At 41.1% G+C, this 144179-nt stretch overlaps 9 protein-coding genes across 10 annotated transcripts; 4 read left to right on the top strand and 5 right to left on the bottom strand.

Moving 5' to 3' along the window:
• Positions 1–1787: 1787 nt before the first annotated feature.
• LOC117496046 (cytochrome P450 2J2-like) lies at positions 1788–8131 on the top strand. Its single transcript, XM_034147720.1, has 9 exons — positions 1788–2066; positions 4155–4320; positions 4883–5035; positions 5118–5278; positions 6077–6250; positions 6335–6476; positions 6560–6747; positions 7303–7444; positions 7623–8131. The coding sequence occupies exons 1-9, from the start codon at positions 1875–1877 to the stop codon at positions 7796–7798; spliced, it is 1494 nt and encodes a 497-aa protein (XP_034003611.1). The 5' UTR covers positions 1788–1874; the 3' UTR covers positions 7799–8131.
• A 299-nt stretch (positions 8132–8430) lies between these two features.
• Positions 8431–22097, bottom strand: hook1 (hook microtubule-tethering protein 1). Its single transcript, XM_034146868.1, has 22 exons — positions 21871–22097; positions 19226–19312; positions 18771–18843; positions 18230–18280; positions 17294–17426; positions 16925–16992; positions 16186–16248; positions 15815–15898; positions 13707–13870; positions 13480–13620; positions 12799–13000; positions 12441–12551; positions 12250–12337; positions 12096–12162; positions 11866–12006; positions 11629–11716; positions 10976–11007; positions 10783–10865; positions 10490–10590; positions 10282–10383; positions 10114–10182; positions 8431–10027 (listed from the first exon to the last, which is right to left on the bottom strand). Exons 4-22 carry the CDS (start codon positions 18278–18280, stop codon positions 9869–9871), a joined length of 1947 nt encoding a protein of 648 aa, XP_034002759.1. The 5' UTR covers positions 18771–18843; positions 19226–19312; positions 21871–22097; the 3' UTR covers positions 8431–9868.
• Positions 22098–24238: 2141 nt separating this feature from the next.
• LOC117496194 (E3 ubiquitin-protein ligase RNF170-like) lies at positions 24239–28740 on the top strand. The gene is given in 9 exon segments (XM_034147924.1): positions 24239–24342; positions 25079–25109; positions 25111–25191; positions 25709–25814; positions 26773–26807; positions 26809–26845; positions 26936–27048; positions 28111–28129; positions 28132–28740. Coding segments are annotated over 9 exon segments (852 nt in total). The 3' UTR covers positions 28458–28740.
• Positions 28741–28893: 153 nt separating this feature from the next.
• On the bottom strand, positions 28894–45703 carry pfas (phosphoribosylformylglycinamidine synthase). Its single transcript, XM_034146870.1, is given in 40 exon segments — positions 28894–29316; positions 29319–29372; positions 29375–29494; positions 30451–30553; positions 30555–30592; positions 30753–30917; positions 31003–31074; positions 31077–31117; positions 31201–31250; positions 31252–31292; positions 31709–31916; positions 32002–32147; positions 32267–32276; positions 32278–32389; positions 32751–32904; positions 34558–34641; positions 34769–34949; positions 35287–35517; positions 35989–36225; positions 36351–36512; positions 36607–36668; positions 37178–37334; positions 37418–37491; positions 37599–37727; positions 38390–38527; positions 38608–38736; positions 38825–38923; positions 38926–38948; positions 39024–39102; positions 39105–39138; positions 39141–39174; positions 39307–39412; positions 40904–40955; positions 40957–41043; positions 41046–41108; positions 41207–41313; positions 42146–42244; positions 42247–42288; positions 43050–43172; positions 45542–45703. Coding segments are annotated over 39 exon segments (3975 nt in total). The 5' UTR covers positions 43171–43172; positions 45542–45703; the 3' UTR covers positions 28894–29185.
• Positions 45704–46379: 676 nt separating this feature from the next.
• LOC117495736 (importin-13-like) lies at positions 46380–75700 on the bottom strand. 2 transcript variants are annotated; one of them, XM_034147220.1, is made up of 23 exons: positions 75543–75700; positions 75046–75132; positions 68291–68416; positions 67853–68209; positions 66415–66668; positions 61517–61657; positions 60988–61129; positions 59798–59964; positions 59396–59516; positions 58901–59048; positions 58578–58759; positions 58317–58343; positions 57922–58056; positions 56621–56773; positions 55907–55987; positions 55644–55781; positions 54684–54780; positions 51440–51492; positions 49786–49852; positions 49574–49632; positions 49338–49427; positions 49012–49193; positions 46380–48475 (listed from the first exon to the last, which is right to left on the bottom strand). In XM_034147220.1, exons 2-23 carry the CDS (start codon positions 75112–75114, stop codon positions 48379–48381), a joined length of 2886 nt encoding a protein of 961 aa, XP_034003111.1. In that variant the 5' UTR covers positions 75115–75132; positions 75543–75700; the 3' UTR covers positions 46380–48378. The 2 variants fall into 2 exon arrangements, with proteins under 2 accessions (XP_034003111.1, XP_034003110.1); XM_034147219.1 differs by having other exon boundaries at positions 75458–75700.
• Positions 75701–77282: 1582 nt separating this feature from the next.
• LOC117495737 (putative protein TPRXL) lies at positions 77283–86073 on the top strand. The gene is made up of 5 exons (XM_034147222.1): positions 77283–77563; positions 80757–80966; positions 82430–82957; positions 84019–84176; positions 84399–86073. Exons 1-5 carry the CDS (start codon positions 77494–77496, stop codon positions 84441–84443), a joined length of 1011 nt encoding a protein of 336 aa, XP_034003113.1. The 5' UTR covers positions 77283–77493; the 3' UTR covers positions 84444–86073.
• Positions 86074–86200: 127 nt separating this feature from the next.
• On the bottom strand, positions 86201–97695 carry LOC117496210 (BICD family-like cargo adapter 1). Its single transcript, XM_034147946.1, has 12 exons — positions 97660–97695; positions 97489–97566; positions 96587–96629; positions 96294–96454; positions 95782–95863; positions 94379–94550; positions 93993–94066; positions 93788–93864; positions 93555–93655; positions 93382–93467; positions 91185–91328; positions 86201–89050 (listed from the first exon to the last, which is right to left on the bottom strand). The coding sequence occupies exons 2-12, from the start codon at positions 97552–97554 to the stop codon at positions 88893–88895; spliced, it is 1164 nt and encodes a 387-aa protein (XP_034003837.1). The 5' UTR covers positions 97555–97566; positions 97660–97695; the 3' UTR covers positions 86201–88892.
• A 1101-nt stretch (positions 97696–98796) lies between these two features.
• Positions 98797–102227, top strand: mmachc (metabolism of cobalamin associated C). The gene is made up of 5 exons (XM_034147947.1): positions 98797–99066; positions 100159–100356; positions 100677–100829; positions 100930–101106; positions 101607–102227. The coding sequence occupies exons 1-5, from the start codon at positions 98977–98979 to the stop codon at positions 101787–101789; spliced, it is 801 nt and encodes a 266-aa protein (XP_034003838.1). The 5' UTR covers positions 98797–98976; the 3' UTR covers positions 101790–102227.
• A 26735-nt stretch (positions 102228–128962) lies between these two features.
• Positions 128963–141828, bottom strand: LOC117496088 (leucine-rich repeat-containing protein 52-like). The gene is made up of 2 exons (XM_034147777.1): positions 140617–141828; positions 128963–129432 (listed from the first exon to the last, which is right to left on the bottom strand). Exons 1-2 carry the CDS (start codon positions 141263–141265, stop codon positions 129107–129109), a joined length of 975 nt encoding a protein of 324 aa, XP_034003668.1. The 5' UTR covers positions 141266–141828; the 3' UTR covers positions 128963–129106.
• Positions 141829–144179: the final 2351 nt, after the last annotated feature.

Raw genomic sequence — 144179 nt, forward strand, 5'->3', positions numbered from 1 at the left:
AGGACAAATGTAAATGAAACTTTTTTTCATTAATGTTTATTAATTTTAATCTGTCATATAATAATCAAAGCCCTGAAGGAAATAAAGCAATTTAACAGCAATTGAAACACAAGAACCACACATCCGAAAGTATTTGGCTGTGAAATATATAGAGATGATGAAACATCCATATAAATGACATGCAGTAGAACAGATATAACACAAAGCAAATAAAAAACAATTAACAGTCACTATTCATAAAATACAGTATATCTGAAAAATATATTGATGAAGTTCTTCTAATGCATTCCACTCACTCTCATCCATTATTAGCTCCAAGGCTCTTTGAGCAGAATATCTTTTGGCCATTTTGCTGGTAGATAATTGTAGTTCTGCACTATACACTGTAATGTGAGGTTATGTCTCTGTTTAGTCCCTCTTCCGGCGTGCAGGTGCGAGGGGGACAGTGCGAGAAAATGTAAAATGTTTATACATATCTGGAAGATCTAAAATGTTTATAATGTTCTAGGATAGTTTTGTGTACACACTACAAAGGGTAAAGATCAAGGGAAAACAGGATCAAACAGCTTGTGTGTGTGTGTGTGTGTGTGTGTGTGTGTGTGTGTGTGTGTGTGTGTGTGTGTGTGTGTGTGTGTGTGTGTGTGTGTGTGTGTGTGTGTGTGTGTGTGTGTGTGTGTGTGTCTTTAGTTTGTGTATTTCTGTGTGTTTTTCTCTGTCTGTCTGTCCTGGTATTGTATTCGGGTCAGATTGACCCGAACCTCTTATGAAGGATATAAATGCGTGTGGGCATTTTTTCATAAGTGGAAAAAAATAATATGTCCTTCAAAATAAATAAGCCCCGGCCATTGAGTTTCAGGTTGAATGAAAATATCCTTATATTTTTTTGTATTCATTGAAAATGGAAATCGGGTCAATTTGACCCGAACACCACACAAGGGTTAAGATTTCCATCTCCATATCTACACTGTACCACAACAAAAGAGAGAGGGTTGAGCTCAGTTCAACCAAACACTGAACAATAAAAAAAATTGGGGCGACCAAATTGTTCAATTTAACTTATGTGAAGAGTTAAAATGTAAGGACAAAAACTCAGACAACACACAAACTGGACAACAACGTAGTAGCGACAAGTTAATCAGATGGTAGCCTCAATCTTGTCCTGCTTTATCATCTATTTCACTGTAAATAAATAATTTACTAAATTAATGTCATGCAAAAATACTTGAAACTGTATTGAGACTAAGACAGTGAGTCTGTTGCCTAAGACAATCAATGTATGAGAACCAAAAAGCACACCTTTCTAAATAGACTACAAGTTTGCCTGTGTCTGACAGCACAACAGAAAGAGTGAACTTGGGTTTTGATCATGCTGACGTGGTTTGTGCTGTCTGCACCTGTACCTGGCTGGTGGTTACTCATTTACATGCAACTGCACTATGAATCAATTAGATGCCTTTTACCCACTGCACTTTATATTTTTGGCAAAACTCTATTTACACTATGAACATGCAATCTCAATGTAAGGTTGATGAAAATCAGTGGAGGTTATATAATGTGTATTAGAACATTGCTTAGCTGATGTTATATTATTATCATTATATTACTTTGGCATGATAATACTTACATTATTACTACTTGGTATCATCATTTGTGTGATGAGAGAGATATTTGCCAAGGAAAAGGTAGTTGCGTCAGTAACCTGTGTTGTTATGCAAGTCCATCACGATGACCTTTGAGCCAACTGCAGAGTCTGAGTTACTGATTTGTTTTTCGGGTTATCTGTCCTGTAATGTTAGAAGTGTGTAGTGTAGGAAAGTGTGCCTTCTTGGAAAACTTGAACCTTTCAACTGCTGCTGGTTTAACTCTCTCTAATAATGTGGCTTTATAATTTGTTGCTGGGTATTGACCTAAAGGATCTGTTCCTGTTTATTTTTATTTTTATCATAATAGCCGACTTCATCAAAAACAGGAATCCTCCAAATTATCCTCCAGGACCAATGGCTCTTCCGATTGTGGGGAATTTCTTCAGTTTGGACAGTAAACATCCACACGTATATTTTACCAAGGTAAACATGTATGAAGATATGTTTTCATTTGTGAACAAGGGTAATTATTGGATTATTGTAACTCTTTATTATCAGGGTGTACCAAAAGGTCAGTTAAGTCGCTTCAGCTAATTCAAAATGCTGCAGCACGTGTACTAACTAGAGTTCAGAAAAGGGACCACATTACTCCTGTTCTGGCTGCCTTACACTGGCTCCCTATAGAACACAGGATATCATTTAAAATTCTTCTTCTCGCCTAAAAAGCCCTTAATGGGCAAGCGCCATCTTACCTTAAAGAACTCATTATACCTTACTGTCCAACTAGGGCATTGCGTTCCAAGAATGCACGGTTGTTGGTTGTTCCTAGAGTCTCTAAAAGTACAATGGGAGCCAGAGCCTTTTCTTATCAAGCTCCACTTTTGTGGAATCAGCTTCCAGTTTGTGTTCGGGCGGCAGACAGCCTATCCGTTTTTAAGAGTACGCTTAAGACCTTCCTTTTTGATAAAGCTTATAGTTAATAAAATAATCTAATAAGAGTGCATTGACGTAGATGCGTTGTGCCTCTTCACCTATACATTTGAGTTCTTACTCTTTTTCCTTACTGATGGTATGTCATTCGGTTGTGTGTGTAGACGGTGGAAGCAGGGAGAGGCATATACGTGCCTTGATCCCTGCCGAGTCGACGCACAACTGTTGATTGGTGTCAGTGCCAGAAACACTTTTAGGAGCAATGCGCTCATGGTATAGATGTAATTTGGTTGTGTGTGTAGACGGTGGAAGCAGGGAGAGGCATATACGTGCCTTGATCCCTGCCGAGCAGACGCACAACTGTTTATTGGTGTTAGTGCCAAAAAAACTTTTAGGAGCAATGTGCTCATGGTATACAGTAGATGTGGTGCATACATCTTAGTTCCTAATCTTTTCCCTCACCCTATCCTAAGAGAGTGCATGTACGTATAGACACGTTGTGCCTCTCCACCTCTGTTCTTTACTTCTTACTTGCTACCCCTTTCCCTCAACCTATCCTAAGGGAGTCCATGTACGTAGACATGTTAGTTTAGCTGCTATAGGCTTAGACTGTCGGGGGACACCTTACTTCTTCCTTCTGTCTGTCTGTACCTGTGGACTCTCATGTTCCGAATAACCCAGCTTCCCCCAAATTTCTTTTTGGTGTCTATCTACGCCGGGATCCTGAATCGTGGCTGATCCTGTTGCTGCGATCCTGTGTCCTGGATGCTCTATCCTGAGTTCTGGATTTGAGTTCTGGATTTGAGTTCTGGATTTGAGTCCTGGACTTCGAGTCGTGGCTGAACCTATCACTGTGGTCCTGCCTGACTTTCATCATACTACTTCCCTGATAGCTCCCACAGGATTGTTGACATCCTTGTGGACTCATCTTCTTATTATAGACACATGCATTTCCAAACATTTGTTCTACCTATGCTGTAAAATGTATTATCTCTTCGATTTACACACGGCATCTATTGCACGTCTGTCCGTCCTGGGAGAGGGATCTCTCCTCTGATGCTCTCCCTGAGGTTTCTCCCATTTCCCCCTTTAAACTGTGGGGTTTTTCTCTGGAAGTTTTTCCTTGTACGATGTGAGGGTCTAAGGAGAGAGGGTGTCGTATTGTCATACTGATATTCTGTACAAACTGTGAAGTCCACTGAGACAAATGTAACATTTGTGATATTGGGCTATATAAATAAACATTGATTGATTGATTGATTGATTGATTGATTGATTGATTGATTGATTGATAATTATTATGTAGACATAAATATCTAATTCATTTAAAGTTAATTTGATTTACAATCAATTCAAGATTTTCGTCCACTATTCAGCCATTGCCATAAGTATAGTGGAGTTTGTGAACAAAAACAAATGTGTAACTTTGCCAATGTACTGAGAATAATAAAAGCCATTTCGATCATTTTTATTTACCAAAATAATAAGGTTAAGTTGTTCTTCCTTCTGAACTTGATACACCTGGTAGCCTTTTAGTTCATTATTGAGCAATTGTATTTGCATTTTGATTTTGAACAAATGATCAGGTTGATATCATGCAGTAGTGCTTGGATTCATCTGTGTTTGTTCCTTGATTTACAGCTGGCTGACGTTTTTGGGAGTGTGTTCAGCATCCGCCTCGGCAGTGAAAAGACGGTGTTTGTGTCTGGGTATAAGATGGTGAAGGAAGCCTTAGTGACACAAGCCGACAACTTTGTGGACCGGCCTTACAGCCCGATGGTGACCAGAATTTATTCAGGAAACTCAGGTGAATCACACAAACATACAGTACATTGGGCCCTCACCATAGTTGTAAGATATATGGTCATCACCTTGTTGACTTTTTGCTGAAATAGATATTGGCTGTTCTGTTTACATAGGTATGTCACCAATTTAGCTATGATTCAAGAATAAATAGCTGTTTTTACTTTAACATTATAAGACTTGGGGAAAGCCGTATTTACAGCTCTTGGAAAGGATGTAATTGCATTTTTATGCTTTTTTATTATCATTATAATAGATGCATAACATGGTCTTAATATTAAAATAATTGTTTTTAGTTTTTTCTCTTTTTATATATATTCAGTGCAAACTATTGTCTTATTTTTATATACTTATACTTTGCTTTTCATTGCAATGATAGCATATTGTCATTGTGTATCCACTTCGTTAAGTTGTAGTGTAAAACCTTGGTTATGCATTGTGAAAACTTAATAAAAAGTGTTTCGATCAGAATAAAAGTTATCGTGACAGTCCTAAAGCACATCACTATTTAAGGAGTCAACCTGATGCCTGCCTCTGTACTGATGTGTGGTTTCTCTGTGTCTCAGCGGGTCTTTTCTTCAGTAATGGGAGAGTGTGGAGGAGACAGCGGCGTTTTGCCATGGCCATGCTACGTACCTTTGGTCTGGCCAAGAGCTCCATGGAGCAGAGCATCTGTGAGGAGAGTCATCATCTGCAGGAGGCCATGCAGAAGGAGAAAGGTTGGGAAAATCAACAAAAGCGAATACATTTTATTTAACAGAATGAGAAGCAAAATAAAGAAACTGACTTTGTCCTGCTCAGGTGAGCCATTCGACCCCGTGCCCCTCTTAAACAACGCTGTGGCCAACATCATCTGCCAGATAGTGTTTGGGAGACGGTATGAATACGGCGACCACAACTTCCAGAGCATGCTGAAGAGTCTGACTGAGATGGCCTATTTGGAGGGATCCATATGGGCTCTAGTAAGATGCAAACCAGCTCAGACACATTTAACAACCTCACACAGCTTTTCATAACATGCATCAGAACCAGTGTGTCGGGGAAACACAAGAAAAGACACTTTATTTATTATTTTTATGTAATTACTTGTAGGGATCATTTTAGATGCCTTTTTCATTTCTTGCACCAATCCCAATCTGATACTGTTTTTTCTCTTTCTTAACAATTTAGCTGTTGATAATAAATGTGTACGGATGCACTTTGCAATTGTTAGCCATCAAAAACGTCATAACCTAATATTCTCCTAGAAATAAATAAATAGCCCACATCAGGAATCAGTAGTGCTACTTCTGCTTCTTTTCATTAGAACTGTTTCACACACACTTTGAGCAACATTTTAAAGCATTGAAGCATTCAAAATGACATTTAAAATGCAATTTTTAGCAAATAATGTAATCTGATTATTTAGAATAACAACATTATTATAATCCCAGTGTAAAATACAGGATTTAACACTCAATATGAACATATCATTTAGTTTATAAAAATAGACTGAAAATATATATTTTTTGTCCTTCCCGATATCGGATTTAGTGATAATTGCCAGTATTGAACTGATAATGATACTAAAATCAGCACATTACTCATTTATATACATTTTTATATTTGTGGACAAAGTAATCTGTAATGTATTTAAAACAATTAAAATGTGTCATTCTGGCAATTGAAAGTCTGTCAGAAAATATGATGAATATAACTTAGGTCTTTGCTTGCCCATGTATATAAACAACCGCTGAATATTCCCGTCTCCTTTCCGACAGCTTTATGATGCGTTCCCAGCTCTGATGAAACTCCTGCCGGGGCCTCACTGTGGCATCTTCAGCAGCTCCAGGTCTTTGGAGGCATCTATCAGAGGAGAGATAGAGAGGCACAAGTTGGACCTGGACCCCAGCAACCCACGAGATTACATCGACAGCTTCCTCATAGAAGAGAAAGTATGGTGTTTGTAGTGTTGCCGATCAACCAACGTGAACAGCATGGCAAAATAAAAACTAACTGACCATATGTTTGTTCCTCAGCACAACAGAAACAGTGAACTACGCTTTGACGATGACAACCTGGTTCTGTGTTGTCTGGATCTGTTCCTGGCTGGTAGTGAGACCACTTCAAAGACCCTGCAGTGGGGCCTCATCTACCTCATCAACAACGCTCAAATCCAGGGTGGGTGTTCACATCAGCAGCAGAACAAGTATAAAAGTAACCAGAGAAGATCAAGTTTAAAACCTTTTTATTTGACCTCCTAGATAAAGTCCATGCCGAGATAGACAGAGTGATCGGACAGAGCCGACAGCCCAGTATGGCAGACAGACCCAACCTGCCCTACACTGACGCTGTCATCCACGAGGTCATGAGGATGGGAAACATTGTTCCTTTAAATGGACTCAGAATGGCTGCCAAGGATACAACACTGGGTGATTTCGTCATACCCAAGGTGCGTTTACTTAGCAACTTAGGAGTCACAACAGAAGGCTTTGTTTATTTTGTGTTTAATAGAAAAACAATATGTTATTTACTGCTGAATCTACTTGGAGATTTATGCTTCAAGAATAAGCAAAGGGCAAAATTGCCGGAATACATCAATTATATATCTTACATACTGTAGTCCCAGTACTTAGGAGGATTCAACCAAGCTGGGGAAATATATACTCTATTGGGTGGGTGCTTTCCTAAAATTGATATATAAAATAAAATAAATAACTAGATGGGCACTTAGAGTGTATAGACCTCCGCAATTGCCAAATACTCTTACAATGATGATGAAAGGGGAAAATGACATATTTATCCACATTTTGATTTAAATATGCTCCGAAATTAAACAGGTTCTTCCCTGGCCCCTGCCACACACTTTTGTACCAAGCTCCATAAGATCGGGCAGGCAAACCAAACGTGTGTACGTGTGTACGTGTGTACGTGTGTACGTGTGTGTGTGTGTGTGTGTGTGTGTGTGTGTGTGTGTGTGTGTGTGTGTGTGTGTGTGTGTGTGCAGGGAACCTCAGTGATGCCTAACCTAACCTCCGTGCTGTTTGACAAGACTGAATGGGAAACCCCCGACACCTTCAACCCTGAACACTTCCTGGATGCTGAGGGGAAGTTTGTGAGGAGGGATGCATTTTTACCTTTTTCTGCAGGTACATTTCACATTTCAGTGATAAACAATTAATTAACTGACTTTTGCACATTTGAACCACAAGAAAGGAAATGGTTTAGGGTGCAGGAAATGTAAGCGTATAGTTAAGAGTATAATTGGAAATATCATAGATGCACTTGCCTTCATTGTCTTGCTTTTATGCTTGTTTGTTTCTCCAGGAAAGCGTGCATGTCTGGGTGAAGGTCTGGCGAGGATGGAGCTGTTCCTGTTTTTTGTCAGTTTGCTCCAGACATTTTGTTTTTCAACGCTGAACGGAGTTCAGTTGAGTACTGAAGGAATCATAGGAGCCACACGCACGCCGTACCCCTTTAAGATCTATGCCACAGCCCGCTGAATCCTGCAAACTGTGCTCTACTATAGAGCAAAGCACACATACATACATTTTAACATATGCAACACAAATGCTGTATCGTTGGCTAGTTTGCCTGTCAACACAAAAAGAACACATTACCAGCAGAGACAGCATTCAACAGTCCTGTCTATAACATGTGTCTGAAACACGAGAGCTGATGGTGACACAAGATGAACTTTAACATGGTTTGTTTTGCCCATTATCACGAGTGAAATGTGATACATTTACATTTGTCCAATATCGAGAGTTATGTACCCAGCATACAGCACCAACACTCTCCAATATATGCCTATTATTACTCACTTTATATGATTTCAGGTGGACTATAGCAACTATAAAAAATAAATGTTGCTACAGAAATGCCAGATCTTTCTTTCATCAGGGTTGTTATTAGATTTCAATGATTGGATCTATCCTGATGAGGTTCATTTAGAAAATTGCTGCATTATTTTCACATGCGGAGGCGCTGATGATATGGAACACATATTAAGAGAACACAGTCAAAACGTTTTTTAACATCAAAGTGAAAACATTTTACATTTGTTATTTTCCATGTTTATCATCGTTGCTCCTAAACTGAGATTGAGGCAATTTATTTTAAAACACATTTTTAGAAAATGAATTTATTTATTTATTCACAAGAAAAACCAAAGGCTTTAAATTTGAACTCTTTAAATTCCTGAATATTCATAATGCTTTCCTCACTTTTCTTGATTAACACACAAACATACAACAATGCACAACAGTAGTTTCTGTGCAGCGCTACGTTTGATTGTCCTTCTTATTTTCTTACACACTGCTCCTAAATCAGCAATCAGAATATTTCACTGCAAAACATAAAATAAAAAGCACTTTGAAATACATCTAATGATCACAAAAGGAAAAACCATCATAACAGAGTGCTTCTTTAGTATTATAGCAAACACACAGAGTGACAAGGCAATCAACCCACAGCTAACTCATGTTGAGAAACTAGTGCAGTTAAACTTAAGACCCCAAGAGCCAATAACCCAAAATATCTATATTAAATATCAAAGAACACACCTGCTCCTCACTCTGAGCTTTTACAGACACTAAAACAGCCTGAAAACATCCATGATTAAATTGATATCAACTACATTTCTCAATTTACAATTTTAAGGAGCTGTATGAAAGCTTAACTTGATTCTTACATTTGTATCAGAAGCTGGTGTTAAAATCACATTTACATTACAGCTGTACAACTTGAATACAAAGGCCTTACTTCAAATCACGCTTTAGGAGTGTAGAAAATACAAGACAAATTCACCAGTCGTGGATTTCTTGCTGTTGCAGCACCTCAGAGGTTCATTACGTAATAAGATTTATAATATTTTCACATCTTAACATGATGGGCTTGTTGAATTTGAGTAAAAAGTCACAAGTGACTGACTCAATTTTGATGCTAAACAGCAGTTGGTGGCCAGCACCAAATATAGCAATCTTTTTTTCTCTAAGCATATTTTGTCTTTTTGCCTGTAGGCAGGATGTTGTTACCCACTTGTATGCATGTATGATGGTAAAGATTTCCATACATCAACACTCATCTGAAGTTAGTTAGTGTAAGCATTCAATTTACCCTTTAAAACAAAACACATTCATATATCTTGGGCTTCAATTCTGAATGATATAGCTAAGCATTCATTTACATTTCTGTCATTCCTGTTCAAGTATACATCATGTCAGGATATAAGAGACTGAAGGCTAAATTGATTATACATATTATTATGGCAGAAGGGAAATATGCTCCACAGGTTGGGACAGTGTGTGTAACTTGTGTGAAGTGAACACAGGTTGTGGGTTCCTGTTGAATAGCGGTCCTCCTGCAGTCAGTGTCTTGTGGTACAGTAAGCTAAAGTCTCGGTTAGGTGACCCCATAATGTTTTGTCTGATAATGAAGTGCTCATTGATCGTTCGTGACCTCCTCCCGAGCGCTGAGAGCAGATGTGTTTAAGGTCACTTGAGTGCTCACTGTTGGGAGTGAGAGTATTCTTCTGTTTGACTTAAGGTGAGACGTTTGGCTCGATGACACGGTTACTTGGAGGTAGCAGCCGGCACGCTGATGGAGAGCGGCCGGCGGGGAGCGTTTGAGACCTGCCGCTGCTGCGACAAGAAAGACTGTCCGGGGGTCAACACGGAGGAGGTGCAGCCGCCGAGACGGGCCTCCATCGCCAGCTTCTGAAAGCCCAGACTCTGAATGACAAAAAAAAAAGACATTTAAGTGTCAATAATGTCATAAAAAGGCAGGAGAAACACCAGGTAATCTGAATTTGTTTTACCTTGTTGTACCACGCAGTGACAATCAGCTTCTCCTCGTACTCTCTCAGTTTGGCCTGCTCACAAAGACGCTACAGAGGCAAAACAATACAACATGAATTAGGTTTGGATCCCATGTCCTTTATAAACATATTGTATATTCACAGACAAGGAGTCAAAAACATATTTACTTCCAGGGTGAGAATCTGTTTGTCCCGATCGGCCAACTGGTTCCTCAGAGCCTGGATCTCAGCGGTGGCTGGGTTAAGCTTTGGATCCAGTGCTCTTATAACCTACAACAACAAAGTGTGAAGGCACATTCATTTATTTGACTCAAGGAATAATACGTTAAAACTAAATACACAAATAATAGAGAAATTATATTATCGTATCACTCACATTGCGAGCTTTCTCCAGGTACATCTTGTACCTCTCTTCCATGGCCCTCATGTCATCGTCCTTCTTCTTCAGAGCAGCCATCAGCTCATCCAGCTTCAGGGCTTTGAGGCAAGAAAGAAATGATAATGTTTCCCTTCAGTCACATTGTGCTGTTGTGCATATTTCTGGGGGAAATAGCACTCTGCTCATGAGAAGAGAGAGACGCTGACTACAGAATAGGTTATATTTTCCACTCTAGAGGTTGCGGTAGTGGTAACATGTTGGAATTATCAGAGAAAATATTTTTGACTTACAATTCTGAGTGTTGTCAGGCTGCAGGTCCTCCAGCAGCTCTTTCTTCTTCATGATTTCGTCCTGAGCCTCGTTCAGTTGGACCCTGAGGAAACAAAAGCAGTTTCTTTAGCTCCCTCTACTGGAGAACATGTATATTCATTTGATTTCTCAACTTTTCTTTAAGAGTTGACACTTTTCATATTTCAAACTTACATGTGGGCATCAAGTTTCCGTTTCAGGTTTGACTGAAAAAAAGAATGAAAAGAGAATGGATTAAAAAGCTTTTTCATAAAATCAATTCATTGCAAAATAAACACATTAGCAAAAATTACCTCTAAATTATGTAAACATTTTGAGGGAAAACGTAAACTAATGTGATTTCTTTACATAATGCCATCCCAGCACAAAGTCTAAACAGCCTAATAAGATGAACTCAGTGGGACTCTCTGGGTGTTTCTCAATGTCGAGGAAAGCTGCTCCAGAGCCACTATTTCAAGCATACTAAGCCATCGAGTGCCGCCGAAGGACTGTTCCAATCTCCAGCATACTTGGAATTCTACCGAGGCCGGCGTACTTCGTAGCGAGAAATTTCGAGGCTGCACATGTGTAGACTCCACGGTCTTAAAATCCAATTTCCAAATCTTTGGCGGAAACAGCACTCCATTCAAGGCGGGGCCTCGCATATGACGCACACCTGCACACCTGTTAGCCTGTTAGCCTGTTCCACAATTCTTTGTTTTCCGAGGCTAGGAAGGATTCTTGCCTCGCTTCTGAAGCAAGTGACTCGGAAGACATGTGCTACCAAGCAAGCGTCCTTGACATTGAGAAACACCCTCTCTCTCTCTCTCTCAGCATGGCTCACTCACATCATCAGGTTTGGCTGCCTGACTCTGCAGAGCCCTCTGGAGGTCCTCCACCTGCTGCTGCAGCTCACTCATCCGCTCTCCACTCAATCTGCAGATAGATAATCATAAAGAGGAAGGAAATATAAAACAAGAATACGTTTATAAACACCCAAAACGAAAAACAGCCAAAAGTCAATGACTATAAAAGGTACAAAAAAAGCTTGCTGCTGATTTATGAAGACTTGTAAAACGTTTAACCTGTTCTCAGTGTCCAGTTCACTGCGTGTCTTATGAGCCTCCTCCAGCTGGGCCTGCAGTGTAGCGATCTTCTCCCCCTCAAGCTCCTCCTGCTGCACTCTCAGCATCTTGTTCTCGTGCTGCAGCCTGATGAACTTCTCTCTGAACATCAATACACACAAGGTCAATCATCACACAGCACACTGAGGACGGGATAAATAATTCTGCATCGTTGAAACAGTGTCTGTTACCTGTACTCTATGGGTATTAATTCAGCTGCCAGGTTTTCATGGCTGGGGCTGGAAGAAGGAAGAATCCCTGCATAGAGAAAGTATGTTTGCTTTAGAATAAAAAAAGGGGCAAAGCGGCGTCATTACTGTCAGATTTAACATTGCAGTTAGATACCTGCTTGTGAGAGCTGGACCTGCTGAGCCTGAGTGCATCGCAGCTCCTCGTTGGTCTCCTTCAGAGAGTCCCTCTCTATGATGGTCCTCTAATGGACGGGAATATATGTTCAAACCACAGTGTTCGTAACGGCAAAAGAAAATAAAGTCCTCTAGATAATTTTTCCGGACACATTTCCAAAGCTGCCTCACCTCTTTTTCCTTCATCACAGTTTCGTGCTTTTCTTCTAATTTCTTCATCTCGTAGGCCAGGTTGTCTGCTCGCCGCGACTCTTCAGACAACTTCCTGTGTAGCTCTTGGACCTGATTATTATGTATCAAGATAACAAAATAATTAACTTGGGAAGTCCAGTTAGCTACAAACATTTTTAAAGCACTGTTGCTCTTGGCTCCTACACTTTCCTAATAAATGGCAATATATATAATAACTACAATCTGTCTCCCTGCTGTTCATTTTAAATCCTGTGTGCTGTATGAGATGTATACCATATGAAGTTAGGTGGATTTAGGGTGGAGTTTCCCATTAGTTCCCAGCCATGCTTTGCCTCACCTGTCTCTTGTACGTCTCCAGCTGTGCGCGGGCAGCGTTGGCCTTGCGCAGCTCTTCCTCCAAGCTGACCGTGTTTTGCATGTAGGTCATGTTATTCTCCTCTAGCAGCTTCATCTGCCTCTTCAGATCTCCAAGATTCTCCAGCTTACGTTTGTATGTGTCCACTGAGGCCTCCAGCATCACCACCCGATCTGAGCAGTTCCTACAACATATGAATACAAAATAAATGCATTCAATTTAAAAAAAGGCTACCAATAAATCGCTGATTACAACTGCTTCAGAAAGAATCATTTTCAATCATTAATCCCTGTTTTTGACTCTGCAAATGAATAAATGCTACAATGTAGTAATATATCTTAAACAGTTAATCGTTTTTCTTTGGAGTATTACATTGATGTTGCTTTTCTGGTTTCATTTGTTTGTGCTCATACAAGAGGTTCACAACATTTAAAGCAATTTATCCGCTGATTTTTGTTCAAGCCAAACAAAACATGAGCTAATTTCACTGATTAGCACTCACTCAACCAGACGAGAAAGGCTAATCAGTGAAATCCTGAGTGACCTTCTTTCCAGCGCACTAGCACAGGACTGATCTGTGTTTGTTTGCCGCTCCTTGAGGAAAAATCAGTTTATTACATTGTTTAAAGAATACTTGATTGACATCCCCCCAAAGAAACAAACCTCAGAACGTCCAGTTCATCCTTCAGGGCTCGAGACTCTTCTGCCAGGCTGGTGAGGTCGTCATTGCGGTGCTGAACCTCGATCAGCTGCTTCTCCAACTCTTCACAGTGGATCCTGTAGTCATCCTTAGCCGCCTCCAGCCTAAACAGATGCAAATTCACATAAATGTTCAGACTTTACAACCATAACGAGGTTCCTGCAGCACACTTTGGCAGAAGGTGACCCACCTGAAGGTCTCCTCCTGCAGCGTCTCTAACAGTTGCTGCAGCTGGTTGTGTTTCCTTCCTGAGGGGGTGCTGGGGTCATCGAATGTGTCCAGCTGATTGGCTCGGTCTGTTAGGACATCGTTCTCAGCCAATAAGCTGTTCCGTTCCTCTTGAAGAATAGCCACCTGTCCAGGTACAACACTGTTTAGAGCCACTCTCACAAAAGCTATACAATTTTGAAGTGAATTAAATATACAAACAAAACATAAATGTATGTCAAGTCAGCAGAAAGAATATGTTAAGGTTTCTTTGGTCAATTATTTCATGCAAAGCTGTAAAGTTACATCTGAGCATCAAAAGACAAACCCCCTCCATTACAGACAACTCTCGTCCTCTCCCAGCTGTAAGCAAACAGTTAACCATGCTGGAAGCAGAGCACAGACAAAGTGCCCTTTAAGCAAACATGTTAATACACGGTTAGTTAGTTTGACTTCTCACCCATCATTTCCCTGACGTGTACCGTTTTACCACCACATTATTAGTCCAAGTTAACGTGTTGTTGTTTAAACATCCTGCAGACAACATGTCTGCAAACTGGATAAAGACCACCTCCTGGGTCAGAGCCTACATTAGACAATACTTGTTTAACTATATTTTAGCAAAATTGATCAAATTAATAGTATAATAAAAATATCATACGGTTGTCTAATATGTGAATACATTGTATGAAGCATAACATAATAAGATTATCATATAAGGCACTACATTTGACAAAATCTATCACACATATCAATTTTTTTCGTGTTCAGCTTCTCCATATTAAATGAGAGAGTAAATGATAACAGAATATCGTGATTATCATTGCCACAAGATTGAATCTAAAAGTTTTAAAATAAATAATATTAAATAATCACCCATTCCTATTTTTTATCATCATTGTCTAATCCTATGAACTACTTAAAGTCCCACATAAAACAACCTTCATAAAATGTCACACTGCTTTTATGAAAAGATGACAAAGTGGTTATTCCATCAGACAGATGTTCTTTGGTAAATTACAGAAAGGAACCAAGAAGACAGACACTGTGTGAGTCGTCATCCTGATGAGCCGTCTGTTAGCGGAGTTAGAGTAAACATTTGAGCAGCTTGTTTAGACGGTTTTAGTTTTTGCTGAAAGGTCGGCCATGTTGGACTTACCTTGCTGCAGCGAGAGAGGAGCAACACTGGTGACAAAACAATCAATCTGTCGAGAGTCCAGTAAACAGTTGATCAGTGCCTGTGCTACATGGAGTCTGTGCAGTGGTGAGGGGGGGCTCTAGCAGTGGCTCGCTGCCACAGAGGGGCCAGCAGAGCCCAGACTCTGAGCCCACAGTCCTTCTGCCACAGCAGCTCCAGACAATGGACCAAGCATTACAGCACATTACACAACGCCTGTTTATACAGTACCACTGGCGTGCATGCATGTAGACATGAAGCTCTGAAAATCAGTTAAGCCATAGACAAGTACTGAGACCAGAAAATAATTGTGATATATGTTTTCCTTTAGAAAAGGTGTTTGCAGGGTTTTATCCTATAGGAAATAAAATACCAGGGTCGTAAGTTACGGTAGTAAAAATATAGAAATGTTTTGTTTGTTAGTGATCAATGACTTCATTTTTTACAGAAAGCTTGCACCAGCAGCCTCTGAATGCTAACAAAGTATCACATTAGTACCAGCTTAATAGAATGATTTTAAGAACACCAAATTACTTGCTTAAAAGATTTGTGTTGGTTTATAAAATGTGAGATTGTCAGAATTCATTTCCATGAGGCTGTTTGCAGCAGACAGATCTCAGGTAATGAACTTGGAATTGTATATTCATCACAACTATAGTAAAGCTCAAGCTTCATGCAAAGTTTATGTTACGTTCACTCTAATCTTGATTACCATAAATGGTCAGGTTTACGCATAATCTTCTTTTTGCATTTAGTGTTGCGCGAAATATGACCAATGCATTTTAGTCAAGTACTTAACACAAGGTACATTTCCCATAATGTTTCTCCTCCTAGAAAAGTAAATGTCTCATTTAAAAGAACATTTAATAATCCCTTGTTTCCTTAAAGAGAGGGTGTAAAAGCTTTGTATTCACCTGCATGTCCAGGTCCTGACAGCGCTGGGCTAATGCTTCCTTGTCCGCTAAAAGTTCAGTGAGTTCCTCTAGGGCTTTTTTCAGCTGGAAACATGAAGGAAAGCAGAATTTAGACAACAGCCAATTTAGTAAGACAACATAAAATTACTTACCTGGGAAAATGTACACATTACCTTCAAATGAAAGGGATATATAGATATAATCAATACACTAATGTTAGAATGCAATGTTAACATGAACTTGAGGGATTCCTATTAAGTAGAGTATGTACATGGTTCATATTCAATTGGTAAAAATAAATGACACAGTATAAAGTACAGACTGTGTAAAGGCTCCCAGTTGAGAATCTGCGTGGTAATAAAAATACAAACCTGATGATCCAAGTCCCCGGACGGTTCGGCTCCAAACGGGGCTGTGATCTCTCTGCTCATGAGCTGAAGAGGAAAAAGGTCACTGGGTTTATGGATCACAGATTCATTTGAATAGCTTCAAAGCCTAAATATATTTTACCCAAATACAAACATAATCAATGCCCAAATACTGCAGCTGAAGTTAATTTAAAACACATAAAATAAATAAATCAAAAATGCACCACAGTCAAGCTTTTTTTTTTATATATCTTTGACATCTCTAATCTGATTGTGGGAGAAACTTGGTATAAAAAGAATAGTTTGGATTATTTTTAAGTGGGGTTGTATGAGGTCCTTCGTCAGTGTAACCAAAGTCATTCAATAGGACAAACAACTAATTGATCGAGGCAGTGGTACACGAGCAACTCTGTGTTCTCTCATTGAAGTGAAATTAATGATTTTGTCAATATAGTCTGCTGGCTTTGAATTGTAAATGAATTGCATTTATAAAGTGGTTTATCTTCTCTTTGCTTACACCAAAAGCACTTTAACAATGTACACACATTTAAGGTAAAGCAGTGACAATATTCTAAGATTTGTTTAGGTTGCTAAAATATGTTTTGACCATTGCTTTCCTCCCGTTATGGGTTTCCTTTAACTGGGGGCATGACTATCTTCTGTAGGTATTTCTCTGACTATGTGAAAGTACCTCACACACCCCTATTGAAACATTAGAAGCAGCCCTTTAAGACAAACTGACCTCCTGGATGGCTGTCATCACAACGTGCTGCACAGACTCCTCCAGGGTCATGATGATCTGAATGTATTCTGTCGACAGAATGAGAGAATCAAATACTACACACACACATCGACTACATTGTTTTTTAATTTTCAGCACTTGTGCCCCACTTGCAAATGTAACACTGACGTCATTGATTTCCCAGATAGGCTGCCTGAAGGGCTCTGCCTTTGTCAGAGGCTTGGCAGGGCAATAATTAAACAGTGTTCCTCTGACAGGCCCTGATCTAACAGATTTTGATGGAACTATTCCCTTCCTTTGTTCTCTGTTCACCAAATGTTTGCTGTAAATATGTTTGTGTCTAATTTTAACAGAGAAGCAGCCACACACCTTGTTTACGCTCACATCTGACAGCACAGCCCAATACGAGCTGCAGCAGCCTCCCCAGCTCTTTGGGGTCTGAGTGCTCTGCCACCAGGGCCACGTCTGGCACCAGGAACACTGCGATCTCCTGGCCTAAGACCTGACGGCACAGAGTCAGAAAACAGTGAGCAAAACTGCATTGATTCTATCAGCTTAAACCTGCAAACAGCTGTGTAAGTAGTTATGCTACAACTGGGAGAATGAATGGATAACATAAATCAGTTGTGTGTTGAAAAAGCTGAGTGGATAAAGAAATGGCTGAGCTTCAGTACTCCATTGTGGATGTTCTGAGTGCCAGGCTTAAACAACTTGAAGCTTGCTTTGATCTCAATTGCACAACAGGCTCACGGGGGTTTAGCGCTACGTAAACAGTGTGTAGTACAAATCCCACAAGAAGTGAATGAACACACAAGAGTCTGATTCTCCCAATCATCTAATGTGCAAACACAAGGGGATATTGTGCATGTATCCCCACACTAGCGTGTGTTCATTTTGTTAACTCAATATGTTCTTCAACTATGTTTTTAACCTTTGTAATTTATGCAAAGAATATATAATCTCTTTTTTATTTAGTTGACAAATAGAGGAGAAGGAATATTCTAGAATATTTTATCCCCCGAAGAAATAAGGTCTACAGCTACTTATTCAACTTAATGTTAACAGTGACAGCAGGGCTTGAGAGGAAAAACGAAGGTGATATTTTAACTAGATTTACTGAAAGTATGATGACCAAAACAACTTGACTGAAAAACTAAACAGGACTAAAAACAATAAAATATAAGACTTTCATTTGACCAATAACTAAGGAAAATACTAAATACCATTTTTTTTTTTAAATAGCTGATGAAATTCAAACTTTTTCAAATATAATATTGAAATATTGTGTACATGAACACAACCTACCTCATTATAATAATCAACGATCATCTGAAGAATCTTCTTCAGGTTGTTCATCTGAGAACGCACACAATATCGTAAACTTAGTTTAGTCACACTCACAACACAGATTCACTTCAAACAGAAGTAATGTTCATGCCATCACAAAACCATGATTTTTTATATGTATGCAAGAAAAATATGCATTTTTTACAGCAGATGTTTTTATTTGTCGCAGCAGTTTCCTTATCTGGCATGCCAACATGTCTAAGGGGAGTGATACAGTCACAGCCAAACAGATGGGAGAGAGAATGGCATGCATTTAATTTCCAAACTACATTACATATAGCTGACCAATTTGGACAAACATACATGAACACATTTCCCCAGAGCAGTCAGAGAGCAGGGTCAGAGTGCTAAGCCGGGAGCAGCACCAGCGCAGGAAGGCAGTGTCAAGGACAGTTAAGCAGGGTTGAAGCAAACAGAGGATTTAGCACACAGGGTTTAAGCAAAATATGAAGAAAAAAGTGAGAGAGAGCAGAGGATGGGGAAGACACCACTCCTTTACCTTCAGTCTCCAGTTGTCCTCAACATCTGGTTTGATACGAAGGAGCCATCCGTCAGTGAACCATGATGGGTCTCTGCAGCACACAGAAGGGGAACAGTTCACAGGTCAGCCGTTCAAGGTCAAATGATTCTGGATGATACTCAATATTTGCTTTCTATCTACTCTCTTTCACTTAAGCAAACTACTTCCTGCATTCTCAAAATATTCATACAGGAGTGTTGTTTCATTCAGCTGTGTGTTACACATGTAGCTGGAGAGTAACAGACAGTAACGCATATGTACCGTAGCTTTGGCTACAATAGAACTTTATGTTTAACAGAGGTGGTGAACTTAAAAACAATCTGTTGTTGATTTTCATTGTCTCACAATAAAATCTGATGTTGGCTGTTTATGATTTACATAGATTACAAATGTTTTGCACCATTAACTGTGTGTGTGTGCATGTGGTGACTTACATTTGATGCAGTGCTTGTGATATGGCCACTCCTGTGGTCAGCTCCCCCACTGCTGTGCAGGGTGCAGGAGTGGTTGAAGGTCTGCAGCTGAGAAGCATAAAACACAGCATCACAGGAAGAACGGGCAAAACAATCCATGGAGAGAACAGCGAATAAAACATTGTTAGGGAGGGCAGTGACATGCTGCTGCCCACTGCATTATTTCCAAGCCATCACTGGAGCGTGTCTTCACAAAACTGCAGATGTGTAGAGATAGTGTACTACTTACATTCAAACCCTGAAGAGGAGAGAATGAATAAAGGAGAGAGGAGATAGTGCCAGTCAGGTTAGGACAAAGGCTTCCCCTCTTAAGTGAAGATGTAAATAATTAAGGTAGCAGACATGGTGTGAGGTGAATTCTCCTCGGCTAACATCATTTTCCTCAAACAGGAACTGGAATAGGAAGTGTGTAATGCACATATCCTATTAATGATGGAGGTTATTTACAAACCTATAGAAAGGCTTTTAATTTGAGGTCCATTCAGCATAAAAAGTCCACTCTTAGGTAACAACTTTTTAAGTAATGTGTAGGACATAAAGTACATTTTTATTGGACACAAATGTGCACCACATGACACATGACACCCAGTAGACTAACTTAACACTTAAAGGTCCCATGTCATGCTTTTCCGGTTATTACCCGTCCCCTTGTGTGTTATGAAGCTTTTTATGCATGTAAACGGTCTGCAAAGTCATAAACCCTCAAAGTACACCCTGTAGAGAGTAAAACTCTAACACAGAAAATACCTGTCTATGCTGCCCCAGAACGCCTCATTGGAGATTTCTCTTTTTCTTCCTGGGTACAGTGACGTGCCCATACCCAAATGGACCAATCTGTTGGAGCCGTTACGTTACGTCCGCGGAAGCCCATTACGTTAAGTCCGTGGATTGGTCCAAATTGACCAATCGGCTGACTTCCTCACACACACACTCAATCTTTTCGCAAGCTGCAGCTCCGCCGATTTCGCCTCCCTGAGACGGCGGAGGACGCGGCGAGGCTGTGAGTCGGTGTGTGAGCTGAGCACACACACAAACTCCCAGCCAGGCTGCGGGTGTGTGTGTGTGTGTGTGTTCGGGCTGGTTTCGGGCTGGGTTTCGCTGTGTCTCGCTGTCTCGCAGACGGCCACTGGGCTCATAGGGAGGGGGGGGGCAGGAGCTCAACAAGCCGTTTAGGACAGAGAGTGAATACACAATACTATACAGAGATGCTGTATGAGAAACCAATGTGATTTTGGAAAATTGCACAATATAAATCTATTTTAGTATACCTCAACAATGGGAATTATGATCAGTAGAAATGGCCATGTCATGGGACCTTTAATAAAAGTCGCTCTAATGTCCTTAAAGGACAAAAAGATCTGTGTCAAACTGCCATAAACATTATTTTTTCTTTCACTGGGTTCAAATCTTTTAACCAGCTTCAGTCTTGGTCATCACCACCAAATATTATTCATTTTCAGAATGCTAACCCTTTACTGGAAATGTGTTCACATAATGCCTTTGCATTTAATTATTTATTGTATACTTATTAGCAACAACATCGTTTTTGAAGCATGTATTGGGTGCAGGAAACAAGTATAAAAACATATCTGTGATCAAATGCCTCAGTCTTGTGGGAAAAAGTAGAAACTCCAAGTTGTATTCCATATCTTTAGATATAGAGTCTGATACAATATAATGCATTATTTGATGTTGTAATGACAGTGAGATGGGAAAAAAAGTAGTTTTTAAGCCTTTAATGGAGGCATTTTTAGTGTCTGTGTTTTGGAAACACAGGTGACAATTGATTTATTATAAATGTTAAGGTTTAACTGAAGTAGAAATAAAAACAACTCGCATCCTTGCCAAAAGTCATGGCCTCTTAAGCAAAGCCAAAATGGTAAAAACTTTTACAATTAAAAAGCCTAATATTTCCCTGTGAGGAACAGTATAGGGTTTAATCTGACCTCCTACTTAAATTGTAAGACTTGTCCAACTGTTGGTCAACAAGGTAACTGAAGTGGATTAGACATAGCCTCGGGATTTAGATGTCAATTACTGCTGGCATGAGATCTAACAAGACAACCAACACACTGTGGGTTCACCACCATGAAGGTGCACCACAGGTGCAGCACGCTAGCTACACAAACGAAGGACACTTAACTACTGCTAGTATTAGCTTCGTGTAATCACTTACACAAGTTCAACAAAACAGCAACATTGAACAAATATCTCCCAGTCAATTGGATTAACTCTAAATACGGCGAGGATCGACTCAACTAAAGGACAGTGTTGTCTTTGTCCCTTTAACTTTAGATGTATTAGCCTGCAGTACCATCTCTTGTCGTTATTATACCGGTGGGCAGACACTGTTGCCACGGAGACTTTAATTAAATACTGTAACGGCTGCAACTGAAGCTGATTTCAGTAATAACGACTTTGCTTAGCGACAATAAACGACTATCTGCTCGTTTGTAATTTGTCTGTTTTTCTCTCGGTTTGTAAAGAGTGTCTATGCTGACACCCCCACCACCCTACAAACAGGTGAATCGCTCCCATGGTTTCCTTGTACGGCTGGCACATTCACATAACGCTATTAACTGAACATGTCATTTTATACAACTCACCCATATTGCGAGGCTCTCGGTCAGTGCCATTTTATACTCGTCCGATTGGTTCCATTTAGCTTAAAAGCTAAAGTATTTTCCTCCACCTGTCAGCAAAGCTCTTCCGCTCCTTTCCTCTGCATTTGACCTCACCTGCTGCCAAGAGGTAGCGCTCTTACGCTAAACACGTAACTTGACAGCCCCTATGGAAGTGCTTGTCCGTAAAATAACGTAAAACTACGCGAATGGCGCCGTTTAGTTCTTCGGCGTTTACTTGTGTGCAGGCTCCTACTTGATATGAAGGGAGGGAAATACAAGACGTAGCCAATCAGCGTTGAGATTTGGGAAGATTGACAGCAGTTTAAACCTCGCTATAGCCAATCAATGAGTTGGATCTGTGATTTAAACACGCCTCCATTTTCTGGCCAAAATCAAATCATTTTTGATCCGTTGTAATATGAAATGGCTAACCCTCATAATTGATGGATTATAGATATGTAGAGTAGAGAGTTTGAGGGATCAAACACACGGTAATTAGAATTCAGTTAAATGTTATTTCTTTTTCTATTAATATATAGGTATTAGTTTTTATTTTTCTTGTGCTTTGAGCTTACAACTATTGCCAATCCTCAAACTGCCACTGTACCTCTACTAAACGCTATATACTGTATATTTATACATTAGCTACAATCAAATTTAAATTAAATCATTAACTGAAAGTACAGATTTTTCTTTCACTTGTGTCATTTACCTTTTTTATTTATATATTTAATGAGCAGTCAGTAGTACACTACTACATGAACAAACACAATTATGTTTGTCCCTGGGTCCCACTGCAAAACATAAGGAAGAATGAGTTATCATGATAAAAACAACAAGATACCAAAACAGGTACAAAACAAGATGCAAGCCACGGTTTGAAGGACTACATGACCTCACCCATATTGCCAACATAAATAATAATTCCTGCACAGACAGTTTTGCAGGTATAGCATGGAGGTGGATATGAATACAAATGGAAATGTAATCCCTTTCAACCCTCATTTTATTGTCGACATTAACTCGAAATAGAAAGTGTTTTTCTTTAATCAACCTCCTTTCAGACAGCCACTTAAAGCTTGGCAGCATGCCAACTGTTCTCTGAATATTAATTCATTCCCCATGAATGTAATAAACCTGCTCATTCTAACCATTTATATATCTCATGAGCGTGTCTGTGATTATAATTTAAGGGCTACATTGTGTTATACATAATAACTCACTCATGTCCTGTCCTGCTCTCTGAGCCACACAATGAACGTTTCCAACAAAGCTTGAGGAAGATGATCATCAGTAGACTTATCAACATTTTAAGACCATTTTTACATTAGGGGATGTAACACTTTGGGATTAAAGTCGTTGATATTGTCACACTCCTAAAATCAGTGTGACCTGAGACTGGACTTTACACCTGCGGCCTGCAGGAGCGTCCCTCTGTCCAAGATTTTACTGTCAGTAGGTGAACTTGTTTGTTTTATCTCCTGGGCTCTGCTACTACCAGACCTGACTCTCACAGACTGATGGCTGCTATTTTATGATGACCTGAACCACATTGACACTTCCCCCCTCCCTTCTTTAGCTCCTGGAGTGAGGTGAAGAGCCTGTGTAAATATTTGTCTGGATATTTCTGCAAAGGCTGTCATGCTGAATTATGTGAAGGTTATCACATTTTCACTCCCCGTCAGATATCTTTTTCAAGTCAAAGCTAATTTATTATAGTCATTTTAATTACTGCTTTATTGCACAGTCATTTTGATTCACCTTTACTTTACTGATATTAAAATAATGTGAATAGTTCAGCTTCTGAAAACAGAAACCTACCTTTATACCACAGTGGGTTTAAGGAACGTTCCCGCTTTTTGTTGCTGGGTTGATTATCAACTGCTGAGTGTCTCTACAACCCTCAGTGGAGTACGGTGTAAATGTCAGGGACATTTACATGCATTTCACAACCAAAAGTTTATGGTAAGAGAGGAATTATGTGAAGCGGGTTGTGTGTCAGAGTAAACTTTGGGTCAATGATTAGCAAAGTCAGATCTAACCTACTTCAACAAAGCCTGGCTTTGATCTAGTGGTAAGTCATGTGACCCCCAAATAGTTTGCTTCTGACCAGACTGGAGGTGGGAGCTTTTCTTTTTGAATATCTAAGGATTTTAATACTTTAAAACTAAAAGTTAAAGGACAGGCTATTCTAACATTTCACAAGTGTTCTTCTGGGAATAGAACAACTGCACAAACCACTGCTGTATTCATCTGACTGCATTACTGCACCTGTAAAGCAGGAAGACTCAGACAGCCGCTCATTGGAGGGGTAGTTAATCATTAACAGGCAGCTTTATTTTCTGCAGTGATGCTGCCAGGGCAGCACTTCACTTCCTTCCAGGAGACAGTGACTAACTGTCAGCTGCTATGTCTGGCTCAAACCATGCACCCCTACCACAGCTCTCAATCCAGGTGAGTCTCATCTACAATTGTGATTGTGATTGTTATCGCAGAACACAAGTGGAGATGTAATTCACAAGATGTACTTCAATGATAATTCAGATTTTAGTTTTAGGCAAACTTTAAGTTCAGTTCATCTGAACTTTTCAGATTTCAGATTTCAGATTTCAGACTTTTCAATTTACTAGACTAGAACAGCATGTGCATCATTCAAGAGTTTTTAATAATTGTTTAAGGGCTCCACAAAATATAAAACCCAACATGTTTAGACCTGAGCAAACTACAATAAAAAAACATGTTTGATTATGTAAAATGTCTTCTTGCTTTACAAAAATAATGACAGTATTGATTCTGTTTATCTGACTCCATTTCATAAAATAATTACTGTAATCACTGTTCACTGATCGATGATAAAAGCCAGATTGTGATGCGGAAGATGTTTATGATGCCTGGTGAAATTGAAGATAGAATTGTTGCTTAGTTTAATTTGACAATTTACATTATTACTTACAATGCTCATTTTGACTTTCCATCTTAAACAACAATGCTGATGCAACATAGCATCTTATCTGAAAACTGCTGCAGTCAGAGCATAAGCATGATCCTGTCATCCAAACATAGAAAAGAGCTGCGTGCAGTCATACTTCACAAATCAATCTCAAATCATTAGTTTTGAGTCTTCTCACTAGCAGATATGCAATATTTCAGGCGTCTTTATCACTGTCGCCATGTTGTGTCACGTTTGCAGTCTGGACCGTCTCTCCTCTGAAGGTCCGGCGGGGTAACGGCCACCTCCGGTCATCCAGATCTCTGCTGAGCACACCAGAGCAGCCAGCGTTACAGTTAATGTGCCACCATATGGTGAGAACTTCACTCACATACACACTGTGAGCACACACACATGAAGCTGATGATATGCAAGTTCTTCAATCTTGAACTGTTGGTACATTCAGTTACCTATTTAAAAAAAAAAAAAAGTTAACAAAACATTGACCGTGAAAAGCACACAGGCAATAAACAATATATTACTGTAAGGCACTCCTGTTTGATTATTATTATTGCTTTATTTATTAGGGTCAGATATGGAGAGAGATGCTGCCAACAAATGATTATAATCTAACGGTTTATAGCCCAAGATTTGTCCTTCACTATAATTCTCTAAACATGTATTTTGTAGCTATAATAATTTTCTTTATATTATGTAATCTGTAAGAATACTTAATTTGGCCATAAACTCTTTTAGCTTTCTCAACTCTTTTGTTGCTTCAAGTTTTCTACTTCCTTATTTTTTAATTGTTCCTACTTCTATTTTCCTGTTTTCCACCTGTTGTGTCTTAACATATTTCTGTTTTCTTCTCTTGTCTTCTCATCTCTTTAGGAATCTACACAGTCATGTCCATCCATTAGCAGAGACTCACATTGTCCAGTGTGTTTGCAGACGGCCAGTTTCCCAGTCCAGACAAACTGCGGCCATTTGTTCTGCGGTATGAGATTCAATGCACACTCAAACACACACATTGACACACAGGTATTCGAACAGCCAAGTTTATTCATTTGTGTATTTGTTCACTCTCACATTTTGCTTACCGGTTACACCATGCGTTTTATCTCTGTTGATTCATTGGCTAATCAGTGTGGCATCAGTGAGTCTCAGATCTTGAGGCCTGTCTGTTTGAATTACAATAATAAAGTGTTGCCAAGCTTTTCCAATGCTGCCTCTCACCTGACAGCTTTACTTAAATCACTCTTAAAAGGTGTAAGGTTATATAAAATGGAGTGTGGCATGTCATCCCAAACAATATGTTCACTTAGCTGTTAACATATGTGCATCAGTGGACATCAAATGCAGATCTCTAAATTCAAAATGTTGATTTTGTTACATCAAAGTATAGTATTGAGAAGGGTACCACTTATAAGTACATTCTTACCAAATACAGGCGATTCTGGGCAGTCTTATGTACAGTTTATACACATTGTATGAACAAGGGTACAATACATGTTTTAGTTTAAAACTTAAAAGAGAGATTTATGTGACTTAATTGCAACTCAAACACACAAATCTAAAAAAAGCCTAAAAAAAGTATTTGATTTCTAAGATAAAGCAATCTTTACTGAGAGATGGCTGTCACAGTCTTAACAACCTTTGATAGATTCTAAAGATATTTTTATTCCAGCACCTTTACCATAACATACTGTGGACACCTAACACAGGTGTCCTGACCTACTTACCTGTGTCTCAACCCAGCCTTTTATACACAGTCTTTTTTAACCCGTTTGATCGCCCACTCACTCCTCGCCTGTTATCATTACCAGTGACAATGTTAACTTCATTGCATGAGTTCATGCCTTCATCCGAGTTATCATCACAGTTTCACCAGAATAATCCAACATAGAATAAATGTATTAATAAGTGAATGAGTATTTGTTTATGTGACTCTGCAGCTCCCTGTCTGATCGCTTATTGGAGACATGGGTCCTTGGTTGGATGCAATAAGCTGCCCTCTCTGCAGACAGAAGGGTACACGACGCATAATCAGAATACAAGAGTGAAGATTGATATCTTGACATTGACTGAAATAAAATAAAATGTTGTTTTGATTTCCCCAGGTCAGCGTGCTCTGTAATCTATTTAACGAGAGTCGATCAGACAGTCAGTCAAAGGAAGTTCTTGGGGAAATCACAGACTACAACAAACGCTATTCTGGAGCCCCAAGAAGGGTCAGTATTTTAACTTGTTTCTAACATTTTCTTAAAGCTTTTTCACAGCTTGTTTGCCTATTCTAAACCCTTTATGTGTGTCTGTACCGGGCGGTGCACTTTTTTCTCTTACATGCTTTAATTTAACATTAGATTAGATCATGAGAAAGTATATATGTCTTCCAACGTTTCCTCTTATAATGGCTTGGTAACAGGAGTACCATTATGCAACCTCAGGGATTTATTGCCTAACAACGCCAGACAAAGGAGGCTAATAAACTGGCATTGACACGCCTTGTTGCCCTACCTCGTATCAGCGTATTTGTTCCTTTCTTATTAAAATACATGCACAAAGGGTTTCCCACATGGATATCATTTAGTTTTATATAAAAAAACAACCAACAAAGCTATGTGGTTATATGCTAATAGAGGGTGTAAAATTACACTGTTAAAGTGAGACACAATATGTATGAACATCACTATTTACAGGAACTTATAAAAGAAAACCGAGTGACAGTAGAAATATATCTATCACAATTAGATTCTCATTAGTTCCTTTTTAACCCATTTCCGCTGCTAAAATGTTGATTTCCTTTGATAGAAGTGGTTAAGCAAAAATCTGAAGACATTTTCACAATAGGTCAAACCTTTTGGCTGAAAAGTATATTTTTCTTCTCATACTAAATTAGTTCTTGGGTTCATGCGATTACTGTTTCTTCTATATATTTCATTGTATTTTGAGAAACATTCTATATGTGCCCAAACAATAAATATAGTAAGATAATAAAAAGACTATCACAATAAAGTGAAGACCACAATCAACTATTTGATATCTATGAAGGCACAATAAGAACAGAAATACATATATTTTTCATGTAATCCAAAAGGTTTGAGGTTGTAACGTTAGATACTTGCTCTAAGTATGTCTGTACCAGATTACAATACTTTAAACCAATCAGAACAAATGTTGTGGAATTGTTCCTTATACTGAATATAGTCTTACCTTAAAACTATGTACAACTTTATATCATTTTGCATGTTTATGTCTTACATGTTTTCCCATCTGCTCACTGACCCCTGCAGGTCACAGACTACCTGTGTGACGCCCTCTTCTCCTGCAACTGCTGACCAGAAGCCTGGGCACCATGGGAGGACTGGTGTGGTTGTTTTTCTTCAGGGTGGCCCTGTGCTGTGTGGGGACCGTGGTGTCCATCTCCTACCCTCCTCTGGACCCCGTCTCCTCCTCATCATCATCAGCCAATCCCCTGGGAACAGACCCCTCCCTGTGTGGACTGCTGGGGGTCCTCGATGACCTGGTGGTGGTCATCCTGCTGCTGATCTGCGTTATCAACATCAACCAGCACATGGCGCCAGAGAGAGGAGGACAGTCTGCTACAAGCTCACAAGGAGTAATGGGGAGTCCACTGTAGACAGATGCTGCTGGAGGTTCAGTGGGAGCCGTTTGACTTTCATTGGATTTCTTCCTTCTTTATCTATCTGACGCAAGAATATTGACAGCACGGCGCGCAGCAGTCGTGGACTTGGCTTATTGTAAAGTGTTTACAGATCCTATTCAAGAGCAATATCTTTAATGATCGAGGCCTTGACCTGGGCTGAGATAATTAATCAATATTAAATAGGCAAATATTCTGTTTAAAATCGCAGTGTTATCTTTTATTTTATTTAGCTTTAGACATTTTCATTCATCTAAATGTGCAGCAATGTTGGCTCTTTGTTTAAGAATCAGGCTAAAGATTCGCTGTAATGCAAATATTACGATATGTAAATACATAATATTGTGAGTTTTTTGTGTAAATAAAGAATATTTATGTGTTTTTTTTTAAACAAATTCAACACTACACGTGCTTATTCTGCTTTTTTATTATTTATTTTCAAATTATTCTATTTTTAAAGTTTCAGCAGAGCAACACTGATAATGTCAGCAGACATGACATTTTGCACAATTTACAGTGATCTCAAGAAAGAAACATTTGGAACGTAAAAAAGTCAATTAAGTCTCAAAGTCATAAAGTATTACAGCAGGTTTCAGTAATATTGCAAACACAAAAAGGACCACAGTAAGTAAACAGGTGTCTTACACAGATTCAGTTACTACTCTGGACTACTACTTCGGCAAGATCCGTTGTACACAGTATTATCACGCTGTGTTGCTGCACCAGGCGGCAGCGTTCTTGAACATGCGCAGCCATGGTGAAGGTGTGAGGGAGGGCCTGAAGTCCCTGGGGGCCCAGGGCCACTGCCACCCCAGGGTGCAGCGCTCCGGGTGGGCATCATGGCTAGGTGCCTCCCGTCCCTGGAGCAGAGCCCTGCGACGCCCCGCGGGAGCCGTTCGGGTTCAGAGGGTACTCTTCAGTGGGCTGACCCAGGTCGTCAAGGTAACGTACGGGGGCGAGCCCACTAGAAATGATCTGGTCCTCGGCCAGCGAGCTGCGGAATTGCATCAGACCTGCGGGGGAAGAATCAATACCACACACAGCTGCTGATTACAGAACAAACTGAACTGTGACTCATGAGTCAGCTGAACCAGTTGCACAAGTTTAAAGTTATTTTTAAACTGTTTTTGTCCTTGTATGAGTCTTTTCACACCTGAACGTCTGAACTAACTGTTTTTGTCCTTGTATGAGCCTTTTCACACCTGAATGTCTGAACTAAGGTTTGCAGGTTGTCATATTGTATAGATTTATGTCATTAAATGTATTTGTTTTAGGCATCACGTACAAATCTCAAATAAGAAACTTTTTACCAGATTTAGCTACTTGCTAACTCCATCTGTAAACCCTGAGCAGGGGACATGCTAGTTTTAGTTTTACATTACAATTAGGCCACAATGAGTGCCACAAAGAACTTGACATGATGAACCTGCCTTTCCTGTCATCATCACCTATGTGAACTGCTCTCACTATAGTTGCAATTAATTGGTTGTAGACTGGTGTAATCTGATGTCGTCATGATGAATGCTGCCTTGTGGCTACTATAGTGCAATGGCTGGTGTAAATCTGATCGCCTTCTATTACGTAGTCTTCTATTACAGTTGAATGAATGCAGCGGATTATAGTTGTCGCTATAATGATATTATTGAGACATTACTACCAGCAGTAACCTTGTATTCTGCTGATGCAGTTTCTTGATTAAGCTGGCGTTTATCCGCTGTCCTCTCAGAAAATAATGTAAAAGTCTGAACCGTGGTACAGAGGTGCTTTGTCACCCGTCATTTCGGTTTGTATTTTAAAGGCCAAACAAGTAAAAAGGCTTTGAATTCAACGCGACTTCCTGTTCTGAACAACCTTGTGAGCCTGTTATTGTTATTATCATGACTAAAAACAGGGCTACTCGCACCAGCTTAATTTACTTTGTCTCAAGTTAAGAAAAAAAAAACACATCATTGACTCCACAATACTGTACCTTCTCCATGAGCAACCCAGACTCCCAGAGCTGAGCCCTCCATGCCTCTGAGCCAGATGGATGGGGACTCCTGGATCCCAACGCTGACAAAGCGAGACTCAAAACCGGCCAGACTTATTATGGGTCAGCGCCACTTCACTCCCTGGAGGAAAATTTGAAATAATTAGAAAGAGATTTGATCACAGCAACCTCTGCAAAAGGTCTCCTCTGTGACGGTGTTCATTTATTCACGTATTGCCATTGCATCCTCTCAGTTTACTACTAGTATATTGTTTTCTATTAAAAGGCCTTGTTTTCTGAGCCTTTTCCTCTTACCTGCTCCACCCCTGGGTCCTCTCCCACCCAGCCCAGCAGGGCGAGCAGCTGGCAGCCGTTACACACTCCCAGACTCAGTGTGTGTCGCGCGGCGCGGAAGCGATCAAACTCGGCCTTTGCCTTGGGGTTATATGCGACGGTAGCAGCCCAGCCTGTCATGGCGGATGAAAGGTGTCACACAAGAATAATGTGTATATGAAAGCAGTGAAAGATCTACAAATGAGTGTTTATATTTGCCTTTAGCTGATCCCAGGACGTCTGCATAGCTGAATCCACCGACAAACACGACTGCTTTGAACGACTCCAAGTTATGGAGCCAGAGCACAAGTCCTGCATGTTGACATCCCACACCCTACAAGAAAATATAGAGTAGAGTCACCAGCTATGGAGCTAAGGTCTACAGTTCATTGAGTAAAAAAGCTGTTAACAGTTACCTCAAAGCCCGCCATATACAGAGACGCAGACATCTCTCGGTCTCCATTACTGCGCCTCTTCTCTGACCACAGCGACACGAGGCTGACCTCCAGCTGAGAGACAGGCACAAATCAGAGAGATCATTTGTTTGAATTAGAACTACTCAATCATAACATTTTTAATATCACTGCAATGAAAACTGTTGTCTTTTCAAAGCAGGAGAGAAAACTGCCTTTTTCTGGCACGAGATCAGACATCACAAATCTGCTATGCCACAAAATGCAAAAGGGTGTGCCAGGGGGCGAGAGGCTTAATCTGCCTTTTGTGAAACCAAAAGTCCCGGACTCCAATTAATGTGTCTATTTTTCTGGCAATTTGTGAATGCCATTATTGTTTCTAACATTTGATAGACCAAATGATTATTGTTTAATCAAATTATACTGAAGAATGACTTGATAATAAAAAAGCACTTTGATGTAGTTGCATACAGTAAATTATTGTTAATGCCACCAATCATGTTTGGTCTTACTGAGCTTGCTGATGCTGGGCATCACAGAGGGGTCAAAGGTCAGTTTGAAGTATGGCTGTGTCCTCTTGGCCAGCCCTGCCTCTTCCTGTTTAACACAGATCTCATTGGCCTGGAGGCGCTCCAGCTGGAAACTGGTGTCCTCCCATAATGCTCTGAGGTGAGGCAGCGGCTCTCTCAGTACCTCCTGTCCATCCACACGAACACTGACCTGTGAGATAAGTGAGGGAAAACATTGGTCAGTATCTCAGAGGAGATGAAAATCATTGAGATTCATAGTGAGGTTAATGTCTCACCATCGCCTCAGGCCCAAAGCCGCAGGTTCTGCCGACTCTATGGCACTGCACGCCTGAATCACTGTATCTCTGACACACTGTTTCCACATTGAGCTGTGAAACCTCCAGAACCAAGCCAAGCTCCTCGCTGAACAGCAGCTCCATGACTGTGAAGACAGACGTGCCAAAAGACACTGCATGAGCTTATGATTACAAATACACAGTTTGTGTTCCGTATGTGTGAATTATACGGAAACCAAACAAAGAGACACATCGGCTCACTAACCTCCAGTTTCCTTGTGATAACAGCTCGACATCAATCCCACGGTTCCCTGCAAACGCCATCTCTAGCAAACAGGAAATAAGGCCTCCATCGCTGATGTCATGTCCCGCACTCAGCACGATCTGAACAGAAAAAACTTCTAATGTCAGCCTCTTCTTATCCAGTTTACAATTTAACAAAAATCTTCCTAATCTATCTAACTATCTAATTTTAAGTGATTGCCTGACAAGAAAACCAACTTCTTTTTAAAGTCAAAGGGCAACTTCAATTTCCTCTCATCATTAGCAAATAAATTGTGAAAAATAAATGTGAAAAGATTAGAGCTACCAGGTCACGCTGCTTTTATTAACAGAAAATACACAGTAACCCCTCGGCGGCTGTGTATCACAGAACAGTCGCTTGATAAAAAAGCTAAGGAAAAGTTGTCTCACAGACTGGATCTCATGCTAAACGTTCCCCCCTGTGGCAGGTGGCTCTCTGCTCACCCTGTATGAGCGCCTGTGTGGTGTTGAAGCAGGCGGCAAACAGCTCTGGTTTCTCCAGATCAGGACAGCAGTCTCCCAGCTGACTGAAGCACTGAGCCAGGGCAGAGCCTCCCAGACGATGACGGCCTGGACTGAGAGGAACCCACAACAACACGCCTGCAGACAGAGGACAAAGAGTGTGTTACTGAAGAGTGTGTGAGGGAATATGTGTGTATTATTGTAAGAGAAAGAGTTGTGCTGTGGGTGAGATAACAACATATCAAATTCAGAAGTCTTTCTTTGCCAAGTGAAAACAAAAATTTGAAGGCTATGAATAAAAGACACTGTCTTTGTCGTTGCAATAGAAAACGTTCCTCCTTCCCCCACTAGCATTTTTGTTGGAGTTGAAAGACAACCGGAACAATTTCAGTTTCCCTCAGAGCCAACTACTGGCAACAAATTCAGAGACTTAGGCCGTCAGGGAAAGAGCGAGAAATTATTCAAATATATTATATTGTAATTCATTCCCAAAGCTGCTCAGAATAATTGCGGTCTGTGAATCAACTGCCAACAGCACAGGGTTTCTCTCTCTTCTCCGTCACTGCAACAAACATTACTACTAAGCTTTATGCATAAATATGTGCAATAATGTCTCCAATATGCAAATAAGCCTATACATAATCCTTGATATTTAACACCTTTGGAGCTGGTGCTAGTAACATTTATTGGAAAGGACACAATTGCATTCTGTTTTTGAATCTTTCTGAGGGAAACAACAAACAACATTTAAATGGAACCAAACATCAATGGCCTCATTATTCTATAGCCCAGGGGTTTTCAAAGTGTGGGAAGGTGAGCCTCCCCTCAGAGAAATAAGAACAGCCGCGCCCCCCTCCCAATTATTATTGCTATTATTATTATTATTATTGTTGTTGCTATAATGCAGGGGTATTATTATCCAGTGGAATGCCCTTACCTACTGGCCTAGTTAAATCAAAGTGGTTACTTATTTTTGTCTGGGCAGTGTAGTTTTACACACCATCTTATTTGACTTTCTCAGGGCAGAGCCCCACAAAGAAAAAATATATGTACACACGTAAGGTCATCATCTTAACAGTTTTAATGCTCGAGTCATCCGTGCCTATTACAGCTGAATGCGGCGATTACCATCTTGTTCAGCAAAACGCCTCACAAACGTATTAACATCCAAAGCTTTAGTGCGTTTTGATTCAATGCTGAGCACAGCCAAACTTGACAGTCTCTTCTCTGTCATTGTAGACCGCAAATACCTTATTCCTTCCGTGTACTTGGGTCCGAATGCTTCTCGTTTTCTGCCGCCCGTTCAAATGAAATCGCCGCCAATCACATTTCCTCGCGCCAGGGTTACAAGGCTCGCGTCTTGTGCTGCATTCACTTGCACTCGGACATCAGGGATTTTCTCTGATAAATGTCCGATGAGCCACAACTTTTATTTCAAAACAAAGCTGCCAACTGGGGTGGCCAGACGCTGTCTCCTCTCTCACTTTAGGTAACTTCACTAAAAATCGATCCATGTTGCCGCTCGCATAAAGTTAGCTGAAGTTAACGAGCTAGATTTCATTGTTTCTCTTTATTTTTTTCTCACGCTGCGCCTCCCCTGAAGCTCTCTGGCGCCCCCCAGGGGAGGCGCGCCTCACACTTTGAAAACCGCTGCTATAGCCTATACATTGTGCGGTCAACATTTATTTCATACTGATAACTTAAAGCCAAAAACGTTTTAGTGCCATTTCAGCTGATTATGGGCAATCTTATTTAAGTCTGTGTGTATGTTTGTGTGTGTGTGAGAAATACCTTTGTCATCTGGGTCCTCCAGGTCAGGTGTCACAGTGGCTGTGATGTCAGGGCAAACAGCATATGCAGAAATAACCAGAGCACCTGAAAACAGAAGCAGCGTGAAAGCCAGGCGTCACTAATCAACTCTCAACACACTTCAGACAGACTGACAGACACACACTCAATGAGAGACACACACACACAAACACCACACACACAGTGAGAGTACCTGGAGCTTTGACCGTCTCTTTCCCCACTCTGGCGGCCATACTCAGAGAGTCCTTGCCTCCATCGATGGCCACTCCCAGCTGACCCATGACCTCACACATGGCTTGGCAGGCCTCCCACAGAGAAGCACCCTCACCCGGCAGCTTGGCGGCCCACATCCAGTTACCACTGCACTTCACATCCTGGAACAAACAACATCGGACATTTATAATAAAAGAAACAAAGCTCTGTAATCTGTACGAATTCTAAAATGAGATAAGATCCAGAGGGTTGTTTTTTATCTTATAGGTAAAAAAGGATGCTCTATTTGTATTTTTATTTGAGATGTTTACATTTTGGATTGTTTATTTATAGTCTTTTGATTTCTCTAATGTACAATGCCTTGTCTTTTTATGCTGCTGCAACGCAAAAAAATCCCAAATTGGGTTCAATAAAGTACTTCTTATCTTATCTTATCTATTGAGAAGGACCACATTCTTTTTTATTTGTTATAGGTTTGACTCTCCATCCTCCGCCCACCTTCAGAGCTGTGACTCTGGCAAACACCAGGTTGGTCAGAGCCTCTCCCACAGCCATGCGAGCCCCGGCGGACGGACAGAGCAGGCCTTTCACGGGCTGCTCCCCGATGGCCGTCGCTGCCCCCTCCAGACCGAACGGAGACAGAGCAACAACAGCCACGTCGGCCAATGGGGTGTGAAGAGGGCCGACGCATTGTTGCTGGGCAACCAACCCAGTCACAGACCGGTCCACCTGAGAGAGGGAGGGAGGGAGGGAGGGAGGGAGGGAGGGAAGACACAGAGGAGTCACAAAGTGTCTGCACAAAATGTACCTCTTAGTTTTAGGTTTATAGCTCAATTGTGTCGAAGTGACTGAAACATATGAGACAGCAAGACAAGGGTGAGAACTAGAAGCAAACTGAAGCATAAGAGCAGCAACACAATAACACATAAAAAATGAGAGAAAAAAACATGGTGTATCGCAGGGGGGAAAATCACATTTAACAATCAGAAGAGCAAGATATAGTGGGTTATAGATCGAAAAAGGTAGAAATTATTTTAATCATAAGAAGAAAGAAGGAGAAATAAGATAAAAAACTGTTTCTTAAATGAATTAATGACTACAATGCTCTTTAAGGGCACCTCTGTTTGGGCTCTATGACCAAAGTGGCCAGGCATCCATTTTGAATACAGGGACGGTGTGAGACAGGGATGAAAAACACACCTTGTTGGTCAGGTAGCGTTTGGACGCCACAGCAGGCAAACGTAAAACTCTGTCCAGAGCTTCTTTGACTTTCAGCCCAGCAGGAAGAGCCAGAGGCTGAAGGGTCAGGGCCCGACGCTCCATCTTAAACTCCTTCTGAGGCATCTTCCCCAGAACCCACTCCAGTTGCAGGTCGACAGGACAGCGCCCCCTGTCTGCCTGATCCCCGCTGCCCCCCTCATCATCCACCAGCACAATCTGTGGGAGAAATTAGATTAAAATCTATTTGAGTGTGATCAGAGGAAAACAACCACTGATCGCTAAAGCTGATTAATTAGTCAAATGGATAAGGATTAAGGGGCTTGATCCAGGCTGAAACCTGCCTTGCCGTCTCCAGTGATGTTTCCCACAAAGTCCACAGGACACTTCTCCCTCCGACACACTCTCTCCAGGAAGTCTCTGTCTGATGGCCAGAGCAGCAGGGCGTTGCTCTCCTGATACTCGGCCCCCCACAGCTCCAGCACACTCAGCGTGGGGTCGCCTTTCTACGAAACACAGATGGAGAGAAGAGGAAACAATAAGAAATGGCAAAATGTGTGAGTTAGTGCATCGTAGGAGCTGTGGTAATGTGCTTCTTACCTTGAATTTACTGCAGTAGATCACAGCTCCTGCAGGCTCACTGAGCTCCTTTAGCACATTACCTGAAGATGAACATTTGATTCAACATGTTAACTCTTGTGTCATCACCTAAGCTTTACACAAGTCATGAAATAGAAATCTATGTTTCTACGACAGAAGTAGAAAAGTAATTATCTATATTGTCCTCTGTCAAATAAGGCAGAAATAGCCCAAAATAATCTTTTTAAATAATGAAGTAAAGTAAAGTTCAATAAATTCAATAAAAATGCACTAAAAACGTAGGGGGTGTGGTATAAGGCAGATGCAGGAACATAACAAATGTTGAAAATGTATGAAAGGAGATATATATATATATATATTGTATCAGTATAAATATATGGTTAATATGAAGGGAACGGATGAATACATGGAATATGTGTTTGATGTAGAGTATAGTGAAATCAGTCCTCTCATCTTACATTTGTCATATATGTTATCTTCCATTTATGAAACCAATATGTAAAAGAGATTTTAAAATGTTTGGTGGATATTCGGTTATCCATCTCAATAAAAAAAGGTTCCTGTTTGGTACCGTTTCCTCCCGCCCCCTGGTCATGTATACTGCAGATGGGGTTCCCGCCGCTCCTCTCCAGACACGCCCTGAGAGCGCGGTTCATCTTCTGCTCCATCTCAGCGTCTCCCCTCTGCACTGCACCCAGGTCCCTCTCGCTGGAGTTATCCCCCTGAACCTGGAAACCAAAACTATTTAAATACACAGAAACTCCTGCACCAGGTGAGGTCACTGCTGTGTGATTTCCTGTAGCGACCGTACCTCTACAGAAGAGGCCGCTCCTCCTCCCACGCCGATCCTGTACACCGGCCCTCCGATCTTCACCACTTCCATTCCTGATTGACATGAACAGCAGAGCGACAGCGTGAGTCATTCATCGATACGTGTAAATATAGACTCTGCATTGACTAGATGTTCCTCACACACTGAGCTAAAGCATTACCAGCCTCTGCCTCGTCTTTCTTCACATGTGTGTCTTCAATAGAACCGAGACCCCCGCTGAACATGATCGGCTTAATCCACTCCCGCCGCTCTCCATCAGCCAGACGCATCCCGAAAGAACGAGCGAATCCTGGGAGGAGAGGATCAAAACACATTTTATTGAATTGCTTGAACAATTGAATAACAATCACTCCGTCTGTAGACTTTAAGAAAATTCATTATAACAAATGAAGTAATTTATCAAGTGGAAAACCTGCATTTGCTCATTTTAGTTTCATACAATCTATTTTGTTTTTTAAATTTATTCTTAGTTTTATTCAAAAAATGAGGTATGATTATGGAAACTATTCGGTATAAAGAACATAGTTATAACATTTGTATGATATTCTAGAAACTTTGTACACTTCAAGATTTTATTTAAATAAATTATTATTATTATTATTATTATATTATTATTATTATTATTATTATTATTATTATTATTATATTGATTAATAAATAATGACTCAAATCAATTATAGCTTTTAAAAGTAGTCAAACAATTTATTTGCAAATAGGCAGAAAATGTATCAGCTAATGTTTGATTCTCTTTTTCAGATCCTGATGTGCGAATGTGCAGCTTTCTTTGTCAAATATGAAAGTAAATCCAATTTGTGAGTTTGGACACACTATAAATGGCCTTTTTTCATCATTTCAAAAAACCGATGTATAGACTACAGAATGATCTGCAGATAAATAGATAGCACAATAACCGTTAAAGTAAATCCAGCATGCTTCAGTGGGCCTCCCTACCTGACAGGACAGGTTCTCCAAACTTGTTGCCGTAGTCTGAGGCTCCGTTACTAGCCTCGATGGCCACCTGCAGCGGGGGGGCGAAGCTGGAAGGATACTCCCAGCCCTCCCCTTCAGACTCCCAGGGGAGAACGTAACCTAAAGCAAGGACAGTCAGACGATTATTGATTGAAATTCACATTAAAATTAAATAAGGTATAGCATCATGTTCTTCAGACCTGGGATGTGCAGGTTTCCGAAGCAGTACCCCTGCGGTGCCGGCATGACGTGGCCCCCCTGCCCCGCACTCTGCACGTCTCTGATACGACCCCCTGTGCCGGTGGTGGCTCCGCTGAAGGGGGCTACACCTGTAGGTCACATTGGGTTTGATAATGGTTGTGTAGGAACAAATTGCATATGAAGAAATGCGTTGTTTTTTTTTGTGTGAATCCTAACCTGTGGGGAAGTTGTGTGTCTCTGCGGTGAAGATGACGTGTCTCACTGAGTGCCGAGTCTCATACTGGCTGGCTTGAGATGGGTCTTTTGGGTAAATCACTCCAGCTCCATCCCTTTGATACCACTAGACACATACACATTTCACATTAGTCAGTGAGCAGAAACACACCACATATAACAACAAAACCTCCAATCCCACCTGCTGTTGTCGCAGAACTTGATGACGTTGTTGTGGGTTGCTGTGCCGCTGGGTTCCATTATGAGACTGAAAAGAGTCCTTTCTGCTCCTGCCCGTCGATCTCCATCCGCCCGCGTCACTGCCCCGGAAGAACCAGTGACGACTGTGCTCGCTGGGACACCGGAGTACAAAGAAGACATTGGAGAATTCATAAAAAAAACTCTCAGCAACAAAACCTACAGAGCCCAGCAACATGCAGAACACAAGGCAGTCCTGCTAATCTGCGGGCTGCACACAAACCCACCTGTTGGACTGGGCCAGGTCGAAACACTCCACACTGGTGGGGTTCCTTTTAACCCTCTGGAACATGGATGTGTAGTAGTCCAGGTCCCAGGAGTCAAAGGAAAGACCTGTATCAACAACACAATATTATGATATGTTGCTACTTAAAAATAAATCACAACCAAAGAGAGAACACTGCAAACATATTCAAAATGTTCAAATAAGTAGTTTGCACTCATTTAAGGGAACACTTCAACCACAAAATAAAGAATTACTCAGCCCATGTTGCATCAACAGATTAGATTTGGTTTGAAATGCTGAAGTTGTGTGAGTTTGTAAACAAATGTTTTAATAGCTGTGGTTAAATGCAGCCCCCATGTACTCCCCTCTTCCAGTAATGTACAGTATATACAAATGATTTTTTGTGGGTGAAGCTTTACGCTGAGCAGGATGCAAATCAATCAACAAACACACACAGCTACATGTCATAATTTCAATTTAAGAGACTGTTATTATAAAGTGTACACTGTTTAAAGGTGATGTGTTGCCATCTTTAAGACTGTGGGTCCCTTTCATTAAACACCACCTTTACCTCATCTAGGGAAGTGAAATAATGAAGGTGAAATCAACCCTTAAGGGGAATTGATCGGCTATGTAGTTTCCAAAGTTTCAAATGTGCCCTTTTCAATTATCTACTCACTGATGGAGCATGGCAGAGCCTACAAAGTATGTTCTGAAATTACTCTCATCTATTCGAGCAGCCTGTGAATATTGATGAAGCCGGGCAGAAGTGAATCAGCAGAGCGTGAACATAAGCACACACACCACGTCCTGTCTGTCGCTGTGGGCAGAGTGAAACCTGCTCATACAACGAGAGAATAAGTCAAATAAAGTGTATTGTTTTTTTATGAATAGCGGTTAGCGCGGGGAAATTAAGTTGATTAATTGATGTGTCAATCAGGAGAAAATTCATTATAAACTTGGCACAAATTACAAAACCAACCTAGTTCTGTGACAATTTGATGACATCAAACATCAAAGAAGACAGTTTTGGTCAAAACAATTATCAATTTACTAAGAAATGTTTTTAAATAAAAGGACTCCTTAGCTACAGCCCTTATTTGGGTAGTAGAAATTAAAATGGTTAAGTTCTGAGTTTATGGTAACACTGTTTACCCACATATATCATTTCAAACTTATTTACAAATTCAGCCTTTTTTACTTGTCTCTGATGTGATGGACTTAAAACCAGTAAGATCAAATTACTCAGCTCCTGACTTTCCATTAAATAGAGAGAGCCTTTTTTCTCTTTTAATGGCTTTCATTAGCTGTAACATCATTAGACAGACACATGCATGCACGTGTTAGATAATCAGCGGCATCACTGCGGTCCTGTGACTTTAAAACCAGTTAAGTAATAATGTCATGCATCATGTGACATTACGACCATCACCAGCCGACACAGTGTACTCACAGAAAGCTGAAGACTGAAAGGAGGCATCAGGAGAGAGAAAAGAGAGGAAGGTTACAGAACATTAAGTGCGATAATGGAAAGATGGAGAGGCTGAAAAGTGCTTAAAGAGACTCTCCGTTACTTAAGAAGTGGTTAAATGTCTCACCCAGATCATCGTTTGCCGTCTCTAAGGCTGCACGGCCCTTCCCCAGGATGTCCCACCTCAAACACCGGCTGTGGTTTGGTTTCCACGCTGAAGGAAGTGATGGGATGTTGATAGATGCACTCTGTCATGCTGTCCGTACAGGACACTCAATCAGCTTCTTCATGTCTCCATTGAGTTTGTTCAGGCTCTTCTCTCCATTCTTTGGCTGGAAGGGACACAGATCTCATCAGAAGCAGAAATATGATGTAAAATGTATCCCTGGATCAGAGCTTTAGAAAAAAAAATGTCTACGTGTGCGCAAACCTTGATTAGAAACCTGCGAGACAGCTCGACCCGTGTGACGTCGGTGAGGCCGACGCTCTGACAGATGGACACGGTGTTAGTGGACCAGGCGGTGGAGAAAATTCAACCTGAAGAGCAAAAACGACATGAATAACATATTTGATGTCCTTCCTCACAGGTATGAATTATCTGCAGTATCACGGATTCAAAAAAAGCAATTTCTTTAAATCATTAAAAACCTAAAATGATACAATAGGCTTATTTTTTGCCTCATGGAGTTCATAAGAAAACAAATCATGTTCGCCCACATTATGTCTGACAGATTACATCTTGCATTTGCAAATTATCTTCCAATGGATCTACTTATCTCACAGGAATAAAATACATGTATATTTGTAATCTAAAAAAGCAACCATTCATAATTGAGCATTCCTCTTGGACAGAGCAGTTCTTTCCTCAATGATTTTCCTTCTCCACTTTAATGCCAACGTTTATATTGTGACCCTACAACAAAATGTGGCTGCTAGTGGGGTTAAACTTCTTGTGCTTGTCCATGGAACTAAATGAGCTACATCACCTTTATCATATTTCCCAGATTTGTAAAAAAAATGTCAGTCATTAAACAACAACCAACCCATTTCTAATTGCCAAAACGTATAGAAATGTCAAATGTAGGCCAACTAATGACTACTGACCATCTTGATGGCAATTCAGCATCTTAATCAGATAATAAAGACTGCAAGATGCTTCTTAAAAAAACTCCAGAAAAAGCTAATAAATTAGTTTGGATTTTGTAATTGATGTCCTTTCATACCTAACACATGGTAACTTGTTTTGTGTGTATTGCTCACTTCATCAGTTTAAAAAATGTCTCAATTTAATGAAGAACAGAAAGCCCATTATAGGACCAAAGCAGAGGCGCATTTTGTAATGGAGGTCATTTATCAGACTGTAGGGAGCAGTGGTACCTGGGTCCAATCTCCACCAGCTTCTCCCCGCTGCCCTCTGTGAGGTTGGGGTTCTCCGTCAGCGGCTCTGCCTGCAGGGGAGGACGGAACACCAGAGGAGAACCTCCTTCTGCTTGCCACTCAGACTCTCACAGCCTGCAGAGGAAGACACAGTGAGAACAGACAACAGGGATAAATGGAAAATACACAGTGTGTGGACAATGTCTCCAGGCTGCTGAGAAGAGTTTGAGACTTCATTCATAACATTGACATTCAATTTACAAATAAACATATAGCTGCAGAGCAGATTTATATCTTAGTTGGAGTTTTTGTATGTCTATTCATTCTATAAAAAATATATATTTTTGCACGGTTGCAGGTAATTATTAACATATATTGAACTTGTTGGTATTATTCTATAGATAAGTGAATTCTAGTGGTGTCTGTTTTAGGATTGTTTCCAATTTGTGGGGACCAAACATTTCCAAAAACGTTGTAAAGTCCCAAAAATATGATAGAAATATGATATTGAGAATATTATTTTGCTCCAATAGAAATCTATTGGCTTAATTCACTTTTTTGCTTTCCCGCTTGCACTGACAAGCTGTTTCATAAATAATGTGATTTATCAAACAAAAAACTAAAATATTGAATTCAATGCTTTGCATGAATCTAATTTAAGACTTTTGGTTGAAAGATCATTCATAATTTATAATATTTTTTTAGGGTGATGACAGCAGATATTTGAAGCTTAATTAAAAATAAATAACAATTGGTATAGCCCTAGTACATGGAGAAAGGGAAAAGACGGAAGGTGTGGAAAATATTTTTCTCCAGGCTACAGAAGGAGAATTTGTAAGCTGTGCACACAACCTCCATATGTTTTAATTATTAGTATCCTCATCTGTTACACTCACCTGTCAGCTCCACATTGTAGCACAGCTCGCTGCTGATGGACAGGTGGGGGTGCAGCGCGGCAGCCCTCTGTACGGCTCGTCCATTCACAACTTCACTACTGTAGAACCGCACTACCGCCATGACTGATGGAGGGACGGAGAAAGAAATCCAGTTTAAAGACCCTCCATTAAATGTTGTTGTTAAATTAGATGATTGAATTGTAGGCAATGACATTGATTTACCTCTTTTTACTATGTGCATATTCTTAAAGGGGACCTATCATGCAAAATGCACTTTTGTACGTCTTTTATACATGAATATGTGTCCCCGGTGTTCCAGGGAACTCACCAAGTGTCAGAAAACACAACCCTCTCTCTTTTCCTCCATACCCAAATCTCTAAAAACGGGGCTGCAAACGGATCTGATACAAACTGATCCAGATTTGAACATTTCTCTGACGTCAGGACGGAGGAGCTGACCTATCAGGGGAATGAGAGGTTGCCGTGGCATGGTAACAGCATGGTAACTTGGCCCCCTCCTTTGCAGGGGGGCGTGGTCAGCTGCAGCGAATGCAAAGACAGGGTGGAGGAGAGCAAAATAGAGCGAAATGAGGCATGGCTAAAATGCATGATCTGTTTGGTATTTTGAAAAAGAAAACGTATAAATATACCTTATATAGGTATGGCCCTACAATATATTATTCAAATATAGCATGATAGGTCCACTTTAAGTAAAGGATCAGAGGTCACTACAGATGATTAATGAAATGCAAGAAGAACTCACATCTTCTCACTGAGGCCGACCTTTACCTTTACATTAGTTCAGGTAAAGAAATATCAATAACAGGATAACAGACCGAGGCCTCAGTGCAGGTATCCCTCTCAATATCTCAGGGTATCAGTGTTTAAGTTTTATAACCAAGAGGTTTGATCATGTCACAGCTGTTTTAGCTTCTTTACATAGGCTTCCTGTTTGTTTAAGGATTGATATAAGGGTCTTATTGAATACCTTTAACGCTCTCCGTGACCTGGCTACTGATTATTATACTGTATATATCTATATACATCTTGTTTTGTTTGATACACTCAAGCAGTGATCTTCTGTCTCTTTGTCTTTGTGCAGGCGGAAAACTTAAAAGGGACAGAGCTTTTGTAGTCGAGGCCCTGAGGCTGTGGATCAACCTACCCAAAGAAAATATCATGTAGTATGTATTTTGAATCTCTTCTGAAAATGTATTTTATCTGTGAGCGTTATTGTATTCCACATAATCCAATAATACGTGTATTATCATTATTATTATTTTAGAGGCAAAGTGGCAGCAGTCTAATGGTAAATCCACCTAATCTCAGTTTAAATATGTGCCGGAAGACACTCTTCTTTTGAGGATCTCTCTGCTGCTTTTGAGCTATAGACCATTGCTGCTGATGTTTGATGTGTAGCCTGGAGGACCTGGTAGTCTAGTTTTCGTGGCTTTATTTTGTTTCCCATAGGGTTTTGTTTGATTTCTGGCTAGGGGAGGGAAGCTCTGGGTCCTACGGCCCGTGGTGTGGCTGGCTCGGGCCCCCTCCTTCTTTTTGTTTCTTTTGGCCAGTCCTCCCTCGTTCGTTTGCCGGATGGCTTGTGTGAGTAAACGGCTGGACATCAAATAAATGATCGCTATCATCAAGTACTGGTTTTTGGTGTGTTTTCTTTTATGTTGCGGGTCTCCCCACGAACCACTACCACGGAGTAGGGGGCGGGTCGTAACATATGAAAACCGACAGTTTTCTATGTATATAAATGTCATGTTCTTATATGTTGTATGTGACGGGACTACGGATGGAAATTAGCTCAAAGCCGGCTCATTTACACTTGTAAGCATTATTTTATTTTAAAGTGTTCATCAATGTGCACTGTCCCGGTTCAAATAAACGATTAAATGAAAATGAAAAATAATACCTTTACTTAAAATGACTCCGTCACATAAATACAGCAACCCAAAGTGACAGCTTTCATCATGAAAGATGATTTTATAAAAACGTATATTTTTGGATCAGACATCCTAGTTTATAAGTATTTATATTTAGCACTTTCACAATAGCCTGTCAGAAAATACATTAATAAATGCATGCTACTAAAACAGCTTTAAAACAGTTATGCCTCATTCATTACCAAGATGATATAATCTGAAACCAACTCATCCTAAACACTCAGCTCCATGATTGTGTGCTTGTTGCAGGTCGTCAGGAGCTTTCTGTTAGCCCTTAACTCAATACTCACAACACACACACACACATCATGCCCCACACGCACACATATTGATTATGATGCAACTGTGTATCAAACAGTCAACACGTCGTAACGTGTCTTGTGACATGAGGAGATATCAGGGAAATAATCCCCTGGGTTTCCTACTTGATCACAAAAAGTTGTGCGCATGTTTTGTTTTGTTGTAGCTACTTGTGAAGAAGCTAAGTGGCTAAAAGGCACCAGAGTGAGCAGAAAGCTAGTTAATAACGTTAGCTTAACTTACGTGCAGCAGCTCCGGAAGTTTGAGAGATTGTTCGGGATGAAAAGTTGAGAAGTCTCTCACCCCTGGAGGAGTCCTGGAGAAAGTATTGCTGGTGTTGAATGAAATGAAGGAGGTTTGGTGCCTGAGGTCTGCAGACTGACAGGACGGATGAAGGACCACTGTACCCACGTGGGAGTCGGTCGAATGTGTACGCATGCGCAGTAGTTACCCTACTGACTTTACAAAGTGTGAAGTTTGTAGTTGTCTAACAAGCGTGGAATAAGTGTGTCGACGATATTTTGTGACTCATGTTTTGAATTCTGAGTAATTACAATATTGTAGTTTTACTACAACAATGTGCTGGTATTTATATGTTTAAGGTCCATCAGGAGTTTATTCTGAACAGCAGAGGGAGAATTTAGATATTCAAGATGGGAAATAAAATGGCACTGCTTTATTTGAACATATTATTACAGACAACACAATAGTTTGTCAATTTCATTAAACATAAAAAAATATACCACAACTTATTAAGTGATAAAACTTTTCTTAGATCAATTATTTTTGGTGTTTTAGGAGTGTTTGAAGAGTGGGGGCCAGTTGGACTAATAACTTCAATATTTATTAAGTCCTTTTTACAGCCCTAATGATACTGAAAGCCATATTTCACATCAAGTGCCGATTCCAGATTTCAGGTCAACATCTAAAAAAAAAGAGGCAATAACAGCTAATTAAAGATATTTTTGTTTCTACCTGTGATAAATGATTTCAGAGATGTGAAAAATATCTGCAGTATGCGCACACAGCGTGATTCGGGGTGATTAAAGTGTTGAAAGAACAGAAGGAAAGAGTCACAAGCTGCAGTCTTAGATATATTTAATAAATTAAAGCCAAGGTACAAAAAAAACAATGTACATTTCATACCCCCCCCTCCCCTTCTTCATCCACTTCTCTTTCTTTCAACTGTGACAGTGTTTAATTATCCCAACTCAGAATGACAACACAATACAGACCGAGGATCGTCCAATTATTTTCCGTTTAAAATTAGACTGAGGCGCGACGCTCACTCCGGAGCCAAGTCCTGCCTCGGGTCTTTCTGCAGCGTCTTACACACTGGATATGTTTGTCCCCTGAACACAGAAACCCCCCACGAAACACACACATGCTACATGTCTGCAGGCACCTCGGATAAGACAGAAGGATTAGTCTGAGATAAAGTTTAGCAGAGACCACAAGGTACATTTGGACGCTGAGTGTTATTAGATATCAACTGGTCCTGCTGGTTCACTAAACAGTGTATTCTACAGCCGTCACATGACCGATAATGTCTCTGGCATAATGGATGAGCACAGAATGTCAGTGTTATTTCTTGTTGCAAATGCTGAATAACTTTCTCAGAGATGTGTTGATACTGAACTCTCTAATCCTTCTTGGTCCTCTCCAAGGTAGTGACCCGATGGATGAATGACTTTTGAGTATTTGCTGTCAATAACAGATAGATGGGTAGATGACTCTGCTCAATGATTATCACTGGCTGGTCATTCCAGATGATAAGGAGGTTTGAATAGATGGGTGTGATTGCAGGTGAGCAGCAGAGGTGAGATACTGGACGTGTCTGATCAGTCTCTAAGAAAAGAGTAGTTTAAATGAGTGTGGTGTGAAGAAATGAACCAGCTCTTTGTTAAAAAGACAGGAGGAAGTAATGGATGTGTACTGTAGGTCCAATATAAGTGCACTAAACAAGTGGAAAAAGATACATCTGTGCACACGCAACCTCTCATACGTACGGGTATGAACACACGCACACACTCACATACACAGAAGTGTTTGGCAATAACTGTTAATATGCACACCTTGATTAATATTTTTGCACGATTACAGTGACTAAGCAGTCCTTCGCCAGGATTATAAATCCTTCCAAACACTCAGTTCCCTTCTCAGTTTCCATCTCCTGCCTCCTTTCACTGCCAGCTACTTTAGATCCATTTTCCCTCTAGCCTTCGCTGTAGGCAGTCCTGCTTTACCTAAGGGACCAATGCATAGAAACCTTTCTACGATGCGAGGAGACTGCAGTATGACTGGGTGGGGCTGTATGTACATGAGGTACAGCCCTGGTTACAGAGGACAGGGTGGGAAAGCAGACCATTTATAGTCCAGTTATGTTTTTGTATAGCTCTTTCTCTACTCTCCATTAAAGGCATATATAACAAACAGGGAAAAGGACAGATTCACAATGATAATTTGGCAAATGCAGAGATCACAGGGGGATGGTTGGGAGTACATATTGTGTTAATGTCATTTCTCCTGCAGAATCCCCTACTGACATTGGTCCTTCTCTCTTCCCATTAGCAGCAGCAGGACTGACAACCACCATCTTTCTATATGTGTTTACATATACATTTATATAATTCATTTGATTTATTTCTGAAAAATAATGTCAAGTAGCTACGTACGATACCACTACCAATTTCATATGGATGCTAATCACCAGGAAACAACCTAGGAACCACAGGAAGATCTAGAAAGGCAGAACAAGACAGAGATAGAGGAGGCAGCATGCTGGGGGTGCTGCTCGAAGCTCTTCCAAAGAAATCAGAGGAGAGAGAAACAATCAATCTTATAACAGAAAAAAATCTGAGCAGAGAGACCAGCCTCCCTAAAGCCACCGGGGATTTAATGTGTGTCCATTAATCCGATGGCAGGTCCGTGCTGGATTGGTTCTATGTCTTGTCCTGCAGCAGGGCGGGTTTATCTTTACAATCATTCAATGATTTTTGAGAGCTGTGTTGTTGTGGCATCCAGCTGTTTGGCGCTGAGGGGCAGAGGTCACGGTTTGGTGAGAGTTCAAGGGTAGAGTTTCAGTATTCAGCGGCGTACTCTGTACCGTGGAGCCCTCTGCACAGTAGTGTGAACTCCTTCACTATGTCCTTCATCCTCCTCTTGTTCACTCGCTCTCTGCAGGACAGGGGGGGCAGTAAAGAGAGGGGCAGACATACAAAATTAGATTATGCAAAAAGTCATGTGGGTGACCAACTGGTTTGTGTCATTATCCAATAGAGTGCTGCAGGAAGGAGCGTAGAGTAAAGGTTCCTATGTCTCGAAGTCAATCGAGTACATCTTTTGAATATATATATATATATATAACACAAGCTCAAGAGATTTTAACCACACAACCCACTTGTGAACTTAAAGCTTTTACTTATAAAAAAAAGATGGTTGCTAAAAAAGTGGCTAAATGAGACTGAAGAAATATTCGGAACCCCGAACAGAGGGAAACTCATCTACTCTAAACAAAGTGTAAATATCAAAGTTCTTTGCTACAAAGTTGATTTTTTTTTTTTTAAATATAAAAAAAGTTTCAATGAAAAAATCTATTTTGCTTTTTGAACAACGAACAATTGCTTTGCTAACTTCTGTGTTGACGTACCAGAACAACGTAATGCCTGCAGCACTCAATAAGCCTGTAAATGACAAATGTCTGGCTGTGTTACCTGAGTATCTGTTGTGAGAAGTTATCTTTCTGTGCAGTCGTGACCCGCGATGACGGGAACCCAGGAGGCTGCAGCGCCTCCTTCAACCACACGACCAGTAGAGAGAAGCAGTTCTTGTTCAGAGAGAAAATCACTTCTGCAAACTGGTCCATGAGGCTCCGAGACGCCCCGCCCCCGATGCCCTGAAGAGAGGGGAAGAAATACGACAACAGGGACTTAATTACCGCACAATAAGAGAGGAAGAGAAGTTTGATGAGCGGAATGCAGCATCAGTGAGATGATGAAACGTTTCTGAGTGAATGTTTAGTGTGGTGCATGCTTCTCACCTCCAGCACGGCCTGCATCAGCAGCTTGCCGTCCTCCTGCATCACCCGAGCCAGAGGAGGCACATCTGAGCAGCGGGGTATCAGTTCAGTCTAAGGCAGAAACACAGAATTATCATTCAAAGTTAAAGATGAGTGATTCGTTTAAAAAGATGCATATTATGGCAGGGTTTCAAGTTGTGTGAGTGTGTGTGTGTGTGTGTGTGTGTGTGTGTGTGTGTGTGTGTGTGTGTGCTCACAAAGAACAAGCATGTTGACTTGACTGTCGGTGCCTCAGGAAATTTGAGAGACAGAACTCCTAGAAGTGGGGAAAAGAGCCAGAAACATACATTAAATACTGAAGGATGGTGTCAAAACGTTACAGTTTGATCTGAGAAGGACACATTTCTCAGGAACTGTAGCAGAACAGTGTGTTGGGGTGTGTGTTTGTATAAACGATGTGCAAACTTACCACAGTGGAACACTGCTTTCACATCAAGACTCTCAGACAAGAACAAATCGGGCTTCCGTTTGAGGGCCTATGAGGCAGATAAAGGCATTAAAAAGAGCATGTTTGTGAGCCCCGACCCAAACGGTACTGCTTCACCACATTCCACTGCATAAGCTCCTTCAAAATACTGCTATCAACAATACCCGCTCAGCCTGGTAGACGGATCTGACAGCAACACAGGACTGAGAGCAGATCTGCCTACCAGGCTATAGTACTCTCTCCATGTGTTTAGGAAAAACTATATGAAACTCATACAGAGATCCTCCAATGCAGAACTCAGCAGGTATAACAAACAAATTGCAAAAAATCAAACTTTGAAATCATTGGAAACTTAAGTCAAACTAAAAGGCAATGATGGTTTAGTTTTTTTTGTTGTTTTTTTTATCAATTGAATTTGAAACTTTACTTTTTTTTTTGGCTGACTGGATTGAATATGCAACAGAAGTGTGTAATTAATTAACATGTGCAGATAAAGAGAAATAATCATCTTGTAATAATGAACTCATTCAGGATGGAGGAGAGGAGAGAGGGAGAGGGAGAGAGATGAAGGTCAGATCTATCCAAAGATAGAAAACAAAGGAAGAAGAATGAAGACGGAAGACAAAAATATAAAACAGAAGAGCCATCAGCCAATTTGTCTGAACTGATTAATATTAGTTGAATATTAATTCATTGGGGCTTTGATTGGCTCTGGGCAGGAATGACTTCAGAGGAGGACTGTGCTCGAGACTAACCAGTCACCTGGGACCCCAACGCAATACTGACACCTTCACACCATCTTCCCAAAAGTGGCGCATTAACTTAAATATTTCATTTAAGGCGGTTAGAGGTCTGAGGTTAGTTTCAAGTTACAAATGTGCCCTGATGTTGACTTTAGAGAAAAAGGGAAGGTAAAAGTGCATTAAATAGTCAATAATTGGCTTAATATGTCCACATACAAGTGCATGTGTTATCTTTTTTATAAGCAGCCTGTTGAGCGGCATTATTAACTAATATGTTAATGAAAAGAGATTACATGGCCCTCTGTGAGTCATGAGAATACCCCCACATGTTATGATCTTAGATGGAGGAAAACCTTCTATATGCAAAGTACTCTCACTAAATGAGACGGCATATTTGTTAGAAATAAATAAATGATAATTTGTGATGAATAATGACACATCACGAAACATCTGCTTAATAACACCTTACCACAGCAGTGTGATTTTTAGGCCATTCACAATTTATACCACTGTTTCTCTCCAATCAGTTAATTAAGTCAACAAAGGGGTGATTATAATAATATCCTTATTGTTGTGCTATTACTGTTGTGTATTCTTTCATGAGCACATCAGGCTGATATGGTGGTGTTTGTAGGTAAACTGAGGACCCTAACTGTACTTTGTGCGGGGAGGCGACTGTTAGAAATGAAGCATTTGAGGAGAGAGCGACGTCTCTTTCTCAAACATCTCCCTCACAGTTCATTCCACTGCCTCGTCTATGTGATGGGACCCCGGAGGGCCCGATAACAAAGAGCAGGAAAGAGGTAGAGAGACAGAAAAGAACAGAGAAAACAGGAAGAAATTAGAAAAAGAGAGAAACCCAAAGTGAATGAAATAAGAAACCAAAAACACACCTGAGCTTGGAGTTGCATAAATGAATCAACAATATCAGGATGATCCCTGGGTCCTAAAATATAATAAAGATGAAACTTAAGAAATCATAAGAGAATAAGAATAATATACAAACAGCAACTTAATAGATTCAACAGTCATGTGGAAATAAAAAGAGAACTCAAAAATATTTCATTGAAATAATTCACACGTGAGTAAGGAACGAAGGGGAGAAGGGGGGGGGAGGGCATATGAAGCTTTGGCAGAGACTTGGTAAAACAGACCAACCAAAAACAGAAAACAGGCAGAAGACAAAGACATGGGTCTGTTTGGAGAGAAAGAAAGAAGTAACGAGAGAAAAATCAAAAACCTAAAGAAACAAAAGTGGGTTTGGAGTGGGAACCCAGGAGGCACCTCTGTTACTGTTACAGTTTGGAGGGAAAGAGGCACCAAACCTGAATGAACCCCCCCTCAGCTCCTTCCCCAGAGGCACCGCTGGCATCAATGTGATCAGACAAGAAGAAACACATTTCCTCTCAGACGGTGCCTCTGGGGAGGAGGTTTCTGTCGAGGGTCCATTCAGAGCTGGTCAATCAGAGCCCCTTTGCTTCAAAGGTGAGCCATCTGTATGAATCACACTCAAAGATCAGGATATGTTCTGATATCAGTACCTCCCCCCTTGTGCTGGACACAGACTACAAGACTTTTTAAAGTGTTGCAGAATGATGCACAGTTACAACACACATTTCCTGGAGAAGCTTCTGGACATTGAGATTCCTGACTTTCAAACATTGTTTTTTTCTCAGACGCCTTACATGAGATCGTTCACCCCAAAATCAAAAATCAATATTATTTTCCTGCGACATGAAGTGCAATATATCAAGAGACATCTAGAACTTTTGGTATGAGATGCCAAGTGATGGAGATGTTGGCTAAAGAAATGTCTGCCTTTTCTCTAATATAAGGGAACCAGATGGCACTCGGCTACACCCAGCAGGATGTAGTTCTATAGAAAGAAAATAGTGCCTACATGAAACTACACAACAAAGTCATCTTGAGTAATAATCATAATAATTGCTGTTCAGTTTTACCAATGTATTTTTGGCACCTTTCGTACCATCAAGTTACATCTAGTTCCATTATATTTGAGAGAAGTCCGAAATCTCACCAGCCGATATGTCCAATACTCTGGACCTCACACCAAAACAATCTAGAGGGAAACAGGTAAGAATAATATGTATTTTTTTATTTTGGGATGAACTATCCCTCTAAAATTAATGTTGGAGTGACTACAACCCCTGATCAAACAGAGCAAATTGGCCGGCACTGCCATGTTATAGTGTATGTCAGCCAACTGAATAAGCTAGTGGTCTCTGTGCTGTGAGTGTCTCCTGCCCTGATACTGTCTACTGAGAGGCACCTGCTCAAAAAAGGAAAAGTTAAGAAGCAGGAGGAGAGGCAGCCAATACTAAACCAGTCAAAGCAGGAAAGGGGGGACAACACAAAGGAAAGGGGGGAGGCAGACAGCGCTGGAATCCTAACCTAAGTTTGGAGGATCAAATGTTATCATCTCGTTCATGTCCCTTTTATGTTAAGTAAACATTTAGGTTGCGGTCGAATAGTCCATTTAGCTTAGGAACCTTCCTAACGGAGTGAAATGACCCAGAAGTACCTCAGTGGCAGCCATGATAAGTGCCGTTCGAATTCTCTAAATTAAAAGGAAAGGAGGTTTCAAACTTCCTTTATAACCTCCTTTAGCCTAGGAACCACTGGACCTCCCTAACCGAAAGGAGAGGAGAAAATGCTGCCCCACAATGCCTTGCGGCCGCCGCATTTGCCGTCACACAACAGTCGGCCGTTCACGGAAACAACCGATTATGAACGAGAAATGATATCATGAAAGTTACGGTGCTTATTAAGCATTTTAAAACGTATGTGGTAAGTTGCCAAAGTGCTTTGTTTTGAACGTTCATCAGTATTATAATCAAAAAGAGAAATATGAACGTTAGTTTTTACTGAAATGATCAAATAAAGTCAACATTTCACAGTCTTTACTGAGCTGTGTGGGGTTTGTTCAACTTTTAAAAGATGTTTGAATGGTGATATACACAGTGATAGATGTTAAGGACTAACGTTTATAATAAATACATTTGTATTGATTTTAAGATCTTTTCATACAATCATACGTATTGGGATCATTTGTATTAATGTGGACCGGAGGGAGAGGGTGACGAGCATAAGTTTCACTTTCCTTTTTTATTTCAATTCCAACTTTGGTCATGAAGAATATGTTTCTCTGTTGTCCCCGTTCATAAAGCATAAAACAACAGCATCAGAGCACGGTGCAGAGTCTCTAGATGAGTTTACAGTAGTCCCTCGTTCTTATTAAACATCCATGTTGTAGTCCGCTGTATAGAAAACTGTAGTTTCCATAGTTTCCCCACAGCAGCAGGCGCACATTTATGACGTCCGCTGGCGCATCATAAACACGTCGGATAGTGAAAGTGCAGTCGGATTCTCTAAAGTACCGCAGTCTCTTCTCCTAAATCCTTTTGAATTCTCCTATCCACTATCCCTTAACCCCATGACGTTTCACTCCGAGGTCAAGGAATAGACGATAGGGTTAGAACTTAGGAGCTGTTTTTTTGGAGTATTCGACCGCAACCCTAGACTATCCCCGGGGTCACGCACATTGAGAAGCTTCTGATCAACATTGAACACTTTCACAAAATGAAAGACATTTTCATGCAGCCTAAACACTGAAACAGTAAATCCAAATAAATAAATAAGCAAATACTAGACTGGTAAACATGGAAAACATTGCACCAAGTTCATAACATAAGTTAAGCACAATAGCCTTGACAATGATTTAATCAATGCTTATCAGTGGAAACGGAACAGTCGGCATTGATAAATTGATCAGTTGAGACTTTTGTTACTTCAACACATCAAGCAGACGAACAACCTCCATTATTGAGTAATGAGAGCAAACATTTAAAGGTCGACTGTGGCAACAGAGCCCAGTGACCTCCAACCTTTTGTATCCTATTCTGTGTCTGAAAAAGCATCATTGCGTCGGTCTTCAATCGCAGAAACAAATGTGAGTATATCGTCATAATAAACAACTGATTTTAAGCAATCTGTTTATAATTTTTGACAAATTTGTTGGATGCTGTAATGTCAAATATGATCAGAATTTTAAAAAGGTACCACAGATTTCAATACATTTGACAGTTTTCACACTCCCGCCCCTGCAGGACCCCCTACCTTGCTGGAAGATGGACAGCGTTACCGAGGTAACCAGTTCAAACAGAGCCTTGATGGGTGGGAAGTGGTCTGTCTCACTGGCAAAGATATGCACCATCTGAAACAGCAGGACTTCAAATCAGACACTCGCTGAGTTCCCCGGCACGCAATATATGAAATCAGACTACGGCAGGAAACCATAGGTGGTCTTTACATGCACTGCAGAAACCTGAGGAAACCTGTGTTACAGATACTGGTCTGTGTCATATTTTTGTGTGAGAAATAAGAGGCGAGTGGTTGCTCTGTGTACTCAACTGTAGATCAAATATGTCAAGTACTAAACAACTGAAGAAGAAGGCACTCCAGGCACTCTACAATTCATTTACATTCATTCAAGTATTGCAGTGGTTAAATAATCACTGTTTGCCTCTTTGTAACCTGTATTTTAAAGTGCCAGGATTGCCTTCTTGTTAAATATGTTTCGAGTGCATTGGTGATTCAAAAATCTAAATTCTGCACCCTGCAAAGTTTTTATTGTCATAGCGTTTGGACTGAAGGCACAGTGAGAGAACAAGCTCTGAAGTGAGTGCCAGTTTTTTGTGTCTGAATTTTATAGAAAAGGTTCCTGTTCAGCTGTGGAAACAGATTTATTATAACTAACTCCAGGTTGGACTTTTGATTGAATTAATCTGAATCCAAAGATCATGAGGTACAATCCATGTGTACAAGAAATTGGGTTTCTCTAGTATTAAATCTTCCAGTGTAGATTATGTGGACAAACCAATGATGCTGGAGAGGACTGTCAACAATACATACTGTAACTGTGAATGACGTTTTATACTGTATCCTCAATAACCTTGGGCTGACTGGCGCTTAGCTGATTATCTCATACACAGCCCTTTTTGATAAATCCATCTCTCTGTATGTAAGAATTCAAGGACGATTACTACTGTTTATGTATGCGTGTGTGTATGTGTGTACCTGTCGTGTGAGGTCGAGGGCTGGGGCCTGGGGAATGGTACTGTACATCTGCCCGAGCATCTCACTGAGCTGAGACACCATGGGAGCAAAGTCGTGGAGAAGAGTCTTCACTGACTTCTCAAAAATGGCACACACCGCCTGAGGGACAACATGAGATCGGCTTTACTGAAATGTCATATCTTATTATGTGGACGGATTTCTTTTGAAGAACAAAAAACAAACAGAGTTCTGACAGTACGTGGATGCACGTGACGAAGACTCACCTCTACGACCTGCGAGTCGTTCAGCCACTTACCGAGTACCGTCTGTATGAGGGCAAACACCTGTTGCAAAACCACCACCACCTGAAAACACAAAGTAAAACGCTTTAACAGGAATGAAAAGACAGTCATAAATAAGCAGTAGCATTTAGCATTTACACATGAGTGCATGCCTATCAGCAGAATTACTTAAGACTATGGTTGAGTGAGAAAGCACCACACCCTCATCCCTCTAACCAGCGATACTGGGGGGAGGCTCACATTGCTCCGAGCAGCATGTGCACCACTGCATTTCATCACTATCAAACTGCAGTGTGCTGGATTACGAAGCCTTTAAAGCGGCAAAAGACAACTTTTCAACGTCCCGGAGCAAATGTATGACTTCATCTAGCTACTTTCATCGGAACAGGACGTACTGCAATTTGTTTTCCAGGGCTTTTTGCCGTAAATCGTTCATTCATACCCAGTGGAAGACAGAGTGGCATAATGAAAGGGAGGTCATAGGGAACCAATCAAAACCCAGGTGTTGTTATAATTATACAGCCCTGAATCATTGTGAATTCAACATCAACTCAATTATTATTATTATCATCATAAGTTAAAGAAAACAAGTTCTATTGCTACTTTTAATTAAACATATGGTAAATATCTATCATCCATAGATTCAGCCTGACGATGACACGACGATGACAATGATGAAGGAGTGTGATTACTGACTGGGTTTGGTCCTGGTGGAGGAGGGGCAGTTTTGACAGGTGGTGCCGAGCCGTCTGCTGACTCATCGTCCTGCTTGCTGATGTCGAGCGTAGTGAAGAGGTTGGAAAGCAGCCCCAAGATGTGGATGATTGCCAATTTATTGGAGGGATTGGGCTGCAACAAGAACAAAAGAAACAGATTATTTGAATTGTCAATTTGTTCTAGAAAATCTTTGCTTTCACTCGAAAACCAGCAGTCACCAGGCAGCTGTTTCAACAATGTGACAGAAAGAAGGTAATTGCTCATCGTCATACCAGCGATGACATTCAGTGACACCTCAGGTTAATTAGGTTTTCATTAGCAGTCTTTAAATCACTGCTCTGTCTCCATGGTGATGTTACAGAGCTACGAAGAGGACTCTTACATCAACATCTCTCCGTAAAGCTCCCTCCCCTTACAATGCTGATGCTGTTCCTGTACATTCGCTCTAAAACGAGAACAGTGTGTGCACACTCGGCAGGAAGACAAATTTAGAGTGACTTCATCTGTGTTCGCAGGCAGGCCGGTCATTCCCCCCATGATGTAATGTAACCCGAGGGTCTCCGCCACTAGGTGCCACTATTTGTTCGCCTCCAGAGACACAGCACCTGATTTCCTAGTCTGATGTAATGCCAATACATCAAAGATCTAGACGATATACAATAAGAGGGAGGAAGTCTGCAAGGATGGTTGAGACAGTATATGTGTGTGTGTGTGTGTGTGTGTGTGTGAGACAGGGACCGACGCAATGAGAGAAGCTTCATCTAAGCTGACATCCATGTTCACCCCGCCTGAAGTCTTTACTGATGCCAGAACAAGGGATAAGGAGAAATTATTTTTATAACAATATATCAAAACTGTGTATTTTTAGATAATATTAGCTCCACATCTGAACCATCCAGAGATGTGGCTGTGCAGATGTGGCTGTAGTAGAACTGACATTTAGAAAAGGGTAAAGCATTTTATTTTGCATGACTTGGTGCATGCACGTGTAAAAATGACCTACTGTAAGTGTGTCTGTTTTTTCTCAGTTCAAATAGTCTTCCCTGCTGTGCTGTGTGCGTGTGTGAGAGAAAGTGTGTCTTCACTTCGTCCATGTGAGTCACTAGCCCATGGTGCAGGGTCAAATCCAATCTGGTCCCGCAGAGAAATGTTCCACTGGAGTGTCACCACACAGAAACAAGGCCTGTTCCTATTGGCCAGAGTCCAGCTGGGATAACTCAGTGTTTGTGTGTGTGTGTGTGTGTGTGAGAGTGCTGTTACATGTTGTTCAGTGTACGCACCGTCTCATCTGCTAGCTTCTCCAGTTGCTGAATGTAGGGGGTGATGAGAGAGTGCAGGTTTTTCAGGATGTCTTCCACAGGGAGAGCGGAGAGCAGGAAGCCGAGCGCCTGCATCAGCCACATACACTGACTCGTCTGCGAGAAAACATGATCGCAGGTTAACCTTCACTTCAAGGAGGCCGTGAGCTAAATGGGATTGTTCAGATGTTTTGAAGTGAGGCCATCTACCGTCGGTAATTCACTGACTTTGAATACGTACAGAAGACAACCCCACTTCAAGCTATCCAAACACTCCTTTTGAAGTGATTTTTCACGTGTTCTTTAGACTACAGGCTGGAAACATGTAACACAATTCTTAAAAAGAAGAAAGTGAATGTGAGAGAGAACACACTCACCTTGTGGATCTGCTTTATAAGCACCTCCTTGAGAGAAAAGAGAAAGTCAGCGTGACAGTTCAATCATTTTGAAAGCACTACCAAAGCCAAATTTAGATATAAAAAGTAACTCCAAAATAATACCACTGAAGTCATTTCAAAGAGTGAATGTTATTTCTGGAAAGCAGGATTACATAAGAAAAAGTCTGCAAAAGCAGCAATTGGCTTTCATTTGTGATGAACTGGGTAAAGAAAATATATTAAAACTAGATATACAAGTACCTGAGAGACAGCTACTATGTTTGTTGCGTAGGGCGGTAGGTCGTATTTGCACTCCCGACAAATCTTCTTCAGTGTCGAGACAGATGAGACAGAAAGGTCTGGGTTCCCTAAAGCCTGTAGTACCAAGGGCAAGACACTGCTGAGCATCACCGGGTGGTCTGCCAACCATTCAGCCAGCGCACCTACAGGAGATCACAGATCACAAGTTTGGGTACTAAATAAGGATATTTGTGTCCCTGTACTGAAAATACACTTTTTTTTTTAAATCGATTTGACTTTTATAACATGTGCTGGGATCCTTTTAATCCACGCATGAATCTCACCTATAGTGAACATCACTGTGTCTGCTAGCTGCACGTTGTTGATGCTGATTCTGGGGATGAGTCCTATCAGGCCGGGGATGACGTCAGAGTAATTCACATCTATCGTCTCCGCTATCGACTGGAAGCCATAGAGTAAGGCCTCTGTGTGCTGGAGGAGGAGGAGGAAGAAGAGGATGAGGAGGAGGGGAAGGTTAGTTTGTTTTTGAGCACCAGTTGATAACTGAAAAATGAGTTTGAGTTATAAAAAAAAGATACAGCAGAAATGGAAAATAACTGAAAATCCACATATTTTAATCCTGTAAATAAACTCTTCACTTAGGTTTATTTGAATTGATGAAGTGGACTTGCAAACAAAAATAAATATAGTAATGTGAAAAATAGAAAAACAAAGTACTGTCGTAACAAATCTGCTATGACACATTTTCAGTACTGGATTGAGTGCAACAAAGAAGCTGAAAATAGTTCACTTTTTCGGTCTGTGTATGTGTCACCCACCTGCCATGATGTGGGCTGCTCGGTATTAGTCAACAGTCTTCCTAGTTTTTCATACAGGTTACTCAGCAGCTCCGCTCCCAGCATCTCGTACACGTACATGAGTGTGTCTGAGATATCCACCCTGAGAACACACATCCACACACACACACGTTTTAGAAGTATGTAACCTCGGATTATTATTTGTTAATCTAGCTGACACAGGTTTTGCCCTCTCAGCTGCAAGTCCAATGAGAGTCTATTAGAGCAAAACACACTCATGCTGACCAATCATCCTGTCATCGAGTCATTTCTAAAACGCTTACAACTGTCACTGAAAGCCTCGCGCAAAACAGTGTGCAGCAGAAATGAGCATGCACAGAACACAGTATAACATGTCAGGCATACACATGTACAAATACACACCTATAGATCCTGAATTGCTCTTTCTCATCCGACGACCAGGAATCGTACTCCTGGTCCGTGGGGAACTGGGCTTTGTGTAGCAGAACATCCACCAGCTGGAAATATACCGGCCTGTAGACCTGCAGATACACCGCCTGCTTATCCGTCTCAAACGACATTATTTCATCCTGAGGAGAGGAAAACAACTGTCTTGGGTTTGGAACATAAAAAGACATATTCTCTTTACACACTCAAACAGGCTTTCCAAAGACAAATCATCTGTTCATAACCGAGAAGAAATACATCTTGTAATACAAACTATAAATGATCTGCTTGCAAAACCTTGTGCAAGCAGATATTGTCTGAAAACGTAACCTGTTGTTACATTGTCAGAAAAGCCGTCGTATTGTATTATTTGAAAACTGTAGACAAAGACCAATAAAGACCATTCATTCAATAAGGATGTGCAGGGAGTGATCTTTTTATATGGTCGATCTAAAGATGATTTCTTTCCATCTTTAAAAAAAAAAAAATGTTTAGTCAATTTATTGAACATGTCAGAAACAAAACATACAACAATAATAATAATAATAATATATATTCTTTTTTTTTTCACTCTTAATAATAATAATAATAATAATAATAATAATAACAAAATACAAAAAAAGAATACAAAATAAATAAAAATAAATTCTCAAATAGTCTCTGTCATGTTCAACAGGGGCAAGAAGAAGCTTAAAAAAAAACTTTTCTGGTCCTACCCCCTCTAGCATACGTTTTCCTTATAAATACAATATTAGGTCATCAGCGACATGTTTGTCTTGTTAATTTGTTTGTTTTTTACAAAACAATCAGAAAGAAATTACTTTTACAATTACAAGAAATAACAAATGGGATTTTACAGGTCCTGTTCATAACCATTCATGATTTGGCTGCTAAATAATACTTTCAGTTTAGATAGACTTGTACAATATGTCAGTGAATCATTACAGTTATTCCACAGACTAACACCTTTTGATGTGATGCAATGTAGTTTGGCATTTGTTCTTATTTTAACCAGACTTCAATGTGCAAAGTTTATTTTGTGGACAGATTTTTTGTGCTTAGTAAAGATGAGGCTAGAGAAAAAAGGTGTGTCAATCATGCCAGAGGTACTCTTTTTATTACCACAACGTAACTTTAACTTTCAGATCAGATTTAACATTCCCTACCTGTAGTGTATACCAGAAGGTGAGTGTGAGCGAGCTGGTGGTCTCGTTGACCGGGTAGTGGCCGGGGATGCCCGTACAAAACATGATCATGTTGACTAGAGCCAGGAAGCCCTGCCAGTGATCCACCTGCTCCAACAGAGTCCTGCAGAGAGAGGTGGATGGAGGAGAGAGAAAGAAAAAGAGTCATTTGGCTTACTCTAAACCCTTCACAGCAGCTAATCAAATTCTCCATTGTAGTTCCTCTAAAGAAATGTTCTTACGCTGCGTCATTCAGGCAGTAGACATAGCAACATTTAAAGACCTGACAATACAGAAGTAGAGAATGCACAGTGTCTACTTGGGACAGAATATTGCATGACAAATTTATGTTAGGAAACCTGTTTATAGTAGGCCTTTTTATTAGGATTAGTTTCTAAACTGGAAACTGTAACCGTTCCCAAGACTAAACAGGTATTGAGACATGTATAGAAATCATTAAGGCCATGATAAAAGCACTATAAAGTCTTTATAATTGTGTCCACACACACACCTGGAGTGGTTTTCTCCCAGCGTTACGGCGATCCGGCAGATACCGTGGCAGGTCTCCATGTCCCCGCTCTGAACTGCCTCTCTGAGCTGCTCCTGGAGGGCCAGCACTCGAGGAACCAGCTTCAGCAAAGTGTTTACATATCTACAAGACAAACAAACAAACAAACAAAAAACAACAGACATTAGTTAGTTCATTGAACCCTGATACTAGCTACATATTTTAACATACAGGGAATTCAAACTGAATTCTCTGGTAACCCAAAGTTACCAATTGGAAGAAACAACCATCAAAGCAACATTTAAGCTTATTTCTTCTTACACTATTAAATTAATGTAATCGGAAATGTTCTTTACATTATTTTGGGAACATTACAGCAATTTTTTTATAGTGTAAAACTAAAAACAGACTGTCTTCTTCAAAATGACTCACGCCTCTTACCGCCTGATAGTGTGTCATGTTTTCATTTTAATTAGGACCCATGGCAATCATTTAACACAAACATATAAAACAGAAACCAAAAACAATGATATGAAGCTGTTACTAACAAATTGAGTGACATGGAAAAATTGGAAACATCTGCTGGGACCCCAGTTGGTAGGATGAGGGTTTAAGAAAATGAGTTGAAACATTGCACAGTGTGCTGTATAAGTGAGAAAAACATAGCATACCCAGCCAGGCAGCTCCACTGGTGAATATCAAACTGAGTCACAGCGCTCACAGCTAGGTTGATATTTATTGCTCCTTCTCAAGACAAGTGTTTATCTCAAATCAAATCTCAGCCCGTGTCAGTCCAACCTCTGATCCAGCACACCCACCCTAAAAAACCCACACATCTAGCAGGGAACCAAGAAATCTATTCAAAGCTCAGAGCTGCTGTCATTTATCATTCTGTCTTCGTCCTGCTGTCTCAGCCATCTATTATTCCTTCACTCTTAAACACACCCATGTGCTGACACACAAACGTAAACATGGACCCAATGGTGTGCACACACACACACACGCACACGCACACGCACGCTCAGATCTGCTCGTGTGATAACATCAGACAACATCCTCCTGTCACCCTTAATGACGGCGAGTGAAGGGGTGACATTTGGAGATGAAGGACGTGTATGTGCGCCTGAATGTCACAGAGGAGAGTGTGTAGGGTTGCAAAATTCCGGGAATTTTCAAAGATGGACATTTCCCATGGGAATTAACAGGAATTTAAGGGAATTAACAGGAATGTAAGGGAATAAACGGGAATGTAAGGGAATAAACGGGAATGTAAGGGAATAAACGGGAATTTATGGGAATAAAAACTTAAATATAGTTGGGGAAAGTATATTTTAGCATAATCTTGACTAAAACAAACAGATGCCATTCAAGTACACTTGAATATCCATGCCATTCCTCAATCACATGCACATAGCACACTGCTTATTGCATGGCTATTGAGACCACACCGCCTACAGGCACTGTGCATTCCTCCATCACATGCACAGATGATTTCTAGAAGACTGGACCACACTTTCGAGCCCAAAGCACATTTTTGAATGAGTGGGGTTGGGGGGGATGAGTAATATTTAACTCAACATTCATGTTTTTGTTCTTCAATGAAACAAATGATTGTTCAATAAAATAATTAAAACTTGTTCTGTTGAAATGTCATGTTTTTTTTTAAATTGTATCCTTTTGCATGGATGTTTTCTTATGACAAAACAAAATGTTTATATTTATGCTTGGATATGATACAATTACATTACATTACCCTCAATTCCCAGTTAGTTCCCATGGAAAGTTTCCAATATGGAATATTTCCAAAATTCCCATGGAAACTTACCAGAAATGTTCCGCCCCTTTGCAACCCTAAGAGTGTGTATGTGTGTGAGAATGCCATAAATGTAAACCATATCACATGTGTCAGTCCTAAGGGGTTCTGTGGTATACAGGCGGAGCTTCATCTTTCATGAGAACGTCAATAAGGAGGACGTGGGTCCATGTCAATGAATATTCATCAATGTCACAGCAAGGTTGCGAGTAAAAAGAGAAAAAAACACACCAAATCAACCTTAAACACTACTGTAACTCGGTGTTTTTCTGAGGATCTAATCTATAGCAATTCACTTTCATTGAACAATTTGGCCTATTAAAGAGAAACAGTTGTTTACTAATCAAGTAATCACCTAATTGTTTTAGTGAGTGATTCACCAATCTATTAACCACTGGTGGAAACAGGCTGGTTTTTAGCTGATTGGCCGATCAGTCTCATATATCTTTTTTTATTGGCCGGTCAAATTCACACACGCGCAGTATGATGGTTTTACGTTAAACATCACAGCCACACACACACAGTGTTGCAAACTTGGCCCATTTCACGCTAGATTTAGCAAGACCCACTTTGCAATTTCATTTCTACAAAGTGACGACTGACACATTTTCCGACTTATTCAGACCATCAGGGAAAAAAGCGGGAAATATATTCAAATATATTATATTGCAAATCATTCCCAATGCTGCTGAGAGTAATGGCAGTGACCGGCTCTTCTGCCAACAGCAGGGGGTCTCTTCTTATCCTTCAGCAGAGTAGGTGTGCATTAGGAGTGGGAGTTAACATAATATAACACACACACACATCTACATTCTTGTAAATGGATGCCGATTTGTAAATAGTTTTGTATAAAGAAATATTGTATTTAAAATGAATAATTACAACATTTTTAAAAGATAAGATCTACAAACACAGTATAAAATAACATTTGATCTAATTATTCTGTTGTTTTATTTAAGAAAAGTAATTAAAACAAATCGGAATCGGCCAAGAAAATGTTGCAATCGATGCATCTTTCGTTCTCGCTTCAGTCTTATTGCTTATAGATAACTCCAAGGCAAAGACAATGGTGGCCAATAATAAATGCTGCTGATGTTCAACCTCTGCTTTGCAGGTTAAATACATCTCAGACCCCGGCGCTGTGAAGCATTTATCATTCTAATTTCCCTCAGGACCCTTTATAAGCCCAGCAGCTGAATGTATGATCCTGCGTTATGAAGCAGAGTCCCTTCCTCGGCAGCCCACGCTGACTCGGCATCCTCTGGAGAGAGCTCCACCCTGCTGTGATGTGATGTCTTTGAATCTGGCCTCCATCTAATAAGCTTGTACCTGCGCTTGTATTGGCCTGCATCTTCTGTGTCTGAGTAACTCTGAGAGCAGAGCGAGGATCGAATGCAATTCACTGAGTGACTGTGTGTGTTTGTACATTTGAGACTCAGTATGCACTTATGCACTCAGAAGATCATTCATTTTTAACAAGGTGCTGTGCAAATGCAGGTCATGCACTCTTAGCGTAGGAAAATGGGGCTGGGTGTGTTTGTGATACGATTAAAAAGGGCGGAATGGATTTGTAGTCGTTTCCCCGTTTCCCCTGCGAGCGAAAAAACATTCTGGAGGTTTCTTTGAGGCCGTCTGCTGCAGCCTCGTATCTCAGAGCCGCCTGTCCTCCCCTCTCCCTGCCCTGCTGTTACACACTTTCTGCCTCCTTCGTGACTCCTCCTTTATTCACTCGCTCCACCACCCCACCTCCCCCACCTCTGATCCCTGCTGCAATTACCGCAACACTCTGAGACAGGGGAAATGGGTTGCCTGGCAACAGGATGCAGCTGGACCAATAGCATCCCCTCGAATGAGTTGAGTGTAATGTGTTTAAACAGAGGGAGAGAACAAGAGACAGGGAGGAGGGCTTAGTACTGATGGCGAGAGAAGAATACGGGGAAAGGAAGAGCACAAAGAAGCAGAGGCAGCGTGGGAGAAAAGATAAAACAGATAGAATACACAAAGAAAGATGAAAAAGGATGGGTTATGACTTCCTGGGGAGGATGGGGGGGGGGAAACATGCATCAGGTTTTCCAGTAGATTCATTACTTTTCCCTCTTTCTCAAAGACCCTGACACAAAATCCCGATAATACTTTGTCAGATCAAGTCTGACATGTTTCTTGCATAACAGCAGGTCTATTCACAACATCAAACAAGGACAAGTATTAAGACACAGTACAAGGAAACAAACATCCAACATACTTTTAAATTATTCAAATAAATCGTCAAATGGAAACCCATAAATCACGCAATGTTCTTTTAAAAACAGAGGTCTCAAGGGTGATCAAGACTTCTGGGAGGAGCTGACAAACACACACAGGGCTGAGATCAGTTTTAAATGATGAAGTGCAAAAAAGGAAAGAACATTTACTTGATTTTTTTCCCACTAACACTTAACTAAAGCGCCTGGTAACACTTGCGGCTGGTTCTACCTGTAACTCCATCCAATTAATTGTCTTCCCACCATCTGCTCTGCTTAATTAGTGTGTGTTTTAACTTCACAGAGCCGACCCTTTTACAGAGGTAAGGAGGATGAAGTACTTTATTTTTGCTCAATTTCACACCTTCCCTCAGCACCCTTTCTTTTCCTCTTATAGCCCCGTCACCAACGCCCTCTCTCTCTCTCTTCTTCCCTCTCTCTCTCCCTCGGGGAGGGGTAATGGGTGCCTGCCATGTCTGAATCAACCACGGCATGATGACATCTCTCCCAAGCTCTGTAACCATGGCAACGGCAGCCAACCGAGAAATGCCGCTCTCCTTCCCCTGGCTGTCAACTTGCCCTGCATCACTCGCTCACTACTTGCCTCCCTGATGCCCTCCCAGTGCCCACCCTGTCTGTGCCAGTCCTTTGCTAATGCATTTTAATTTTTCCACTCTGTTCCCTTCTGTTTCCCCCCCTTCTACCTCTTTTTTTGTGTTGCTCCAGTGCAATTGCTCCAGTGCAATTTCTCCAAGCAATGACAACCTTTCATTCCTTAAAGCTGTATCATTATTTTTATTTTTTCTGCCCATCTTCTCGAGTTCACGATGTCACACATTTGTACACACCTTTGGGAGTCGGGCTGTGAGATGGCGTTGACGATCGCCTCCACCGCCGTGTCGAAGAGCTCCGGATCAGGCAGGGCACTGAAGCAGTCGTGCACCAGGCTTTCGCTCTCACTTAGGGGCACATCGAGCAGCACCCAAGATGACAGGCAGCGCAACACGCGAGCTTTCACCGCCCCGGGGCTGTCCGTCCTCTGCAGCAGTTGTTGCAGTAAGGGACACACTGACCCCCACTCCTGGCCCAGAGCCCCCCGAACCTAAAGGGAGGAAGATAATGAGGGTTAGACTGCTGGCATATCACTAATGTGTAATATGTTCCCATCTTAACGAGTACACTCATTTAAAGTTGTTTCTATACTGGTGCCAGAAGATACACCAACATGAAGCTTAACTGATCATTTAATTAAAAGAAATACAAAATAATTTTCATTTTATTGTGAGGGTAAATTATATGGCAACAGAGTCCTTGAGTAACTCAAATTCAAAACATTATGAATTAAAAGTATTTATATATTGTACATTTAAAAAGGACCGGTCCTATTTTCACAATGTTTATTAAATATTGCTCTTAAAGGTCCCATGTCATGCTTTTCCGGTTATTACCCGTCCCCTTGTGTGTTATGAAGGTTTTTATGCATGTAAACGGTCTGCAGGGTCACAAACCCTTAAAGTACACCCTGTAGCGAGTAAAACTCTAACACAGAAAATACCTGTCTATGCTGCCCCAGAACGCCTCGTTGGAGATTTCTCTTTTTCTTCCTGGGTACAGTGAGGTGCCCATACCCAAATGGACCCATTGGAGACATCGCGAACCCCACGCAGCAAGCAGGAAATTAACCCAGCTCACACTGTCCGCTCCTCGCAGCAGCGAGCCGCGCAACGTCCCGCCAACACGGCACCCAGACCCCACGCAGCTTTCTCATCTGTTTGTCATTACTGGTGTCATTTTCTGGTTGCTAACGCTATTGTACCACATAATCACTGATGTTCCGCTGTAACGGTAGTGGACTCATCAGAACATAGTGGGCGAGCTGACCAATCAGAGCACAGTGGGCTCATAGGGGGGGGGGGGCAGGAGCTCCAACAAGCCGTTTAGGACAGAGAGTGAATACACATACTATACAGAGATGCTGTATGAGAAACCAATGTGAGTTTGGAAAATTGCACAATATAAATCTATTCTAGTATACCTCAACAATGGAATTATGATCAGTACAAATGGCCATGACATGGGACCTTTAAATAAAGCAAAAGCAATTGTTAAAAAATGACTGGATGGAATAATCAGTTACTAAAATAATGGATAGCTGCAGCCCTAGACTAGAAAGGTATTCAGGTTTGATTCATACTGGTGAGCAAATGATCCAAAGGAAACCTGTGAATATCGGACAGGTGGCCATCACCACCTGCTGAGGGGGGGGGATGTTCCCCACAGACGTACCTGTCCTTTTCTGTACTGCGGCAGGCGGCTGGTCTGGAATTCCTCCGGCAGGACGGTGAGCAGCTCCAGCAATGCCAGGCAGCGTGCCCGCCCGTCCACCCCCCCGCCCTCCTCCTGGAACACGCGCACCATCTCTGACACAGCGCCGGGCCAAGCCTCGGGCATTGTGTTGAGTGCCAGAGAGGCGAGGGCCACACATAGACGGGTGAGCACCATCTTGGAGCCGGAGGAGAAGCAGGCAATCTGTGAGAACAGCTGGGTCTTCAGAGACTCGTACTGGTCTGTGGGGATGTCCGACCAGTAGCGAGAAATCTTGGTGTGAAGCGCGCTGGCACCAAAGTACTGGATCTCTGGCACCTGTGGGAAATGATCAGATGAATACAAACGATGCAAAATACTTTCCTGCCATGTTATTGTGTGTTTGGGTGTATACTATACCTTATCTGGGCTCAGAAGGGACCAGCAAAACTGCCAGGCCTGCGGCGAGACCTGAGCCTGCATGAGCCATTTCTGGGCCAGATTTTTGTTTTCTATATTGGGATCATAATACAACTGGTGGAGGGCCTAAGAAAAAAAGAGAAAGAAAAGTTAAATGATTACAATTGGTGGATGGTAAAACCATGAAGGAGTTTAAAAACATTGTCTAAAGTCCATTTGAGAAATGAGTGCAAATACACGACAAATAGGTCTGTCCCATATATAGATAGATATAGAATCGGAGGGATGAAACCCCTCTTTAATGGTCACACATGCAGAACACAGTGAAATTTGTTCTCTGCATTTAACCCATCCTAGTACCAGGAGTCTAGTACTAGGAGCAGTGGGCAGCTATTGTACAGCGCCCGGGGAGCAATGGGAGTGAGGGGGGAAGGGGGTTGCCCGGTGCCTTGCTCAAGGGCACCACGGCAGGGCCCAGGAGATGAACTGGGACCTCTCCAAGTAGCAGTCCACACTCCATATTTAGGTCTGTTCAGGGACTTGAACCGGCGACCCTACGGCTCACAGTCCAAGCCCTTACTGACTGTGCCACTGCCGGATGTATCGTTATATCCGTGAGATTGCGATGTGCAATAGTCTCATTACAGGATGTGAGATGTCAAGTTTATAGCCAATAAACTCAAACACCTCCTACAACCTCATTAAACTGCTTGGTAAAAAGGAAACATTTTCATGACTAAAGAACAGCACAAGTCCGTCTGAGATTTCACAGGCTAATTTACACTGATTTAAGGGTGTTGCAGCGAACCACCATCACTGTCCTACTTGGACAATTTTTCAAGCAACCAAAGCAGTACCCGCTAGTCCAGAGGAAGCTTGAGATGCAAAAAGACACTTGTACTGTATGAAAATATTTAGGCTTTAAAAAAAAGATGATGTAAACAAGTCCTTTGTCGTCATCTGGTGGAATACCAGATACCAAATATATCATCCTGTATATTTTCACGTATAGATATACAACGCAGCAATATAAAATATTATCGTGCAGCCGCAAACATTCAATACTCGGTTATAAAGATAACAAACCAGCAGAGAGAAGAGAGATAGTCCTTTGAGCTCATGTGTGATGGAATGCTGATAAATATTTGATGTCACCTTGAGAAAAGAGCATTTTGTCTCACTTGCAAACAGGCAAGCACACAGACACATAGCAGACAGTTTACCTCAAAAACCTGAACAATGGAGAGCCATGACCTGAAAACAGCACTCTGTGAAGTACCGCTCACTCGGAGTAATATGAGCACTTGAGTGCCGGGAGAACGACAAGGAGCAGGAAAGCCAGAGAGAAAGTAGATATATGATAAGTATGAAAGAGGGGAAATAAAAGAAGGGGAAAAGAGAGCATTAATTAAACAGACACCTCTAATCCTGGAGAGGAGAGGTTTGGGCGCTACTCTGCACATATGCCTGTTTTTTCTTTCTCTCTTTGTCTCACACAAAAATACACACATGAACATGCTCACTGACCCTAAACTGCTTGCAGCCACCACTAAGTGTCTGACAAGCAACAAAGGGAAAAAATATCTATTCAGAAAGCTTCTGATACCCCTGAAGCCTTCTCCTTCCTCCACCAGCAGTCATTCTCTCTCTTCCGTCTCGATTTCACCTCCCTCCAGCCTAAACTGTCCATCCAGTCTCATTCTCTGTGTCAGCTCGCCCTCTTTATCTCAGGCATCTTCTAAAATCTACATATCTTCCCATTCCCTTCCATCAAAGAAGTTCAGGCTGTCAAACAAGAGAGGATGAATAATACCGAGAGGAAGCCACAGTGGGTCACAGAGTATGATGATGCATCTGTACAGAGGAACATCAATACAGCGTCAATGCCTGCAGGAAGCAGAGTCTCAGGTGTTTCACTCCGTCTGCCATCCTGGAACGCAATTATCTGTCTGAGCTTACTGTAGCAGGATCTGAACACGACTGGCGTCATGTGTGTGAGAAATAGCTTATGGTGCCTTAAAGTGCAGCAGGTACTCTGTGTGCAGTATGCATCTGGCTTTGCTGCTAGGTCTTTTTAGCCAACTAACATCCATGAGAATCTTGCACTTTCAAAGCAGTTTGAAGAAAATACATGTTTTTCTTACATTTTTTACAGACTACCATAGACTGAGCTGCATGACCAAACTGATGAAATATAAATGTGTTAGTGGGTTGCGATTCGGCAAGGTCTCTCTATGGATCATTATAACGTATTCATCCTAAAAGCATCAGGATGTTTTTGGTTAGTCAGCTCTCCTCTGCCCTTTCAGTAAATGAAGCTGTGATATCGGAGTTCAAAGCAGTAGCGGATCATTACTGCAGTCCACTGCGTGATAGCAGACCTCTCCTGATCCCACACCAAACAGCGCTGTGTCTGTGTCTGAGTGAGTCTGCTCTTCCGAGGTTTTTTTATCACAGCTCAAGACACACAAAAAACAGTCTGTGAAAAGATTAAAGCAGCAAAATGAACAAAGAACCACCGCCTTTCTCCTCCTAAAAAATCTCCAGTTATCTCCACTCACAAACTGTAATTGCCCATTACTAAGACGTTTCCTAAAACAAGCAAAACCACATGCACACAACAAGAAACAGTTGCAATTATTTGCAGCTGAAGCCTATAATGCAAAATGCATAAGCTATGTATCTACAGATGGTGGCAATGTGCCTGAACCACCTGGCTTCACCTGAGGATGGCGTGCTCCTGGCAGACACTGTCAAAGGTCATTAGCCTCCTCTATAGTCCATTTCAGCAGGAGGAGGAAGAAGAGGGATGGAAATGAAAAAAACATGGCTCAGCTAGACAGATTCACCATCTGCTCACACATGGCCATGGATTTACTGTAACTGGTACACGTATGTGCTCACTACCAAGCCCAGGAGAATAACTATAGTGTATGCCCTGAGCTGCATTAACGTCAAAACACAACAATGCATTTACCTTACAAAATATCAAGAAACATATGAAGGATATAAATAACAAAATTATCATTATCTAAGGAAGAAAGAAAGGTTGCTCTCATTAATTTCAAGGCAGGAGATGTAGATAAGGAGAAGCAGGTGGCAGAATGACGCTTTTGTAAACATTATAGAAAGCTCTCCACACACACACAGAAAATAAAGATACAGGCAGAGGTAATAGGAGCATTGTGAGAGTTCAACCAAAAGCCACATTTATTTATTAAGCTGTTTTGTGGTCTTGGTTGTTATGGCTAAGAGGTTTTTTTTACACACACACACACACAACACACACACACAGTGTTAACTATGTTTACACACAGCAGGTAATGGCACCTTGCTGCCATAGGTTCAGTGTCTCTTCGAGCCATCGGTCCCCTAGCGAGTCACATCAAAGTCATCCTAGTGATGGAGGCAGTGTTGTTGCTGGGCTGCAGAAGGCATCATCACACCACTGACCCCTCATATCACTGTGCTATAACTGTGAGAACCAAAGACATGCAGAGGAATGATGAATAGTGAGGGAACAATGAAGAGAAGTTTGTTTGAGTGTGCGCGGGCGGTAGTTGACAGCACGCAGCCAAGAAAGAAATTAAGAACATGTTGCCAATAGTGATACCATTTCAGCATATTAACAGCAAACAAACCCTTGCTACCAGGTGCCTCAACGTGCAAACCTCAGCTACATGGACAGTTTCCACCAATTTATTCAGAATACTAATTTCATAAATTATAGTGTGTACAAGCCTCCTAAAATAAACAAAGATTCCAAAACAATCAACAAGTGATCTACAAAACATGTGCTTCTCTCAATGACTGGTCCCCATGATCCCTTTTCTTTACCTTTGAAATAGCCTCTCTGGCCACCTCAAAACGTCATTTCTCAGCAACACATTCTTCTGCTATGTTCTGTAGTGCCTAAGCTGGTTGGCTCTGCTCTGATGTTAATGCCATTCAACTATTTTTTAAACAAAACAACACTTGCTGTCACATACATCCTATCCTAACACTACTTGTAAACAGTTCTCAGCTTAGTAAACACTACTGAATTGACTTTAACAGCCTCCTAAGGTCAGACAGGTAAGCAAGTGATAAAGGGAGAACACCGCTGGCAAGTGCCCTTGAGCAAGGTGCTGCAGACCCACGCTGACCCGGTTTAACTGTGCTTTGGTCTTTTCTTGTGGTAAATCAGTTGTTGGTCAGTCTGGACACTAACATAATGATACAAATCTAATAGCACACTATTTCACAGCAATGTGCAGAGTTCTGACATTTTCTGAAAAAAGTCTTCTTGTTTGGAATAGTGATTCCAGACGAGGCTAATTATAGTTGAGCGGAAATGTAAAGCAGTATAGATGGCCATTCATTACACACACAAAGACACTGACAATGTGGTACTTTGTTTCACAGACCCAAGATTGAACAAAGGGTTTTCTATTAGACACATAAAAATACTGGGCCAGGAACCATCATCTCCAGCACCCTGCATTCAACAAGCACACACTCCACCGTCTTGCTGAACAACAGGGATGATTCTGCACTGCTGGTCTTTTTACAGCAGACTTTGAGCAACTGGTTTAGCTCTCATCTAATGGGAAACGCAACTCGACTTTTTATACGATGACATGTCTGCTGGTGGAGTGTTTATTTAGAGTTACTTGTTGCTGTTTGGTAGAGCAGTAATAATTAACAGGTAAAAGCAACATATCAGAGTGTTTAAAATGCCTTACGCTAGTTTTCTAACTCATTCTTATTCAAGTGAATGAACAGCATGTTATTAATGCCGTACATAACTAGTACAAATACATCAAGCCAAATTAGCTACATTTAAAAAATGTAAATATAGAGAGAAAATAATCATCAGACACAAATAGTAAGAATATAATATCAAATAATCTGAAAATACTTTCTAAATATAGCTGAGTTTTATAAAAAAAACGAAATCAGTTCTGAGATGTTACAGTAGTGTTATTACTAAAGGGCACATTGCCTCCAAGGGAAATTATATTTCAGATGCTGTTTGTCATGTTTTATCAGTTAATGAGATTACTGATGGCGTGCTGTACAACTCGGAGAAAACTGAACGCTCTAACAGGATATAAAAGATGCACCTTAAACTAGAAACCCACAAAAAATTAATCTGAATAAAACATCAAGCTATTCTGTCATGATATTTTAGAAGATGCTTCAAGTGTCTTAAAAAAAGAAAAGCAGATCATTATAAAGTTCAGTGTTTAAACATTCACTGTAACACAGTTACACACAGTTGATGTTCCTAAAAATGTTTTGATTAAAAATAGTTTATTGAATCACCATCACACTGACATTTACCATTGCAAGCATCTCCAATGTCAGATAAACAAATGAATCACTGAATGAATATTGACTTGTGGGTTGTTGTTTTTTATTGATGAATAACATGCACGATTGGTGCTTGCAAGGTTTATTTTAGCAAGCAAAGTTTCACTTTCATTCAAACTGAAACTTCAACACTGGATGAACCAATACATATCTTGATCTAATTTATTTTTTTAAAGAATCAATGCAAATCTGTCATGTTGGGTATCAGTTGCTTTAACTAAAGGTTACCCTAATATATCATAATAAATCAATTATGATTCTCCCAGTTACATGTTTTTCTTAATATAAAATAAGGAACCTGAACAAAACCTGAACATTTGAAGACTGTACTGCTATTTTTAGTCTTTTTATTATTATTATTAGTTTGGTTAAAACCGCCATCAGTTGTCTATCTTGTGTTTCAGGTTTGTTTCGGCAATTGTCAAACAGGGGAGGATCCATCATTAATAATTATTTATGATTCTCCCAGGCATGAATTATACATTTACTTAGGTATGCAAACATTATTTACTAGTATTTTCTCTGACAGAGATTTTGAAGAATAATAGGAAATATATAACATTTTCTCGATACATCTGCTATCCCCTAAATATAACAAAGCATCACTTTCTTTGTGTGAAGGACTGAGTGAGAAGCTTTTCTCCATAGGGATAAGACCTTAACCATTGTTTGCCATTCTTCTTCCACTTTTATTACCAAGAAACCCCAATATCAGACTAAGCCATTTCTCCCAAAGGAATGTGCTTTTCTCCCTCAAACCTGCCTCTAATCATTTTCTGTCGCATCGCCAACCTCCTCTCACTAACCACCCCCCCCCACCCCTTTTTTCTTTACTGCCACTGTCACAGACATCGACCCTGTCCCTCCCCTCGACCCCCAATCCATCTCATCACATCGACTCTTCCACAGGAGCAGCTTTCTCACTATGACTCTCCATCCTCCCCATTGTCTCCCCACCCATCCCATCGTGTCCAAGTCAATGGCCACCAAGCACAGAGATTCATCACAGCAACCTTGTAGCCACAGTCAACACACACATACATACACGCACGCGCATACGCACACAATTATATCCAATCCAACTGAGAAAAACAAGACCGAGCATTTTACAATAACAGATATGGCGGGCTGCAACCTGTTATTTTAATGATCATTTGATTAGTATTTCTAAAAATAAAGGGTGAGCTACATTCTAAATACAAACATTATCTTTCCATGGGAAATTAGTAATAATGAAACGTATTATATGTATTAATATTAACATGTTGTAGCTACACGGCAGATAAATATACCATGCTTTCCTCCTCAAACTCTGATGCAACAAGACCACTTATTTAATCCACAAAAACCCCGGGTTCTGTATACATTTCTGATGAGGACCAAGTGGTCCAAACACTCACCTTCTCTACGTTTTCCACCGTGAAGTCCAGGTTGTCCGGTGTTGCTGCTATCCTCCCCGGCGTCTCCATATCTCCGCCGAAACGGAGCTGTCAAATGATTAAAGAGGAGCAACACATTCAGCAGCCGCCAGACACCGTTACACTTCCCCTCAAAGAAAATACTATTTCCAACATGTTTCCACAGTAGCAGATGTAATTAAGAGGTCAAGTCGATGACCATATATACATGTAGACATAAGAATGACACGAGAAGCTAACCGGCAAGCTAGTTAGCTAGCTGACGCTAACATACACTGTAGGAAAATACTATAGCAACGGCTAGCCGCTATGCTAACGCCAAACTAGCTAACATAGCAATGCATGTAACTTAACGCTAGTACACAATGTAGCCAAACGAGACGAGTATACTAACATTTTCAGAGTGTGACAGCATTATCAAAACAATGCCGTCTCCGTGTATTACTTCTAGGATGTCTACAGGACCGATATTTTCACACCTTTCTGTCCTGCGACGGTATGAGACGATGCTGGCAGCTCCCTGCCGCTCTGTCTCTGCTCCGTCACTGAGAGCTGCTACATTCAAGCCCTGTGGGAAATCTCGTAATCACAACGTAACTGGTCAAGGACCTCCCAATAACACTGTGAACAAAACAGCAAGTGACCGAAATATTAAATGTGGAGAGTGAAAAAACCGGCTGCACTTTTGTGTTTTATTAGTCTTCCCGAATGTTCGGCTATATAGAGAAGAAATGGCCACCTTAGGTTTCATGTTTCGTTTTCATCGATTTTTACGGGCAAAAGCTCCTTGGTAATGTAGAATATGATATACACTTGAATGTTGCATTTTACTCTCTAACCAATGAAATGTCAGCATTAGATTATGAAGATAAAAATGATATTTTATTATTATTTAATTACAAAAACCAACAAAATAATATGAAAATGGCTAAAGAGGGTTCTTCTGTCAATTATGGCATCAAGAATGTTGTTATTATCTTTATCATTTGCAGAAGTATACAGTGCAAGTACTATCATAAAAACAATAATAAGGGGTGGGTCCTAATTATATAAATACACAAGTAAATAAATAAATGGTAATGAATGAACATAAATGTTATAGCCAATATGACGCAGGTGGAGTTCAGTGAACATCCATAACAGCATTGTATCGGCTACATATACTCTTCCTGCGTCATATTGGCTAACATGATTCTAAATGATATTACATTTCTTTGAATTCAATTGAATTTGCCCAATAATTTCACGTTACTTTAAATTGCGTATTTCACCCCCCCCACATATAGGTCAACACAAATGGATGGCATGATGAAGCTTCTATTCCCAAAAAAATAAGTGTTTTTTGTACACAAATAAGCAATCATCCGTAGAGCAACAGCGCCCCAACGTGGGTTATCAAAGATGTCACACTTCATTAAAACGCCCTGTAAAAGCGCCAGTCATGCTAAAAGCCAGTGGCTAAAAACAGGCACATTTAAACGGGCAATGCACTTTTGGGGAAAAAGCGAGGATTATACATTTAAAGTTCCCCGATTAATTTAAATAACTGAAAGAAAATGTTTATTATTTTAATTGGTGACTTATTACATTATTGTCGTGACAAACACTACATGTTCCAGATGTACACAGTAGATTTAATTGATTTATATTAATAACTTTATGATACGCAGCATCAACATTATGAAAAATAGCCTAATTATTAAATCAAGTCCAGAACAAAATTGAAAAATCTGATCTTTAAATTCGTAATTGTAAAGTTTTTAATTACTTGGTATACATATGAATGACTGCGTAATTAATATAATAAATACGTGAAAACCATAATAAAGTGGAGACAAACACAGGAACAACTTCTATTGTCCAGTATATTTGCTCTATTTTCCTTTTTCTTGATGTTTATTAAATGCGTAAACATTTTCAAATAAACATAAACTAAATGTGTTTTATTTAATTATTCTGACTGTCTGATGTGCTGATTTTACTCTCTAGCTAGTTGGGTTGGTTGAGTAACCGTAGTAGTGACTGTGTTGTAGGCTATTGCTTCTTGGTTTTCTGTTGATTTGATGTGCATGCCCTTATGTGGGCTACTGAGGGAGATGTTTCTACAGAATAAGCGTCACGGCTATGGCACCGAGTCATACTGACTATTTTGAACAGAGAACACGTGGCACTGATTCTGGAGAGAGAGGGAGAGAGAGAGAGCGAGAGAGAGAGGAAGAGGGGCGCACACACTCCTCCTTCAGTCCCTCCAGCCACGCACACACACTGACAGAGCTGCAGTGGTTTGTACAGTAGCCCACAGCTGCCTGTGATTTCACTCTGCTCCCTTAAAGTCTGGGATCGGACGGTACGCGAGGGCAGAAAAGAGAGTTCGAGACAAGAAGAGACATTTGTTTTGGTGATTATCTTACTGTACACCGGAGGACAGAGATGATGGAGACTAAAGTGTGGATTGCCCTTTGTGCGCTGCTGCTTTTTAACTTGGGATCCGCTGAAAATGGTAAGTAGTGTTTTTTGTATTAGTTTTTTCCCCTTGACTTTGTGCTTCCGGTTTCCAATCTATTTAATTTGTGCTACAACAATTCTGAATGGTTTACTGTGTCACACACACACACACACACGCACACACACGCACACACACACGCACACACACACGCACACACACACACACACACACACACACACACACACACACACACACACATACACACGCACACACACACGCACACACACACGCACACATACACATCTCACCTGCCTCCGGGCACCTGTGGTGTTTTTTAACAGAGATTCAAACTGACAGATATGAAGTGAGTTCACAGCCTATTTTGTTACACCCTAAACAGTTCAGTTCCTCTTGTTTGTTTTCATTTTAAACTTTTGACATTAGGGGATAGAAAGACTCTCTCCCATATCCATTCTGTATGTTTTTTAGTTTTTATGGTGGCCTTGCAGCTGGTGTGGAGCCTCTGTAATTTGTTTAACGGCCTCACACTTTATCTTCCCCATCACATCACTTCCTCCCTCCCCCTCTCTGCTTCTTCCTCTTTCTGCTTGCATTACATTCATCTCACACATCCTGTCTTCCGCTTCCCCTTCCTACCTGTTCTGAACCATTTCCCCCATCCAACCATCTCTCTTTTTTCTCCATCAGTGTCTCTCACATAAAAAGAAAATGAGACTATTGACATTTGAAAAGATTTTATTGGGCAGAACTGTCCCATCAGTTCCCCCAGCTGAAATTCAAATGAGAAGAAAACAGCCGGCACCACTGCAGGATATTTATGGGCTGTAAATGAGCAGGGAAGTACATTGTGACAAATGACACCTCTAACTGTGTGCAGCAGCACACTGTCATTATACTGCATTCATGATAATTGGCTTGCCTAGAACAGTGTAAAGACTTTTAAATCAAAGCAATGCAACCAGACTTTATAACATATGTTAATTGTATTAGGTTGTATTTGCATCAACATACAGTATAGAGATTTAGGGATGTTGTTTAAACTTTGACTTTGACGTATCCAAATATGTATTTATTTCTGTTGACACAGACTCAAATGTTTAATTTCTAAAAGAGAAGTCCCCATTAGCTTTCTTAAGCAGAGAACATTTAATATTATACAATATGTATCTTACTTTACATTATAAACGCTCAAAAGACACAACCTATCTAATACTCTCTTTTAATTTGGCAAAAGAATATATAAGTAACTACATATATTCATTAAACTAAAACAAGATTGTCCTAATCACAATGCCCAAAGCTTTGCAATAGTACATATAAACTACATTGAAAAGTAGTAACTGTTAAAACACAGTTATTTATTGTCTCTCTTGTCTGGATGATTTAAAGACTACACATTTTAGTAACATGTCATTTATTTCCGATAAATCCTTCTGTTCGGATGATTAAAAAAAAAAAATAATAATAATAATAGTACAAATGCAAAGTTAGTCCGTTGTGTAGTATGTGCAGTATTTTTGGTTTCTTCTAAGTCCATTTAAGGGGCTGGGAAATGTATTTGACACAATATTTGACACGATAAATAACATAACTAACTATTGAACTATAGCGAATTCAGGCTCTCACATGTAGCACAATAAGACCTGGGACTGTAAAAGATGAGAGGCTGGAGGCTTGACATGCAGCTTGAGAGGTCACATCGTATGGCAGTAAACATCAGAAATAGGTTCAGATGAAAGGCTGAAGACAGCATGCACAGAGCACTCTCCAGCCTTTTCAATCATGTCCTGTGAAACCAAGACTTATGGGATTTTACAGTAGCAGTTAGATGGGTTTCACACAGAAGCTATTACAGATAGGCATGTCCAGAATTGATTGTTGAAGCGGCAGACATCTGCTCGCAGAGGAACGGTTGGCCCAGGGGGGGAAAAGAGAGCCACAGCTACTTCCCGCTGCATGCTGCATTGGAAAGTAAAACCCTGTAATATCTGCAAAGAGGAGTGTGCAACAGCATAAACAGTGGCTCTCTTTATGAATCTACTCTGCACACACATATCTACAACATACTACTCCAGCATTTGACATTCACAGCTCTAATGGAGCTAAAGTGAAGGAACAAGGCCAGCATTATAGAGCCAAGCACCTCCGCCTATATATGAGTGTGTGTGTTTTGTATCGTTTAGAGTTCAAACAGGTCTCTCTCTCTCTGTGTGCGCTGATGAGCTGAGTGAGTGATTATGGAGGTAATGAAAGGCATCATGGCAGTGTGTTAGTGAACGGTAATGACATTACATTACAACAGGGCTCTGGCTTTCATCAAAGGGCAGCAGGTAGAAATAGAAATGAAGACTTGAAGAGTTGAGCTAAAAGCGGAGGAGAGAGAGTGAGAGAGATCGAAGGTCTTCATTAAAAGAATGTTACGTCACAGAACAGAAGTTCCTCAGGTCTTTAGGGGGCTGGGGTAGATGTCATGTAAAGCAAAAGTCACAGTCAGCCCTTATCCATTATTTTATATGGTCTGACATTATGTTTTACAGTAATTTTACAATGTTCTGCCTCATTGCAGTTCCCAGTATCCATTTCCCCAACAAGTGATTGGGATAAATCAGATTTAAGACATGATTAACAAGATAAAAACACATTTTGGCTGCTCAAATAATAGTCCCTGCATTTACGCAAAACAAAATATGGCTTTGCAAAGTAAAAATTAGATGTTATCTTCTTCTTTTGAGACATTGCACTCATCTTTGTTCCGATGAAGCCGCTCACTGATCAATAGAAGATAATGGATGTTCATTCAACCTCTATTTATACTCAAGGGTTCATTGAGGGGTGACCCTCTTTCACAATAAGATGAACTCAATTACAAATACAAAGTAAAGAAAAGTAAAACATACATTTAAAAAGCCATTACAACTTTCTGATAAGGAAAACATATTTAATGTTCTAGGCATTGTAACCCTGAAAAAATGCTGAAAAGTATGTATGCATAGTCAGATAATGTTCTCTGGATAAATTATTTATGAGAAAACACTTTTCAGTTTTAATAATTGTTTGGATAAACAGTGGCCTGTGCTGACTGATAAACCCACAGTGATGATGGTTGGGATGTTTGCACAGTGTCTGTTGTCCCATGTTTGCTAGAAATAATACAAAAATAGGCTGTTAAATTCTCGTAGACAATACCAAAGACTGACCATTATCAAAATGTGTCTTTCCCCATCAGATGAAGGACCTGCCTCCCCTTCATCACAAAGTGTTCTTCCTGTAGAGCCGTCTCCTGAGGCTGCACACTCTGAGCTTCCTTACAGCCTGGACCAAATACATCATATCACTCCTGCACCTCCACTGAGAGAATCTGACACAAATTCAAGTTCAAAAAGCGACGGTAGTTTGATTGTCAACGCAACTACAGGAGAGGAAACAATGATCAACGGTAACTGCAACTCTGTATTTTTGATCCCTTGTTAGTCACTATAAAAACACACAATGTCTGATATGATAGACTGAATTAGTTGCTTGACTTGTTAACTGTGTGTTGTGGCAAAGAGAAATGATCTGATGTTGAAGTTTGCCAGAGGGGAAGGTTTGTGACACTTAAGAAGAATTTAGTACGAACTCAGCCGCAGGTGGCTTTGCGTTTAGCAGCTATATTTAACAAAGTAAGTCCTTATCTCTTTTTTCCATGTTCAAAAGTGGGCCAAAGTGAGCGTCTGGGTTAAAGTGTTGACAGTCAGCTGGGCCTGGATTTTAAAAACTAGAGAACAGATCATGAAAGAAGGTTTAAAACGGTGTAAGACACAAGTAAACGAGTAGAATTAAGAAGGTACGAGTTGAATAATTAAGGTGCAATCTGTAGTGAGAGCCAACGGATGGTAAAATATACTGAGAGAGAAGTTGGTTGGTGTTGAGGAGAAGAGAGAAGTGATTAATGCTGTGTGACTTTTCACAAGGGGGTGAGAAAGGTAGAAGTGAAATACTCCCCCCTCCAGACACACAAACTCTTTATCTCTCTCTCTCTCTCACACAAACACACACCGCTGCTGGTTCACGCATCTGACTCATGAACATATTTACAGGCAAGGCACCATTTTAGGGACTATTTTGTGGAAGAAATACAGTTCATATTAGAGTACTGTTCAAATGTTTATAATTTTAAGATAGAGATATTCCACTTTTAGTTTTCTGCCTCCACACAATACAAATGAGGCGAATTGATTTATATTTGTGGGGCCCGCGGCTATGAACATTTACACTTTAACAAGTGTAAGAGAAAACAGCTCTGCTAACAGCTCTTTGGTGTGTTGAGCAAGCTAACATGTTGATGTTAAGCAGGCACAAAATTGAATTTGTTAGCATCTTAGTTTAGCGTGTAAACATCCTAACATATAACGATGTGTTAATCTGTAAGTAAGTACAGTTAAAACATGCAGCAATTGCCAAATATTGGTTTTTATTCATGGTCTTAGTGCCCATACAGAAGATTGCTATTCAAATGTAATCTGTAAGTTCTATATTAAGATAACAGAACAGGCAGAATTAGTATTTAAACGTTTTCAGTGCCAAGAAGTTGAGACACAGAACATTTTACAAAACATATTCAAAATGGTGTTCAAACTAGGATGTGCAATGTACCTACAGCGACATTTAATAATGAAGCCGTACTTTTCAAGCAATACTTTAGTATAGTTCAACAAATTTACCACAGGAAATTCGGAAATTTCATCAGGCTGTACCGTCACCGCAGTGAGGAAGTTATGAACACAGTTCTTACATAAAGGTATTACTCAGCAGGCTAGTGATACCTTGGTGATTAGACATACAGTATTTCAGCGTGGTAGAAAAATGTGCCCAGTGGAATCACAATATTCTTATAATAATGTATTTCTATTTGTGCAGATACCAACATAGCCTCTTCTTCAGAGGCTGCCGTTCTTGAAGGCAATGGTAACCAAACAAATCTGACGACATCTCAGCCTCCAATCTCTCCGTCTGCGAGCCACGCCCCCAAGTCTCACACCCCAACTACCTCCACCGGCCCCACACACACAACTCACTCCACCAGCGTCGTCACACCGACCTCCACGCCACCCACAACAAGTCATAGCGCACCTACAGACGCTGACTCCGTTACAGCATCAAACGAAACCACTCACAGCACTTCTGTCCCAACATCTGAACCACCAAAGCCTGAAGCTTCCACAACTACGATCATCATCCACTCCAGTTCAATGCCCACCACCAGCTCCTCTCAAGAGACCCCCAATTCTGAGTCAACGTCTCGGCAAAACACTCTACAGCCCGACGAACACCCTGAGACCCTCACCAAACCCCAACTTGAGACAACAAGCAACCCACCGAGCAGCCCCACCGCCAAGGCCGAACCCCGAGCCGACTTGCCGTCGCAGCTCAACGTTGGGGGTGATAGTAAGTGCCTCATATCTTCTGTTGTTAGTGCATGAAGTTCTTTTGCCGGGATATTGACAGAGCAAAATGGAATTGGCTTCAAAACAAAGGAGACACTGTTCTTTGTTTTCCAGCAGAAGCCAGTCCTCTACACACACAGACACAAACACAACCCCCGTCTACATCTTCTGCAAGCACTGACACCACCAGGCACTCTACAATTATGGCTCTGTTTGGGAAAGAGACAGAGGCAGTCATGGGACTCTGTTTTCTTTTCTGTAGCCCTATGTTTGTTTGCTAAATGATTTTTATATCTACAGTATCTTACCTCCACCTTGAAAGGAATTTTACCAGGAAAATAAGGAAAACCTGATCAACTCTACCCACTGGACTTTTGGTTTCAGTTGAAATCCATATAAAATTCTCTCTGCTTCTCTCACTCTATGTGGATTTATTAGGCCATGCTTGGCACCTCGCCTCTTTCCACTAGCTAAAGGAACAGGATGCATCCAGTGCTCTGTGGTTGTTGCTACTTTAAAACAGCAAAGTTTACAGAAAAGTCTTCCATAGCAACATCCATATACAGGAATAAACAGACAAGAACGCAGAGAAAATGCTCAGAAATATGCAAACACTGAGAGACATCAACATAGAAAGGTCAAGAATGATGATGTAAGAGAGTAAACAGCACCCTTAGAGAAAACCTAAACATACTGTACTGTATGCATATTCAATATAAACTACTGGATTCGAATTCTAAAAATAAATTGTATAATTGTGCTCTATAAATATATTCAATTACTCAACCGAAGTACAGGAAAGCTTAACATCACCATCCTGTGTTTGACATTTCTGTCCTGGGCTGCATGATGAACACTTGAGCTCCACATGCTGCTGTTAAATCTATATTTAGTTCCAGTCACAGCTTTACACAAGCTTCAGGAAGCTAAGATTCTTCTATTTGTACCACGTTAAATCCAATCCATCTTAAACGGTGCATTTCCGGGACATTTATTAGAGCTACAGCATGTCTAACGATGAACGTGTCCGTCTCAAGTATCTCTTCTGTTTTCTACTTCCAGCAACGGTTGTCCGTGACTCTCCCACATTAGACCCCCTCCTGGCTGGCCTGGTGTCAGCCTTCATCATCACTGCAGTCATCATCACACTGCTCCTCTTCCTCAAACTGCGCCGGAGAGACAACAGACCAGAGTTTCGCAGGCTGCAGGACTTACCTATGGTAAGAGTTTGTGACATCCACTTTCAGTCCTTTCCCATTGAAATATCAACTTGTTCAGATAATGTCCAGCACTGAGTTACTTTACTTACTAGTTCTAGTAGTATATCAAAGTTGAAACTAATGTCTTTCTAATGTTTATTGAATAATTTACTTTAATTATTTAAAGCTATTTAATAATAGCTGTGAATACTTAGTTGTGTTAATCCATTTCCATTTGTGCAGGACGATATGATGGAGGACACACCCTTGTCCATGTACAGCTACTGATGGATGCATGACAAAAATAAATGCTAGTGCCCAAATACTCTCCTTGAAGCCAGAACCTGGCAATTCTTCAGCAAAAACACAAAGCAACCTGGGTAGGTGTGAGGAAACCTCTGGATGCTTTCATTTATCTTGATCCCTGACATTAAGGAAAGGACATGATTAAAGCTGCAATGGACAATGAAGAAATCGCCCATGTTGGGGTCCTTTTGGCAAAATGTCATGTTGGTCCCAGTAATTCGAAATTAGGCCTCTGATGAATAATGTATGCTTAACATTTTTCCGCCCCTCATTCGGGACTGGGGAGATGGTATAATATATTTTGATTTCCCTAGAGTTGAAAGGGTGTAAAGCAGGAGGCAAAATCATCAGTTGCATTCATCATTTGGACGGTTCACACCTGGACGGATTCAGCCTGTCCTGCCAGACTCTCACCGGAGGGTACTGGTCTAATTTCCCTGTTATAAGTTAGCGGAAAGTCTGGCAGGCGTACGGAGAAGCCTGGGAAAAGAAATGAACATAACAAATGGCCTGATTATAGTGTTAAAAAAAGTTGCACTTTACTTTTTCAGGAGTGGAAAAAATGAGAAATGTGTTTGTGTATGGGAAAGATTGAGCTTGTGTATGTGTGTGTATGTGTGTGAGTCTGAGTGGCATATGTGTATTTTTGAAGGCGTTGTGGGGGATATTTAAGTGTTTTTTCTTTTGTTCATTTTCGATGTTTAAGATCCTGCTGCCTTTTAGCCTGATTTTGATATGTGCAGTGTGAGTTTTTGTTTCTTTCCCGGAGTCTTGTGTCCAGGGGAGAGTGCCTTACACATCTTATGAACAGCTCTTATTGCAAACTGTATTTATATTCAAGCCAACTAACGTCCACATTTATCAGTCATTCCCAGGGCTTTGTGTGATTCCCATTCACACGCACATACAGCGCCAGGTTGCTGCTCTGACTTGCCTGTGTTTGAACACTCGCCTTGAGCAGGTTCCCCATCAGGCCCTCATTCATACAGTGTCAGCTGCAGACTGAAATGGGCCCGTGGCCTTACCACACAATGTTGGCATTGTCCTGTACTACTGATGATTGCATCATGCAAAGACAACTTCATGAAACTCTTCATGCTGTTTCAGCGGTTCTTCAGCCACAGACCTGAAAGCACCTTGTTGTCGCAGTAGGCAATTTCACAAATATTCCATTAATAATAAAATAATGTAGCAGCCTAATTGTATGTGCTTTGCGTAAGTGCAGGAAAATGGGAGTGGAAATTAGAGACAGTCAATAGAAATACATTGGAGCTAAAACTTGCCTCCTCAATTTAAGTTTGGAGCCCTGAATAACTAGATGGATGACAAAATAAAGGGGAACAAATCAACATAAAATGGGTGGTGTTCATAAGTGCTTAAATGCATGTCATAGATCATCGACTTAAGGAGGGATGAACTCTTGAAAGAAATATATTCTGTTGTTTATTTTTTTGAAACTCTTGTCACCCCTCTGTACATCCGATTCTAAATGATACTCTATATTTCTGATAGGTGTCGAACGTGTGTAAGTATCCAGAGAGAAGGCTTTTCGCTGCCAGATGTTGATTTTGAGCTGTTTGTGTTTTATGATTAAAAAGATTTTGAAACCCTCCCATGCTTTTCAGATTTCAATTATTAACACAGTTTGTTATTAAGTGCTCTCTGACTGCAGCACCAACAAAACAAAAACTGAACAGTGATCTACAGAAGCAACCACAGAAGGTCAAGCGCCTCTCCTACAACTTTTACACAGACTTTTATTGTTTGAGACAGAAACACAAAACATTTCCATACAGACATTCAATGAATGAATAAGAGCACTGCTTTACTGCAGCACCAGTAAACAATACTTGGCAAATGCATTACAACTGCAGTAGAATGGTCTGATTCATCAGCCAGTATCTGGCCACAACAACAAATAAATGACTCTTTTCTTCATTAAATGTTTCTTTAACCACACATCTTAAAAGGAGTGTCTTAGAAAAGGATTGTTAAAATACTGTTACGTACCGCTCTGTGCCAGTTTCTGTTTCCTGGAAGGTCTTTTATTGCTTAATAATGACTAGTGAGATGTCTTGGTAGATGAGCTGGATAGTGTCAATAATCACTTTCACAGTCCCAGCCTCCAAATCCACACCCCACTGAACATCTAACCTGCCTATTGCCCCCCCACGGCTCCGCTCTATGGTCCGGGATCTTGGTGGGGGGTGTCTGGATACTGAAATATTTAACAGCTTGACACCAAGCCTGGCACAGTGAGACTCATGTCGGGCATAAAGGGACTTTGGACTGTTTTAACTGGTTTGTGGGTATTCAAATACGTGTTGGTGCCTGAATAATGTTTATAGATTTTGTATTCCTCTTTGTCTTCACTTCACCTGCATTACCAGGAATCAAAACCCCATCCCTCATCAGGTTACTCCTGGATGGAAGAGTGCATTATCTCAAGAAGAAAAAAGTCCATTAAAAATCCATTACTCTGCTACACTGAAGGGTGTAGCTTACATTTAGTACAAAAACAACAGGGCTTTAAAGCGGACTATGAATCTTGATACATTACTGTACATCAGGTAGTGATCAAAGCCTGTCAAAGTGCATTTTCACAAGTTAAAGTTATTTATGATATAACAAATGGATTAATAAAAAATTACCAACTTGAGGAAGTATAAGTATACTGTGGTCTCTGTTTTTGCTACTCAAATGCAGATTTTCTAATGGATGCCACTGTAATTATGGTAAGAGAGGAATGTCCTGCAGACCCAAACTTCAACAAAACCGTGCCTATCCCGAACAATCTGTAATCAGGAGAGCCCGAAATATAACTATTTTTAAATATTCTGACGGAAAACAAACCTTGTGGTTTAGCCAACCAATTACAGCGCTCGGTTCTCTCCTTGACTCTGGCAAGACCCATCATTTATCTCCAGTGACGTGGGTGCAGCGGGTGTGGCAACATTGAAAGTTTCATATCCTAAGGGGAATGACTGATTTCAAAACTGTGGGCAAAGGGTTTACTCAGTCAGCCTTACAGTAGGAAAGAAAGCTGAATACAATAAATGTGACTGTTCAGGCACAAAGATATCCACCAGCATGAAAACTGTTTCTCTCACAAAGAATCACAAACAGCTGCCCGCCTCTTCAGTGTGTTCCCAGCATCCAACCAGTCTGAGCATGTGTGAGCTAAAGGGGATTAACTAACAAACTTGAGCTTTTTGTGGTTTGTTTCAGAACAATGTGGTAGAAGGAGCCTGGGTGTGCCACAGGGGACAGGACAGTTTAACGAATACAGTATATTAGAGGAAAAAAAAGTCCCTTAAAACTTCTGGTATTCTCACAAATAACTAGTTAAAATATCATTAGAGAATTCCCCTTATTAATAGAAAGTCTCCACATTATAATACACTATGCATTACTTATATCGAGGCAGGTCTATTGAAGGTATACAATTAAACTTTTCGGTGTTAAAATGTCTAAAAACGACATGCCCTCTTTTTATTATGTTTAGTCGTGTACCTATAGAATTCAAAATGTTTCCTAAAATGTTGAAAATAACAAGAGAAATCTTCCATTGTAATAAAGGTAACGGCATTTAATAAAGTCTCCTGTATTGGCATTGTATCACCATTGTGCAAAATCAGCGTTGTAGCAACCAGATGGTGTCATAAATAGTATCCAGTTTTAAGCGGCAGTTTTTTACTTGCACACAATCGTAGATGCATTTAATACCTTTATATTTATATAGGATGAATGCTTTTAGTCATTGGACATCTTGATCTTAAGTTATCCGAGGGCTTAACTTAACAAACATTAATAGCGAATACAATTAAATGTAGAATAATGACGCTTGAAGCCCCTCTAGTATGACTATCTATAGTCTGCCTAGCATCGGAGATACAATGATTTTAACGTGAAACTGATGTGTGTTCTTACAAGTTTACACCACCTGGTCTATTTGCTTTGTCAAGTCATCCTAATTATGAGAAGCTGTCTGCAAGGATGGTGAAGACTCCCCTGATCCTAAGTTACGTAACTACACCACCAAACTCCGTGTTTGTTTGGATTGAGAGACCCACAACAGCAGAAAAGTACATATTGTGTGTTTAAGCAATAACACTAAATAGGATGACTTAATTACTTGTTATTATTTGTGTGTGCCTCTGTTTGATGCCAAGTCTGCTGTTTGCTGTTCTTTGTTTCCTTACCCTTGAGACCACAAAGGAAATGAGCCATATGGCAGTTTCTGTTACCCTGAATACTTCTATTTTTTTAGTTTTGGGTTTCAGAATAGAGGTTAAAACTCCTTATTGTACTGATAGTATCAATTTAAAAGAAATAACTCATATCGGGTAGTGTATTGGAGAGCCAGAAAAAGTCTTCATGTTGCTGAATCCTTCCCAATTCAAATAACAGAACAGTCACTTTATAAAGAGGTCAGAGGTCAGCAAGACTGAGGTCTGAATCTAAATCTGGGTGTACATCTTCGTCAAGGAGATCATCGCCATCGTCGTCCTCGAGATCTGATCCGGGGCCAGCAAAGTCGCTCCGTGTGGACTGAACGCTCAGACGCACCCGCGGCTCCCGATGAAGAGCTGGCAGAGATGAAGAGTGGAGAAGGAGCAGTTACTTTGTGTGTGTGACTGACTGAGTGCCTCTTGTGGGATTAATAAGGCTGGAAGACATTCAAATGTTTTCTCATAACAAGTGTGTGCCAGTACAAGTGTGTTTCTGTGTGTGTGTGTATGCAATTGTCAAATTAGCCAGGCTCCATAGGCCCAAATCACTCTGGGAAACATTTAGAGCAGAGATAGTAATCTCTTCCGGGAACATTGACCCTCTGTTACAGTAAGTCTCAGGGGGGGGAACCACACACACACACACACACACACACACACACACACACACACACACACACACACACACACACACACACACACACACACACACACACACACACACACACACACACACACACACACACACACACACACACACACACACACACACACACACACACACACACACACACACACACACACACACACACACACACACACACACACACACACACACACACACACACACACACACACACACACACACACACACACACACACACACACACACACACACACACACACACACACACACACACACACACACACACACACACACTGTGGGAGAGGAAATGAGAGCCTTACTGCTTCATCTGCTCATAGAAACACACTGGGTCTACACTCTGGATCACAATGGTGCCGCAAATCTAGATCCATTTACTCAATTCTGCTATATCACTCATTTTGAAATGTTCTTTTTCTGTTTTCATCACGAGATATCCCCTTTTGATTTATTTAAAGAAAAAGTTTGTCATTTTGTGAAATAAGCTTATAGACATTCTTGTTGTGAGGAAGATGAGAAGAAACAGCCTTATCTTAATTCAGCATAATCACTTGAAACAGTGGGAAACAGCTAGCTCTGTCCATAGGTAACAACATCCACCTACCAGCACCTCTGAACTCAATAATGAACCTATTTCCTTTATCATTTGCCTAATTTACACATAAACTGCGTAAAGGGTAAGGGTAAAAACAACCCAGCAGTTTTACAGACAGCTGTGTGGAGGACTTATTCTTGGATGGCATCTGAGACTTCCAGGATTCCTGTCGTCACTGTGAGGCTGCGAGGCAATTAGCAGCGACTCCCGAGCAGACGTGAGAGTAATATCGATCCTCTCATCTGACTCACGGTAAGAGACAAATACGAATGTTTCCCCAACATGTCTAAGTGCTCAAACTATCTCTAGTCTGAAATGGCAAACAGCCGAGTGCTGAGTTAGATCGCCTGGGATAAATCAGAGTGAAGGTTGAGCCAGATGTGTGGGGGAGGGGAAGGAGGGGGAACTACATGTCCCATCTTGCTTGAACTGCCATCACTCTCCGTCCATCTGGTGCCCTGCACAACATTCTCTCTTGGTTGGAGCGAGTGATCGTATTGTCACGACATGTTTGAGTTAGAGGGCCGAATACGAATAATGGAAAAACCTGGAGTTGATGAGTCAGCACCAGAGTTGGGAAGTAGTGGAGTACAAATATTTTGTTACTGTACTTAAGTACATTTTTCTGGTATCAGTACATTACTCCACTACTTATTTTTCTGACAACGTTTTACTTTTACTTCTTACATTTTTAACTCAAATACCTGAACTTTCTACTTCTTACATTTTCAAACAGGCTGGTTATTTTAGTTTTAATCTGTGTTTGGTGGCGTGATCATTATTATTTAGAGTCATTGCGTGCCTATTGATTTGAACACGATCCGTGTATCCATCATTTCCTGGTCTTCTCTAAAGAAGAGGGAGCAATGAAAACTTTGTCATGTTGCCGTTGTTCAGCATGGAAACATTCATTAGCTAACAATGACATTATTGTTCTAATAATATAAAGGGAGGTCAGTTACTCTTTAAAACAGTTGGTAGTTATGGGTTCTTTTTACTTAAGTACATTTCAAAGCCCATACTTCTTTACTTTTACTTGAGTAAAGAAGTTTAGTCAGTACTTCTATTTTTACCAGAATATTTTAAACACGAGTATCTGCACTTCTACTTGAGTAAAGGATGTGTGTACTTTTGCCATCTCTGGTCAGCACACTGTTCTAAAGTACCTGTGTATGCACAATGAACCCATGTTTGGGTAATTTAGTTTTTATTCAGAAATCATTCGTCCTCACCAGGGTCTTTGTCATCGAGCCATGACAGATCATCTGAGCTGATCTCAGCCAGGCTAGGCGTCGGGCTGAAGTCCTCCGAGTCAGAGTCAGCCTCGACTCTGCCCCCCCGACCGAGGCTGCCAGGGAGCGGGAGAGGAGAAGCACCTGAATGAAATAGAAGCACATGGTTTAATATTTGTATCATGATATGTATATAGTGTGGGGGTTTGTTTTAGTTTGTTTACATGCCAAGGTTAAAATAGGGTTTGTATTTTAAACTAGTTTTGACTTTAGTTTGTTTGTTTCAGTTTTTAAGTGACTACATATTCATACAATACACATGGTGGGAGAACTGTATGAGAATGTCTGTAATGCCTAACTTTCTTGCACTACCACACTCAGAAGAAAAGGGAAGACCAGGGGCCTCATTTATAACGCCTTGCGTAGGATTGACGTGAGAAGGTTGCTTACGTAGTACAAAGCAAAAAAAATAGGTACAGACATTTTCCGACATTTTCCGATTCACAAAACATTGCGTACCGGCGAGGGAAGTGCGTACCGGCACTTCATACGCCTGTTTCCCTTTATAAATCACAATCGACTCGAAATGCGGCGCAGCTTTTGCAGGCTTTACGTAACACCCATATTTGCCTATAAATAGTCAAAGAAACGCCCATTCATTCATTCATTTTGACTGACTGCATGAAGAAGATCGCAGGAAATAACGACAGAACAGCTAAAAAAGACATCTCACACCGTGTCAGATTTTGGTTATTTTGGGGAGGTCGAGATAAATCATATTGTTTGGTGGATGCAGTTTGAACCAGAGTAGCAGCATGGAGGTCGGATCGTCACCAAAATAAATAAATAAGTGGTCCGAAAAAAGTTAATGACAAAAAAAATACACATAACCTTCCTTAGGCAGTGTGTTTGTCCCGGGGACAGGAGACACCCCCTTGATGAGAAACTGTAAGAAATGATCGGGGAATCCCTCCGGAGTGGAGTCATGACGACTGGATCTGAATTATTTTGTTGTATTTGGTAGTTTGTGTTCCAGCTGTCGATCAGCAACTATATATCCATAATCCACCAGTTAAAGGAAATACAACTAATGGGTTGTGTTATATTAGCTGTACAATTTACCACATATGGTGTTCTTAGTTTCCATTCCTCCTGTGTTTTACGAGCGACTTATCAAGTATTGGCAAATGGCATAAAACACGATTAAACGTGATAGTATATAAAACCATGCTCGTATCTACAACCTATAGAAATGCAAAACGGCGTCAGTTTAGACGTAATTCTGTCCTCCTGCTTACCGCATCATTTATGAGAAAACATTTCATAACATTAACACAACATATTCGAGGTGGTTTTAAATAACATATCCGTATTTATTTATTTCTCCAAGTTATGTTTTTGTGTGCACTGAGGAGTCTCAAACAGGCGTTTGTTTAATCATTTAAAGATTGGCTTTAATCAATGTTTGAAAATGAATTCTTCATATTTGATAAATGAGAGGTAACATTTTATTTATTTCCACATATTTCTCTCCATTCTTCCTTCTGCCAACGGTGTCGCAGTTTCTCGTCTCTCCCGTTGTTGTGCTTAGTGCGTACGCATGGGTTAGAGTTTGCGTGGAGGACCGCACATTTTCCCGTCAAGTTAGTATTTTATAAATCGCAAACATTGCGTAGAAACTGGCGTACGCCATTTTTGGAGCGTATATCCCTTTATAAATGAGGCCCCTGAGCTGAATAGCTTAGTTGAGTGGCATTTCATCTACTACATTATTTAACTTCTGTTCTTGTTATTTAGTTCAGAAATTCATGCCATTTCATGTTTTTCATCAGCGTGTTAACGTTGTTGTTTTGAAGTGTTTTAAACCAGGCCATATCTTTGCAATTTAGTCTCAGTTTTTTTAATCGGATATTGTTTTTATTTAGTTTCAGTTTACGACAATCTTTTTCATTGCTTATTTTCCTTTTAGTTGCCATTTACAATAATAATTGTAAGTTGTGTGTGTGTGTGTGTGTGTGTGTGTGTGTGTGGTGTGTGTGTGTGGTGTGTGTGTGTGTGGTGTGTGTGTGTGTGTGTGTGTGTGTGTGTGTGTGTGTGTGTGTGTGTGTGTGTGTGTGTGTGTGTGTGTGTGTGTGTGTGTGTGTGTGTGTGTGTGTGTGTGTGTGTGTGTGTGTGTAACAAGAGGAGTGAGACTTGCCCGAGGAGTGCGACAGCAAAGGTGTCGTTTGACGTTCTTTGAGGATGAGTCTCCTGAACTCTTCCTTCATTTCTGACACAGTTATTCTGTTGTTTATACATAAATAAGAGATTAATTGCAAGTTAATTCACAGACAGACGAACACACACGTGTGTACACACTCGCACACGTACCTGATCTGTCGAACCTCCTGTTGTGTGTGAGAGTACTGAGAGACAGTCTTCACCAGATCACTGCTGTGAGATCTGTAGCTGTCTGTCAGCTCCTCCAGCGTCTGAACAAAGAACACCAATGAGAGGTTCAGGATCTGAGAGAATAAAACCACACAGAGGAGCAAACACAAGCCGCGTGGTATAATGTGTGTGTGAGTGTGAGTGTGAGTGTGAGTGTGTGTGTGTGTGTGTACCTTGCAGCTGTGTTCGTACTGTCTCCTGGTCTCTCTGGCCTCTGCCTGCTGGAGGAACGCGTCCTCCCCCTGTCTCCCTGTCAGGTGCAAAGAAAGAGCAGATGATGTGAACAAGACTGTGCCTGCCTCTGCTTTTGAGCCCAGCATTGGATTTAGTCTTGCATAATCAATGCAGGGCATGATGTTGTGTGTGTGTTTGGCTCACTTAGCTGTGTTTTCAGTTGGTCCACCTCTCTCCGCAGGTGTTCCAGCTCCTCTTGGCGGAGCTTAGAGCTGAAACTGTAGGAAAAAAATGAAGTCAACAAAAGGTATCCGAACCAAATCTCCCTCTTTCTCAACACAAACCCAGCGAACAACAGGTAGACTAAATACCTTAAACAAATGATAATATAATAGAAACAATCAACAACGACCAAATAAGTGTTTTGTCTCCTACAGTGGGGATCAAACTGTCATTTATTTTCTGTCATACCTGAAATGAAAATGTCCTAGCAGCAAACCGAGGTGTAGACATTTTCATTTCAATCTTGAGCTGCACCTATCATCACTTTGCTACGCAGTTACACCCCTCCAGCTCCACCCATAATGCACCTCTCCTCCAGGTTGCCTAGCGACGTGGCTCTGGTGATGTGTCCCCGCAGACTGCTCAGCTCACGCCCCACCTCCCTCCTCCACTGCTCCATCCTCCTCTCGGCTCCTGGACTGTGATCACTCCTCGATTCGGCCCGAGTCCTCCGCTCCTCACGCAGCTGCTGCACCTCCTCTGGAGAAGAACAGAGGGTTACTTTTAGGAAGAGATTTATTTTTCCCCCTTAGCAGCCTTGAGAACAAATCGTAATGATTTATTCATGTCTTTAATTATGGATGAACCCGTCTTTGATGAGTGCGTACTTTGCTTTTACAGACATTAGTAGTGGAGAGTGAATGAAGACGAGAGGATTAGTAGGATATTAACTGAATGACACAGTGAAAAATCATTTGTAAACATCATTATCATAATTGTACATTTATTCACTTAGCAAACTCTTTTCTACACCAACATAGATAGGAGGTACAAAACAAGCCACAGTAGATCTAGGATAGACAAAGATCAAACCTCTTTAATGAAAATAAATGAGACCTTGTCAGAGAAATGTGGTTATTTTTCTCACTTGTTAAATGAAATGTAAATCATGTTGCTTAAAGGTGGGGTAGGTAAGTTTGAGAAACCGGCTCGAGAGATACACTTTTTGTTATATTCCATGGAATGCTCTTCACATCCCGATAGCAATGAATATCTTAAGTGCTTTGACAAAAAATCCATAAAAAAATGTCATCTGTGGAAGCCGTAATACTGTAAAAAGCACGACCAATCATTTTAGCCGGCCCGGCTAAAATAACTGGATAGCCTGTCAGCCTTCCATCTCGTGCACAAACTTATCTCGTGTCCTCATTGGTCATGTGCACGTTTGTGTGTGTTGGAGGAGGGGCTCTGTAAGGAAGTGGCAGATTTTTTCCGGTTGTGTATTTTCAAATTCTAGCGCACTCGAGCTGGTTTCTCCAAAATTACCTACCCCACCTTTAATGATTCAGTGAGGCTTTTGCTACTAGTTCCACTCACGGTCTTATTATCTGAGATATACTAAATACAACTGATAGTATGCAGAAGTCTGAGCAAAAATGTATAAAAGTGTATTTAATGTAAGCTCAACAACAACACAGTTGACCCAAAGTGTTTATAAGACCCCAAGGAAAAGAGTGAAACGGATAAACAAAACAAAAAGTGACATGCAGTTAAAGGGAAATAAATGAAAGTGTGTTTAAGTTATTTAAGGACTGAGATAATTAAAACAGAAGGAGGATTAAGTTAAATTGAAAGGATTGATAATAATTTTGTGTTAGCATATTATAATAATTACTTTCAACAATAGACAGGACTCAGGTGTTGCTGTGTTTGCGGGGGGATAATGTGACCCGGTATAGAATGATGTAAGAGGTCATGGTCAGTAGGTTACCTTGTAGTGTCTGGACGTCACATTGTTGAGACTGTCTCTCCTTTTCCACGTCACGGAGTCTCTGGGTGAGAGACTCAATTGTCTTGAAACAAATTAAGAAAAACATGTTTGAATTCTGTCACTGATATCTCTAAACGCTCAGGGACCAGTTTATTAGGGACATCTGAATAATCTAGCAGAAACCAATACAAGTGTGCTGCCTTAAAATGTACTTTAGCTAGTGTTTCCTCTGTGCCAAATTTCTAACAACAGTAATGTAGTCTAGTACAACACCACTGTAAAATACAACCTCAACATTAAAAAGTCATTATATTCTCAAATTCCCAACATAGTTAACAAAAACCGAGTAGTATAAAGTTGGTCGTGCTAGATTTTATGGCACAGCCGTTGTATTAGATAGTCCAGGTGTACATAATGAAGTACCCACTGAGTATACATGCCATAATATTTGCTACTTTGTGGTAACTGTTTGATTTTGCACACTTGGATTGATTAAACAAACATTCACACACCTGGCTCTGTATCTGTAGCTGTGACTGGATGGCAGCGAGGTCTGCCCACTGAACTGTGGGACCATGAGAGGGGGAAGGCTGGCGGAGGAGGGGGGATCGAGGAGGAAGAGCAGGAGGGCCAAAATCTGAACCATGAAGCCTCTCCCTGGTTGGAAACAAATCTGTAGAGGAAGAGGCATGTCAGGTTGAGACTGTGAGAGTTCAAACCATTGTCCTTATCGCTTCAGAACTTCAGGAAGTAACACTAAATGTCCCTTTTAGTCATATAAAGAAACTGACAATAGCTAACCCACCTTCTCCTCCTTTAGCAAATTTCCCTGGTGACGTCAGTCTCTCCTGTGAACACATAAAAACACTTTAAGAGCATTAGGGAATTACCAAACGTTCTCACTCACATCTTTAATCTAGACAACTAAATAACCCTTTAAAAACAACATAGTTCTTGCTCAGGTTCCTTGACTTGGTTTGCAGGAGACAAGGCATCCATCTTGATACACATATTATAAACAACACCGACAATACACAGGCATAACAAAAATAGTCAACGATCCAATAATGTGTCATCTAAAATCTTCTATAGCTGCTGTGCAACATTGCTATAGACTTTTTCATCCATGGAGATCGCTGCTGTTGTTTTATACTGCTTTGTTTGAAACATTTTGACTATAAACCTCTGTTTAAAAAGATGAAGTTGTAAATTCACAGAGGGAAGGTTGAGTGTCGTTATTTGTACTTGAGCCAGTCATCCCTGTAACTACAAGGACCTTGGGTTAAGCCAAGACTCACCAATCAATGTAATAACAAGACAATTTAACTCGTTTCAGAGAATTTCTGTCCTAAAAACGATATGTTCTTTGCTTGTGAAGATTTATAAAAAAATGTAGTTATATATAAGAATAAGTTCTTTAGGAAGATTTAAGTTAATGAGCACAGATGTTGTCCATGAACCCTTTACTCTAACAGAAAGAAAGGCTTTTTTCACATCCTTTGCTCTTTGTCAAGTAAGTGGTAATTGTGGTTTTCTAGTGGAGCGTCACTGCCATCTACAGATCAACCCAATAATGACAATTAACAGCAGATCACAGGCTCTCTTAAGTTGAATAGGTTACTCCTTTTACTGATGCACAAAGAAAAAAGTGTCTTTTATTTCCAGCTAGGCTAGTTCATTAAGGTAATGCAATCTGAATCTACTTACCCTCATCTTTGCAACGCTGCCATCAGCCACTGACAGGATAGAACTCAGCTGAGTGTCCCAGTTCATGTCGGTATTAACCTAGAAAGAAATGCATCAAGTTGTCAATAAATGCTTCATTCATCAGCATTAGTCAGTTAATTTTGTTATCCTTGGCGCAAAAACACGACTTACATAAGTGTTGCGTGGCCTGACAGTGACATTGCAGCATCAAAAACCACAGTGGGATAGTGAGACAGTAACTTTAGACGTGTTTTGTGGCTGGGCTGTGAGGTAACAGCCTAGTAGAGATCTCTGACACTCTGATGGGGATTAGGTTACAGCAGGGGTTGACATTTTTTTGCATGTTTGCAGTGATGCTTATTAGCTGGCAAAAATGTGCAGGCTGTCTGACAATGTAAGGAGCCTACATTGATCTCCAGAATGAGTCTGAAGTGTTTTATGATGTGGACCTGGTCAAATATTCTCTATATGAGAAAAAACAACACATTTTTGCATTTCCAAAACGGATGAATCTTTCCTAGATCTGAAACTGTGTTTTAAGGAATATCTGGCTTCCCCAGGATGATCTAATCCAGATTTTAACAGTAAAGGTTTTTGATAGAGACATGATACAATTTGGTCTAGATGTGAAAATATAATGGATTATCTCCTTTTTGTCTATTTACAAAAGGGTTTTCTTCAGACAGAGTTGAGACTTCACATGTCTAACAAGGGCTTAAAAAAACAGGATCGGTTGCCCAGCAATGTGTTTTACATTTTTCTTAACTTTTCACTTAATTATTCCTAATCGTAACCTGCCAAATTTAGCCTCGTATCTTCAGGACAGTGGGGAATATTTTGCCATCTTTAAGGATACTAGAGGCAAGAAGATACTAGAGGCAATGCAAAAACGAAGGACACTTAAGCAGGGTTCCCAAAACACACCAGTCATGATAACGCGAAGGGGGCGTAGCGACTATAAAAAGCCTCTAATTTAACCGAAGCTAATTTCAGTTAGCAGGTGACTGACAGCGTTTATAACCTTGTTGTCTTGGTTGGAAAAATAATTACTAACCGTTTCTTATACACTTAGTGAGTCTTCTTCTGATTATAACATGCAAACCGGTCGCTCATAAGGCAATAGTTAATGTCAAAGGAAAACAATACAAATGTTTAGGATAGCTGGCTAGTCAGGCTAACAATACTCACAGAAAATCTTGCGACTCCACTTTTAAATCCAGGAGCCCATAACGGCGACGTGATTGCGTATGACGTAGCCGCATGTTGACTTCTGGGAATTGTAGTATATGGTGACTATTGTCTTTACCGGCAAAATAGGTAAAGAGCATCAATAGACTTTCTCAGAAACAATATACATTCTATATAATATTGTTGTCATTCCTTGTTAGAAGAGATTTTTAAAGAAAAGGCACGAGACTAGTTTTCTGACAACGGTTAATTAAAAAACATCATATCCCACAATCCAAAGCTTTGTATTGACAATCAGCAATGGCGGCTTCCACTGCCAATGTGGAAAGCAAAACAGCACTGTTGGATAACTATTTATCAAAAGTTGGATTTGAAGTTTACCCTCTGAAGGTATGTTTGCACTTGTGTATTTCTTGATAGCCGGAAGGACTTCAAAGTGGGAAAAATACAATTTAATGCATCTACCGTACTACCAGTGGCGGCGCCAGGGTATGGCTGGGGTAGGCTACAGCCATACCAAGAAATGGCTTAGCCCCACCTTAGCCCCACCATGAAAAATGATGTTAAAGTAAGCTAAATAAAGTCCGTCATCTCGCGCGGAGTAAATTGCACAGACAGCAGTTAGTAAGATTGATTTCAGTAGCCACTTGTCTGGAAATACCGAAGACTAGAAACGGTTTTGAAAACTTTTGTCACGTAGTGATCTTCTTCTCAATAAAACATCTTTGATAATGTCTTCTGGCCAATCAGAATCACGATAACGGCGTGCAGGAAGTCCCGACGGAGAATACTTTAGCGGTAGTACATCTCTATATACATCGATACAACATTACGTGAAATAAGACCCCACGGTTTGATGATTGATAGGTGTGTGGGCTGTCTTTCATTTTGACACACAGAACAATGGGGGCTATCCACCCTTATCCACAATGTAATTCACACAGCCTCTTCCCCTTTCTCTCTGAGGAGCAGCAGGTTCAGCTTTCAGAACAAAGTAACAAAAAACAAAAATGGCATTCATTTTTTTAAATATGTAGTAACAGATTTATTTATTTTTCTTCTCAAGAGAGTACCAGAATGTGTATTTTATGTTAGTATTTCAAAAAATCTCCTGGGGGAGAATCCCCCCAGACCCCCCTGTAGGGGTTGGGTTTTCAGCATGTCAACTCTTTCACCTGTGGGGAAATTGCAGGATTGGCTCCAGGTCGCCCTTTGTATTTACTACAAGACAAATGTGCCTTTTTATTTCATACAGTTCAATTTGGATTGAGACAGGGAAATAATCTAAACCTCACGCGTGGCGTTTCACTGTCAAGGGGGGCGATATAGCGTGTATGTAATTACATTGCAAATACTGACTTGAGCCCCACCACTGTATGGGTTAGCCCTACCATAGATTACCCAACACAAATACTCTGGAGCCGCCACTGCGTACTACTATACTGCCTGTGTTGTTCTCTGACTGTCCCAACATGTCCACAGGTCGGATGGTATAACTCTCTGCTTCCTCCCACCCTGCGCCTCGCTCACCCAGATGACTGCCTGGCTGTGGTGGTGCTCAGCACTCCTGCTTTGTTTGAACAAGCCTTCCTGCCCTTCATGGAGGAGAGGGGCTGCCAGGGACTGTCTGACCCCATAGACCAGTGTGTCAAACGCAGCGTCTCCTCTGCTGTGTCCCAGGTAAGTGGTGCAGCACAATTTTGACTAAAGGTATTTACTTATAAAGTTGCAGGCTGCAGCTTATTATACCTGCCCTTTGTGCATAGCATGATCTAATAGGATACACAAACAGAAACCAAGGCAAAGTTCTAAACGTCTGATACATAAAATAACCATATCTCAGTTTTATTTTATTTATAACCAACTAAAATATATATTTTTAAAGTGTTATTATTTGCCATTGCAGCAGACAAAACAAGTTTTTATGATCAGTTCAATTGGAATTTAGATATTTCCATGATCAGGTTGTGACCCCTCAATATCCCCTCCCCGTCCTGCAGTGTTTCCCAGGACAGGAAGTGGATGTGAGGTACGACTACGAGCTGTTTCCCAGCAGGAAGCCGAAGTTCTTGGCACAGACTGCGGCTCACGTATCCGGAGCAGCTTACTACTACCAACAGTCTGATGTCAAAGACCAACCCTGGGCTGAAAAAGTAACGCTATTCAATAATGAGGAATCTAAATGTTTAAGTCTTATTACACTCTTGTAGTGCAATGTTTCCATTCTTAGCTTTCCCCCTCTCTTACTCGCAGAAGATGTTCGGAGTGTGTGTGCATCCGAGGTTCGGGGGCTGGTTTGCCATCCGAGCCCTGTTGGTGTTTGGAGGTGTGACGGTGGGCTCTGAGATGGTGCAGCCTCCTCCTCCTGACTGTGTGCCGTCCAGAGAGGGCAGGATTCAGCTGCTGGAGGCCTTCAACTATCGCTGGCAGGTACAGGACCTCAGCACTGTCATCCATAATACCTGAGACACGCAACTTGAATGGACCACAGGGGAAACCAAACACTTTCATGTCAGAGATCTCCAGACCGATGGCCTTTTAGATTAGAGACCTCCAACTGTGGTTGTCTACCCGATATATGTCCGTTGTCTGTACTGTAGGTGCTGAGATGAGAATATAGATTTCAACATGATTTGTTCTATATTCTTTTATATAAGGACCTCACATTTTGCTGGATTAAAAAAAGCAAGTATTTTGTTTGAGGATAATGTGTGAAATATCTTACATGCAAGTAATTTCAGTTTTATTGACAAGCAATTATTTTATTCTGTTGATGAGTAATTTGTCTCCCTGGATTTTGGTGGAGAGATATTGTTTGTGATTCTAAGCACATTTTAGACAACAACTCTAGGGTATGTTCTAATGGGTGTTCATCCTGTTATTAACTTTATGATGAATCAAAGTTAATCAGAAATATTTTCCATCCCCAGGACTGGAGCTACAGAGACATCGTCCGCCCGGTCCAGATCTACTCTCAGAAACAAAAAGACTACTTTGCAACTCCTCCTGCTGAGCGGTTTGCTCTGCTAAAGACTTGGGGTTTCTTTTCGAGGGAAAGCGATCAACCTGATCCAACATCAGACACAGAGAGTCAGGTGACCGGACATGGCTGAAACAGCTGAAGAGTGGAAGTATTGCAGATCCTCTCTGAGAACAAACCTCCACTGCTGAGCTTGTAAGGCTTTGCTGAAAGCTTTTTAAGGTACAAGGGATACTTTTCAGGCACCTGCGCATGAACATCAACTGCTTTATGGCCTTCTTATGATGTGTTTCATCATAGTTTTCTCTACATTTGTCCACACCATTGAGAAAAGGCAGTTCCTAGCATCTGAAACAGGAACATACTTGGATCTATGAATATGTTTTGAAAATTGGTGCTGCTGGTGCAAACTGTGTGAGTTTGTTTAAAACAATTATTTTGAGATATTATTTTTTTAAAGGCACATTGTACGTGCTGGTAAATGAACCCAAAGAGAACAAACACTCCTTCTGGAATATTTACATTTGCTTATATATTGAGGCCATAAAATAAACAAAAGATGAATGTATGACTCATGGATCTTATTTTGACAAATATTATGTAAGGTTAGAGTCCCTATCTAGATTGATTTAAACTAAAATCAGGAAAACAATCACACTGAAGAAGAAAAAAGGATTGCTTCCCCATTATACAAAAAAAAAAGCAAACGTATCTTTTTTTTAATAAATACTGGTTGAATTTGTCCAGGTTTTGAGTTTTTCCTCTGAGGTTTTTAACTTCAACCCCTTATAATGTGGCCATTAACATTATTTTATTGTAACATAATGAACATTTATTCAGCAAATGACTGTCAGATTAAATAGGGGTTATGATAAAAACAGAATTCTGCTTTGATGCTTTAGAAATGTGTGAATTATACCTCCAGAACTATAACTTTATCTTATGATGTGACTCCAAAGTATTTGTGCCATCCATCTCATCTCTTTTCAGCTTCGTCCTTGTCTCCAGTTTACCTGACACTAAGCTTGATGCATTATAGATGTGAGCTGGCTCTGCCCCCCCCTCTGGTGACAGACTGACTACTTTCAACTGTGACTAACCCCTCTGTTCGTGGGTCAGCGGCCCACACAAAAATGTGACGGAGGATCTGTTATCAGAGTATTTCTTTCTTTTTTATATAATACATTTTAACAAAGCTACATTTACATAGACTAATGAAAAGCTGCCTCCAACACCCAATGAACATCTGCACTGAGAAACTCCACCAACCAGTGAGGGGGGGGGGGGGGAGTTTTTCATCTTTTATAATTGTTCTTCTTCTTCTGCAACAAAGCAGGTACTTGTGTCTATCGTCAGTTCTTCAGTAGAAACTCAGTGCAGATGAAATATCTTGTTACACCTCTAGATGTCGCTGTTCTCCAAATAACACAAAGTGTGCACTCTTGTTTCTCAGCAACATCTGCAGTTGTTCAATAAGGTGCTCAATAAAGTGTAACTGCAGGTAACCCACCTCTCATCCTAAAGTGCAATCCAATCCATTTTATTTCTATAGCACATTTAAAAACAACAAAGTGCTGTACATCAACAACTAAAGTCTACAATCTATCCTCTGAAACTGTTAAGTTAGTCTTATATCACAGATCTTTCTTGTGTTATTTTTCTTTAAGCAGCTTAACTTTCTCCTGCCTTCACTGTTCACTCTTCGCTTTCATCATTTGAGAGTTTTCGTCCCGCTGAGCTATCTATTGCTTTATTTCACATTATCTCTTCATTAAAACACCTCCTCTAGCTCTCTCTTACTGCATCCCTCTCCTCACCCCTTTCTCCCTCACTGTGCTACTCCGTCTATCTGTATACTGAATCAGCATTTTAGAGCAGTATGCCGCAGGCCTGCAGAGAAGCAGACCATGGAGTTAATTATACTCCCTCAGATACTCGATCTCTCCTCCATCCATCCCATCTCTGTTGCTCTATCCCACCTCTCTCACTTTTTTTTCTCTCTTTCAATGTACATGACTTAAGTCAGATAACTCTGCAGTTACAAGTCACATCAGAATGACTATCTGTTTTAGTTATTTCACTATATTCATCACAGGTTTGATGCGTTTTAAGCAGAGTAAAGTCTAAGCAGAATAATAACTAAAAGATAAATGTGTTGCACCATTTTCATTTTTGTTTACCACACAACATATGTTGACCACAAAACTAGACAACAAGAACGAAACAGACACAGAACACTTTTCAGACTCCTTTGATGCCTCTTGAAAGGTGGAAATTGGTCAGAGTGAGAAGCCGAGCCTCCAGGTCTCAGGGTTTCCAGGTCTCTGTTGTTGTGGGTGAGAAATCAGTTTTTCCTCTAATGTGAGTACAGCATGCCTCACCAGTAGTACCTGCAGTACAGTGACATCTGGAAGTGGAAAATTTAGGCTGCATGTCAGAGAAACTCATAGAGAGAATCAGCTAAGGTGCAAATTAAGATGGATGCTCCTGAAGATGCAGCTTCCTCTTTTTCCCTCAGTGTAGTTTCATCATGGAGTTTGTTATACTTCCTCAGATACTCAAACTCTCCTATTTCCCCTTCTCTGTTGTTCTTATACCTTTTTTCCACCCCATCTCTTTCTCATTTTCTTTTTGACTCCCTTCCAATGTACATGACTTATAGCCAGCTAACTCGACACATCCAAGTTTCAAGTCACATCCAAATTTACTGCCTCTGTTGTTGTGGGTGAGAAATCAGTTTTTCTCTAATGTGAGTGCCTCACCAGTTGTACCTGCAGTACAGTGATATCTAGAAGTGGGATATTTAGGCTGCAAGGTGCGAATAACAGTATGCACCAGAATATCCAGCTTCCTCTTTTCCGTATTCTCAAATATCTCCACAGTGCAACCCTTACCCTTGTTTGTGCTGTATTGCAGAGACAGTAATGCACTTTGACTGCGACACAGATGGCTACAGAGCGTTTGTGCTCGTAAAAAAGACAATCAGTTTAGACTCGGTCTGTTACAGGGACAACATTTAAAATATACTGGGTGCTGCTCACTGAAATCCAGTAATGACATTTTTTGTGCACAGCAGGAATTAACTGCTGCTGAGATTTGAGAGTTTTGGGCAGAGATGAAAAGAAGAGAAAGAAATGAAAGAAAAAGAGCATGAGTGGTGTGTCATGAGTTGTGGATCAGTGAAGCAGTGTCATCCGCCCACAGACATCAGTTAACAAGAAGAGAGGGGAAAGGCCAGCAGCACACCAGCACAGAGGAGGAACCGAGCGCTGAGTGGGGGGGAGGAAAGTCCAGCATCCAGAGGATTCAGTAAAATGTAGTACTCCACATTAGTGTTTGAAACTGATGGAAATAAGGATGCTGGAAACATTGAGTTCTTGAATATTATCCAGAGATAGAGATCTATGAGAAAAAAAGCCAAGAGTTTAATTATAACTCGTTACTCTTTCTCTCTATTTCCTGGATTTCCTCTCTCTGCTTACTCTGACAAAATTGCCTTATATTCTCACACTGCATCTCTCTAAAGCACACTGCCTCGGCGTGAGCGTGTTTCCAGAGGGTTTACATTTTTCAAACCGTCTCCTTATCAGTTTCGTGGATTAGCATAATTAACTAGTCCTCTGCCTCACAATTCCCCCCGCAGCCAATCGGTTGTTGGCGCTGGCTGCAGAGGCCAATGGGGAAGCCAATACACGGGAGTGTGAGTGGTCAGCCAAGGACAGATTATCTCATTATCTGACTCAAGCAGGCGTTCAATTAAAAACTCGCCTCTTTTCTACACTCAACACCTTTTATTAAGTTGTTAGAAAAAAACATCAAATGTATTAAAGTATAACAAAATCTGTTGAATCTCGTGCAAAACATTTTTCATCGTAATACTTAATGTTCTTTAATCTCCCTCCTGCATCTATCTTTCCCAGAGGCACACACATGCATTAAACATGACAACATGCACAGCTCATTTAGTGTGACACGGCCGCTGAGTCCACATGCAATCACAAGACCCTCGTTCCCTCGATTAGCCATCAAATAATGTGCAGCAGGCACTGACAGGGCATGTTGTTCATGTAGTGGAAAATGCTGCAAGCAGCCCTGCAGCTACAGGGATATCCACATACTTACTAGCATACTTAAAATATTTGCAATTGTATCTTCTTGTAGAGTAAAGATTGCTGGCCAAGGTTTGTCAATGTTGAGGGCGTATGAATAGAATTACTCCTGTTCTCTCAGGGGAACAACAACATAACAACATTTACCTGACTCCCCGTCGACTCCACTATACACCAACCATCAAAGAACAGTCAGACAGGAGGGAGGATTAGTCGAGCTAAGGTTCCTCTTACATAATCCACCATTCTGGATTATCTTAATTCCCCTGAGAAGGTGATACATTGAACTCTTTGAAGAAAAAAAAATTGGAGACTCATCTCTACATTATAAATCTTCACCAGAGAGAGTCTTATTGCACCTCTCTGCAGTTAATTTCTAAGGTTTGAAGATGAGGCGCAGAGTTATCCTTTATGACATAACGTTTGGGGTTCACCTTGATTAATGCTGTAAGGAAATTGAGGCTCAGTATCTTTGGTTTAACTGTATCCACAAGTGACAATGTTGTAGATTAACGTAGAGTTTATCAGGAGCACAATTAATTCAACAAACTGACGTCTGTCGTACAGCAATCTGAAATGATCTGACATCAGCTAACCCACCTTCAGCTGCATAGCAATACCGCAAAACCCTTTTATTATTAATGTATAACCGGTACAAGGAAAATGTGTTGTTAATTATTTACTTCAAGCCGAAAGTTTGGGCTGACAAACTACAACTTATTCCCTTTACAAAGCTTACAGGGTACATTTTCTATAACCTCTGCTCAAAGGAAACTGAATCTTTCAAATTAATTGGGGTGCTGGGGAGTAATACTACATACAGTTTGTAAAAAAGACCTTTGTGGCACATACATTCATGTTGACCAGAGGTTTGATTAAATATATTTTGTTCTAGTCAGCAACTTCTTAATTTCAGAGACCTTAAAGGGGCCATATTATGCTAATTTTCAGGTTCATATTTGTGTTTTATGCCTTTATTGTGACTTATTGTTAATGTTCAAACGGGTCTTTATTTATTTTTCTCATACTGCCTGTGCTGCAGCACCTCTTTTCACCCTCTGTCTGAAACCAGAGCCCAGTCTGCTCTGATTGGTTAGTTGGCCGGCTCTGTTGTGATTGGTCAACCACTTAAGGCCCGGACACACCAAGCCGATTTTGGCCGTCGGTGGGCGTCAGGCCGACGATGAGCGTCGACACGCCCTACTCAGATTGGTGTGTCCCGCACCGTCGTGTCTTTGGTCAACCACCTTTTCGGCCGAAAAGGCGTTGGCCAAAGGCAGTCGGCAAAAGAAATCACTCTGATTGGCTGTTCAGCTAGCGAATCAGTGCATGAGAAGCGAAACGGAAGTGAGGGACCCAAACAAACTATTAAGAAGGCAAATCTAAGATTTCATTTAACTCCAGCTCTCGACACAGGTTCGGGAAAGCCCCATGAGCTTCTCGTTGTAGAGTGAAAATGGAACGCACGCGCTATTTGTTGTTTGTTTATATCACGCAGTCTGTTCTTCTTCTCTTGGTTATCACGCAGTCTGTCTTCCGGTTGTTGCCTCTTTTGAATGACGAATACACACTACCGCCGCCTGCTGGTAAGGAGAGTTATTGCCACTCACGCATGCGCAGTTCGTACGTGCTTCTTGGCCGTCGGCTGAAGTCTTTGCGGTGTGTTCCAGTGCGACACATGGCCAAAACACAGAGACGCAAGGCGACGCAACAGTCGGGGTCCGTCTGTGTCAGTTCTTTGGTGTCAGCTTGGTGTGTCCGGGCCTTTAGAGATATCATGTACAATGTGTTGGAGCACTAGCCAATAGAATAGTGAGTGTTACATAGTGATGTCATTAAGTAAACAACGGAGTCTAATGGAGAAAGGGGGGGGGAGTGTGTGAGAGAAACTCCCCCTGGAGGGAAATTGGGGATTTTAGCCTTTGCACACCATTTACATGCACAAAAACCTATATAATGAACTACAGGAAAAGGAAAACAACAGGGCCTCTTTAAAAAAAAAACTGAGCTTAGCAGTGATCATCACACCTTTTTAAAATGGTACACAGCAAAGAAATAAGAAAGGCGTCCACTGACTGTAGATAAGTGTATCAGGAAGAACTGCACCAAAGCCAATCATATGTGCCTGAAAAGAGGTCTGGAGAACTGAATGAGAGTGTTGATTGATTGTTTATAGAGTGAAGAAAATACTTAAAGTCAATTTAGACCGAGGAGGGGCTTTCTCGCTCCTTCCTGCTTCTTACTGAATGATTGCAGTCTGCTCCGTCCCTCGCATGCCTGCTGGGCTGCTGTGGTAAAAGCTCATATGGTGCTATGAGCTAATTTATAGCTGCTGTGTGCATTAAGTATTACATCACAGCTGACGAGGAACTCTAAATCTGCCACTTATACGAGATTAACTCCTGCTGCTTTGGCTCTGCCCACATGAAACATCATCCATCTTTTTTTGTTCTCTTTCTTTCCTTCTGTTTTCTGTTCATATATATAATCAATTTTCTTGTCAGATGTCCTCCTGTGCCCTTTTACCTCCCTGCCTTTCACCTCTGAATCCCACCAGAGAGGGTGTTTTGTTGTGTTGTGTTGCTCGGCTATGGAGGAAAATTATGCTTACTCTCAGTTATCATTACCAGTGATTACTCTCTGTGGAGTCTGTGGCACTCTAGGTAGAAGTGTGTGGGCTCCCAGGTTTAGGTTGTGATGACCATTTTGTGAAGTAAATATACGTGGTACACTTATCCCACTCACTGAGTTGAGTTACTGATTTGAACTTTAAGATCAGACTTTGTTTATTGAGTTTAGATTTGACACTAGATTGAAGCATAGTATGGTAAACAAAAAAATCCTGGAAATCAGGGTTAAGAATGAATTTTTGGCCTTAAGAATAAAGTGTTTGGATGTGTGTGTTGAGTGCCTACCATCCACCCACACCATCATGCATCCTGTGTTTTACATCCCGACCATAGCATTATTTGCAGAGTGCCGCAGGCTTAGAAAACACTTTTTACACACATTTTTAAATGTATCTCTATGCATGATATATTATGTAAATAGTTTTAATTCTAAGAGCTGCATTTTCTTCTACATTATACAGCTGTTCTCCTATTTCAATAAGTTGATATTTCATGCACAGGCTCAGAGTAAAGTTCATTCATCCTCCAATGAAGTAGGTGCAGCTCTTGTGCAGTGCTTGACCTTGAAGTCAGAGGTGGGCTAGGATAGAGCAACTATAGGCACCATTTAGTCTTATTGGTAGTTTAGTGTCAATGAGAACCACTAAGTGAAATATCCCTTGTAATGGAGATCACAGGTCAAAGGCTCAGTGAAGCCAAACATTTAAATATTCACATATTCATATGGAAATATAATCTGAGAAAACAAGAAAAATTCTCAGCGCACCTATTGTCCACCATTCAGCATCCATATGTGTAATGAGAGAACGGATGAATTCATTAGGCTCAGAATGACCTGCTATGACGAGCAATTTAGTTTCAAACACAGTTTGAGGCACCTGTGGGAGAGAGGAAATTAGCATTTTAAATAGGTACGATTATAGGCCAGGCCACTGTGTGTGTGTGTGTGTGTGTGTGTGTGTGTGTGTGTGTGTGTGTGTGTGTGTGTGTGTGTGTGTGTGTGTGTGTGTGTGTGTGTGTGTGTGTGTGTGTGTGTGTGTGTGTGTGTGTGTGTGTGTGTGTGTGTGTGTGTGTGTGTGTGTGTGTGTCTGTGTCTGTGTGTGTGTCTTTGTCTGCTTCTACTCACTTACTTGAGTAACACATTGCTGGGATTTATGCTATCTGAAATATTGATACAACATAATGCTCTCTTCCCACGCCTCAATGCCCTCTATAAATAGAGTGCCGGTGCTGAACACAGCTGGAGCGCACTTCTGAGAGCACTTGAATCTGACACACACAAAGAATCCACTCTGCCCTACTCTTACATTTAGCTGGCAGGCCTTACAAAAATATTTACCAGAGTGAGCATTTAAATTACAGATGGCTTTGATATAATAGTTAAAGCATTTCAGCTTTGAAGAGAAATAGAGCTGGGAAAACACAGATTTAGTCAGTTTGAAATCAAATCTTATATATCAGATGAATTGTCACTAAAAATGGTTCCCATCATGATGAAGTTGATTCACTTTGGTAACTTTTTTCTTAAACCAAAACTACTAACATGGCTGGACTTTTAGCGACTGTTAGATGGCTAACATGCTAAACTTAGATGTTGAGCATAACAAACCTGTTAAAGCGAAATTATTTGTTGGTTGCAGTTTGTTTACACAACATTTAATTGTACCCGTCCACCCCGGATCAACGAGGGGTAACAGTGCTCTCTGGCAGTTGAAAGCCATCACCAGATTAACTTTGTTGTTTATTTGCATTTGCATTCATTTGTTGTTTTTCTGTTTCTGCCATTTTGTAGTTTCCTCTTGGATGCTGGATTACGATCTGGCACCGGTACAATATGTATTTATGAAGTTTTAGGTTCAGAAATGTCCAGATTACCTCAGAATGCAGGGTCTCTGCAGATACAACAACAGAGTCAACACTGATTTGTGAAAATCCCCCAAAAATGACAAATATTTTACAAATGTAAACACAAAAATTAATCAAAATGATATGACATACAGTGGCAATATAAGTAAGTAGAGTTGACTGTTAGTGTGTAACACCAGACAATCATATTTAAACCGTGCCACTCACTGACCTAAGTATGGTTTCTGGGTTTGTTTTAGCGCCTGTATGCAGTCAGGGTGGGACGATATGTGTGTGTGTTGAAGGACAGGTGTGTGTTGGATACACAGCATGAAAAGGTTCTACCTACAAGCTGCAGTATGCAAATGCTCTCTCCTGTGATGGCTATCACTGAGCTGAATCCATCGGCACTTTTGCCTACAGCTGTGAGTTATCTCTCTCTTTAATCATTTGGAGTGACAGCCGAGAACTCATCATCTTTTTGTAACGGGCCAAAGAGCTATGCTCAAAGATTCACTTCAGACAAATGACTGAGTTTTTTTTAAAGAGTTTAATAACCCAGCAGAAGGATTTTTCTGACACAGGCGCTATTTATTAGCATAAACTGAAGAAGAGAGTTGAAAATAATAGCAAAGGTTTTGCATATACAGTACCACTAATAGTTGCTTTTATTTTTTTACAGCGTTGTTATATCTGCTGAAAAATGTCAGAAATAAATAAAAATAGCTTCTCATAGTGTTTTAAGCTTTTTTTTAATGCTCTTGCCCTTGATCGTCTCCCTCTGATGATTTCTTTTTTTGTGAACAATCACAGCATAAAAGCAGGTGTTAGACATTTATCAGACTCAGAGATATTTAAAATGATTCTCCAAGCTGGCATGAGGTACATTTTGTGTACAAATGTGTAGTTTAAAGGCTCATGATTTGCAAGGTTTTAGAGAATCTGAAGGAACAAAGAGTGCAGGCACCAGTCAGAAGCTGAGTTTCTTAATTTGTAATTAAGAAGAGTAACTATAGGGAGCTGGCAGGTGGGAATATATTCCAGTGATATCTCAAAAAATAAAACCGAACAGGTTGGGAATAATCTTACTGTTATTGAAAAGTTTAGAGGCTCATTAGATAACCTTTCACATGTGTATTCCTCCCCATGGAGGGAATACTAAAGCAGAATCCAGTTAATGTTAGTGTGAGACGTTGTGGTTTCTCAGAGGAAGAAATGCACACAAAGATAAATTCTCTATTCTCTGCCTGAGAGAATCAAGACAGTTTTAAATAGATGTAGAGGTTATAAAGTTTGAAAATAGAAATGGGAAAGCCAGAGCACCGAGTAGCTCACCTGTTAGACCTCACTCCTTTTTACTGTCTATCTTCAACGCACATTGATCAACATTTCTTTACATGTGCCAGTATTGGCCAGCTGGCTAGTAGTTATTTGGCAAAATGTCTTGAAACAAGAGAGTTGACGGATCAACTTTACAGACAGAAGAGAACAGACATGAATATAGCAACACATTAAGACCCCATTTACACGGAAATGCAAACGAAACGAACCGAATTCGATATCAAAAAAGTCTTCCGTTCACACGGATACGGCTCAATAAACGTGTCCCTTCACACGAGACCGCTGGAGACGCTGTAGTACATATGCCGGGCCTGTAAGTGGCGCTGTACTTCCGCCACAAAATATACCAAAAGCAGCGAAGAAGACCCCCGAGCATGGTTGCCATGGTTGCCTCGTTGCCCTTCTGTTTATTCTCCGCCGTGGATTTAGCAACATGTAGTTCATGTAGTTCTCCATGTCCACTTGTTGCTGATGGTTGTGGTAGAGGAGCTGTAGATTTTGCACTAACATCTGTAGCATGCTCAGTAGCAGTAGCAGTAGCTACTGACAGTAGCTACTGACCATGCTACAGCAGTGAGCAGCAGAGGTGGGGAGAGGCGGGGCTATGGCTTCATCGTTATCAGGAAAATGATCGTATAGGACGTACACACGGAGCCGTTTGGCCCCCCAGAGCGTTCCGTGTGCAGATCTATCCACCTTGGGACCCGTTATCGTTTGCGGGGTCCGTTTCCGCGGTTCCGTTACGGCCTTGTGTGAACGAACGGGCTATACGCGCGAGAAAAGTAGCGGATACAACCCGTTTCGTTCTTGTGTAAACAGCGCCTAAGCCTTCTCAACACAGTGCAGAAGCCATGAAAGCAAGCAACACAAAGCAACCAAACACAGCCAAGTAAAGCTACCTTTTGTTGACAAATGCAAACAGGAAAAGCAACAATACAGAACAGGAAATATATAAAATATAGATATAGGTGGAGATTCAACCTCAGAAAATAAAGGCGGAGGTAATAGGAGCATTGTGAGAGTTCAACCAAAAGCCACATTTATTTAATGTCACACTAACATTGAGGGCAACATTAAAATAAGATGTGAAAGCTGTTTGATTTGTGGTCTTGGTTGTTATGGCTAAGAGGGTTTTTTCACACACACACACACACACACACACACACACACACACACACACACACACACACACACACACACACACACACACACACACACACACACACACACCATGGCGAGCTACAAGCATCTGTTCTCCCGCTCTCTCTCACTCTACACACACAGTGTTCTCTTGTCAGATCGATAGCAAAGCATTTTGGTTAAAAGAGGGAGGCCCGCGTGGAGGAGAGGAATCACACGATCGTTTCTCTTCTTCTCTCTCTCTCCCTTTCTTCCCATCTTTCATTCGGCTCTCTCTTTTATTGATCCAACATATTTTTTTGCTGCAGCCTCCAGCACCATATCTGAGCTGCTTTTTTTAAGAGATCTTCCTTCTTTTCTCTCTTGCCCCCTTCTCATCTTGGTTCATTAAAGAAAGCTCATCCACGCCTGCTCATGTAAAAAGATGACATGGAGTAGAAGATGTTACTTTAACTGATATTGCCCTAAAATATAAGCCAAATAGTGCAACAGTAGCATCTTAGTCTATTTAAAGTCATAGAATAGGGTTTGCGTCATTGAGATGAGGTTGGAGTGTGTGTAGCTCTTCTGGGAGGTTGTTAAAGATAGAAAAGTACCGGGTGGATAGTAAGAGACAGTGTAATCTGCTCTTGGTGTTCTCCTGGGAGGCAATAAAGATCACAGCCAAACTCATCAGCCCACCTCAGATGTGGACAGAAATGGGCTGGAGTTGCACAGTTTTGTGTATTAGTGAGTTGTGCTCCTGAGACGGGGGATGAAACTTTCCATTGGGATGGTTGCTCCGGTTGTTCAAATGTTCCTTTTTATTATTTTATTTTCTGCAGTGGAAAGACGTGCACACGCTGTGTTGTCCATTTCAGAGCTGTCAGCTGATCTACAGTGTGCAGAGCTTCAGCGGTTGTGTGTCTGAGTGGGTTTCTGCTCGGCTATGTTCAGTGTCTCCTGAGAAGAGTCAGACTACACCTCTACCTGCAGTGGGATCAAGAGGCCATGCTTCATCACACAAACACGGCTACTATAACCAACCTCACAAAGTGCTGAGCCAGCAGATTCTGAGAAAAGTTCATGTAAGAATCTACCCTTTTATAAGTGTTTTGACAAAAATGCAAGGTCAGTTTAAATGCTTTTAATTTCCCTGAGGTTAAACAGGTGTAACGCTGGACGTTCCTTTTAATGCAGATCGACATATTTCAATCTTAATACCTTCTGCTCTACAACTAGGCCCCTTCCATTCATGTTCAGGTTCTAGCCTATATGTTTGTAACAAATCATCTAAATCCTTGTGGTTTGTAAGAAACTAACTAAGTGACCCTGCGATACATTATTGACAATGCAGTTTAATTGTATGGAATAATTCAGGCTGGCTGGACCCAACAGAAGGTTAGCCTAGCTTAGCACAAAGACTGGAAACAGTTAGCTTGGCTATCTACAAATGTAACAAAATGGCCTGCAAGTGCAACACAGTCTCACGGCATTTCGTGTTACGGACCGTCTCCACAGCAGCGTTAAAAAAAATCTTGGAGGTGGGCGTATCTGAGGCTTGGGGATTTTTTTGCGATCAACCAATCACATGAATCTCCCGCCCGCGACATACGAAGCCAAAAAGCCCGAAGTAAACTGGATATAAACTCCCCAAAACAGGCGAAAACATACCACTGTCTCTGCCACCTCCCTCCATGCCTGGCTCCTCCGGTTTATATCCCGGTAGGTCTGGTCATAAAGCACCGGGTGATTGATTCGCTACCGCTAATTTCTCCTCCATTTTTTGGAATATGAGGAAATGACCTGCGGTATGTGTCTCCCAGCATACACGCCGTTTGATTGGCTAGAGCTTGAACTGTCAGATTTGCGTACACAGGATTTGATTGGCTGACGCTTCCTCCTCAGCTTCAAAAGTTGAACATTGTTCAACTTTGGATCTTGAAAATCCTCAGAATCTCCGCTCGCCTGCCCACAATGCATTTCGGCGAAAGCGAAAAAAAGTGACGTCACCCCATTCAAAGTGAATGGGCAGAAGCGTTTCAAGATTTTTTAACGCTGCCGTGGAGACGGCCCGTTATAGTCACGAAATTAATCTATTGATTCGTGTTCACCAACACGATTTCGCCATTTTTTTCGTGTCACACAGAACGATTTTAAAAGCAATGTAAATAATAACAAATTAGAAGGAAAAAGACATTTAAAAAAATACAGATTTAAGTATTCTGACACAGAACGATTTTAGAAGCAATGTATTTATATTGGTAGTAATAATAACAAATTAGAAGGAAAAAAAGATGACAAAAAATACAGATTTCAGTATTCTGAGGCTCTGAGCCCCATTTCTTTTCCTCACTGACGGCAAAAAAACTCAGACATTATACAATTTCAAATAAAAGGGATAGGGTTAGGCTTAGGGTAAGATATTGAGTAAGAACATGTTTTTATGAACCACACAGCTTCTGGTCTTCCAAGACCCGACCGGACAAAAACACGTGTTGCAGGCACGAAACATACTACCAATAGAAATACATTGCATTTAAAATCGTTCTGTGTGACACGAAAGAAATGTGAAAATCGTGTTGGTGAACACGAATCAATAGATTAAATTAATTTCGTGACTAATAACACGAAATGCCGTGAGACTGGTAACAATTCACATGCTATAGCCTATCTTGTTTTCTAAAATAGACAAACTACTGTTTACTAATGAGGCCTGACTTCTTTCTTGGAGGGGAGCAGTGGAGACTCAAACTGTTAGCTCCTTGTGGATAGCCTGCTAGCTACTTCAGCTTGAATCCAGTCTTTATGCTAAGCTAAGCTAACCAACTGACTGTTGCTTGTTTTTATTGCACATGACATTGCTATCAATCTTCTTTTCTAACCACTGGTAAGAGAATGGATAAGTGCATTTCCCATTATGTGAAACTTATACTTTAACCATTTCTATTTGTGATTTTTATTAAGCTGTTCAGCTACTTGCACCTGACATTGGCGGCCCTTGAAGCTGGCTCCACAGCCCATTTCCTTGCGTCACATAGAAAAGTGTGCCAAATCTGATGACCTTTGCTGGATTTCATGTATATTTTAATGCAGAAGCACTCCACGCCCAGACTTTCTCCTTTATGATGAGAACACATATTATCCACATCAAGGACTTCTCCACAGTAAAACACGTTCTCCTTACCTCGTCACAGAGATGATAGGAAAACACTTTGTATTCATTTAGTGCCTGACTTATTTATGTCCTCCTGGAGTGTGTTTGAGTATGTCTTTGAAGTGTCGGGACTCAGAAAATGGTTCATTATGTTGATCTACATTCCAAAAGGAGTTTAATTACTTGTCTCAGCTAATGTTTTAATTTGACAGCCCAGTTCAGCAGCAGAATAGAAATGGTGATACTTGACTAAGAGAAAAAGATAGAGCAAGGAGAGAGGAGGCGAGAAAGTAAAAGACATGATGAGACCTCATTAAAGCTGTAAGAAGCGAGTGTGTTTGCGTGCACGCTCATGTGCCGATGTGTGCATCTCAGCCAGCGTGAACCAGTCATCTTGTGTGTTTTTGTCTGCGTGTGTCTGCGTCAGTGTGAGTGTATGTGTGTGTGTCAGCTGGAGCAGATCTGGGAAGCCCCTGGGAGGGTTAAGTAGGGAAACAGCAGAGATTGAGGTGGGGAATTCTCATCAAAAAAGTCCAAATCAGGAAAGGTGTCGACAAGAGCCACTCTGCAAGGGGACAGAGGGGAACAGAGGTGGTGGAAAGAGTGTGTGTGTGTGTGTGGGATGGTTCAGTTGGAAGAAAAATGGGTCAAATGTCTGCAAAGATGCTGGAGAGGAAGTTTAAAATCGAAAAGCAAGAGGAGGTATGGGATTCACTTTTAGATAAGGTTAGTAGCTTATGTGAAGGGGGGTGTATTTACATAGAAATGCGTGACAATGTGGGGGCTCCATCTCAGGTGAGGTCGTGTTGAAAGGGTTGAGGTGCTGGTGGGGGGGGGGGTCCTTCGGGGCGGTCCTGTGGTAATGAGCTGTTACTCTCTGAGGATGACGAGCTCTATTACAGGAGTGTCGAGCTGCTATTCTGAGGTTTAATCTGAGGCGGGTTAACCTTCTCATGCCGCTCAGCACAGATACACATTTTCCTTTAAAAACCTGCTGAATGTAAAAGGGAATATCTTTAGGTTTGTGTTAGAGAATCAGATCAGTTTGTCTGCGTGACATTTCTCTGTTTCCCTCACAGCAACATTCCTCTGTTCACTGATACTTTCTCCCTGTGGTATGGGGAGGTGTCGGAGTCCTGCTTTTTAGGACTTCTTATTAACCTCCCAGGCAGCACTCAAGTCCTGCTAACCTCGGCCCCATTTATCTACAAGTTCAAAGGTTCAGTCCTGGAGGGAAATTTCCCGTCAGACAGCCAGTAGGTCGAGGTCAGAAAGCCAAACGTCTGCCGAGGACATTTGTCTGTCATCATGTGTCGAGCTGGGGGCATAAACAGTACTGTGTCATTTTCCCATCATGATGCATTGCTCAGGACATTCTGTGCGGGGGAGATTACATTTTTGTTTTATACCTCATATCGTGCTTTTTTCTTTATTCTGTTGCATGTTTTATATGTATTGTGATTATATTTACCACAGGACATAAACAATCTTTAACCTCAAGCAAAACTCAGAAATCTAAATTGAAGGTCAAATGTATCTTAAAGGGGCATTCCAACAATCAAGATCAGTTTTCCCGTTATGGGATCATGCGTGAGAGTTTTGGGACATTACACATGACCATTATGATTCCATCAGGGTTATCCCAGATAAGTCTTGGATGCTGTTTTTGTTTTTAACATAAATTCTGTGTAAGAAACTGTCATTCGGGTTAGCAAGACATGATCAGGCAGGTAGGATATAAGATGCTATTGAATTGCAGTATAGTAAATGTTATTGGAGCTTAAGTCAAAGTATAGGTACTAAAAGACAGATTATGTTATGCTTTGATTTGGTAAATGTTTCTTAACCTGTTAAGCCCGAGAGACCCCGGTACCGGGGCACTGCCGCAACATCTTGCAGGAAACAGTGTCTGAGGGCATGTTCATTTAATAAACTATGAATTTTTTATATCCATGTAACGGGAAGAAACTCATCTAACTGATCCTTTTTTTTTTTTTTCAAAATAAAACCCACAATGCTAACACTGAGCCTCTGAATTAGCAACGAGCAAAAAATGCTAACACCTTACTGCACCGAAGATCACTCACAAAACCTTATTATTTATCTCTTCTCTACATCCATGACATCGTTTCACATCGTGAGGTGACACAGAATTGATGGGTACCCACATTATTACTGAATTATACGAAATGGCGACGTTATAAGCAAAAACGGACATCAAAACAGGTGACGCTAGGTAGCTAAAAATGCTAACATTTTTACCTTGGCTCTGTAGTCTCTCCAAAGTGGTCTTCAACGGCATTAAAATGATAAAAACGCTGCTGAAGTTAATCCATAGGTTAATCCAATGTGCTTGTGTCCCTTTGAAATGATTTCTGATAATCCATAAAGCAGCATTAAAACTGCTTTTCCGTTTCCAGATGTCAAAGCTAGAGATAGGTTCACTCTGATGCTAAATTACATGCGCGAAGCCCCCACCTTTTCTCTTCACAATGAGTGTGTGTGGGGGACTCCCCCTTCGATTCTATTGGCTCTAACGGTCAGAAAGAGGTGTCAACCATCAAAATCGACCAAGGGGGGCCAGAGATATGGAAAATCCACCCAAATGACCCCAGAAGTGGTTTCTTTTTGCTAAATCTCTCTAAAAAGGTCAAATGTCACTTGTTTTGCATCAATCTTGATACAGGGTACTTATTGTATGTTGTACTTTGGATTCCTAAAGCTTTTACCATCATCCAAAGGTAGTTTTCACTATAAGTACAAAATAATTTTTGGACGGACACTATAATTTACAGTTTTTTACTATGTAAAATCTTGAATTTTCTTTAAAATAAAAAACATCTATATTGATTCTGACTTTTCTACATCCAACTCACAGGTTTATCATTACTTTGAGAACAAAGATTATTAATTTAACCCTTTTAGAAGGGAAGATATGGTAATTTGTTCTGGGAATGTCATTATGTCGTAACAGGTTAAATGTGTCTTTCCTGAGTTCCCTTACTCCATGGAAGACTTGCTGTATTACTTTAATGTTAAATATGAATAAAACATCAAGTAAATTCAGTGGATTAATTAACCACAAAGTAGCACATGGTGTTTTTTCTTCTGAAAAATATGCCTGAGTCGTGATCATCCATCGGAGTATTCTGTCTTTTGTTGCTGTTATTTGCTGCTACAGCCCGATGCAGTTGGATGAACTGTATCAAAGTAATTTCCCGACAAACGGAGACAGACAGCCACACTCTCAGTCAATTTTCTGTCTTAAGAGAAGAAATGCTTGACCTTGGTAGAAAAAATACAAAATATAGCATTTTCCGGAGACGGCCATATAACTTTGCACTCTTATTTTATTCTTATTCAGAATTGATAAAGGCAGAGGAGCACATTTAAGTGGATTGTAATGGTTCCTCGTCCTTGTTTGGTGACCTGGTGACACACTGAGCTGTCACGATCGATTGAGGCTCCTCAGAGCTGGCAGAAGAGACCAGGACTGGCACTTTGGCCTCGGCGTGCCAAGTCTGGTTTTACCATCCTTCTTGAGAAAGCCCACAGCCACAGTGACGCACCCAGCACACACACACTTTACCTACTTTACATTTGCACAGGCACAAATTGTACACCATTAGCTGGGCTGCCATGCTGAACCGTCTCACCTAACAGTACATGGATACACTCTCCTCCTGGGTGTCACTCTCTCTCCCTCCCTCAGCTGTGTTTTTTTAATTTTCTCTCTCCATATTAGGTGCCAAGTGAAGATGGCTCCACTGCAGTATCTGACCCATCCTGGCGGGAGGTGAGGTTGGATAATAAAACCGTTGTTCCTGCCAAAAAGACGATAGGAGATAAGGGAGGAAGGTAAAGCGAAGGAGAGCAAAAGACAAGACAAATAAGGAGAGAGAGGCAAAGAGTGGAAAAGAAAATAGGAGCACACAGGAGAAGGAAGAAACACCAGGGCCACTGAGGAGGCGGAAGGAATTGATAAGGGAATTAGGGAGGATGTGAGATAGAAAAAGACACTAATAGTGAAGAAAGAAAGAAGAAGTGTAGTTCAGGGTTGGTGGGGTTTGAGTAAAGTCGCAGGAGCAGCACCATTATGTACCTCTCCTCTCTTTCCCTCCCGCCCCTGCATCCCTCCATCTCATTTTGAGTGCCAGGGCGTTGGTGCAGAGGCTAAATCAATCACCTCTCTGCCCTGCTTCCCTCCATCCACACATTGTGCTGACGTATAGTCGGTGTACTTTTTCACATAGCTGTAGGACATGGAACACACAATAGAGCCAAAGAAGACACACTTCAGAAAGATTGAAAACACAGTCGTTGGGTAAACATCAGTCTATAATTTTAATAATATTAAAAGATAAAATGTCACTTAATATAAGTTACTGCCGTTTAAAACAGCCAGAACTGCCAGTCATACAGAGGCAGGCTCTGTGTAGACTCATACAATAATAGATCTGTGTGTGTGTGTGTGTGTGTGTGTGTGTGTGTGTGTGTGTGTGTGTGTGTGTGTGTGTGTGTGTGTGTGTGTGTGTGTGTGTGTGTGTGTGTGTGTGGGAGAGCATGTAAAGCCAAAGATGAGAGACTCGAAAAAGGAGTGCTACTGTAAGTCATACAACCAAGATGATAGGCCAATGATTGTTACCATGTGGTGGGTGTGTATGTGAGTGTGTGTATGTGAGTGTGTGTAGTACCTATAGTATTATATAGGTCAGAGTCCCTCAGGTGCGTTGCTGTTCAGTGTTGTGTTTGTCTGTACGAGTGCACATGGTGTGCTTTAATGTATAGAAAGTGTGTCATGTTCACATATTGCAATTATGACATAACATCTGTCTGTAGCCCTATAGTGACCACCTTCTGTTCACACATAACACAGCTTTTTTATTATTAAAATCACTTTGTTCACAGCTTAAAAGCATGAACTAGAACTAAGAATGAAGTTCTGGCTCAATTGAAGAAATTGTTAGCTAATAAATAAAATATAGAATTATATAAATACTGTCTTTATTTCCTACTATTTTGACTTTTCTAAAAATTGACAAATAGTCTGACAGTTATTATTTTCTCCCTTTTGTACTACAACTGTCTGGCCTGTTTCAGCCACACTGTTATTAACTAAATGTCTCTTTATAGTAAAGCAGCTCAATAGTTCGTAACACTTGTTTTATTGAATGATTAGTTAAGAAAGTTAAACAAAATTATAATCTGGGTCTTTTTCTTATGATTTTGGCCATGTTAAGCTTCTTTTAGTTACATTTATTAGAATAAAAGACAAACATTTTCAACATATTTATGTTAAATTCAAGTTAAATCAGAAAGTGTTTCCCCCCCGCTGCTTAACCCAATACAAATGGCCACAATTATGAGAATTAGACAACAAATACCAATATTTTCCATTTAAGTCTCACAAATCCATTCTAGCATGGCCATCTTCTGATCTGATTGTGTTTTCCTTTTTTAAGTGAGTCCCCGCTCATCTCGTTTCAGGCTTCTTTTAACGGCATTCAAGGGCAAGCAAGCAGAGGGAATCCTGCTGACAGCCACACTCTCCTCTGCTCCCACACAATGTCATCTAAAGAAAGGCTTTTATGCTAGAAAGTGTGCATGTGTGTGTTGATGTGTGTGCATGAGCTCTCAAAGTGGGGTCACGCTGATAGTGATGCAGTTGTTGAGTTCTTACTTTTGACTCTCCTGCTTCAATCTGAATATCCCACACATGTGATTTTCAGGAAAGCTCTTTCACAACGTTGTCCACTGCAGCCCTGCTGTTAGCGTGAGTTCAAACTAAGCAAACTCAAATCTACAACAGGGAAGTGGTTTTAAAAAAGGAAGATCCACAAAGAAAACTCTCATCTTTGACCCCCTGAGGCTGTTTCGAGCTGTGTGTGTGTGTGTGTGTGTGTGTGTGTGTGTGTGTGTGTGTGTGTGTGTGTGTGTGTGTGTGTGTGACGTGCATGCATGTGTGTGTGCAATGATGGGATGTATTATTGACTTATTGCATTAGATGGCCTCTCTGCTTCACGCTCACGCTCTAACATCGCCCTCAGAGAAATAACGGGATCAGACTGAGCACACACCCACACACACTCACAAACACACACACAGTAATGGTTGTGTGAACACAAAATGTTTTGTCTCGAGCATTGCTCTTGTGCTTCTGGGGTTTTGTGTTCTTAGTAGTATACCATTTCTGTCTGTCTGTCCGTCCGTCCGCCTGTCTGTCTGCTTTCCTTGCTGTCTCTCTCACCGGGAAGCTGTAAGATCTCCAAAGCTGTGAGATCCAGCAGGCAGAGTTTGGAGGGCCGTGTGAAGGATTAGAGACTGCTCTTTGCCAGTGCAGTGGCGGAGCAGTTGGCAGCAGAACATAAATGAGAGGAGGGGGGAGTGGAAAGAAAGAGAAAGTGGAAGGGTGGACTGCTCTGTGCCAAGCAGGTGGGAGCGGGGTGTGAGGACAGATAAAGGGAGGGAAGAAAAGTTGTCAGGCCAGAGAGGGGAGTTAAAATATTCATGTGTGCATCCATTGAAGTCATCAGTGAGCCTCTGCTTCCTGCTCTAAGCCCCTGACCCTTTCCCTGTGCCCGCTGTTTGTGTATGCATGTGCTTTTGTGTTGTGTGTGGTGTTTGTGTGTGTGTCTGTGTGTGAGAATAATAGATGAGATTGATCTCATCCTCACTGAGATGATGTTATCTGTGAAACTAAGCCTTAATATGCTACTGCAGCAATTCCACACACACAACATGCACACCTAAAAACACACACACACACACACACACAAACACCTAGAGGAACTGTGTATATGTAGAATCAATATCAATCTTGAACCACTTAAAGGTGTAATCCTTAAAGTCCAACTGAAGTAATTTTTGTAACATATATATCTGCTCTTTTAATTACTTCCTGTGTTTACATATTATATCTATCTTTCGATGATACCTGAGTTTGATACAGCCAATCAACCCTTGCATGAAGCTTTAATGACGGCACTCTATCATAAGCAGAGCAGACGGTCATTAGAGACAGCAGACCGCTACACAAGAGCATCAGACTCAGAACAACAACCCACGTTAGTATTCCTGCTAAACTCGCCTTCTTATAGACATAACAGACGTAAAGCAGGTATTGTCCTGCACCTTAACTTTATGAATGGGCGACAACAATCACATAACAACATAAACAAATGTCACTTCACACTCAACACTGTGCTCTCTTGCGGTCCTGAGCAGTAGTTGTTAATGGTAGTTAACGGTTTTATTGAAAATGACTAATAACAATATCTCATGGATTTCTGGTGTTTTTATTTTTTACTCTTCATTGTACTGCTGTTAGCGACGAGCTGTACCAAGCATGCCATACAGCGATGAAAAAGTTTATAGGGATCCCTCATAACATAGTGTGTAAATAACACACTGCTAATACTAATAAATACATAGCTCACACTCAACACAGCCCTTCAATGGTCTTCAGCAAGTGAGAATTCAATCGGATGAACACTTGTTTAGAAAACGTTTGGAAAGACATGTATACATACAGGCAGAGACTCCTTCCATCTGTACATGTACCTGTTAATGTCACTTTGTTCAGTTTAGCAGCTGGTGGGTCCTTCTCTCCGTTATCTCTCTCAACACGCCCTCTGCCCAGGACATGTATAGGCTACAGTGTAGGTTTACTGTGTCTCATGTTTCCTATGGTGTAACACCGGCACTCTGCTAGCTGCTGTCAATCAAACTCACACACAATCCTTCAGCCAGCTGAGACTGAGAGGGAGCATTTCTATATCTTCCATTTTATTTTAAACACTATTTTAAAATGCAAAAAGGGATTTCAGTTGGAGTTTTGTCTTGGTTGATATAGCTGCCTATCTTGGTAGCATCAATACCACATTAAACACTTGTTGAATAGTTCCTCTGTTAGAAACACAACAGAAGAGTTCCTTCTGTACCAATGTAGTTTTCAGAAATACTTTGGTGAATAATAATTGCAACCTTCACAATAAAAGCCACCCCGTGTTTCAACATTTGAATGCTTTTTAATGTGAAATAGCAGCAGTAGGAAATATTCAGTTAGCATTAGCAGTAACTTAAATACAGCTCTGATGGGAACAGTAACGTTATCAATGAGATGCATAATTTTCCTGTCAAACTCTTGTGCTTAAATGGCAGACTCTGCCACTAACAATGAAAACAAGTGGGTAAAAGTTTAAATACAGAAAATAAATATAGTAAAATTGAATGAGAAATGGTGACCTTAAATGGGGCTTGATATCATGAAACGTTCAACGGTTATAACTTGTAGCTAATGAACTGAGCCAGCAGATACTGTTAACACCCTGATGAATGCACTTGAGCAAAAAAGCACTTATGTTATGTTTAAAACAAGTGTTTTGAGACAATTAAAATATTTCCAGTATTTGTGGTATAAAAATTCTTACAATATTTACCTTTGTAGTTTATATATATATACTGTAAGAATCCTTGTCTACAGCACAAGAATTCAAGTCACTCTCTCAGTATTTACAAGTCTTAGAAAACTACTTATCATACATTGTTCATCCTTATGTTCTTTATTGCTTATGATTCATGATGTACAAAACTAAAGAAAACTCTAAAAGAAACAACAAAGTAAAAACATAATATACTGTACATCAGCAGGTTGATCGGACTCTGTGTCACCATCAGAAATCCCATATTGGACACACACACACACACACACACACACACACACACACACACACACACACACACACACACACACACACACACACACACACACACACACACACACACACACACACACACACACACACACACACACACACACACACACACACACACACACGTACGTACAATGAGGACTGTTCGGTCTCTCCGTCACTTTTCAGGACATCTGCAGCTCTAACAGCGAGCCAACTACACACTAACTGATCTGGAATAAGCGGGCTAATGATGTTTTCTCCTCTTTCTCATAATGTATGAATGTACCAGAAACACGCACACGTGTCAATAGATGACAGGAGGAAGAGGGGAAAAGCTACAATGCAACCCCTTCCTCTTATTCATCACTTGCTTGCACCAGCCATATCCAGAACACTGCCCATGGCAATGATTTTCTGAACAACAACGCGTCGATTTCTTTGAACTCCACAGCCACAAAATGCTCCACTTTTCTCCAGCGGCCACATTTAATAGCTGCAGTGACTCTTCTCAACAGAAATCCTCACAATTTCACACCACTTCTTACACAAATGTCCTTTTCCACAAACTCAGGTATACACTCTGAGTCCAGGCACTGTTGTTAATACCTCTGCATACAACTTCTAGCCCCTTCACAGATTATTACACTCTGCTTGGACACTTCCTATGCATCCGTGTGTGCAATAAAACATGAGCTTACACACATATTACAAGCCCTCTTCTTCTTAGATCAGTGGTATTTTTACTCTGTCCTATGACCTGCCTGTGACACCAGGATACACACACACACACACACACACACACACACACACACACACACACACACACACACACACACACACACACACACACACACACATTCCTCTCATCCTTTTTGAAAAATAACTCTGCTGTCCTGCTGCTTCTAAAGGACTGACATTTTCTCTGCTAAATAGCTCTATATTTGTCAGCAGAGTAAAACTGACATTCAGCCGAGCAACATAGCTGCTGTTCCCCAATGGGAAGCTCTGTGTTTAAGGATATGTTCAGGTATGTAGCTATGAGGTCACGTTCTTGTAGGTCAAATGTCTTTTTATGAATGTGACGTAACTTAAGGATTGACACCAGCAATCCGCAGGTCATTTCAAAGGCCTGTACACCTCTAAGCTTCCCCTTGAACAAATGATCTGATAATGACAGCCTAAAGATTTAACAGATAAATCATGGGTCCAGGTGTGTGTATGTGCTTGAGTGTGTGTGCTGGCATTGTGTGAAAGCTGATGACAGTGTCAGATTGAGGACGGAGGAGAGGATGTAGTGATGCATGGTAAGCGAGACCAAAACAGGAGTGTTAATGTTCCCTGGGCCCGTGGCTCTGACTTTAGCTGTGCCCTTGAGATTTATCGTGCATGTGTGTGGGAGAGATTCGGTGTTTGAGTGAGGGAGGAAGTGTGTGTCCGTGTAAATGTGCGTCCGCAGGCTCTGGTGTGACACATTTAGATTACAAATTACCCTTCTATAGTAAAATCAAATAAAAATGTTGGTCTCTCTTATGCATCCACATATGGATATACTGTCACATAAACCAAGCTGGAAATAACCAGACACACACACACACGCTGACACACACACCCTGCCAAGCCCTCTAGAGACTTATCCTTTCACCATGCCCATTCATCCGGGGCATTTACAGCCGTTCAGCTCAGAAAATGATAGAAAGCCTGACTATCAATCAGTCTTTCAATACAGATGCTAAATACATCAATCAGGATGAATTCCCGCTTCTGATGGTGACCCCGCTCTTTCTCCACCCAACCTCTATCCGTCGTTTGTCGTTTATCTTCTCTAACCGCCCATCTGTCCCGTTACTTACGGGGCGGAAATGGAGCATTGTGGAGGAGGAAGGGTTTGGTTTCCGTCCGGGCTCATGAATCACACGTCCATGCTGATCACAGTGATGCTCTGTGATCGCTCTGACCCTCAGTCACGCATACATGAACACGCACAATACTACCACTTCTATACTGACTATATGTGCTCAACTGTAACTAGAAGTCAATCAAGCGAGGCTCCCAGTCACATAGCGTAGCGTCATCGTTAGCTATACGTGTGACTCAATGACCCTGATGCTGTCTTCTTGTACAGCCACAAAGAACCTGCCCCACTTCCAACTACAGTTTGGAGTCACGATGAAAAACTACTGCAGGGTGGCTCGCAGCACAGGAAAGCATAACACAACACACAGAAACATGAAGTTAAACACACAGTACACACAAGATATGATACAGTCACTTAGTGTCGCTATTAGTAGACTTCTTCTGTCCATCTTACAGAGGACTGAGCTTAAAGAGTAACTTAACACCAGACTGAAAAGCAGTGCCCTGTCTGATTGATAATAATAGGTCTGTTTCACCTCTGACCACCACAATAAGTTTCCATCCACCATTGCACATTTACATTTCAATAGAAAACGTGAGTGGAACTTCTGGGGAAATAAGTGGAGATATTATATCACAAACAAGATGGCAGCAGACTAAAAACATCAGATACGTTTTGACAGATAAAGATAATTTTTGATTAACCCAAACTTCCTAAATGGTTAAGTTGCATCTAACCACTCTTTATCTCAGCCATCGAAATGGCATTCATTTGCATTTTCTTTGGCAGATTTTTCTGGAAATGTAGTTAATTTTGCGCAGTATTTGGATGGAAACTTGGAAGTGATACAGTCTACTGATACACCCCTAAGTACACTTCTACATCACAAGGTAGAAACCCACCAAAAAGGTTTTCAGGGGGGTGTTAAACTGCCATTTAAAGATACCCTGCAGAGTTTTCTTGTCAATTAAGAAAATGTATGTTTACATTCAGAATTGATCACATAAATGTAATTGTTTGTATCCTTGAGGCTCACAAATATGTTGAAAGCATTGAAACAAGCGTTGCTTACATCCATGTGACCTCAATAGGCGCGTTCACACCGCAGTACTTTTCCCACTTTAGTTCCGATATAGTTCCGAAATGTCGCGTTCACACCAAAAAGAGCCGGAACTAAAATTGAGTTCATGAGAACCTTTTTACCCCCTTTTCCGTCAGTTTTCCGTCCCTGCTAGAGAGCAGGTACTTTCGTGGGAGAAAAAGGTTTCTATGTCTGATTGGCTGGGCGGAATGCAAACCACGCCCCGTAAAACTCCCAAAAAGTTTTGTGAAGCCGCCATTTTATTATCCTCGCATTAGCATTATTAGCATTAGCATTAGCCCAGCGCAGAAACACAGAGAGACTAATTTATGGCAACACAAAAGAAAACATGGGAGTGGTGGAGATGAGGAGGTGTCGGCGTTCTGGCTATTTACTCGGAAGGCTTCAGTAGAAGCTGCTGGGAGTCCCAGCAGCTTCTACTGAAGCCAGTCCCCAACTCCGGGGACTTCCGGCCGGGGACTTCGGGCGGCAGTATACGCCGTGAAGTTGTTTGCGGCCTGCCAGTAAACCCAAAGCAGAAGAAGAAGAAGTGACGTCAGCGGCTTCATTTGCCTAATCCACCCCCAGGGATTTATTCCGTTGTGAACGCCATCTGTACTTAGTTCATGAGAACTAAAGAGTTCTGATGAACTAAGTTCTGATGAACCTTTGTGGGAAAAGTACTGCGGTGTGAAAACGCCTAATGATTGATGCTCCAGTGCTTACAATCTCAACAGGGTGCCTTTAATTTAAATACTTAAAAGATAATCCCACCAGCAGTGACTTGTAGAAGTAGTTCATTCTTAGTTTTTACATTGAAATTATTTGATCATATCCCAAACTGTTTCTGGACAGATTCTGTCTACAGGAGACGACAGTGACTGTTCACTATTTCAAGTGAGTTGCCAAAAGGCATTCGGGGAAATCCCATCTTAATACCGAAATGTACTTGTTTTCCCTTTTTATTGTAGCGGAGGTAAGGCATCACTCTCTTTGTGACCCCCAATACATGTGTGTTTGTGTGTGTGGCTCATGTCTTTTTATAATCATCATTTACAGAATGTTACTCAAGAGAGGTTACATCCGCCCACTCACAAAAACCAGCATCTCCGTGGAGAATCTGTGCTGATATAGGCAGTGTGTGTGTGTGTGTGTGTGTGTGTGTGTGTGTGTGTGTGTGTGTGTGCATGCATGCGTGCGTGCGTGTGTGCGTGTGTGTGTGTGTGTGTGTGTGTGTGTGTGTACAGGGGTTATTGCTCTCAATAATCTCAGAGGTCATTCTGCACTCCTGAAGTGAAGGCATAGTCATCCTTATTGCTGTCTCCAGCTGTCTCTCACACACACACACACACACACACACACACACACACACACACACACACACACACACACACACACACACACACACACACACACACACACACACACACACACACACACACACACACACACACACACACACACTTTCTGTCCAATATGGTGAAGAGCATGTTGCATTATCTAAATCTGTAACAAAGAGAGACAGTCAGATCTGGGTTTATTTTGCTCTCAGCGTCCTCTCATCACTTCCCGTTCTTCCTCTCTGTCTTTTCTCCCCTCATGTTGTTAGACATCAGTCTGTCACACCTGCATGTTAGGCTTGCTCAGATCCCCATTCCCCTGGTTCCCTCCTCCTCCTCCGCCCATCCCTCCCCTGTCATCCTCGTCATCGCTGTCCAGCTCCTCGCTCTTCCTCTTGCTGTAGCGCTCGTACAGCACCATGAGCACGCCCATCACCCAGGCCGACACCGTGCCGGCGGAGAAGATGACGAAGCCGATGGCGATGAAGAATAGGTAGTCCCAGTAGCCCAGGCCTTGGTGGCAGTCTGCCCGCAGCTGCATGCCGACCTCCGCCAAACGCTGGCCCGCCAGCTCTGGGGGACTGTGGCAAACCGTCTGGCCTTCATCTGTAGGTGAAGAGGAGGGAGGGCAGGGAGATAAAAGAGAGGAAAAAATAGAGAAGAGATTAATGATGAAATATGTAGTATAAAAGAGAGCAGTGGCAGAGAGTAATCAGTATATATGTTGAAGATGAAGGGCAGAATATCAGGAGAGACAAGGGAGAAAAAAGGTAATTACTCTAGAGGAAAAGGTGCGCAACAAAAAGAAGCCAGAACACACACACACACACACACACACACACACACACACACACACACACACACACACACACACACACACACACACACACACACACACACACACACGTTAACAATGCAGTGATAACCTTTGTGATAAATGATCCCGAGAGACACTATAGATTTCCTCTGGGTAATGTAGGTCTTTGGTGTCTAGGGCATCATTATTATGCTGCACACACACTCTCCCACACATGCACAGTTAGGTGACTAGACTTGACTGCAAGGCTCTGGCACACCAACCCTCCCACCCCCTCATGCACATCATTATACACTAACAAATCACTCTGCAGCAGTGGGGAGATAAGGAGAGTGTTTTCTCTCACAAAACATCTGCCGTTCATAATGAGGAATATGATAATGAGTGACTTTGGACCACAAGGGGAGGCAGAAATACTACAAGCTGTTTGAATGCTGTTAAATGTTTATTTATGCTGTTTTATGATTCGCCACAGAGACCTCTAAGGTCACGGGTGGCTGCAGAAGCTGGTCAGGATTTAGTCATCCGCACTTATTGTGGCCTGCTGCGTGTTTTCTGTGACTTTGCAGCATTAGCATAAACAGTGCCCTCCCATATATTAAAAAGCGTGAATGCAAAGTGTTCAAAAGAAAACAGAAGCGGGCTCTGTATGTAGTGTGATCAGAGATAAGAGGAGAGCAGCATACAGTCTGCAGCGCTGTTTTCTATCAGTTCATCTGACTTCATCTCTCGTTACCAGCTATTTCCCACACTCCCGCCCTCCATGCATGCCTAATTGTACTTGCACTACCCAAGAAGAGAAGTCTTTTTCAAGCTGGGCACAGCAAGAGAGATGAAAGAGCGGAAAGAGAGATAGGACTGAAAAGAGGGGAGTAAAAGAGAGATGGCAGACACAGGAAAAGACAGATTGGAAGGATGTCAAAGGAGGACCAATTTGGCCACATTTGCGTCCACACGCATTTCAAAAAGAGACAGATTCAGTGAGGCTGTCCTCAGACGATGAGAGAGGAGGGAAAAGAAAGGAAGAAGACAGTATCTGGCTGCGGTCATGTCCGCTGATGGATAATGGCCGTTAACAATGTTAATTAAACTGCACTGATCTACCAATAAAGCCAAAGGTCTGAACATAGAACTGAGCGATGAGAAGAGGATGAGGAGACTAGTCAGATATGATCTATACTTCTCCGACTACTTGCCAAGGCTTTGTGAGCGGTTAAAGGCAAAAGCTGAGGCTAATTGTGACATTATAATAAAACCAAGGAATCTGTACATAGCACAAATGTAATTTAAACCTTATCCAAATATCCTTCATCACAAATTGAGCTTACATCGACTGTTACCCCATGATAACCCTGAGACAGATTATTCAGCTGTATGTATGCAAGGGTTCAAAAATACTAATTAAGCCAACCTGTTGTTTTCCCCAAGGTCTTTACAAGCCTGTCGTGGAAAAACGTCCACAACATCTGCAGGGGTTTGATAAGGTTTTAAATCAATACCGACTTAACGATTGTCTCACCGGGGGGCTTTGTCTCAGATTTAAGGAGACAAGATGTTCTGATGCTGTCGCTGTGATGGTTTGTGACGTGATGGTGTGTGTACTAATGCCGGTAGAAGTAAATGAGCATACTGTCGACAGAATTACAGCGAGAGGATCATGTGATCTGCTTTAGTGCGTGCATCCGTCTTTCCCTGTCCAGGCACAGATAGCAGGTGGGTATTAGGTTAGTAAGTTAGCAATTAGGAACATTATGGAGGTCGTTATGGGGATTAGTGATTGTGATGCGCTCGGATTAATGGGCAGTTATTCAGAAGAAACAGATAAACTGAGGATGAACCTTAGCCCAGATTGAACCGCCCCTCAGTACGAGGAACAACGTGCAGCGGCTTCCCCAATCTGCCACTTTCTATTATCTTCTGCGCCACTGTTTCTTTCTTTCTGTACTTCAGCGCAGTTCCCCAAGTAAAAGGGAACAAAAGATGATCCTGCATGAAATCATCAATAATTATGGAAAATACTAAAAGTGGTGGCTGCATGCTGCCGAGTGGTCACCAAGATAAAGAACCTAATAAATGACACATGCCTATTATCATTCCGTGGTTAAGCCTCTCAATTGGGACTCATGAGTGACAATCAGTGTTGGAAGTACATTTACTAAAGTACTGCACTAAAGTACAATTTTTTAGGTACTTACTTGAGTATTTTCCATTTTCATGCTACTTTTGGAGTCAAAAATGTACTTTTATTTAGTTTTCAGATAAGATCTTACGAAATTTAAATCCACTAATACATTGTGAAGTATAATCATAATTACAATGTAGTGTTAAAAGTTAATATTAGTAATAAACACATGAATACATCTCTGATTATGATACAGAATATTATATCATAGATTAGAAAACTATAAAGTAACTAACTATTATTACATATTTTAAGTACATTATGATGTAATGTATTGAATGCAGGAGTTTAACTTGTAACAGAGTCTCTAAACTGTAGTATTGCTACTTTTACTAAAGTCAAATATATGTAGTAGTTCTTATTCCAACACTGGTGATGATGATGACTCTTGTAGAAATTGAGCAGGTGCCTCTCTACATCTAATTTGTAAACAATCTTCTGCTTCTCCTTTATGGAAACAAGTAATCAAAAGTACCGGTGAGTGGCTTCATGAATCACTGCCAACATCTCCCCAGCTGGGTCTCCAAACCAGAAGCATTACCTGGCTTCATTAAAGGGTTGTTCTCCGCCTTTTCAAAAGAAAATACGCTGCACAAGTTTTTGTTCTTTTAATGGTGTTTGTTTGATTGTTAAACTTTTAGTATATTTGTATTAGATATTTTGATGTTGTGTTCAGGTGCATTGTTGTCTTGCAAGTGGATTGCAAAGCATTATAATGAACCTGCTCACGCCTCTCTCTTTTTATTTCTCTGATGGTTCTCTCTATTTATTTTCTATTTTTCCCTCTCTGCATCCCCATCAGCTCTGTCCCTCTGTCACTGTCTGTTACCATCTGTGAAGGTCTGCGCTGGATAGCTGATCCGTTCGCTCTCATTACCCGGCCAAGCTGGCCTCAGGACAGGTGTGAGGGTTTTTCTTCTCTATGCTGGAGCAGTGAGCTACATTCAGTGACTGTACAAACACACACAGGTCCCTCGGGGTGTTTGGATCTCACCTCTTTCTCCTCAATCAATGTTCCCTGCACCTTGCGACAATTCAGACTATGTCCACAGTTGTTGGCTGCATGTTACTGCTGTCTAGCCTCCTCTGACATATCTAAAACAACTGTGATAAAAATGCCTAAGACAAGTAAACCCGGTCTCTCTTTCTCACCTTAATGTTGTTACCCAGCTTGTCCTCAAGACAATTTCTCTTGAAGAATATTTGTTTTGCCTTTACACAGCTTGAAATGAACCAAACTGCCTATTTAAGGAGTCCAGATAAACCAGAGCCTAGTCTGCTCTAATTGGTTAGCTGACTGGCTCTGTTGGGATTGGTCAACCTCTTAGAGATGTCCCACCCCTTAGCCTATCACGTACAATGTGTTGGAGTGCTAGCCAATAGAAGCGCAAGTGTTACATAGTGATGTCATTATGTTACGGAGGTAAACAATGGAGTCCAATGGAGGTGTTTTAGGCAGGGGGGGAGTGTGTATGAGAGAAACACATTTATACATTTATTGTTTATTAATTTAACATTGAAAATCTATGTTTTAAATGTTCTTTAAAGAGTGATGGAGGAATCTAATCTGAACGAATCATAGTTTATTGATATTTACATTAAGATGATTTTTTGGGCTTTTTTGCTTTATTAAGAGACAGATAGCTGGAGGGAGGATAGATAGAGAGGACGACATGCAACAAGGGTCCGCAGATTGGATTTTAACCCAGTGTCATTTCTATGAAACAGTCTTAGTACATGTCCTGCCCAATATTAAGACTTTTTGGCCACCCTAGAATTTATACATTTTATACATTTTGGGGATCTGGTTCCTTGCTCAGAGGCATCTCAGTAATGCACCAGAGGGAAACTAGTCCCTCCATAGGTACCAGTCCACACTGTACTTGTTCCACTCTGAGATTTACCCCGGTGACCCTCAGGAACCCAAGCCAAGACACATCCGACTGATCTACTGCGTTCCTATACGAGAGTGTATGCCAGTGCCGGCCAACTCCAGCTAAAATGTGCCCCTATTTCAACTTGCCTTGGCACTTATTCAGTATGCTTACAGAGAATTAAAACAGTCATAAACTTCCTGCATATGCAGCACTTACAGTATAATATGATTTTATAAATACCAAATTAGAATAAGTTGAGTGCCTCAGAAACTAAACTGAAAGACATTTTCAAGAGACTGTGTCGAGTCAGAAACTCAGAGAGCGAGTGGAAGACAGAGATAAAAATGTGTGTGTGTGTGTGTGTGTGTGTGTGTGTGTGTGTGTGTGTGTGTGTGTGTGTGTGTGTGTGTGTGTGTGTGTGTGTGTGTGTGTGTGTGTGTGTGTTCTCTTTGTTACCGCAGTTTAGCTACAATGTGCAATATAATTCAAGCAGTTTCAGGACAGTGGCTGCAGCATTGAAGAATTCACACTTTTTTGCATGCATGCTGCACTGCAGTTTCAATATACCTTGAACAAGCACTGGCCAGAAAATGCTGCAGCATAAGATTGATACAGGATGGCAACCACTCTGCCCTCTCATGATCAGATAGGTCTTTGGTCTTTGGCAACAATAATCTTCTCTTGGCCTTCGCTTATTCACTGTCAGACTCTAGTTGGGGAAGTTGTCTAGTCCCTGCTTTCTCGTACAACAGCAGGATGCAGAGCGTGTGTTTATCTATCTGTTCTCCTTGTGCTGTCACCCATTGAGCTTCTGTTGTGCGTGGTAACACTGTGTATTGTAATATTCCCAGGGTTGTGGTCAGTGCGACACTATGTGGCCCGTGACGAAAAGCAGGAGGCCGGACACAAAGCCCTGCAGCTGTGTGACACACCACAGCCCAGAGGCTATTAGGACACAAATAGTACTAGGAAATGAAGTGCAGATATCAGAGGCATAAACACACTTAACTTATTTAGGGCCACACAAGGGACAAGCACTCAGGCATTACACACAAGCAGAGCGTTCCATTAAAATGTGAATTGGGACCTAAATGTTTTTCTTCTTTATCTAAAAGAGAACGCAATCCAGTGAGCCCAAATGTAGGTGTTTATGTGTGTGTGCATACATTTGTGTCTGAGTGAATCTCTGAGTCGCTGCCACCGCAGCGGTGCGATGCGGTCTCTGTATCAAATCATCAGCCGGAGGCTTTCCAAGCTCAGCACTGACACACTGACAGAGAGCAGGGCTCATCACCATCAGGACTGTTTACCATTCAGGGCTGAAGACATCGCGCACTCTTTTATGAACTTCCCTCCTTATTCCTCCGACACTGCCACATGATACTTAAAAAAGCACTGAGCGGCTGAATAACAATAATTTTCAGGCTTTTCGGACTACACTGTGAATGTAAAAACATTCATGGGGTACGCAGGAGTTCAAATCTGGTTCATTGTTTGCATTTAACGCTCATGCCTGCATGTACACAGTATGTTCACATTACACACGTATACTGATGATCAGAGCTGTGAGGTATTAACCTGCGAGGCAGAGAGCCTGTCCTGTGAACTGGGAATAGAGCTATTTATAAGCAGATTAATTATGCCGATGCATATGGTAATCAGTGTGGCTGTGGTCTCATGTAGGGGGGGGGGGGAGTCGGAGGCTGCCGACACAGGGGCTCATCATCGCTCCTGCAGGCGCTCGGTAGCTGACCTTGACCTCTGACCTCCAAGTGGAGGACGCTTCTGAAAATAGGTATAATTAATTAATAAGGCTACGATTTGAATCAATATACTGAGGTTACATTTCAATATATTGGCAACCCTATAAACAAGGAGCTACATTGAGTTAATCTTAATTAAATCTAACTTAATTTAGATTAACAACATTTTGTGTTTCTACAGTTTGCCTTGCCATAGTTGCAGCAAAAGATATATCAAAAAATGAATAAGCCATTGTCATTACTTTCTATAGTTGTAATATCTTGTCTCTCAGTATAATAAGCACTTCCTTGTGTTGTGCAGATGCAATGCAGCGCTGATTCTGGTCTTAACGTCTGCACCAATGTAGCATGTAACAGTAATGTGATAAATGTATATGAGAAGTGGAAATGTGTTTTTCTTCAAGTTTTTACTGAGGATATGAGACATGGGCTGGTCTTCCCTATTTAGATTAATATGAGTTTTGACATATTGTATATTGATCTCATTTTTAAGACATTTCTGTTAATAATCAATATGAATATTGCATCATGTTTTAAAGACTTGCCCTCCCTTTTGATTCGTTTTTACAGCCTGTGGTTTTAGTAAAGAGATGCTGTTGATTCATGTGAGGAATATGACACCTGACAAAGTTCACAGGGTCCGCTTTCTATACGCACCAAGTGCATTAGTCAACATTTTGTAATAGAAATATGAGATGAAGACACTTAAATGTAATGCTGAAACAATTGTAACAGTATAAAATGGACATAAACTCAAACATATTTAAATGACGACTGCTTGAAAGGAGCCTGTGATATAAGATGTATGACTTTTAAAGCCCCTCCTTTCAAAATGAAGCTCAAGTACTTGGCCGTTTAGCCAGCTAAACGCATCATACAGGGGTTGGCGAAGACTAAGAATAGCTGACCTTCTCTCCATCACATCCACTAGGGCTGAATAACGCACGCCTTCTGATTCCTCTCCTCTCAAATATGGCATTAGTCAGATTACCACCATCCTTCTTTCCATCATTTCTCCATACGATCCCTTCTTCCTCTGGCAGAGGATGAGTGAAGAGTCACATGAGAGTGAAGTGAAGGTCAGATAGCAACAGCTCTCTCTTTTCTCATTCCTTTATCATTTCTCTTATCAGTCTTTATCACCTCACACTCTTCATTCCCTCTCTGGCACGTTTAGCACGCATTCTCCCTTCAGCCCTTATCACTCCATTCCCTTCTTCTTCTACGTCTTTACGTTTTCTCTCAGTTTTGCTCTGGCATCTTCGCACTCTCCGCTCTCTTTTCTAATTGTATTCTCTTGGATCCCATATTGGTTGGACACACACACACACACACACACACACACACACACACACACACACACACACACACACACACACACACACACACACACACACTCAGTCTCGTGCACTCAAACTCACACACACCTGAGCTTTCTCCCCTCTGTGCCTCAGGTGATCACATCTCAAACACACCCACACAGGCATCCCATCAATCTTCGAGCTCGCACCGCGAAATGCACAGAGACATACAAACATACACAGCCTGCACTACAGTACAAGTAGGCCAGCTGAATTCGATATGCTTCCCCACACCAGATGGGTCTGAGGAATAGTTCCAGCTGATAAATAATGTATCATCTACCTGTATTAAATTAAATCGATGCCTCCTTGTCATAATGAATGTTTTAATGAATTTGAGTGACAGATCTGGGGCACAGACCAATTCCTTTGTACCCTGTTTTTTCTCCTTCCTCTCTGTATCTAAGTCCATCTTTTTCTGTTTGCCCACATTTTCAATTCTCTCTGACTTATCTCATTTTTTTTTGTCATCTATTCTTTTGTCACGTTATTTCAGCCTTCTCATCTCCTCTCTGAAGACATCTAAAATTCACTTTCATTAAGATAAATCAAGTTCAATCGGTGTAAAAACCTGTCATTCCTCCTGTCTCTGAACCTGCAGACCTCTGGTTCTCTTTCTCTTATTATGAATATTTAACAGCTGCCCGGTGCGTCCCCTCTGCCTTGGCTCTTTGCCTCCGGTGTGTGAGCTGTCCAGGGCACAGACGGGCAGCCAGAAAAACGTTCCCCAAAAACTGGAGCCATAACACCAGCGACTCTGCTAGCCCAGGACAAGCCCCTTACATCCTGTGTTCGTAATTCAGGTACTTGTCAAAAGCGACCTGCAGTGAGTACGGCAGGTCCTTCGACAAGCTGAATTCCTTTTACGACAAAGAGTTGGGTAAATTCCCGGAGTATAGACAGGTGATGGAGAATATTTGAAGGTGTTCAGGACAGGAATATCTGAGTTTTTACAGAGTTTAGACAAAAGAAATGTAAAATTGTAAATCTACTGTACTGTCATCACAATAAACAAGGCAGGGTCACATCAGGCTGACTGCCAACCAGTAGCCATTATCTTCAAGGAGCCCTTGTCTCTGATTAAGTGGCATTTTGACTTTTTTTCCAAGCCACATGAGAGAGTTACGTAACAAAACTCCAAAGAAACCAAATCATCTTTATCCAAATCAACTGCAAAGTGCAAAAAAGCTAAATTATTTAAAAGGCTGTGTCAAAGGATTCGGTCATGGTAATCTAGAACAAACTACTGACATATATCAATATTTATTATTTTATTTCTCTTTTATAAATAAGTAAACCTGCATTGTTGTTATTTTTTGTCGCCATTTGGGTGCAGAACTCAAGCTTAAAATATTGGATTAGGTTTATCATGGCCTTGTAAAAACGTTTGCCTGAATACAAAGTGTGCAGCAGATTCAAAGCAATCTTTAGGTTTTAGCTTTTTGTTTTTCACAAACTCCTGAGGAAACTTTTTTGTCTTTTTTATTTAGCTGGCAAATGCTCCTATGTTCACCACCTAGTCTCTTAATTTGTTTCTTTCTGCTTTTTTGGGGCTCAGCAGGTTCATTTTGAGAGCTTCATCCCTGTAAACAGCGTCTGCTGAAGCCGAAAACAGCTCTATGAGCATCTTGAGTTGCACCTTCGACAGGTAAAAAATGAGTTGTAACTCATTATAAAGTTCTGTAAAGCCAAGGAAAACTGCAAATGTAGGTGATGATTATCTGAAGGTTCAAATTGTGAAATTGTTTTCAAATTCTTATTTGGTAGATTGCTGTCATAAGTTATAAGATATATATCGAGACACTGATCGCAACTCAGACTGAACATTCTAAATGTCTGGATTCTCTGTACATTAGACTCACATCCCTGCTGTTAGATCGCAGGACACTCCCGATCACTACACACGCACGCACGCACGCACGCACGCACGCACGCACGCACGCACGCACGCACGCACGCACGCACACACACACACACACACACCCCATTCACTCTGTTAACCTGGTTCCTGGTTTGTTTATAGTGCCATATCGATATGTGCTTGGTGAATCAAGAGATGAAGTGTGTGTTACAGTGGTGTGTGTTCCTGATAGATTAAAGATCAAACTCCCCTGGTCACATTTGAAACTTTATAGGGTAGTGTGATGGCAAATACATGCTGTGATTGTGTAGATATTCGCTTGGACTCTAACCAGGGGAAGGCGGAAAAAAAAAAACTCAACTGTGGGAGTGTTGTGTCACTTACGATTCAAAAGCCCTTCTCTCAAAATATTGTTCTGATGTTTTTGGCAGAAATATGTTTGTGTAAGGACCGGGCTTTGGTGGGATGAATAGCAGAGCAGAGTGCCCACAGTAAGTGTGAGTGAATGTGTGTGTACCAGTTTCTGAGCATACTTCACTGAGGTTTGAAAAGTTTAGGTGGATCACAACTTTGGGGAGCTGCTGCATTTAAGTGGCCTTCCTCTTAAGCCCCTTGTGTCTTGTCTTTTAATCTCATCCATTTCCCACAGGCCCCAGCCTCAGGGTCTCCCTTAACCTATAGATCACACACTGACTCACACACACTTAACTGGAATGAGTCACTCGCACACACACACATACCCACACATACACACACACGTACGTTGTCCTAATGGGAGCATAGGAGTCCAGCTTTTTTGAGCACCATCATTAACCATCTGGACTGAAAGGGCAAAGCACAAGACGGTGGAGGCACCAGAGCGCACATGCACATGCTGTTTATATTTGTGTGTGTGTGTGTGTGTGTGTGTGTGTGTGTGTGTGTGTGTGTGTGTGTGTGTGTGTGTGTGTGTGTGTGTGTGTGTGTGTGTGTGTGTGTGTGTGTGTGGATACGAGGGCCTAGCCAGTAATAAAACAGGTACAAAAGGACACAATTCTCCTCTCAGCATTATTTCTGCCTTCAGGATCCTGAAAGACATTGCAGTAAGATCGATGGGGTGTATCGACAGCTATTATAAGCAGGGACACATTGTACAAAAAACAAACCTCACCTGCTTAGGACTAAGCTCAATTAACATTTACCATCAAAGATCATCCGAGCTGAGAGGCCGATTGTTGGTGATTTCTTGGGACACTTAATTAAATTCCCTGCTGTTAAAGGGATGCTTTCCAAGTAACACAAGTAACACAACTGATTTATTGGTGTAAACCTCCGACATTATTGAGACGTGAAGGGCAGTTTGAAGGGATTGTATTGCAGTAGGGAGCAGGGGAATGAAATCTTCAGATTGCTCTGGCTCTGAGGTTAAACCATTAACTCTGGAGTTTGTTTGTGTGTATATGTCTGCATCTGACTCTGGGAAGTGCACATGGAAGTGTGTGTGCATATAAAGGGAGAGCAATAGTGCAATAAGTGGCCCACCATCAGGGCCTAAATTGACCAAGCGCCCATAATCAAATTATCTAAATGAGATGATGTGACAGTAACAAATGATAACCTTGAAGCGTCTCTGGCACAAAGTCTATACAGAGAAACGGTTTGTTTACTGGCAAGAAAACCGAGCCAAACTACCAAGAGACCACCTGCAGGAGGTCAGACTGCTGCCACCTGAACAGGGACAGGCATCAGCTTACAGGACACATTTTGGCAAAGCATGCAGAGAGGAGTTTCTTTTTTACTATTCTTGGCAGTCACTGCCAGTCCTTAATGGTCATTAAAAATTAAAAAGTAAATCATCTTTTTTTGATAAGTTCACCCTCAATGCCCTTGTGTGGATGTGTTGGGATTGACAATATGTTTTGACTTCTCGCTCCCTCCATCCATCCTCACCTTGGAACTTGAAGCCCTCTATCTGCACCCACAGGCAGAGGTCCTCCGTGTCACAGTCGCAGCTCCAGGGGTTTCCGCTGAGCCCCAGAGACCTCAGAGCAGGCAGGGCGATCAGGCTGCTGATGTTCAGGGCCGTCAGGTTGTTCCGGCTCACGTCCAGCACCTGCAGAGCCATGTTCTCCGAGAAGGCATCCGGGTGGATCTCCCCCAAACACGGGTTATCCGTCAGCCGCAGCATCACCAGAGACGCCAGGGGCCCGAAAGTCCGGTCCTCGATTTGCAGCAGGGTGTTGAACGACAAGTCCAGGTAGGCGAGTTTCCGCAAATTCCCGAAGGTGGACTCGGAGATCTCTGTTAGAGAGTTGTTGCTGCAGTCCAAATAGACCAGATCGGACAGGTAGTTGAGCTGCAGCGCCGGGAGTTCCCCAATGCGGTTGTTGGAGATGATGAGCTGCCGGGTGGCCAGGGGCAGGTCATTGGGGAACTGGGTGAGCTCCTGCCCGGCGCACTGGACCACCAGCTGGTCGTCGCACACGCATCTATCGGGGCAGCCGGCTGTGAGAGCCGGGGAAGGGGTCACCCCCATCACGAAGATAAAGAGGAAGAGGAGCCGGAGGGACTGGGCGCTGGGCTCGGGCAAGAGACGCATGACGAGGCCGCCCAGAGCGTCATGAACTCCGGCAGAGCTGGACCAGGACTCCCCGGCGCTCTCCGGGCATCCTGCATGGGTCTGAGGAGCTGAGCGAGAGGCGAGATGGCTGCTCTGGGTGCCTGGCTGTCGCTGCCTGAAAGCCTGGCTGCTGTTTATATCCAGACTATCGGTCAGTCACTCACACGCACTCTGGCGCGCCTCGCACGTCGCCACAAGACATCATTTCAGAAGGTGACCGAGAGACGCTTATCGCTCCCTGGGTGAGAATCGCGCAGCTTACCGGACTTTGTCCCTCCTGAGAAGACCACAGAACCGATGAGAGTTGACGATCACCCCGTCGGTGACTCATGTTGGGGAATTAGTTGTCACGGTTGTCACCAGTAGAGTGCATTGTTTATTTAGTTTCCAAACAATTGACTTGACATGGGCAAAAATTCCTGAATCCTGGATGTAGACTCCACGCTGAAAAATCTCCTGGCTCACATATGTCCTTGACTGTGATGGTGTGAGTGTGTGAGGGTGTTTTGTACACGCTGTCCAGCAGAGAAGTCGCTTTTTTTCCCTCCAGGAGCGCGATGGAAAGCGCGTCCTCCCTCTGCGCGCAGAGCTCTGTGTGTGAGGCTGTGCTGCGCGGTGTGAGACTCTCTCGCTCTGCCCTCCCTCTCTGCCTCTCCATCCACACACACTGCAGCTCTGCACACACACAGAACTACTTGGTGTTTGTATTGCACATGTATTGAGTTGTGCGAACGGTGTTATTGCAATGGTGACGTCACCATGTGTTACTTTCTTGAGAAAAACTGAAGAAAAGAGTGCAGAGAAACCCAAAAGCTTTATTTGCACGAATGGTGTGGCCAAAGCAGGTCAATCAACCTTAATATATGATATAAAAGAGGATATACATTTTATAATTACATCACATCTCATTATATCTGATTACATGGCTTCTAATTGAAATATAATGAGTGAAGTATACTGTTCAAGTCTGTGTAAAATACTTTCTACAACACATAGTCCATTCCTTACATGTTACTGTCTTTATCTGGTTTGTGTGTGTGTGTGTGTGTGTGTGTGTGTGTGTGTGTGTGTGTGTGTGTGTGTGTGTGTATGAGTTTGTGTGTAAGAGCAGCAGCCTCTTAGCCATACACAGATTTAACAAGCCTTATCTCATGTGGTCCAGTGGCTAATTTCTCCTCATTCTGTCCCCCAGTGGCTTGTTGACAAGATAAGGCATTCAAATTGGATTGTGTGTGTGCTTATTAATTAATTATTTTGGCATTCTACAATTTTTTATTTGAGAAGTCCCGCAATCAGCTGTCCACATTTTTTGTCTGAACATTGGACGCTGATGGGATGTTGATGTCTACCTCTGTTTTTGCTGCCAACATCTCATCACTTTGTCAATCAATGTGATCAAGAAAAGCAGTTCAAGTTAGATTTTGAATAGAGTTGGCAGATGCATAAAGAAGTTGCCATCCCAACCCTAGATTTTCCATGCCATTGTGTTTCTATGATTATCAGAAATATGAATGATCATGATTATTATTTAAAGAGAACTAAATATTCTTGCAAAAATAGCCTTATTACTGATAATATATTACCATGTAACAGTTGAATACAATATAGATGCATTAAAAGCCTGCTCTCTTTAAGGGTCAAACTGAGGTCATCCATCTTTCAAAAGCATAATTAAGACCAATTAAACCACTTTTTCCTGTTTTTTCTAAGAAGTTATAACATTAAGATATTAAGGACAGACATACTGTGGAATATGTTTTTTGGCTTCCTCTATTTTATCCTTTTATAAATACAGCAGCTAGAGCTCACAAATTAACACGTTATACCAGGTTTATTTCATTACAAAACCCCAATCAAACGTACAAAAACCCCAATCAAATTACACCAAATGCTGCTTTATGGAGGATTATGTGACCACCATATTTTATTTTCATGTAATTTCCCGAGATGTAAAACTATTCCTTTAAAGTATGGTTTCCGATCTGGACTCGTCTCTTTGATGTTAGAGAATAATTCAAGGGGTTGTTTAAGGATAATTGGGGGAAGAAATTATAAAAAAAAGCTAAAATTCTACCTCACAAAATGTAATTTACTTTTCACCTCTTTGTGTTTTCCAATGAAAAAATCTGAGAAGGAAAATGCCTCGACTAGTAATTACATTAAAACGGTGAAGAGTGGACACAATTTAATGTGGTTTGGCTTCATAAACAGAGTTTAGTCTAAAAACGTTATTGCCACGTCAGAATTCTTTACCTTTTTTTCACAGTTTAAGCTAAAAATATGGAACCTAAAGATAGATGGGAAATGTTAAACTATTCATAGCAAAATCGTTGGACAGAGGGAATGGACAACATGTTGATTGACATTAGCACTTTGATACTGACGGCATCTGTACAGCTTATACAAGGCGAGGATATCTTCAGTCTGATACATGATTATTGAAGGAAAGATCCACCGAGTACAGAGCAGCCTGGAGGAAAATGAGCCCATTTGATCAGTGTCCCTTTCTGCTTGCCCGCCTGCTCCCTCTGTCATGGGTTTGGCGTCTAAATGGCCCTGCTAGATCGTGTTCGCAGATACTTGCCTCAGATCAGAATCATTAATGTAACTTTCCTCTCTCTCTGCTCCCAACGGTGTCATCTTCCAGACATGCTGTTGTGTGTATCCATGTGTATACGTGTGTAAGTTTATACAGTTGTGTCACAGTGACATGCTATTTGGAGGCCTTGAGTTATACGTTTGTGTGGTACCTGGGTGTTATACATCTCTGCATGGATGTTCCCTGCCTTTGTGACTCATGATCGTGTGTGTGTGTGGGCTATGTCTTTATTTTTTAATAAGGGTGTATGCAGTGTCGGCTGTCAACTGAAAGACAGCCAGTCTGATCCCCAAC

Source organism: Trematomus bernacchii, unplaced genomic scaffold (genome assembly GCF_902827165.1).
Source record: "Trematomus bernacchii unplaced genomic scaffold, fTreBer1.1, whole genome shotgun sequence".
NCBI lineage: Eukaryota > Metazoa > Chordata > Actinopteri > Perciformes > Nototheniidae > Trematomus > Trematomus bernacchii.

Bases quoted from the DNA above. Each gene is read 5' to 3' on its own strand.
- LOC117496046 (XM_034147720.1), top strand. From the start codon at position 1,875: ATGTGGCTTTATAATTTGTTGCTGGGTATTGACCTAAAGGATCTGTTC. The intron at 4,321-4,882 runs GTGAATCACACA...TCTGTGTCTCAG, and splicing joins AATTTATTCAGGAAACTCAG to CGGGTCTTTTCTTCAGTAAT. The intron at 6,748-7,302 runs GTGCGTTTACTT...GTGTGTGTGCAG, and splicing joins GTGATTTCGTCATACCCAAG to GGAACCTCAGTGATGCCTAA.
- hook1 (XM_034146868.1), bottom strand. From the start codon at position 18,280: ATGAACAACCTGAAGAAGATTCTTCAGATGATCGTTGATTATTATAAT. The intron at 11,717-11,865 runs GTTAAACGTTTT...ATCTATCTGCAG, and splicing joins GAACTGGACACTGAGAACAG to ATTGAGTGGAGAGCGGATGA. The intron at 10,183-10,281 runs GTAAATATGTTT...TTGCCTCTGTAG, and splicing joins AACAGATTCTCACCCTGGAA to CGTCTTTGTGAGCAGGCCAA.
- LOC117495736 (XM_034147219.1), bottom strand. From the start codon at position 75,478: ATGCTGTCACACTCTGAAAAT. The intron at 75,133-75,457 runs GTTAGTATACTC...ATCATTTGACAG, and splicing joins TGCTGTCACACTCTGAAAAT to CTCCGTTTCGGCGGAGATAT. The intron at 48,476-49,011 runs GTAACACAGCCA...CCTGTCCTGCAG, and splicing joins TTCTCACAACAGATACTCAG to AGAGCGAGTGAACAAGAGGA.
- LOC117495737 (XM_034147222.1), top strand. From the start codon at position 77,494: ATGATGGAGACTAAAGTGTGGATTGCCCTTTGTGCGCTGCTGCTTTTT. The intron at 82,958-84,018 runs GTAAGTGCCTCA...TTCTACTTCCAG, and splicing joins GCTCAACGTTGGGGGTGATA to CAACGGTTGTCCGTGACTCT. The intron at 84,177-84,398 runs GTAAGAGTTTGT...CCATTTGTGCAG, and splicing joins GGCTGCAGGACTTACCTATG to GACGATATGATGGAGGACAC.
- LOC117496210 (XM_034147946.1), bottom strand. From the start codon at position 97,554: ATGAACTGGGACACTCAGCTGAGTTCTATCCTGTCAGTGGCTGATGGC. The intron at 96,630-97,488 runs GTAAGTAGATTC...ATGTGTTCACAG, and splicing joins GCAGCGTTGCAAAGATGAGG to GAGAGACTGACGTCACCAGG. The intron at 95,864-96,293 runs GTGTGTGAATGT...ATTTGTTTCAAG, and splicing joins AGCTACAGATACAGAGCCAG to ACAATTGAGTCTCTCACCCA.
- mmachc (XM_034147947.1), top strand. From the start codon at position 98,977: ATGGCGGCTTCCACTGCCAATGTGGAAAGCAAAACAGCACTGTTGGAT. The intron at 99,067-100,158 runs GTATGTTTGCAC...ACATGTCCACAG, and splicing joins TTGAAGTTTACCCTCTGAAG to GTCGGATGGTATAACTCTCT. The intron at 100,830-100,929 runs GTAACGCTATTC...TCTTACTCGCAG, and splicing joins ACCAACCCTGGGCTGAAAAA to AAGATGTTCGGAGTGTGTGT.
- LOC117496088 (XM_034147777.1), bottom strand. From the start codon at position 141,265: ATGCGTCTCTTGCCCGAGCCCAGCGCCCAGTCCCTCCGGCTCCTCTTC. The intron at 129,433-140,616 runs GTGAGGATGGAT...CTTCACCTACAG, and splicing joins AGAGGGCTTCAAGTTCCAAG to ATGAAGGCCAGACGGTTTGC.